The 121,218-nt window shown below is 38.9% G+C and overlaps 1 protein-coding gene across 2 annotated transcripts; it reads right to left on the reverse strand.

Annotated features, from left to right (window-relative positions):
- Nucleotides 1–49,703: 49,703 nt before the first annotated feature.
- Nucleotides 49,704–120,022, reverse strand: LOC131981550 (polycomb group RING finger protein 3). Of its 2 annotated transcripts, none has more exons than XM_059345891.1 (10): nt 119,902–120,022; nt 92,257–92,366; nt 83,559–83,676; nt 77,448–77,544; nt 73,576–73,631; nt 72,522–72,629; nt 65,475–65,563; nt 59,274–59,411; nt 57,069–57,149; nt 49,704–56,315 (listed from the first exon to the last, which is right to left on the reverse strand). In XM_059345891.1, the coding sequence occupies exons 2-10, from the start codon at nt 92,269–92,271 to the stop codon at nt 56,268–56,270; spliced, it is 750 nt and encodes a 249-aa protein (XP_059201874.1). In that variant the 5' UTR covers nt 92,272–92,366; nt 119,902–120,022; the 3' UTR covers nt 49,704–56,267. The 2 variants fall into 2 exon arrangements, with proteins under 2 accessions (XP_059201874.1, XP_059201873.1); XM_059345890.1 differs by having other exon boundaries at nt 83,559–83,679.
- Between the last annotated feature and the right edge of the window lie 1,196 nt (nt 120,023–121,218).

A 121,218-nucleotide genomic window follows, 5' to 3' on the forward strand; every position in this document is an offset into this window, starting at 1 on the left:
GGCTTTTAAAACTGAATTGTTTTGTTGTTGTTAAGCTGATTCAAAAGCACTTCATGTTTTGGCTGTACAGTAGGTGTACTGCTGAGTTTTTCTGTCATTGCTCTTCATCTCTTGAATCTATGCCTGTCAATTGTTTAAAGTAACTACAAATACATTTGATTTTGTGTTGATTTTGGCAACCCCTGGAGGCAAAAGCATTAGTGTTTCCATGAGCAGCAGCGCCACGTCTGGTAAAGATCTCGATCTGGCTGCACATGCATTTGTTTTTGAAGCAAGAAACAACTTATTTTTAATCAGATTTTCTTTTATAAACACAGCTGTTTTCAGGATGCATAGCGATGAAAAAATTGTATCTATTTGTAGCCGTGCGAGATAAATCATATTAATATGATGACGATGAAACAAGGTAAACAGTTTTAGCCACCAACATAAAAGCATTCATTGTTGTTAAACCATGTCTCATAATGTATTTCATAGATAAAAGACGCTGATGCTGGATACCTGTCTGGGAGGAAGAAAGACAATTCAGGATCAGTTTTGAATCCTTTCAAATCCCACAATCCAGTAAATAAGGGTGCTTTCACACCTGAAACAAACCTTTGTGCGTTTCGTCAGAAAGTCTGTTTGGTTTTTGCTGGTGTGAACCCTAGACTGTATAAATAATGGACGTAGTCACCGTGATGTCACCAATTGGTTTGTGGACTGCCCGTTGGAAGCATCGAGTTCATCGTTACACTCGTCGCCATCTTGCGTCGCCATCTTGTTTCTGATACGCGGAGCAGACCATATTTGGACTGTGGAGGAGTGAGAGGGATCTGACGACACTGACTACAGCCTCTCTACACCTCAACCTGACTGAGAGAAGCTGCTGCTAATTCATATTAGCATTAACTGGAGCATTAACTGGGATGTTCGTTTTGGCTAGTAAAAAAACAAAATGTACGTTACTGACCTCAGAAAATTGAACAGCGACTCCTTGGAGTGTCTGTTAGTCCAACCAAACGCTGAACAAGACATTTTTACTGAACAAAACGTTCAAATAAACTGTCATCAAGTGAAAATACAGTGAAAGGGTCAAAGTTATGAGACCAAATCGGTAAACGTCCTCTTTTCTATCTATATAACGTTATATATAACTTTATTGACTCGTTGCCGTGGATTCGCATTGCTCCGCTTCTCTCCTGATGACAGCTCGTCTTGTTAGTGACCTGTCAATCAAAGGTAGCCACGCCTCAAATTATACCATTCTTTATCTTCTATTTTCTTCTAAATGGGGCCATTATTTGAACTATTAACATCAAATTGTCTTGAAGAAGATTTTTTACTACTGATTGAGACCATAGTGTTGTCCTAAAAAAAATTCTGAGGTAATAAATCAAGTGAGAAGTTTTCTCATTTTGCACTGAAATTAATGGACAGATTTTTTTTTGCAGCCAAACTTAGCACCCCCTGCTGGAATTTTTGGTAGAATGCAGCTTAAGGCACTTCCTGGTTTGCCTCCATGCTCAGACACAAAGATTGCCGCCTGGTGTGAACGCTCAAACGAACACTGGCTTGGACCAAAGAACTAAACTCTGGTCCGCTAAAAAACTGGGTTCTCGGTTGGCTTCCAAGTGCACCAGAGTTCGGTTCGCTGCAGGTGAGGATGCAGTCCGAACCACAGAGAGCATTCTGGGTTGAATTTGGGCTGAAATTTGACAACACCAGACACGGTCGTAGCAGGCTGAAAAATGTCTCGTGGACATACGTGGTCTAATGGTGAAGTAAAGGTCTTTATCCAAATATGCTTCCTCATGAGTACACACAAAACCAACAAAGTATTCAAATTACATAGCGACAGGATAGTGGTTAATGGAGTCAGTCCCACAGCGGATCAATGCTGCAAAAGAATTTTAAAAAATCCTCCACCAACAATACATTACAGTTCGCGACTTGCTTCTAAACAGTGTGAAGCCAAACCAAATTAAATTATGCAACAATATTGCAAATTCACCACTGAATCACACTGAGAGACCAAGGTTGACTTGATTTTTCGTCCATGCTCTTCTGCCCCCTTTTTTTTTTTTTTTAGCATTTTTTTAATCTTCCGTCAATTCTCTTTGGTTTTCTCTTTGCTCTTTTGCTCTGCATCACTTTTTATTCAGAGCTGTTTGCCTTTTTTTATTACACTGCTTTGATTAGCTTCTCTAAAGTTCTTTGCAGCCTTGGTTAGAATATTCTGCATAAATAAATATCACATAAGTACAGCTCTGGTTTTGAATATTTGGAACAAACTCCAAACAAACTTTGTCACAGGTAGAACACAGCAGATGTCGTGTTGCGTCCTGTGATATTCTGCAAAACAAGTTTGGCTCAGTCTTTCATTTGCAGAGAAAACTCAATTTGGCCTCCGTCCCTGAATCATAAACAGGGGAGTCGTGGTGAGAACTTGATTATGATAGCACATTAGCAATATAAGGGTAATGCCCGAAACCCGTAATGTTCAATTAGAGATGTGTCTTAGAGATAATTAACAAATGTGTGGGGGTGTGTTCAAGCTGTGGAGGGTGAGACACAGATATTTGTCATGGATGAAATTATGTTGGAGAGGCAGGCCCACACACTTCTCCAGAAAAAGCTGATTTATTCTCAAATGCGTATATGTATTATGATTATTCAAATATGCTTTACACCAAATATCCCAAAACCTTTATGTGAAAGTAAACAGACATAATTGGTCACGACTCACTTAATGCAGCTTCTGTTTATTTCTCCAACTATTTTGGTCTCATCAAAGATAGTCGTAGTAGCACATTGAATGGATGCATGGCCAATAATGTTTTTAATGAATATCCTGCTCCTGTAATGTTCAGTGTGAGGAATACTCACCAATCACAGCATAGGAATGATCGGCTGTTGATAAATGTGGCTGCTGGAAACAAGCGTCCACACCCTAATATATACTCGGTTCAGAGGCCTCGCCCGAGAGTTTACAACACGGAAGGACGCAATATGGGCAAAAGGATGATTTTTTCCCCCCTTTTTCTAATTTAAGTCACCTTTATAAGCAAAGTGCACCATTACAAATAACAACACAGAGGACCAAAATAAACATTTCAAGCAGGTACAAAAAATGCAGCAATGGGGGTTGTGAAATAAAAGTATTTGTAGTTACATACTCAAACAAGTTCACTGAATATTTTAAATTAGGAGCACAAACTTAAATTTTTCACAGCTTTTTGGTTGCAGGAGGTAAGCAATGTTTTAAAGTAAGTTTAAATTCCAAAACAAGAGGAATTTCTCGTCCAACAGGTACAACAGAACCAACTGGATTTCTTTGGCAGGCTTAAAGTTAGGATTAAAAAGAATAAAAGAATAGGTTAAAAAAAAATCTTAGCATGTGTTAAGGGACACATTTTAGGGTATATTTAATGTGTTTCTAAATTTATCTCCGACTTACATCTTACTGCTTTTCCACTTTGCCCTTGGGAATGAAATGAGGCCCTCCTTTATTTCATAAAATCAGCTTCCCTCCTTTTGAATTCTTACCACAGTCCTGGCTTGAATGACATCTTCTCTGTTGCAAGAAGTGTAATATCAATGAAATCCAGGAGATACAAGCGGAGGGAAATCCCTGTGTAAAGATCAATGTTCCCTGCGGTCAAAGTCAGCGGAGACAGCCGACTGCCTTTTATTGTTACTTCCCGTGCAGCGAGCTTCACTGGGTCAGACACACAATTTTCCAGCACAGCATGAATGGAAATGAATCAGTGCTACAGCATGAATCTTAAAGCAGAAACTTAGCTCTATGTTCTCTCCAGGAGTTTTCTGCTTGTGTCAGTGGTTTTTCCTTCCTTAAACCCATTGTCAAAAAGAAGCAGCATGATCTTGAAATACTTTTCTGCGTTATTTTTGACTTTGAATACATTACAGATGTCTGTATTGTTCTGCTTGCTCAGCTCTTTCTGTGCCTGGGTGAAAGCTCACCTGCCCTCAGAAATGATCCGTGCTCTGTGAGCTGCACGGCTCAGTTGAAAAGCTTTTCTGCACAGGGATAATTTCCTTTTAGGCTCACCTCTCTAAATGCCTCTGCAGTTTATCCTATAAAAGCCATGCCTCATTCATCAAAACCACTGTTGGTTTTATTGAGACAAAGAATAGCAGTCATTTACAGTGAGTGCTCCCTTCAAATTTTAAACAAATGCAATTTTCAAGCTTTGACAGAGATGCAAGTGCACTGATAAAAGTCTAGTTCATTTTTTTTTTTTTTTTTGAGGGAGCAATCAGGCTGCACGCTCCTTTGGCGGTGACTTCACACACGTCTGGCAGCCGGCGCTCCGCTGCAACATAATGACTTGTTGTTTTCCAAGAGCATCCACTCCGATTTCTGCCCTCTCTTCCAGCTTTACACTGCAGATCCAAATTTGTCTAAATGAAGGGCTATTAACATGTGTCATACCCAATTATGTTCAGCATCCTTGTTTCTAATTGCATTCTGCCCGGCAACACAATGCTGGGAGATGTTTCCCTTCATTTATTCAGACCACCCAGCTTGTGGGTCTCGCTTGCACAGATGCACTAAAGATTTGGCTTTTGATACTGAGCAAGGGACAAACATTTTTTTTATCTGTGCACTGTAATCTCATTAAAGGAGACACACCAAAAGGAAATGTTGGATAAAGGCTGTGCTCAATGAGAGTTACTACATCTGAAACACTAAACTCTAAAGCAGCCTATTGAATGGGCTCATAACAGCTTATAGAAGGTGGAGTAGGCCCCTTTTTGCTGTGCTTACAGGTTAATCACTGCACTGATAAACACCCATTGAACAGTCTGATAACAACCAAATCTGTCAATGTCCTCTTTGGTCTCTTTGCCTTTGTCATGATGTCTGTAGAGGCTGTTGAACCTGGTTCTTGCTCAACTCCCCGCCATCATCGCTGTCTGCTTACCCAGGGCCTGAAAACCTCCTCATCACAGCGTTCTAAGGATTTTATTGGTCATACATATATTTCAGATATCTACTGAAATTGAGGTCCATCAGTATATTTTTTCTGCTGCAGGAATGTTCTGCAGTGGTGTGTGTTCATAAGAATAGAAAATCCATTCTGTGTGTGAAACGGCCTTAACAGCAGGTTCTATTGGCTTGCACCATGAATTCTTTCTGTCTTACTCTCTTGAATTTTCAACACCTTCATAAGCATCTTCAGTAGACCATCCCTGGGCAACTGTCTGATGAATCTAATTCCAAACATTGGAAAAATGTTCATGGTAGCTTTTTCTCTTGTCCTCGTTTGTTGCGTTGCTTTTAAACAAATGCTGTTTACAAGCTGAAGAAGGCAACCAGTGCTGTTGACAGGAAGTTAACGGTTGGACTGTGCAACAAATGTTAGCTGACCTCCCTAACCCCCAGCCCATTTCCAGGTGAGGTAATCTATAGGCAACGTTCCTGAATCATCCTACGTTTACTGGCTTGCTTTGAGTTGACAAAAGAAGGGTTGAACAAGGATCAGACAAGCCTGGTTTGACCCTCGTCATTGGTGTTAAAGTTAAAGTGAGTTGACAGAGGTCAAAACATTAATTGTAAGAAAGCACCAATGACTCACAAAACAGAAGTAATCTACTCTCACATCTGCACCTTTTGACCAGGTCACATTAAAACAGGCATGAAGCAGTCACAACAAATCACAGTAGTGCCCTGTCATCTAGCAGTTGCTGGATCAAACTGATGCAGGTTAAAGTTCATGACAGAATGGCCCTTGACCTTTCAGCTTATAGGGTGTTGTTGAGCAGTTACACAGAAAGTGAAGATCCCTTTTGACCTGCACTGGCCAGCTGGCCAGCTTCCAGAGACGCATACATCAGTGGCTACAGAGTAAACTTTACTTTTTTTCTTTTTTTTTAATTATAAGGAGGAAGTCAAGCAATGTATAAGAGCGACAAAGTCCACTTAGGGAAGAAGTTGGGGTGGATGTTCGGGTCAAACAAATATAGATAGGCTTTCAGCCAGGAAACTTCTGTTTATGTCCTGTTTCCTTAAACCACGATCTTTCCTAAACCGAGCTAAGAAGTTTTTTTTTCAATTCACCACCAAAAACTGTCACTGTTTCACTAGGTGCAATTTTCCCCTTCTGAAGCATGATAACAACTGACAATGGTCATTTAGCTGACTCACCTAATTTGAAACAGTGGATGCTGGAGCCTCTGTGGGAGTTTTAAAAGTGGAATCTCACATTACTTGTACGTCTCTGCTCAAGTTACCAAACCACTGATTTGCAATCGGTCTGGAAACTAATGGGAACCTCTTTATAGCTCAAACCACTTCATAGATGCATGTGGAGACTGTTGACCACGGGTACAGTAGCTCTCATTTAAAGCACAAATCTCTTCTTTCAAAAAAAAGAAAATAACTTAAAATGTCTGCTTTCTGTCTGCTTTCTTCTTTAAGATCTCAAAAGGGCAAAGAACTCACATTTGGATTTTTCTTTTTTTTTTGCAGGGAAATAAAAAGGTGAGAAGTCACTGAAAAGGCTAAAACAGAAACTGTTAATTAGACTCGCAGTTAAAGGAAAAAGTAAAGTAAATATTACTGTAGCTGATTACTGAGACAACCTCAACATCTAATGGCTAAATTAATCTATTGAGGGATGCATATAGTTTCTCGAACTACAAAACCTGTTTTATCCTAATGATGTATTGAATTAGTTCACATAGAATAGCTTCTTTATGACAGTGGTTCCTTCTCAAGCACTTACCATCATTGGGAGCATTTACCCATCCCACACTAACTCCAAAAACTGGCCATCGAAATATCACATTAGTGTTTCTGTTCAACAGATAGATTCCCCGGGGAACCCTGTGGTTCAAAGCCATCTGGAGCTTTTGGACAGTGTCGGCTTCATTAGAAAAAGAAAAGGTCCTCTACAACAGCTAAGTGAATCCTTACTTACACCAAAGTTCAGTTTCTATAGGAACTTTTCGAGCGGCTCTCAGTTTATTGGTTTCCGGTGAAAACTTACAGCTCTCACGGACACCTGGGAACACAGAGGCAGCGTAACCTTGCCGACGCAGCAGCTCCAAATAGCTTGCATCGGATTCCCGAAGCTCCCCTGCCATCTGCAACTCAACACCCACCAGCAGCAGCCAATACACTCGCTAACGGGGGTGGGGGGTTAATTAATGGAGCTCAGAAACAGCGAGCATATGCATTTATCATCTCATCTATATTTAATATTCAAAATGCTTCGCTGCTTTCTGATGCAGCGCAACAATCTTGTGTTTTTCTACCAAGTAAACCCTAAAAACTGTTGATTATCTTCCTCTTGCCATGTCAGTAAGCCAGTGACCACATGGATACACAGATGTGTTTCACTCCAGTGCTGTTGTGTTTCGCCAAGTTGGCAGCCAGTAAAGAGCCCCATGCCTTCTTTCCTGTCAGCTCTTCCACCATCTTTCCCTCAGATTTTTTTGGATGACCCAGTCCAGAGACAGATGGATCTGACCGGGCGCCCTTGTTCCCTCTCCGGCATCAGGACAACCTGCCAAATCCACTGCAAAGTTACTCTGAACTTCATCTGGGCCTTTATTGCAGGGAACTTTGTGTGCTCACAAGCTGCTTACTCACTCATTAAGCCACATTGTCTACCACAAAGAGCGCTTCATCGCTGATCTTCACATGAAGCTATTTGATGAGTTAAATAGTTGGTGGTGATGCATGATAGTTTGGGGTTTCACAGTGTTTTCAGTGCCACTGTGGTTGTTCAGACAGTGTGTGGGCGGCAAAGTGGCTACACAGCTGCACAGTAAACACAGTAACAGTATTAAACTTTTGGAGAAAAAGGCAGAAGAAGGTCATAACTGGTCTGGCTGGTGGGCTTTTTTTTATTGATTGATTTTTAATTTGTACCCATACCATTTTTGACAAATGTATCTTGACATTTAATATATATATATATACACCATTCATTGTTTTACTTCTACTTCTTAAGAAAGTTTTTAAAAAATTACCCCACATTTTTCAATAAGTTGGTCAAAAATGTTCTGTAAGAACCATTAATTAACAAGTAATAAGGCCCTTGTAAGTCCTTACAAGATGCTTATTGACATTATTGTGTGTTTATAAGCTTATATAAGTGTTAATAATGGCATTACAAACACCCATGACCCACCCATTATGTCTTTGCCATGCCTTTATTAATCTTATTTTGTTTGCTTATTTATATTAAAATATACTTTATTGCTCATCTATTATAAGTTAACTATAAGTTAACTATTCTTATTGCAACTACAGGATCTAAAGCAAGAACAATGCCTTATTACTTGTTAATTAATGGTTATTAAGGTCCTTATTATGAAGCGTTACCAAATTTTCTATAAGAAATTATGTGGATGCTTCTACCCATGATTTCTTTGTTTATTTGCATATATTTATTTATTTTTCACTTTAGTTACAATTATGTGAAAGAGTATCTGCTTATGTAATTAAATGAGCATACTTTACATATAGCTAAAGTTACATGTGTTTGAACTGATGGAGACTGTCCTCCCCCCAAAACAGGACCCTATTGGTTGTTTGTACAGCAGTTTATTATGATTATATCCCATATTTACATATGTAAGCATGGCTCATTTCATGTTTTAGATAACGGAACTTTTATTTGTCAGCCAATAAATTAAGCCAAGATGATATGATTTGACTCATATAGCAGCATGTTTACATGTGAACCAATCAACACTATTGGCACCTTTTATGTGGCACATAAGAACTCACAGTTTAGCTCTCTGACACGTTCTTTGATTTTGTGAAATTGCTGCTATTTTTAAGCAAAGATTGTGGCAATACCCATGAAAATGTGTTTGGAAACAGTACGTCAGATTTCTTTTGCTCAATGTGCTGTTTGGATTTCACAGTTTGCAACTAAGAAAACACAATATCTGTGATTGGGATCTGCAACAAAGGCTGACAGAACACATGGGGATACAAGTTAGTGGTCGTTTACTTGAAGCTGCTTCAACAAATACTAGACTGGAGGAACAGTGGAATTAAAGCCTCCATCGTCTCTTGTTGTTCATAATCTCAACACGCAGACCCGAACAGGCGACTTGTTGATTACATATTCAGCTCTTTCAGGTGCATTACATGACAGAGCTAGAGGTCACAGCTGCTCCACACAAACTCTAGAAGGCTGTATTTTTCTTGTCACATTATCATCTCAATGCATCTCACGGCAACATAACACCAGTGTTGTTCTGCTTCAGCGGCTGTGGATGTGAGAACCGGAGTCGAGTGATTGCTGAGCTTGTTGACCCTGATGGATCATTTCGTGTTTCGCAAAGTCGCATAAAAGCATAATTGCACATGCACTTTGTCCACCTTTTGTGTTCTTCATCATGCTATGCTAATTGCAGTCTTGTCATAAAGATAGGCTGCTAGCTTACAATAGTTGCTGTATGTAACTTTGTAGGTACACTCAGAAAGCATATACATCATGCAATATGCATATATACATTACATTACATTACATGTCATTTGGCTGACGCTTTTGTTCAAAGCGACTTTCAATAAGTGCATTCAAGCTAATGGTACTAGCCTTAGACCACAGGAATCAAGTAAATACATAACTTTTAAGAGCCAACTGTAATCGCTACAAGAGTGCTATACGTTAAAGAAGAAGAGGTTTTTTGTTTTTTTTATTAAAAAGCGGCAGAAGATGTATAGGCTGTCTGAGGTCCTGATGTCGGTGGGGAGCTCGTTCCACCATTTGGGTGCCAGGACAGAGAAAAGACTGGAAGTGGTTTTGAGGCGAGTAGATCCTTGCAAGGTGGGAGTTGCCAAGCTGTTTGGCAGATGCAGATTGGAGAGGACAGGCAGGATTGTAGGGTTTGACCAGATCCTGTATGTAAGCAGGGCCTGAGCCATTAGCAGCGGAGTACGCCAGAGCTAGTGTCTTGAAGCGTATTCGTGCAGCCACTGGTAACCAGTGGAGGGAGCGGAGGAGGGGTGTGTGTGAAATTTTTGGAAGATTGAAGACAAACCGAGCAGCTGCATTCTGGATGAGTTGCAGAGGTCGGATGGCTTTGGTGGGCAGACCTGCCATGAGGAAGTTGCAATAGTATAGGCGATAGATGATAAATGCCTGGACCAGGACACGAGCTGCTTTCTGAGTGAGAAACAGTCGGAGCTAGAATCTGCAGGATCTGGTGGTAACGGTAATGTTTGTTTTGAGGGACAGTTGGTTGTTGAGAGTCACACCATACATATGCCATATTTGCTTTTTAAGATACAGAACAAACCTATCAAACAGTAGGAGTTCAAATAAGGAACAAAATTCTCTCACAGCAAGTTTCTAAGAAGCTTATGATTAGAAACTGGAAGTCTGAGCTGTCAAGTGTTCTGGCATTTTCTCTGGCTTGTTAATCCAAAATATTTAATTGAAATCTAATGCAGCTCATGACTATGTTGGTTCAAAAGTATGAATCATAAGACAGAAGTGAGACACACCAGTGGAAGCATGAATAACAATCTACGGCCACGGCAGCAGCTCAGTCAGGTGGTAACAAAGCTCTGAGTTAAATCACTCGTTTCAAATGTTATCAGACGATTGAATGGGCATTATTAGCGGTAATCAGGCCATAAAATAGGTGAGTTTGGGCATGCTGTGGGTTGGGAAGGCTGTTGTCAGCCCATTCACGAGCAAACAAAAGGCTGCTGTTTCTTTATGACTTCACCACGTCATAAAACATAGTTTAAAAAGTAAAAAAATGCACATAAATAACCTAAATTAAACTTAGTGACATAGTTACATTTGCCATGTGAAAACATGAAGCGTTTCTTTACTTCCCCCTTCGCTTTCACTTTGTAATGTTACTTCCACCTTGGCATTGTTCATAATTACTACAGTCAGTAGAGGGCATCACTAAACCACAGACTGGCCTACCAGCCGGTGGAGCAGGGCCCCAACTCGCCCGTACTTGATAACCACTGATAGCACCCATTCAATCATCTGTTTCCAATTGTGTCTATGTATTTAATACAGAGTACAGAAGAGGATTGGGGCCAGGTTGGAGAAAAAATAATGAGAGGAGGATTTATTTTTCATTATGCAGTTTGAGAAAAAGGGGAAATGATGAGAATAACGCCAACTTTTTGAGTTTGGTAAAGTTGGAAAGATATTCCCAGATTGTTTGTTCCCGTGTCAATAAGTCATCTAAGGAACATTGTTTTCTTTCCGAACAGTTACTGCACGCTACAACCAGATTTTCAATAATGTCATAAAATGGGCAATAACCAGAAACTTTCAGGGTGTTGTAGAATTAAAATCCCCCGACAAATAAATGAGATATTCTTGGTAGTAGGTAACTGCAACTATTGTTTTGGGAAAATCTGCTTTTATTTTAATTTGTTGGACATATATTAATCAGGTTGTAGCTTGCAGTCTAGATTACCAAACTCAAAAAGTTGACCTTATTCTCTACATTTCTACTTTTTTCTTGAAGTGCATGGATTTTTTTCTCCTACCTGGCCCTCATAGTCTTCTGTAATAGAGAGATTATATTTACATATAATATATTGTTGATTTCCTGCATATTTCCGCACAAACTTGTATTAAAGTTATTGTTGAAAAATTTGTGATGGTGTTTCCTCTGGTTGTACCCTTTTCTACTTTGTATTTGTGAAAGTAAATTAAAAAACAACAACATTCTACTAAGAATATAAGCAGCTTGGATTAATATACTTTAAAAAATCTATTTGTATTCTGTTTTTTAGCCTATTGTCACTCAAAATGGAAGTTATTGCCTTTAATCCAGCCCGGTTATTGACAGAATAATACATGAGATTGTGGTATCAGCAGATAATTTAAAGCTAGCCTGGATAGCCTCACTAAATGTTAATTTAAAACCCATCTTGCAGTCACCAGTAGCACCAAATGGTTTCATATGAAATTTTCATAGCAGGAAATACTTCCCATACAGGCCTCCTTGTTATGTTTCCTGTCAAAGAGGAAAACATTAAGAGGATTTAGGGATTATATTCGGTACATGCGGTGACACCAGTCTTTTACATATTATTAAAGTTGGGGGAAATACATCACGTTTTGTCATAATTGCCTAGAAAGTCGATGCACCACATGCGAGTGCCTATCTTAGAAAAACACCATTAATTTCCTGCGCTTGCTCCCTGAGGATTTCTTTGTGGAAACCTGCCAACAAATGAGACGCTGATCACACTTTGCTGAAGCGGCTTGTTCTCGTATAGGTTCTTTGTTTCATACATAAAGGTTTTTGTGACATGCAGGTTCATTTTCATGTATTATATTTTATTCTACACTATATTATTCCTCAGTCTCACATATTCACACATTGAAGCAAAGCTGTGCTGCTGCTGTTGGCCTCAGTGTGGGCTGAATCATAAAATAGGCGTTCATTATTTAATATCCCATATTGTCTACTGTAGCATGCCACTGGTGTCGGTTTTTGACCAGACTACCAAAACTGGATTCTTGTCAATTAGGTTCCTGTCCAGAACAACACGCATGTGATTATGCAATACATAAAGTTCATAATAATTCCAATTGTTGATATTCTGCTACAAAAAATGTGGACAAGTTTAGTAGAACAAACGCCTGAGAAGTAACTGTGTCTTTACAGGAAAACAGAAAAGGATGTTTTTCAAAATAAATGCCCCACAAGGTAATTATATTTTAATTGGAAGTAGAAGAAGTGGCTGTGTTATTAAACTAAGGCACACCATTAAAAATTTCTGCTGAAATTCTCTAGTTAATAAGGTGTAATGTGTAAGTAAGTTCAAACAAGGAATGTCTATTTAATGGAAGGAAGACTTCTGTAATAGTTTTACTATTTTAAGAAAAAAGTCACAATGACAATGTTAATTTTTAGACAAATTAAGAAAGAAATTAAATCCTCTTTAAGATGCAATACCACCATTGTGTTCTCTTATAAACAGTATATTAACAATACTGTCCACTGAGTGCATTATTGTGTACACCTCAAATACGGTAAGTATTAACATTTTGAGAATTTGCACATAATTATCTATTTAATGATCATCATTATGTTGTTAAAAACATGTAATCCAGCTGCATTATCTCTCTTACATCTTAATTGCTTATGCATATTAGTAGTACATGCTGTTTTGAGGAAATGGTTTCTTTAAAACATGAGTTTCTATGATGTATATGTTATGTCTATATTGTTTATGCATTTAAATATAAAACATGCATATGTACACATAGTATAAAGACAAGTAAATCTGTTGTTGCGTGGTGATCATTCCTTCATTTGTTTCTGCATCTAACATCATATATATTATATCTTTTCCCCCCTATACAGTAATGCACTCACAGACCAAAGTCATAAAAAGGCCCATAATGTTTTCCACACAAACCCACGCACACAATAAGGTGGTGCTTCTGATATATAGCACCATTCATCATCCTGCTCTCTGCGCTCCATCCAAGTATTACTCATTAAAGTAAAAGAAACCACATATATTTCTTGTCTTTACAAACACTCTGCGGAGGAGAATAAGCACTTTAATTTGATTTCTCCTGCTAGTCGCCGGGTAGAAGTGAAACAAAAAGCTTTAAGAAGAAATGTGTTTTTCTCCTCTGCGGTTCAACTGCTGCCATAAATACAAGCCGTCCCATATGACCAGGACATGCAGTGCAGCAACTATAAGACCATGTCCCATGAGGTGTTAGACTCCTGCAAGAATAAATGAAAACCACTCTGAAAGTGCATCCTTTTGATTAAAACCGCCAGATATTTAAATTTCATGTGAGTGTTCCCATGTGCCCCATAATCCCATAACTTCATTAAAATATCATTAGGATGTTACTGGCTGAAGTGTTACCACTGTTTCTGTCCAAAATGTCTCCCTGCAAGGCAGAAATCCTTACGCAATTAAGAGGTTCTCAGTCGTGAAGAAGGCCCAGAGGGACGAGGAAGTGTGCCTTATCCACTCCAGTGATACACTTTTGGTTTTGACAGGAATACACCTGGGCCAGGATGTAGCTCTGGTCTGGCATTAATGATTTTTCCTCAGGACACTGTTAAAAAAAGCAGTGACAAATCAGCTAGTCACAGTACCACAGATATTTTTTTTAAATGTGTGTCTCTCTCTAGTGGATAATTAGATCAGAAATAAGAAAAACTGAGATTCTAGGAAAGCTAAAGAGGAAGAAATCAAAAAAAGTGAGAACAGGTAAATCTAGGTAAAGTTACAGCTGAAGTTAGGGTTAGTCTGCATTCTTCAGTAATGCTGTTTATGTAATGCATTTTACTTTGTTTTTAAAGAATAATCTGAAAAAAGGGAACAGTTAACGTAGTTTGTATTGCCCAGGCATTTGGGATATCTCAAACATGTTGCAGACTTCATCAGCAAATTGAATTGACTCAGAGGTTGCAAAGCTGTCCAACACTACCCAAAGGGGATCTAAATGTACAAGGCAATCTTTGAGACGCTGGAAGGTGTAGTTGTTGCCTTCTGGCAGAGGCTACATGTAACTGATTGCCTGTACTGCTGAATGAATGCATAAACAAATGCATAAATCGTTTCTCATACCATTAAAATGTTCCATCCCACATGGGATTACATGCCAGACTCTAATAGCACATAAAAATGAAGTCCTCCAACACAGGCCACACATTTCCTGGATCCACACAGAATCCACAAACTATAGATTTACATGTTGTCATCATTCTCATTTTACTCAGAAACGAAACTTGTAACTCACCAAAAGTGAAACCAAATACAATTCACTTTCCCAACAATCTTGTCTAGTGTCCTCCTGTTGTCAATGTTAGGCCATATGATATTCACGTGACAGTTTATTAGGTACTAGCTAAAACCTAATGCAGTCTAATACTACAGTCTTGGGATAAGTCCTCCTTTGTGAAGGTTATAATGTTCTGTTTATGTTGAAACTATGCAAAGTGTCAATTTCAGTTAAGTTAGCGAGCAAAGACAGTTGTATTTGTGATTATAAAAGTATCATATTTTTCAAAGTATAACTAAAATAAATTGCACATTGCATCAGAGCACTGCAGTAGCATGTGCATTACCTGCTTCACCATCAGTGGCTCGTTCATAAACCAGTTAAATCCAATAATGTCCGTACGGGTGGCCACAGCTGCCTTTGTAACTCCGCACTAAACTGTGACTTTCATGCCTGTGCAGTTAGCTGTTGCAGCTCCCTGTGACACCCAGACCTCCTCCTAGTTGTTTAGCTTCTGGCAGTATTGATTTGACTAAGATTTAGTGTTCATGCAGAGCCCTCATTGCTGCTGGAAATGTGTGAGGGCTCCCTCAGAGAGTCTACTTCACCAAATCTAACAGTAAAACCTGGAGTCCTCGATGTTTTTCTATCTGGATTACATTTCAAATCACCTTTCACATTCACGTTTGTACCTCCTGAGAGCACAATCAGGACTTTTTATTTTGCATTTGGTGGCATTCAGCAGGTGTCCGTATATATGTGTGCATGTATATATTTATAACTGCTTATGTAAGAGTGTGCGCGGGCGTGATAAGGCCGAACCAATGAAGTGTATCCCTGCATTGTTTCACACCACAGAGGTGAGCTGACCTTCTGCAAGCTAATTAGGGTTTGCAAGAGCAGAGCTAATGAGAGGGAAGCACGCCACGTGTGAAAAATACATGACTCTCCCATTTACCGACAAATTAGCTGCCTAGATGGTGTGTAACTCAAAACAACAACTGCTAAAGGTCAAAAAGGAGACACAGTTAGATGGATATGCTCAGGTTTTCCACCACTGCATGCTTTCTCCGGAGATACCTCTTAGTTCCTTTACCTGCGGGGCCTAATTAGTCAGTCATCAGCGAGGATGAAGGGGGCAGGAGGACCACAGACCTAGATGTTTCACCTCCCCTGGAGCTGGATGATAACATCGTCACCAGTGGCCAGCACTCATTACAGCCCGGGCTGTGCTTCAGGACAAGATCTGTGACAGGGCCCACATTCTCCAGAGATGAGGGAGAAGAAAAGGGCCCACTGTCATTTATTCATATCACAAAAGTCATTATCCCGACCTGCATAGCTGTCCGCAGTTCCCGTCTGAAGTCCGAGAGACTGCGGAGGACGTGTTCTTGATGGAAGCGGGGAGCTGAAATAAAAGATTATTCACTGAGGGGAAGAGAAGAGTTCATTCCCCGAATAAGACATCTGCCTTTTGAAAATGTATCCCTCTGTGAAAAAGGATGTGATAACAGAGGCTGCGACAGGTTCAAATTGATTCAAAAATGTCTCCGAAAATTGAGCTGACAAAAATAATGAACTGGCAAAGAAAACTTTTAACAAACTTTTTTTTCACATAATATAAAAGGGTACAAAAAGCTGAGTGGTTATTGCCTGGAACTACAGAATATATCTGAAATATCTTTCTTTCTTTCTTTCTTTCTTTCTTTCTTTCTTCAGTTCAATTATTTACCTGAGCCACACTGCACATAGTTCTCAAATGTGAATACATGAAGAACTGTATTTCCAGGAACATTTTATTTATGCTGGAGGTGAAATGAAGTTCATCTACTTGTAGATGAAGTAGAAATGTAGTTTCTTGTGTGTCAGATCATTTTTTTCTAGGGAAAGATATATCCTGTTATCAATTTTGAAATAAACCAAAAACAAGGTAATAGCTATTTAAATGCACACATGCTGTCGCAACAACTCTATCCTGATTGACAGGTCGCAACTTGTCAATCACAAGGTAGCCGCTACTTGAAGTGTAACCTGCTTTATTACATGACATTACATTACATTACATGTCATTTAGCAGACACTTTTGTCCAAAGCGACTTTATGATCTATTTTACCCTAAATGGGACCATAATTTACCAAATGAACATCCAGTTGTATTGAAGAAGACTTGAAACTAACGATTGAGATCATAAAAAAAAGTGAGAAGTACCATCATTTTCTCATATACATCTATACAATTAGACTTGTGTTTTGCAACAAGTGTAGTCGCCCCCTCCTGGCCATTAGAAAGAATACAGGGTAAAAGTACTGTGTTTGCTTGACTTTTCACACCCTGAGGCCACGTCCACTTCCATAATAGAGTCGATGGTTTATGGAACAAAACTACGACATGACTTATGAAAAGCCTTACAGTCTCTTTAATAGCTTGTGCATTAAAACTGTGGCTGTTCTGCACACTGAATGAAAAGCATTTATTATTCAGTGTGATGAATTTTAATCAGTCTGGGCTGTGACCAGCTACACTTTACCATATATATATATATATTACACTGCAACAAATCAAATCCACTGTGTAGTACTTTTTTATTGTTAAAATGAATGAGAAACAACAACAAATAAAAGCACATACACAATGTTCTTAATGACTTTGTGATCACCAGTTGGCCCTGAAGATGTCCTCCATTAAGAGCTGCATTATTGTTACTGTATTAAACATCACTGTACTGAGCTCTCTCAGAAGGGAATTTCTCCCTTTTGTCATAAGATTAGACTCCGTTCCAGTGATTACTCAGAGCTCAACACTCAACCTGCAGGTGAGAATCATGCCTACGCATATCTTTGCATATTTAAGCCTGAATATTTAAATGTAGAACATTCTAATCACTGAATATTTTTCATGTCCTTGATGTTGATACTGTGATGTTCGTGGTCCCGCCTCTCTGGCACTTCTGCCGAGAGCCACGGAGAAAGAAAGAGAGATGTACTCGTGGAAAAACAGGAAGTAGGTTAATGTGAAAACATCGATGGATACTATGGATACACACACACACACACACACACACACACACACTTCATTTAGGATTCCTTTAATATTCCTCAACAAAATGTTGCCTGAATGGCCAATCTAAATTGTCATAAATAATAATTTATTAAACACCATTAACCAGTTTTAATTAATAATTAAATCTTGGCACATACCATGTTTAATGCATTAAGTTGAAGCCTGTTTTCTCTGCAGACTTTACATATATACCTAAAGGGGATTAATCACAAGAGTGCTACAGTCACACGTTCAATTCCCAGACCAGCGGGTAAATCTGGGTGTGAAAAGTGAAAAAGAATTAAATAAATTATACAATAAAGGAATTGAGGTAAAGAAAAGTTGAAGTGTTCAGGTCAGATTTTAAGCATCTTGGACTGATTTCAAAATCCACAACATTTGTACTTGGTTTTTTCTAACTTAACCAGCAAAGATTTAAAACAAGAGACATGATAACCTTTGTTCCCATCCAACGTCATTGTGTTCTGCCCTTCTAACACTTGGCCTACCGATGAAGAAGTTTTTCAAAAAATCAGAGGATTTAGTAGCAAAGTCCATTCAAATTCCCACTTTTTCTTTTAAATTGTGATCCAAATAAAGTTGCCACCCATGAAATATCTGCATCTTCTGTTGCAAATATTCCTTACATACAAAAGACAAAAACAAGGATAAACAGCCATCAGGAAAATAACATCACATGCAAAGTCTCAGCATCAGTGGTTGTGTGTTTTTTAAGCCTTAACACTGGGACTTTTTCTTAACCTTAACCAAGGGGTTTTGGTACCTAATCTTGATTTATTTCATAACATTGCTTGTCATGTTTAAGTGATCAGCACGTGTTCAGAGCATGTTTAAAACAGCAGCCGTCATGTGAAAATGAGAACCAGTTATTCTTATACTTATTCAACATATCTGTGGTTTGCAGAAACGTACAATGACAACATTTATTCTAGCTGGGTTGTAAATTGTAGTGCTGGTGGGTTTGATCACTGGCTCCCCCTGTCCACATGTAAAAGTGTCTTTGATCAAGACACTGAGTTAGTTTTGGTAACTGCTCTATTAATGCAGATCCCTTACCACTGATTGCTGTCTTTCCATGGACAAGTGAAACTCTTTGATTATGTATTTCTACATAGAAAATTTACTGTGCAGTTCCTCCCCTTAAACACTCACATACTGAATAACCTGAGAAAAGCCACAGGGGCCCATGTATGAAGACACGTCACTGAGGAGCTCAGTAACGTATTTATAATGTGAGGGGGTTGTGTGAAGAACTCACTGCTGTCAGCTCTCACCAGGGGCCCCGATGCAAAGCGCAGATTCAGAATGCTACTAATCAGCCATGCCAGAGCATAGTAAGAAACAACGCCAAGATCAAGGCTCCATGCATCAGCGCTTCTGTCACGTTTTGAGCGTTAACTGAGCTGTGGGATGTTCGCCTCCAGCTCCGCCACCGGAGAAACCTCCCGGTTCTTTTTCGAAGCCGGACCGACACAGAAGCGCCTTGTAGATATTCCCTTTGATCCGGCCGGGCCTGGCACAGGTTGACGGAGATCCAAGCAGGCATTAGACGACAAAGGGATCTGAGTGAGGACAAGCCACATGCATGCCGAGCTCTGAGGAGGCCAGCTGATCGCACCATCTGGCCTCCCTAAGCAGGCTCGTGCTCCTTGAAGAGACTCTCGACTGATCTGCAAGGACTCGAGGATGTGAGACTTTGCCGCATGACAATAGCTGCCTGTCACATGTGGAGGAATGACAAAAAACTGCAGCTTGTCCTCGGTGAACACACAGGTTTCAACGATTAATTCAGATGGAAAAGTTGGGAAAATTATGCTTGAATATAGCTGAGTTCTAATAATGGCAATTTAAAGTGGGACAAACAGCATCTTGAACTGCTGAGTAAAAGCAACACATGGTAAAAAAAAAATCCCAGGATCTTACAGGTTTTATGGGAAGGTTTCACAGAAAATTCTGAGAACTCAATTAGCAGTAATCAAGGATTAGTTTTGATATTCCCAAAAAGCTACCACAAAGCTCTTTGTAGGCCAAGGATTTCAGGTTGAAGGCTCTAGTTATTGACCCGAAAGTTATTATTTTTTTTGTTTGAACTATTTTCTTTTTTCAGCCAATTTCCTGCTTCAGCAGCAGTATTAGTGTGGTATGGATTTTCCTCTGCAACAGCAGGAGACTGCAGGCTGGCTTTCGGCAGGTCAAACTCATTCTGAGAGGAGCACAAACTACAGGTTTTATTGTGCAGGAGCTCATGTTGTGGCAGAGGCTCCTGTGGTTTGCTGGGGATTGATTTATATACTGAAGCCCCAGGATACCTGCTGCTGTTTTGCCCTCTTAGATCTTTCCTCAGACAGTTTTGTTTAGATTATTGTGATTCAGCTCGGCCCATTACTGCTTTACATTACTACTACTCTTTTAAGGCAAAACAGCTCTTTAACCTTACCTCTTGATCTTCTGCAGTGTTGGACTTTACAACCTGCACACAGTCGACTTCAGCACGCAATAATCTTTATATTCTTTAGAGTCTTTGCTGTGTCTTGAACGCTGGTGGGGGTCATGGTAGTTTACAATTCCCTTCATTAACCACCTTAAATAATGTGTCAATAAGTCTAATCATCACTCTTAAGAGGGGGTATTATAATATAAAAAAGTACTGCACTGTAATTAGAGATAACCCACGTAATTGTGAGACAGGAGGCAGAGCCTATTACAACCCATATTGACCTTTGTTGTAATGTCACAACCTTTAGTGGCCATAGTTATTAAGGTGGGGAGGGAATGCAGAAGAGAGGCAACATGAATAAAGACAGAAAAGTCCCTTTTAAGGGTGGAGGATGGAGCCAACAAACAAAACACTTGACCCAGAAGAATGTTTTCCATGAAACAAAATGTTATTTTAAATTACCTGTAAATTAACTTTCATTCAGAGAAACATCATGCTCCATGTCACCTACATAACTACGTCCAAAAGCTATGTACAACTTGGTCTTTTTCTTAACCTTAACCAAGTAGTTTTGGTGCCGTTTCACAACTTGCTTAAAACAGTGACTGTATCTATGAAATAGTCATGAGACTATTACACAACATTAAATAGTCATATTTCGTAAGATATCATAGTAGCCATGTATCTCATCTCTGGGTGGATTTTGTTGGTAGACATGTTAATTGCCCTTCTTTAAGTCATTCACAGCTCAGATCATTCAACCATATTGTTTAGACACATTGACCTCTAAAATAAGTCCCAGAAAAAGCCTGTTTTAGTCATTTGTGTACAAGGTTTGCTGAAAGAAATATCTGCAACCTCTAAGGTAACAAGCAGACATCCCAGTTTTGCATATCTATGGACCTCCAAAATTGACATCTTTATATTATCTTTTCTTGTACACAGACAATAAAATGTGTCATGACTAAATATCCAGTTATTGAACTTGTGTTGGATGAGCTGCAGATAGAATTAAGTCATGAACTTTCACTAGATGTGATATTAGCAATAACCCAGAGTCCTAATTCCTCCCACCTTCAGTTTTTTTCCCTCTCAAGCGAATGTGGTCCAAGTCACAGCAGTGTTTGATATTGAAGGGTTTTTTGTTTTTTTTTCACTGCGAGTGAGCCTTCCAAGCGTGGGCGTCTGCTGGAGGCGGAGTAATCCTCCTTGGTCTCGGAATCCAAACAGACCCAACATGAAAGGAAAGTGCAATTACCCAGCCTTATTCCAGATCAATTGGACGCCACCACCAATAAACGTGGAGCTGTTTCTCTTCATTCTGACTTATTTGGCTTCTCTATCTGTGAGAGACCATATGTGCTTTTTCTTTGTTTCTGGGACAAAAACAAAGAAGTCACAGGAGAAGAGTCGATGTGCAGAACTGGAAAGGATTGATATATCATTCTGCCATACTTGATTTTATGTTAAGGTGCAGTTTTCCCAGAATTTCTCTGTTTCACTGAACTGTGGAAATATATCACGAAACAAACTTTAGCAGAAACACTGAAAGATACTGAATTTTGCCCAAAATATATATACTCTTATGACTGAACATAAGCATAATGCTTCTCTTTCATTTAGAAATTTTGTCAGATAAGTACAATAAAGTGTCTTCATTAGCTGTTTCATGACTTGCGTTTCACTCTTATACTCTATTTTAAATCCTGACTTAAACACATGGTTAATGTTGTGATAAAACCTAAACTACATGCTTTGATTTTGTAAAAGATGATGGTTTGGGTTAAAATAAGTGTGTTTCAACTGACATACTTAAGTTTAAAAAGTCAAAGTTGACTTTTGGTTTCATCCGGGCTTGTGTTTAGTCTCATTACACGTAAATCGGTCCCGGTGTTTGTTGGTTTTGGAGACTCTCTTTTACTCAGATATTCTGTCAGATAACATGTATAATACAGTGTCTTTACTAGTAGCTTAATGAGTTGTTTCATGACTTGCTTTTCATTCTTATATGCTATTTTATTTTGTGGTTTAAACATTTGGTTAATGTTGTGATTAAAACTGAACTACTTGGTTAGATTTAGTAAAAGGTGATGGCTTGGATAAAAAAAATGTATTTTTGTTACTAAGTATGTAACTCAACTTACAAACTTGACTCACATGGGCCTGTGTTTAGTCTCATTGCACATACAGCGGTCCCCTGTTTGTTGGTTAGACTAACTTCGATTATTTTTTTATGACACCAGGCTTCTATAAAGCATCTGTCAAGAAACATATTTATTAGTAGTTAGAAGTTTGAGTTTGATGAACAAAATGTGTACCTTCCCATTTCAAATACAAAGAAGTATCAACTTTAAAAACCAAATATCTCTTCATAAAAAATCAGAAAGTTTCAGGAATGGAGACAACAGCTACAGACTTAGAAAATAATATCTGAGTATATAAAATGGTTTTATTATTTTGGGCTCCATCCCTGTAGAGAGGTATTGACTTCACTGAGATAATCGGGGTTACATATGTAACCTTCTGTATCCTTCTCATATTCCTTGGTGTGAAATTACCATTTTAAATCTAAAAACCTGTCACACTGGTCAAGGTGCACGGCTCTGACAGTGACAGTCCATTTCCACAACTCGTTCATTCTGGTCTGTCACCTTTTAGCTAAATATAGTTTCCAGTTCCTGTCCCAAAGTGTCCGTCTGACAGGAGATGAAGGCATATTCTCAGTCACTCAATCAAAGTGACATTCACTGAGACCGTTCTTTCATACCACACAATAGGAGCTTCCCATTAAATATGTATTTTGCTTTTTTTCAGCTATAAAATATTCCTTTCTATATGCACATGGAAATGAAAACCAATTTAAGGCCAAGCTGATATTTCGACAAATATTTAAAAAGTCATGTTTTTTTGCAGAACTATTTCATTTCCCAACAAGTGTTTTTTTACTCCAGAACAAACCCACTCTATATTCTCTTCTCACATCTCTTGCATACGGATCCTCAAAGACATAATCCGCCTACACCCTGCTCAGCTCATGACAAATCATCCCGATGCATGGCAAATTCTTCCAGAGAGGGCTGTGTTCTAACACTAACATCATACTTTAGCTCTTGCTGAACAATGAATCCACAATTTCATCATCATGCATACATTCTATGCATTGATGCTAAATTGATTTTTCTGTAGGGTAAAATGTGACTGAAAATACAATTTGTCATATAAAGGACAACATTAAGAGTCTATTCTGCCTCCTGACTCTTGGAACTTGACTCCACCCTTCCTCACCCCCACTTCCAAGACTTGTAAATTGCAAATTGATACATTTGTCACGTGCAATATGCTTTGATTGCAACAAACACAATTCCATTGACCTCAAGTGTGTTAGGTAGACTAGATGCAAAAATATCAAAGAAATCAATTAAATATTAAAATCAAAACTGTCTGCATGACAGGAAACCTTTAAAGCACAAGTGAGAATAATTCATCAATTATCTCCACCAGACGTGTGTGTGTGTGTGTGTGTGTGTGTGTGTGTATCTATATGTCTTTCTGCAGCTCATCTTACATACTTCTGAGCAGATCAGCCTATGGTTGTGGTGATTAAAATTTTTGCAAAAAAAATATTTTCTTCATTCTTTTAAGGTATTACTGATTGCTGACTCCTCACTCCTCCAAATGATCAGCAACCGCCTCTGTAGCAAAAGGCAATTCTGGCAATCAGATTGGCCAAAAACAAGATTTACCTTGTCAGTTTAAGGCTACATTTTGGACATTGTCATGGCTCAAAAACTGATTCCCATTGAAGAATTTGGTCTCATATGGAACCTGAGCATCTGCAGATTAAATATAAACCATACCCGTTATGTTATGACGCACTAAAGTTACGCATTATATGAGATGAATAAATCCCTATTATCTTCGCTGCCATCTTGACTATAAAGATGTTACTTGAGCGAGGGTGTACAAGCAGTGAGCGAGTGGAAAGGGTTGGGAAACGGTCGGCTGTATACGGCCTTGAATTGCAGGGACAATTGTTAATAAGATTTGAGTGTTCTTTGTTCACTTGGCAGAGATCTGCACTCTTTTGTGTGCTCTTTTTTGTGATTTGGTTGTACTCGAGTACATAGACATACAGGCACTTTTGCACAAAGTCATAAAAACCTTAGTGTTTACGCGTCAAGGCCTAATTTCCTCCTACACTGCCACAACTGCAGCTTCAGCTCAAGGCTGCTAAGTGAAGCTCTGTACTGTATTTACTGAATGGACAAAAAAAACACCCATTTTGCAACAATCTGTATCTTATCTGTCTCGAGGGGTTTAAGATTCCAGCTCACTGATTTGGATATAAGCAGTTAAAAACAGAACAGCACCATACATTTTAGACAGTTTCAGCCAATATAAGTAAATGTTAATATTATAAAATATTCAACAGCATCTGTGTTGCAAAATGCATCTTCTTTTGAAGCCTTGCTGCATTCAAATCACATGTGAGCACACATAACTATCATGGAGGCAGAGATTTACTGTGTGTGTGTGGGGCGGGGGGACGACACTCAGAACATCAAAGGCTTAACATGCATGCACCGCTCCGATCCCACATCTTATGCAAATCATCATGCAGGGTTTTACATTCCCAACACAAGACACACACAGAGAAAATCAGAGAATGCACAGGAAAAGATTTGAGCAGGATGATGTAACTGTTTGGAACATGCAGCCATGTTTCTGTGGAAAACAACAACCTCCCAATGTGCTGAAAACATGCTTCATAAAAAGCTAATGAACATTTGGGATAAAGTGAGGAGTGACCTGGTTTACTTTAAATCTAGGTAGCTGCTTTGATCAGAAGTTGACACGTGAAGAGATGGTTTTCAGGCCACATCAGGCACTTGAGGGAGGTGATGCAAAGATATTGACTTATTGAAGCCGCGCCACATGTGCTATCGACTTCTGAAGAACCTCCCATGAAATAATTGCTCCCCAAGGCTTCTGTCATTTGCTACTCATTGTGAATTATTGCACGATCTGCTATGGGTAAACAGGAAGGATTTGAAAGAGTTTTATAATATATGCTCTATTCCGGCTGGCAATTCAGATGTGCCAGGCGAGTCATAAAGGGATGTTATTATCTTTTGAAAGCCATACAATGACATTTCCCTTTTGTATTCTTCTCTGTTAGTTTTCTCTCTAGCAATTTTTTTGTGGAAACACTCACTGGATATCTATTGTTTGCCAGTTTTGCAAAATACTAAAATCCCTGTTTATTAAAAAATATAACTGAAAGAAAGAATAGCACAAAAGATGTGGCGAACAGAGCTGAATGGCACTTAGGTTCTCAGGGTGTAATATTAAAAATGTTAAAATACTGACCTTTAGCACTCTGTATCCATCTCCTACTCACTGTGCAATATTGGTTCATTGCATGCTGGGAAATCCCATGTGGCACAATCCAAAGTAATTTAATGGAACTGCTGCCGGGTAATAACCAGTAAATTATGTCAGTTTGCATTGTGTACACTGTCATCCCACTGATGATAGCTCAGTGTTGTTGCATACAGCTTGATTTCATTCAGGCCACACGTTCCTTTTTCCAATTAATGTTTTAGGCTGTTGCTTTAAAGGTTTAAAAGCCTTCAAGCTATTGTTAACTTTTCCTCCATTAGTGCATCTTTCACTTCATGTTCCAGAGAGGTATTCACAATATTCTTTGGTAAAATGAAATTGCCGTTTCCTTCAGAAAATTTGACATACAAAAGAGTTATGAGAGAGCAGCAGGAATCAGTGACTATCTTTACCTGCACAGAATGTTCCCCTTATTTCAAAAAAGGTAATATAACTCAGCTGGTAAAAAATTTTTTATTCAAGATTCAGATTCAAACTTTTAAAGCATTCCTTGCTCATCAACTTGAATTGGTGCTGATGCCAGACAGGTCTTTCACCCAGGAGAACAGGGTTTGTGTCCCATGTGAAAACAAAAGTAAATGATTTTCAAGCCTACTCTTTTATGACACATTGCCTGCAAGTTTTTTGCCCTAAAAGTGGTTTTGTAGCCTAAATTCACAGAAACTGCAGCCTCTATTCTGTCATTTAGGTTGGAGATCTTGTTGGTTAATACAATAGAGAACTGGGGTTTAATCTTTAAATGATCTATGAATAAAGTGTTTATCTAACCTGTTTATATGGCTAATGAGAATTAATATAGCATAATATTTCCATTTACATGCAGCCATGTACACACCGATTAATGTAACATGTTTGTTTTGTAATAGTATGGACAAATGGGACAGCCAGAGACGCTTGTGTCATTTCGATTCTTTGCCTCAAAACACCACCTTCTTGAAAATGTTGGTGTTGGTGTGATTTTATGGATATGCGCAACTGAGTTATCTTTGTCTATCATAATGTTGTGAGTAGTAGTTGTGTTTCTTTTTCCAACCAGATATTTTGGCCATGTATTTCTACACCAGCCTTGCAAACTATTAACTGCTTGGTTTACAGTGTGTACAATGGACAGAGCTAACCATAACCAGGCATGTCCAAAGAATGCTCCTAAAACCTGAATAATATAAATGTCTTAATCAGAAAATGAGAATATCGAAATAGAATATGCTGTTTATCAAATTCGGAATAGTGTCATATTCACATTAATAGTGGAATATTAGTGTGCATGTAAACATAGTCAGTGATCAGTGTGAAATAAAGTTAGATGTTGCAAACGGAATACCTGTATAAGTTTATTCTCTAAGGAAATGTTGTCCTCAGGGATCAGACACAGAGAAGTAATTTGTGCTCCAATTGCTTTTTTGTCCCTTTTTATAAATAATTCATGCTATTTGTTGGTCTTACTTTGAGTTTTAGAGAACTTTAATGAAGCTTTCCACCTCTCCTGCACAGGATTTATTTTTTTATGTGCATACTGTATATGTGTCCATACGTAGGTGTAGAGTAAATTACACCAGCCACAGAGTGAAAGAAGCAGCAGCAGCGTCAGTGTTTACAGTTGATGCATTGAGCCACAGAGCTGCTGGGCACTAAAAGCATTCTGGCAGAACTCCAACCTCAGTATAATGTGTATATAAATATATGGTATACAGGCACATACTGTTCGTTGGAACGAAATAGACTGAAAAGCATAGACATACAGTGGTTTTTGCTGCTGTGTACATAAATGTGAGAAAAGCAGTCAGCTGTGTTGATTAAAATATAAATATATTGATAAAAAACATCATATAAAAAGCCATTTGCAGTTTTACAAAAATTTCATTGTAAGCTTTTTATGTGTATGTACAGTTTTTGTTATATAATACCATTCAAATTTCCGTCTTTTTAATTCAAGTAAGTTCAAGTAAGAAATACAGAAAATGAGGGTACATATGAACTGCTGATGTGCTCTTTAAATGTTCTTTAAAGCCATGATGTGTAATATGATATGTTAACTGATTTGAATATTGTCAGGCGATTTAATGGACATTATTAGCAGTTATTAATTGTTAATTATCAGCCCGTAAGTATGGGCGGTTAGGGGCCTTCTCTACCTGCTGGTAGGACAGTAGGTCGTTATCAGACAAATGAATGGGCAGCTACAGTGTATTAAGTGTGAAAGCAGGGAGAAACAAAGCATAGTATATTTGGAGTAACCTAAGTTAATATGGGTGCCTCACGTTTTTGACCTACATAACCTTATGTGTTCACGTCGTCCTCATAACACCTTTATGTTGGGTATTAACATGCATTTATTTTAGTTTTTAACTATCTTCTTTGACGCTTAACCAGGAAGTTTTCTGCCCTAACCTTAGAGAAGTAGACCTAATGAAACTGCTGCCTTTTTACTAAACGTAATCCCTTAGTTTTCAGCTAGCAGCCCTTAAATGTGCTGACCTTCTCCTACCAGCTACCTACCAGCTACCTACCAGCATATGGAGCAGGACCCTACTTGCCTATAGTCCTAATAACTGCAAATAACGCCCATTATATCGTGTTATAACGTTTGAAACAGGTGATTATGATGGCATTTAATATTGCAGTTTGTGTTTGTTTTTTGTTGTTGTTGTTGTTTTTAATAAGCTTTACTACAGGCAGTTTTGAAATTCTACATATTTTCCCTTTGTACATTTGTTTTGGTAGATTTTAACTCCAAAAGCAATCAGATGCACACAGGCATGATTAGGAGTTAAAGCCAAAAAAAGCCTCTACAACCTTTCTGACGTGAGACTTTTAAAGTGAAGACAGATATTCCTGTCTGGTCTTGAGGACAGTTTAATTGTCTGATTTTGTTACAGTATGTCTCAGTGCCAGCCGGCTCCAAGTGTTGCATTAGATGAGGCTGAGCACTGATCCGTTCTGAGAGGAGACACGGATGAGATAATTACAGTAATACATTACAACCAAATCAGTCATGTCGTGTTTTTACCTTCCTCGCCGCCTCGGCAGGTCAAACTCATTCAACTGAAATGGAAGAGTTCACATGAACAAACCAAAGCTCGTGTCATTCCGATATTACTGGGAGCGACATTCAAGAAGGTTTCTGATTACATCTTCATTTCCTATTATCTTCACTGCATCATGTGTCTTTGCTGTTTTTCTCTACATTTGTGATTGCTGTCATCACCCCCATCATAGCCCTGTCTCCCGAAAATTACATTCCCATACAAATTATGTTTCAAGGGAAACATGTTTTCTCCCTGATTACATTCGTTTTTCATGTATCACAAACATTTCAGTTTACATGTCGGGTTGGATGGATGAGTCAAACAAACGCAGGACTTACACCCTGGAGACTGCTGCAAACCATGATCTTTTTTTCTAAAAGCTAACTAAGTACTTTAGTTTCACGTTTCCTGTTTTCCAAACAAATCCAAACATTCTGAGCCAGGGCTGGATTGGGACAAAAAATTGGCCCTGGCACTTTTGCCCACCACAACTGGTGACACACAAACTATCTTAGTGCTCTCCTAACCTTGTAGACATACTAACCATGTTGCACCATATCCACACTACTTGTGGGCTACATAAAACAGCCCTCATCCCAGAGTGCCAATCAAGACACAGAAGTCAGAATGGATAACTTGCACTCTTAAATATAAAAAGATATATAAATGCAATAACATGCAGCACAACAAAGCAAAGCCATAGGCCTACAGGAAAATATGGAAGACCACACATTAACAATACAGTGGAAACTCCATCTGTTTATCACCTCCAAATCTATCAACAAATAATCACGCGGGTACAGATAACAGCAGATCAGCTTCACATCACTAACAGGACCTAACCAACATGTAATTATGACAAGGCACTAGTGTAGCAAACTGCTAATATAACTGAACAGTAACAACAGAAAGCCTAGCTTGTTGCTGTGCCAGTCTAAAACCTTCAACCACTTACGTAGTCAGGGTATCCATAATTGTTAAACTCCATTAAAAGTCTGGACGGGCCAAACTTACTGTCATCAATATGCACATAGTGCAGGCAGCAGAAACTTTCCTCTTTTAATATGCTTTTGCCCACTGGCTGCAAGTGCACCCAGTACTGACACCAGTCTATACATGATGTATTAAGCAAACTAAACATTCTGTGTTGAAAAATTTAGCAAGTTAACAAAATTGAGTTACTACCCTGACTTCATGATATTTGAGCCAGGCAGAGAACCGTTTATCGCTTCTTACCGCATGTTGCCGGGTGCTGCCATCTCTATCCACCATTCTCTCACCTAATTCCCTAAAGGCCACCTCCGTTATCACCTGCCACCGCCAGTTCTGCTACAGATACTAAGTAAGGTCCGGCTGCTGCAGCACTAAAAATTTTAGTTCGTTTTGCGCATTTGGCAGCGTTTGCACGGAGGGCCTGTTGTTTGTTTTCCTCATAATTTTCCTGCGGCCCAAAAGACCTGCTGGCCCGCATGGCATTTGCCCGGTATGCCAGATGGCCAGTCCAGCCCTGATCTGAGCCACAAAACACATACAGGACATGCTGAAAAAAGTCCATAAAAACAATGAATGAAATTTATAAAATCATTGGAGATCCAGGAGAAAAGTTCTGTTCGCACGACAGATCAGTGAAGAATCAAGGTAAAAAAAATACCTTTGCAGCAGCATTATTTCATGATGTGTTCGGCTCCATGTTGCTTTTGTATTTCTGTGTCAACTTTCCAACCAATAATAAATAATGCTGCGAGTATATTTTCAGCCCTCTGCCTTCATACACACCCCTCTGTAAATCCTTTATTTTTTTATTTGGTCCAAAGTAAAGCGAACTGACCCTATAAATATATAAAAATATGTCCCCTATTTCACAGGGGGGGGGGGGGTTTGTCCACTGACCATGTATTATAATTATAATCAGCTTGTTTATATAACCACATTTTAGTTCACTAATGGGTTTATTTCTATTAATTTGTTGTGTTACAAAACAATATTGTCCTTTTGCTGCTTCACTGATGGATCTTAAAGGATCAATAAAGTGTAATCTTCTTTTACATTAACTCGATTTTCTTCTAAACTGATTACATAACATGCAGCTTCCCACCAAATGGCTTTCAGTGTTTTCCTAACAACAACAACGTACATAACGGTGGATTTGTGGGAGTCGGAGCTGGCTGGTTGCAGGCTCACGATGCACGGGTCAACTCATTTTCTATTCCGCTCCAACTGGTTGCTATGCAACTACACGATCAGGCGCCTGAAGACCCAAAGTAAACAAGCTTTCTTCTGTCTTTGCAATGATAACTCTGAAAGCTTCATTCAACACACCGGGAGCTTCAAATGCTGTGTCATCTCCTCTTTATTTGCTGGAGGGTGTACGGTAAACATCTGAGAATGTCAGGAGAATTAGTTCTCAGCTTAAAATAACCGAGTCTGTCATTATTTGACGATGCTTTGCAGAGTGAAATCCAAACCATAAAACATTTCACAGAAAGTTCAAGAAACGGAATTTCAAGTAACTCAGCCCTCAGAGTGATGTTTGTACAATGAAAGACGACATTCACATCAGCATGCTTCAAATCTGAAAACTTATCTGCATACAATTACATTAAGAGTCTTGGTGGAGGCGTCATTCTATCATTCAAATAAATCAAAGTGGACGTTTTAATGGAATTTCCCTTTAACTTTCATCCATCGATTTACTTTTCTTTTAATCCAAGAGACACGTTGATGCATGAACCACCACCTGTCTTCCTGCAACATGCAGTATGTGGATGGGTGTAACAACTTGAGAACTGCCTTTTTAAAATATATGTATGACCAGAATGAAGATGCATAATCAATATGTTTGGAATTAATTGATTAAGGGTTTGTAGGCTGTATAGTTCATTACTGTTTATGTGCAAACATGCAGAACAACATGTGAATCAATAAAATGTAGTGCTGAGACTGTTTTGAAGGGGTTATAAATACCCACAGGTGCTAATGAATGCATTTCATTGATAACAACGGCTGCTAATTCCTTTGAAGCATCCAGAGCGAGAGCGTTCTCTATTCACAATGCATTTCCTGTCTGTTGTTGTTTTGATGTAAAGGCACTGAGGTCAAACAAGTCCCAGTGTTGCTCTGAGGCTGTAATAGATTGCCTTACATTTGTGCTAATCGGAAATGCAATATGCTCATCATGAATTCTAAGTTATGACGCATGAACAAAAATGTTTGGGAGTCTGGACCACAGATAAGATAAATTATTTGAATTTCTGCTTTGGATAGTAAGCAGCTGGAAACAAACAAGACAGATGTGGATGGCATTTACCAAACAACAACAACACAGAATGGAGGAAGCTATCGTTACATATTATAGTGTAGCACAGCCCTCTGTGTGAGTAAAGACACATGATTTATAGACTTTTATGGGACAGGTCAATGTATTAAAATGACCTTATTTTCCTGCCTGTGACAGATAGCTTGTCAGCTACAGTATTTTACCAACTATCCCTGCAAAAGTTCACTATGGGCGCTTTCACAACCCAAGTCCATTTTGTTAGTCGGAATCAGAGTGAAATTGAAAAATTTGGTTCTTTTTGTATTTAGTCTGGTTTTCTTTTACATTGCTTACAGAAATGTATGGAAGCCCTGAAAGGCAAGGTTGAAAAAAAAATTCTTGCAGTGTTGGCCAAGACCTAAGTGTTATCTTGTACATACAAGTTAAACTTTGAGGCTTAATTTGGCTGTTTTGAGGCATAAATAATGGTGTAACTTGGTGGACGTCACACAATACATTTTCATGCGTGAGAAATACAATATGTGGTGGGAGTGTTTGACAAAAGACTAAAATAAGTCACACTGTCACTTGTGTCACACACTCAATGCGTGACACTAGAGAGCCTTGTCTCTACCACAGACACCTTGGTGCTAGGCTACATACGTCTGCTTTTACATGATGGAGTGTGATGTGTGTCATGTGCAGGTACGATGGATGGCGTACAAACCAATAGGTTGTCGGAATGGTATATCTTTATACTTCTCATCCAACCACAATCACTCTATCTGAATGGAGCGATTTATCTGGATAGGGGTTTTTGTGTGTGAAAATCTGTAATGAAAACAAGCCGAAATGAAATGGGAGTAACAAGGCTATTTTTAAAATGTAAGAAGTAGAAAGTACAGATAATTGCTTGAAAATGTAAGGAATAGAGGTAAAAAGGGACCAAAACATAATTACTCAAGTAAAGTATAGATACCCAAAATTTCTACTTAAGTAAGGTAACGAAGTATTCGTACTTCATTACTTTACACCTCTGGTTTAATGACTATTTTACAAAGGCTTTGTGAGCAGCAGCCACTGTTTTTCAGTTATGGCTTCCATGGACACTTGAATGTAACTGAGACATTGTTAATGTTATCAATTGATGCAACTTGAAAACTGCTAGGCATGTACCCTGGCCTAAACACATGATCGTCAACATCTTTTTCCATCCATGAGTGTATTACAATCACTCCATGCGGTATGTGTATGTGAATTTATTGTGCATTCCCCTGAATGAAAACCAACTAAATTAATCTCCCATTTTATTGGGTGTGAATGGCCACAGGTGCAAATGAATGGCTCTCAATTGACGACAATAAGGCCGTAATTTCTGCCAATTACAATCTATTTCCTCCCCTCGTGCTGGCACTCCACACTGTGCTCCAGCTTCCTGTGTTTATCTCCAGTGTTTATGAAAGAGAAGCTGCATTCCTGCATCTAGAGGGGGAAAAAAAGGAGGAGAAGAAGAAGAAGCTCCCCAGAGGCTGGAGCACTGCAGGGTGATGAAGCAAAGATAGCACTCACTGTGGAAAGGAAGCTAAACGCTCTGGGGTAAACTCTGTTTGTGAAGATCGGATAACGTGAGTGAACGACCAGAGAGAGCTCAATCTATTAAAGCCCATCAGGGCCTGGGGAAACAATCTGCATAATCTGGTGCATTTAAGGGGGACTTTAGTCAGTGTCAGTGACATTTCAGCTAATTGGTTAAAGGTCAATATTCTTCAAAAAACAAAACAGCTGTCACTTAATCAGTAGACTAAGAGAAGACAAGTTATTGAACACCTTAAGCTCTTTGCATACAGTGGCAGTAACAGGTGTGGACAACTGGAAGGAGCTGCTGACAGGTTGGGAGAAAACCGGCTATGTTATAGTCTTCACGCTCAGATTAAAATCTTAACTGCATGTGTACATTTTCAAACAGATCAGAGACATAAATGTAACACGTCAAAATAATTCAAATTAAAAACCTGTGCATAATTTTAAAGCATGTTATTTCTAGAGCTAGTTTTTTTTAGGATGAGATAAACTTTGTGACAAAGCAAGAAAAATTACGCTTTGACAAGGTTCAACATCAACATTAGTTTGTTTCATTTAAAATCAGTGGATAAACCGTTCTATTTAAACACAAATAAATAATTATCAATCGTAAATGTAATGTCAAACATATTATTCTTTACATATGTTGAAATACATTCTTGTGTGTATAAAAAATATCACTTTTTTCTACATTTTATATGCACTTACTAAAAGATGCTAGATGCTAAAATGCTACACAATGCACGCTCAGTATTAAAATCTTTATTAATATTAATATATTAATAAAGTATTATATATTTCCAGGCAACTTTTCGGGTAAATCTATGCAGTTATTGTCGCTTGCTGTTTGTAAACAATAAAAAACAAAAAGGCTGCATAGTATGTCTTAAAGCAGCATTATTAAAATCAAAACACACCGTTGCAGATGCAGCTGAAAGTGCCTTGGTTTTAAAATGTTTTCTGCATTAAACAGCACAAAGTGAAATTTAGGAGCGGCAAGAATGGAGAAGCTGATTGAAAGTGTTGCACTACAAAATGAGGCAAAGATGTGTGAAATGTTTTAACTTAAAAATGAAAATTTTATACTATACAGAGACAATGGAGCGAAAATGAGAAAGTCTGGAGGAAAATACAAGAAACGACTGAAGCTGCCTGTAAGTTAAGAAATCTGTCTGAGTTGTCAAACAGAGACATACTCCAGTGTGAGTGTGTTGATACAGTAAACAACTGTGTTGTCAGTTTGGAAACCTAATTTAATTTTTCTTTGAATTGTTTCTGAATATTCTGTCCTCTAAAAACAGGAGATGAGCATTGTTTGACTCTCTGTTAATCAGTTCAGGTGGCGTCACCTGTACTGATTGCTCTCATTGTTTGCAGCTGTTCTCTGAATATTAAAGTTCCTCACTTTCAGGCTTTCACCCTTTTGTCAGTTTGACGCTCAAGAGGAGAGAAGGCTCTAGTTTCTCTCCTCGTCTGTCACACTGAGGTTTTTTAAAGTTTGTCTCCAGAGCCTGGTTGTGTTAAAACGCCTCCATGTGAGAATAAAGCTGTGGAACATCCATCTGCCTCAGAGTGCAGCTCTGCATCTGGGTTCTCACTCTGATGAAACTGTTACACAAGAACAGTCACAAGCTCTTGATTTACACAAAGAAAAAGTTTTTACATTTCTTTATTTTTAGACATTCACACCTGGGGCCTCATTTACAACATGCTCTGATCAAACCCCACCTTATATAATGACTGAACCATGGTTGGTTAGGAATTAAATGAGCTTATCTCCACAAAGAGGGATGCAACAAAGACATGTTATGATGATTATATTGGGAATACAACATTTTTGTTTTTCCTCCCTTGGATTGAGGAGAAAGAACATTTTCTTGATTTAATAAAACATTTTCAAAAACAGAACTCAGAACCAACTTGAAAACCAAAATGATGTGTTTGAATAGCGTACCAGTATTAAGGACATTTCCAGTGTCATGTTTACAATTTATGAACTTTTTGCATGTAATTTAACACCCAAATGCACACTTAGTTTTAAACACATAGTTAATGTCTATTCAAACAAAACCTATAGGTTATGTTTAGGAATAGATCACGTTCTGGGTTAAGATAAGGGTTTGTTACGTAAACTCAGTTTCATAGTTAAGTAGTCAACATAAATAAGATTTGTTGACTTTTGTTTTCACATGGGACACAAACCTTAACCTTAGCTGAAAAGTCCTGTGTTTGTTTTGCCCATCCATCCACTTTGTCCTGTGGACTTTTCGTGATCTTTATACTATGTCATCTCACTTCTCAAGTGTTTAATATTGCTGCAATAACATGAAAAATTACTTAAGAAATTGACATGCTATTCATACGTTATTTGGTGATAGCAGGCTGTGAAAACAGTATCTCAGCTATGGAGGCTCTGGTGTTTATAGGAAATATGGAATGTCAGATGTTTTCAGTCAGCAGAGGTGGTGTATCATCACCCAAAAATACTACTAGTTTTTTTTTTAGCTTTTTCAAATCTTTCATGGTTAATCTTTTGGTTGTATGGCCAGCAGATTTGTAGCTGTACACAATATTTACTCTAAGATACAAGTACAGCATTACTTTAGTATTTTGTAAGTAACAAACCAGATATTCCCTCAGGATTTGGAGTAGACCACACCAAATCTTAAAAATTTACAGAACATTGGAGAGATCTCCAGACTTAAAGCAGAGAGCAGCAATGAAGGCTTTTGGTCTCCACATAAGGTGTGTGATGGTGACAGACAGATGGTTCATAGAAAAAGGGCCAGATGTTTTACAAACAGTTTCTAATGATGGTGCTAGTGACGCATGATTTTTAGGCACAAACACACAATCCACTACAGCCCTAAATGGAACAAATAAGAAGTCGATTTTCATTTATTTACCCTCTGCACCTGATTCCCAGCTCAATGGGAGGATTGAACCAACAACCTTTCATTCCCAAGACTGTTTGTAATCTAATTACCTGATTGCTGTCCTCCCCTTAAGAACAACAAGCACAACAATATTGAAAGAAAGCACATTGGTGTTGGGAAAGGAACCTAAACCCTGCTGGTGAAGGTGCCTTCTTCTATATATTGAAGTCAACTGGACCACACATTCAGCTCTCTGAGGTGCTCTGATTTATTTTAGTTTTTTTGGAAATCCCAACAGGCAGCAGCTTCACTTCTCTGCACCTGGGTGATTAAAAAGCAGCTTAATAGAGCTTTGGGGGAATTTGATGTCAATTTGAGCGGGGTCCCTTGAGAAAGTAGATAAATGCCCCTGCCTGTTTATAGGCTCTTGTTCTACTCTGCACTGAAAAGGAGAAAATATTTCCCTGCATTCAGCGTGCACGGTCGAAACCACAGCGAGAATGAGATTTCCTTTTTGTTTTCTTCTACACTTCAACTTAGATTGTGCACCTCGCTCTCTAAATTGCAGTGTGAAGAAAATTGCTTCAACTGCCTTCCAAGGCAACCATTTGATCAAAATCTTGACTCAAAGGCCAGAGGGCAGCGAGAGTAATAGACCTGAAGCAGCTCTATGCATTAATCCACCAGATTTCAATGATTTTATATATCAAGGTATTCTTTATTTGAAAATTGTAGCATTTAGCATGCTGTGCACACACCGTTATGCTTCAGCACCATCATTACTCTCACCATAGGTGCCATTTGTGGTCACTTTGTTGGTAGTTTGGGTACTTAAAAATGATGGGTTTGTACAAGTATCATCTCGACTACTCCTTTAGCGGTTCTGTGTGACTGATCGTGGTCTGTATTGTTTTAACTCCAACTTCTAGTAATAGCTGAGCTTGCTTGGAACTCAAACAGAGTTGGTACAAGGTACTATTCACTATTCCAATTGAAGGATTTTTTGCAAAGAGGTTGGCATCATCCACTCTTGTGCAACATTATATGGGCAGCATGAATAACTCCTGGGATAAAGAGTGAGCAATAATAAACCACTCTAATTTATGCAAGAAATTGTGTTTAACACAAGAGCTGTGAGGTCATCAGACATTTGTCTATGATTGGAATCAAAGAGCTGAATTGTTTTTCTTCTCCTGTAAAAGACCAGTAAGAGTTTAACCCTTTTTTGTTATATATAATATAAGTTTAAAATGTTACTTTACATATTTATATTTTAAATAAATAAACTGGTTTTTTTTACCCATGTCAGGTTGATGACGATAGATGAAGCAAATTCAGGGGAAATAACCACCCAAGTGCAGCATTCAGAATCCAACAAAAGCAGGGGAAAAAAGGAAAAAAATAAATCCACTCTTTACACTGTCACAGAAATGCTAAACTCTTCCTGAGGGGCACAGAGCAGCCAGAGGAGCTTCTGCGTCTACAAAGAGAGAACACTGGAAAATAAGACCTTTTTTATAGTGAGCTCATTTTCTGTAAAATGAGCCAATTTTAAAAGATTTTCACTGTGGATTTAGGAATGAGAACTTGGATTATACCATACTCTAAGATTTAGAGTATGGATTGGATTTTGTAAAAATAGGGTTTGTGAAAAGGCTCCAATGAGTTAAGCAAGTCTGAACTACTTGATGTTGGGGATATATGCCTCAAACCAGAGCACCATTTATGTGTTGGGTCTCACAGTTCAAAAAAGGTGTTAAGGTAGCGATCAAAAGTACCATACATTAAATAATGTGACTTAATTTACATTAAATCACCTTTGGTGCACGAGGCTATAAAAAAAACTCAAACCCAATTTGACCAAATCAGCCTCATAAAACTAATAAACTATCGTTTTGGAACTCTGATTAACTCTGTTATAATTATTGTTATTTATTAAAAGTTGAAGGATTTTGGAATTATTTGCATAAAAGAGGTTGGCATCATCCACTCTTGTACAACATTAATGCAGCATGTACATATACTCCAAACATTTATTCAGAAGTTCAGACATGCAAAACAAAACACAATAGCTCATCTAATGAGTGACTAGCAGTACTGGAGAGTATTTTCTTTCCATTTCTTTATTGAAAGAAGTAGCCTTTTGCAGATGGTTCAGCCAATCACCTGCCAGGCATTATTTAAAAGTCAACAGTTTTCATGGATGGCTTCTGAGGTGGATCTTTGTAGCTAAACATCAGGCAGCATCAGGTTAAAATGAGCAGCAACAGCTGTGCATATTGAGGACCACGCTGGCACTGCTGGAGAACCTTGCCATTGTGTCACAATCAGGAACACTGCATTTTGTCTTTTCTCCATTTTTCATTGACCGGTCTAATGATAGGTTAAGTGGACACAAGTATGCAAACAGAGGGTAAAGGGTGTTTCTGCACCCATTACACTAACTAAATGGGATGTGAATGCTGCTCCATGGGGCATTTGATTTGATTTGATTTGATTTGGCTGTTGCAGAAATAAACTCATATGCACTTTGTATTACAACAAGCTTCTAATTGAGAACTGATGTCATGGGACAAAATTTAAAAACAAGAATGTGAAATTAGAAAAAAAATTGCTTGTAAAAAAAAAATGTAATTATAATTGGAGGCCAAAAGAGCAGGTGTTTCAGCAGCACCTGGGTCTATCCGTGCGTGTGGCCTATTTTTATTATATGGGTAATATACATGCCTCAGTTATAAATTCCCTCATCAGACTGACTTTACAATAGTCTGGAGGAAGAGAAATGATTGAAAGCTGTCAAAATTGTAGCTGAGTTAGTTATCAGGGCATGTAAGTGCATGACTGCAGTCATTTTCTGAAATTTTGATGTAATTTCCTGTCTAAATTGCTGCTCCTCGGAAATCTGGAGTAAGAAACTTTTCTTATTGTAAAAAATGGACGAAAGAAGTCTTCTAAATGCAGTGGGGGAAAGGCAGGGTGGTCAATCAGTCTCAGGCTGTCAAATACATAATCTGGGTCCTGTATTTTCCAGATCACCTGAGCACAAAACTGTAAGAAGGAGAAGCCTAATTGGTTTAATCCCGAGGTGTGGAAGAGCAGATAAGTTTCAGGTCAGTGAGAGGCAGATCGTTGAGTAGGCTTGAGGATCTCACAGTCAATAGAGGAAGTAGAACACCTGATTCCTTGCATTGATGTCTTCACTTCATATGAATAACCTGAGGAAGAAGCAGCCTGAGGGGGGATTATGGAGTTCAAAGAGCGACTGTGTTCTTCGGTGGGAAACGGAAAGTCTCTTTGCTCCCAAGAAACTGCAGGGAGAATGTGAAGATGTCTGTATTTATCAGGACGACACCTGTGTTGTGTTTACATGTCTGGTTTTATTAATCCTTTAGTCGCTACAAGATGCCATAACATTGGTGCATTCAGTTTTATATGTTGATAAAATTGCCATTTTGTGTGTTTCTAAATTTATCCTAATTGTAAAAGAACATAGTAATATGAATTGTAAATGAAGCTGAAAAAGAGCATAATGTGTCCCCTTTGTGAAGGGTTTTTTCCAGGATTAGACATTTTATCAAAAATGTAAACAAAATTATATGTTTATACGTCTGATATAGTCGTATAACAGACAAAACTTTTGGAACAAAGTTTTTCATACTTTACAAGGTCGAGAAAATGGCTTCCTCTGATGAAGAAAATTAACTCTAATCACTTGAACTCAGCGGGACAAATTGTAAGACGAGGGGACAAACAAGACCCCAGTCAGTAATCTAAAAAAAAAAAAACTTCTGTATTGGAAATCCTTCTTTTTTCAAATTAGTGCTGAGAAAACATGGCTGTACCGGATAAAACTACAGTAAGACTTTAAAACCAGGGTAGGTTTAGTCTGACTGCTATTCATGTAGGATTTTGGATGAAGAGAGCCTACAGAAAGCTTTAAAGGAACACTTTGCTTAAATGCGTTACTTTGCCGTTAAGCCAACAGTCAAATAAGAATATCAATTTAATCTGTGTATCCAGAAAGAAGCCTTGAATGTGTCCAGGCCCCAAGAAAAAAAATCAGCAAACTTATTATATACGTATTATATTATTATACTTATTTTAACCTGCCAATAAAAAAAATGTTATTGTGTACATGACATGTTGATTGAGTTTACAAAACCGAGGTTGTGTTATTGTGATATAATATAATCGCATGTTGTCACTGTGGCCTGCACTGGTATAACTCACTGAGACTGACAGCTGAGAGTGAGCTGAGTTAACGAGCCCGTTCGCACAAAAAAAAATGAGTTTGTTTAAATCTCAGGAGGTCTGACAGCAGAGAAACCTGCAGAGTGTTGAATTAAGAGAGTACAGTGGAAGGCCGTGTGTGTGTGTCTGTGTGTCTGTCTGTGTGTGTGTCACTTACAAAAAGCTTATCCTGTGTGCCTCCAGGGGCAATGATAGACTAGAGGTTAGTCACAGGGAGGTTAAGGAGAGAGAAATCCCAGAACTCCTGAGATGAGAAATGGCCCCTGTTGAGAATCTATTGTTCACCATGGAGGTTTCATTACGTCTGCAGCCAGAGGTAATTTACTGGGTGGATTAAATTCCATTTGGCAGTTCTAAATGTTCGTGACAAATTTGAATCAAAAGAAACTGCATCGCTTTAAAAATGTATTTATGACTTGTGATAAACACAACCTCAGGCATAGATAAATAGAGAGACATGGATGTATCATATGAATTGTCACAGAGAGGTTCCTGGAGCGATGGTGTGAAGCCGGGCGGTATGATGGCTGGACATTCCCACGGTGTTTATTGCGTATAATTGTTTGAACAGATGAACATGGCACCTCAAGGCATCTAGAAATTGTACCTAAGGATCCATCAGACATATGGAGGTCCACAATTCTCTTCTCTGATATCTTGGCTGATTTCTTTTGATTTTCCCATGATGGCACATAAGGAAGCAGCGTATTTGAGGTGTGCCTTAAAATACATCCACAGGTGTGCCTCCAATTAACTCAAATGTTAAAGGCATTGTTTAAGTTTGAGTAATTTAGTTTTTTTTCTTATCTGAGGTGTCAGAGTACAAAGGATGTGGTGTTTATGTCCCTACCACTTTTTTGATTAACTTAAATAACTTACATAAATAACTACATAAAATACATTTTCCCGTCTGACGATAGTTTCTTTTGCCGTTCATTCGCTCTGTTCCCGCCTCTTTTACATGCAGCTGTGTGGTTGTTGAATAGAGACAATCCAGGCTGTCTCGTTGCAGGTGCTTTGCCTTCTGTGATCCTAACATTATGTTATATCAAATGTATAGGCGTATAGAAAGTTTGAGAATATTATTCTACTTCTCCCTTGATTTATTTCCTCAGTAAACATCTTCCCAATAAGTTTAATGGTCTCAATCAATCAATTCACGTCTTCTTCAATACAGCATGATGTTCATTTGGTAAATTATTGTCCCATTCAGAGTAAAATAGATAGTGTAGGGTATGGTTTAGGGCGGGGCTACCTTGTGATTGACAGGTCACTACCTACCTCCCTAGCCTCACCCTTTCCTCCAAATATGGTTACTTTTGGCCCCAAAAAGATGGGCACAGCCAAAATGCTTTCAAAATAGTAGTCCGCAAAGCCAGTATATGATGTCAGGTTGGCTATGTCCATTTCTTTGTGGAAGTGGTTATTTATATTTTTATTTCCAAGTTCAAGAGCTCTTATACTCAAATCTGCTTTATTGTGTTTCTATGCGCACATTATATATTAAATATTGGCAGTGTTATTATTTAATTATCATTTGCCCAAGGAACAGTAGTAGGAATGAGCCTACTTCTTACTTGATTTATTACCTCAGTAAACATCTTCATAATGAGTTTAATGGTCTCAATCAATCAGTTCAAGTCTTCAATACAGCATGATCATTTGGTAAATTATGGTCCCGTTTATAGTCAAATAGATAAATAAAGTAGGGTATGGTTTAGGGCAGGCTCAGTTGCACGTATCACTATGTGTTTACAGTTCATGAAAGTTAATTGTAACAAATTGGTTGCCTAAATATATCTAGTTCAGCATTCAGTTGTACTAAAAATACACTTTAACAAGTAAGTACACTACCATTATCTGGTAACATCCTCCTTCCAAGCTCCATCCTCTCTCCAAATATGGTCACTTCTGGCTCTCAAAAAAACCCAACAGCTGCCAAAAAGGGCTAAATGCCAAACCTGGGCATTCAAAATGGTAGTCCACGAACCAATGTAGCTACCAAAAGAAGTGTTAGTTCTTTTCTATTTCCAAGTTCAAAAGTTCTTGTGCTCATCTCTAGTATGGCTTGTTTCTATGTGCACATGGATTTTTAATATTGGCAGTGTTATTATGTCTTTATTATCCCCCCAGTAACAGATTTGATGCCAAAGAAACATATTTGAGTACTGAACTTGCTGCAGGGGGACATTAATATTCCTAAAGATTATGAAACAAGCAACATCAGACTTCCTCAACCCAAAACGTGTTGTGGTTGGTCTGTAGCCGGCTGCAGTGATCACTTCTCTGGGTGCAGATCAGCTTTAAAGACCAGTAAACCCTCTGCAGTCTCTCATAATGCAGCTGTATATACAGTAAGTGCAGTCTGCAGGCGTCTCAGGGGACGTTGTAATGTTTACACAGATTCACACCACAGTTTTCCTCCTGTGAATGACTCTGTGATGCTGCTAATTGGTGCAGCTATGAATGTGCCCTCCATTCTTTGTGTGTGTGTGTGTGTGTGTGTGTGTGTGTGTGTTTGTGGGGCAGAGGTTGACAGCCGTTGCCATGGGGACAGTTAATACCAGGGCTTTGGGAGATGCTCCTCTGAGTGTCGTTACTCCTAGTTCATGACTGTTGACACCATCTGTGGTCTTATATCCAGTCGACGTGGATCACAATCTGCAAATGTTGGCTCAGAAGTTCTTAAATCACCAGCACACACACACGGCTGTTTCTCCTTTGGATCGCTGAAATAAGAAAAAGTTGATTTTCTGAGGCACAACACAAATGCCTCCATTTATGGAAATGTGTCCTTTAACATTCAGTGTTTTTAAAATTACTTGACATTTATTTAAACTGCATATTTTCCTCAAGAGTCTGGCTTTACAAAGTGAAGGTTGGATACTTTTAAAAGTTCCTGGTGATAATAAATTAATTAGTTTCTCTTCAGATCTGCAAACTTCAAGGCAACACGAATGACACGTGTCCAACTTCTCTCAACTCCACAGCCTTGGACGAAGATTAATAGCGTATTCACATTGTCACAGAAAAACTGCTTTCAATGTAACATGAATACACCATCAGAATGGTTAATAGGATCCCAGCTTCTACAGAGGATTTACCCACATTAGTTGGTGTCCAAGTTGCCAAATGAATCCAGTCTGCCACTGTGTCTGAGCCTCTGATTATCTACTGTACCATGCAGTAGATGATGCATCTTCATTACGTCTAAACTAAATCATAATTCAGAAAAATGACACAGTCACAGGTTGTTATAAACACACTGCAGATTTAAGCGTCAATAAACAGACATGCATCTTTCTAACAGCTGTTAGAAGCTCTAAGTGAATATGGCGGTTGAAAATTAGCCAGCTGGCTAACACTGGTGAAGTTGTACACAGAAATGTGTACTGTGCTTGCAAATGAAATGATCCATATCTTCTGCTGGGGAACACAACCCAGCCCCAGATAAGCACTGTTTCTCAGCTCTTCATGAAGAACTCCCAACCATTCCCACTCCGGATGACATAATCTCTCCAGTGTGTCCTTTGTCTACTTTGGGGCCTCTTTACCAGCTGGATACGTCTAAACCTTCCAACAATCGTCCGGTACACCCACATCACTGCTGATGCCGTATTAATTTGCCTGTCCATTTTAAACAAACCCAGGACTGTATCCTGTGTGAAGCCAAAAGTAAATTATATTATTTCAAGTTACATCACTTAACTGTCACTTATGGTATTAATGTTGGTCTGGAAAATACTTCGCTGGTGGCATTTATTGTCCTTTTTTTTTTGCAAAATTTCTTGTACAACTTCGAAACCCTAAACCAGGAACTTGTAAGCTCTTACCTCACAATGTCACAAATTTCAGTTAGTGCAGGCTTTTCCCCAAAGCAACGTACATCTGAGAGTTCATACAACACAAGTAATGTGGTTGCCAAAACCGAACAAAACTGCTGCCTTTTTGGTGACAAAACATAACAAATCTGATAGTAACAGCAAGTGAACAATGAGCCGATAACAACCTCTTTTACCTCCCAGTAGGTGGAGTAGGCCTCTACTTGCCAATACTTCGGGGATCATAACCACTGATAAAGACACATACAATGGTGTGATAATGTCCAGATCAGGTGATTTTTAAAAGATGCTGACTTTTTGCCTGTATGTAGTTTAGGCCTTGATCTTTTAACCCCGTTAATAATCACATAATATGAAATAAAACCGTTTCCGGCATCCAAAAGTGTCTTCCGTCTGGAGCAGAGAGATGTCTTTTGTGTGTGTTGCCACCTCTGTCTCGGCTGATGAATTATTGACCTTTTCTTTTTCTGCCAACGTCTCTGTCCTGCGTCACACAGAGCAGCAATAACCTGAAGCAACAATATTGCCAAATCCATAACGGGGAAGAATTGAAAGTAAATGAAAAGAAATAAATAAGAAAAACTGAATTTATAAAAAAAAAACAGGACGGTAAAACTCCTGCAAGGTTTTTCATCTCTGAGGTGCAATCTTCTCAATCTCTAAAGGTTAAATGCAATTTCAGCCAGACGCTGTCGTATTATTCTCCCTGCAATGTTCAAACTAATTGTGATTTAATGGTAATGACCAAAGTTTGAGATTCCGTGTTTCATGCAGCCGACGCGCTGACAAGGTTCAGTAGTAAACTGATTCACAGTAGCCATGCTGACTGTAGTTGGCAGGCTTTGGTTTTTCAGTCAAGGCGAGAGGGGAGACGGACGGGGAGGCTGCTGTCAAAACCAGCAGCACTGAGGATATCATGCAGCACGGGGCTGCGCTCGCTGTCATTCCACCCATGGCTGTCTAGACACATCAAGAGAATTGGGCGCTGGAGCTCTGAAAAAAAAGCTGTGACACTTGCTGATCCCTCCACTTACCTCCTGCTGGCATCGAACCACATCCACTGGGTCGCCCAGTACGAGGAAAATCTTGTTCATCCATGGTGCTGGCTCAGACTCCCTCCCTGATCTGCTGTAACCTCACAGCTGTCAGCATGTTCAGATGATGTGGAAGGGGCTGTTTAAGGACAGTTGTACCAATTAGGATCACCCTAAAAATGTGGACTTGCACAGCACTGGCTGGATGTCGATGTTATTTAGTTTTAAAGCTGTGCAGAGAAGCTGCAGCACTGGGAGTCCCAAGAGAAAACTGAAAGTAGTGCAATGCTGGCAGAAATATGCAAATCCTTCCGTTGAATAGCATAGTGAAAAAGTACTGTATTCCAAGTGAAAGGCCTGAATAAAAAAGTTTAATTTATGTAAAAGTAAATATTGGTACTTGAGCATAAATAGTAAAAGTTCTTATATTGAAGACTTGTTTTGCAGCGAACATTGTAAACATTGAAACTTGCTCTTTCTCTGTGTTAAAATGGGCTAAAATGTAATTGTTGTTTTTTTTTGTTTTTTCCATACATAAGGCCCCATAAACACTATATATGCATGCAAATATTCTGACACATGCCCACTGTAAGAAGAAGAACTTGAACAGCAAAATGTTATTTTCCAGAATGTATGTATTGTTACAAAATAAAATAAAGAGCTAAAACATTTATATTAGATTATAATGTTGTTTATAATTATGTATAGAATATATGAAATACATGTGGTGATATGATATTCATGCATTTGTTATATCATCCTCAAATTTAAAATGTATGCTTCCTTGCACTGGACAAACAGTTTGTGGAGTGTGAAACCAAGATGGGTTTTTTTCTTACTTTATGTGAGAGTTCTTTCAGTCACCAACAATAAAACATTGGTGCCCATCAATGGGTACCAAGCAAATAAGAACAAATTGTGGATACATAAGAGGACATTTTTTCATGTATTGCTTCCAGCATGAGGCCCAATTTCAGCAATCATGAAGGGTCAGAATGAGATGCTACATTGTTTTCATCAAGTAACAACCGAAAGACATTGGAAACCACAGCATTACATCACCCAACAGCCTTTTTAGTGTCTCCTCCTGATTAACTGCCCTGAGTTTGACTCTCGGTGCCCCTGCTGGTGTTGAAACACCATGTGGTAAAACACCAGTGATGGAAAATAAAAGAAAGATCTGCAGTCTCCACACCATGGACTTGGTTAATGACTCAATAATATGGTTTTCCTCTTCTCATTTCACACATCTGAGCACTCCGCCCACAGATAGCGACTGAAATAGCTGCCATCTAATGGTCCTGTGAAAACAAACAACACATCGCATCCTGTTGTCTTCTGAGAGTCATTTCTCCTCAAACTGCAAGCGGCGAATAAATCCTCCGCTCCTGCTCCACAGGAGGGGCCACTGACACAAAATAAAGTCATATATTTATCATTTCAAATGAATAATCAAATATCAGTGGCACTGGGGAGAGGATTAAAGATTTATTTATTTCTGTTTCATGCTCATGCATATAATCACACAAGGTCTATTTATACTGCCATTTGGATTCTGTCATCTGTAGTGATCCAGGACTTGTTGCCTGATCATAAAGTCTGGCACAGTCCAAACAAAGCTTTATAAATTAAGTGCATAATACTGTACACTGAAACCTTATTCAGTGTTCTCAATCTAATGGCGATACCAGGAAATCTATCAGCTCCAGCTCCAAACAGCAGCACCTGATAACAGCTGTGAATCAGCCGCAACTGTCACGCCTGAAACCAGTTATGCGTGAAATTGAGTTTTAAAATAATCCATTATTTTAATCTGCCTGAAGTAATAGATTGGCAGGATTCACCACAGCCTCAAATGCATCAGATGTCAAAGAAAAAACTCGACAATCAGCTGTAAACGCTGTGGGTCACATGATACTTTCATATAGCAAATATAGGGAATTAAATGCAGCTATAGTTTATTAAGATTGTCCCACAAAGTATATTAAATATGGTGGAAGTGAAGTCAAATGTTAATTGTCATAAATATTACAGTTGCTGTACAATACATGTTTCTCAACTCAACTTTATTTGTAAAGCACTTAAAAAAACAACCACAGCTGCAACAAAGTGCTGTACATAAACAAACAAACAAGAAACAATAAAATAAATAAAACAGGGATACATACTAAAATAAATAGTTGCATTGCTTTAAAAAAAAAAAAAAATAATAATAATAATAATCAAATAACCAATGAACCGCTAATACGAATTTATATATATATAAATTCATATTAGCGGTTTGGTCTCATAACTTTGACCCTTTCACTGTATTTTCACTTAATGACAGTTTATTTGAACGTTTTGATCAGTAAAAATGTCTTGTTCAGCGTTTGTTTGGACTAACAGACACTCCAAGGAGTCGCTGTTCATTTTTCTGAGGTAAGTAACAAACATTTTGTTTTTGTTTTTTGCTAGCCAAAATGAACATCCCAGTTAATGCTAACATGAATTAGCAGCAGCTTCTCTCAGTCAGGTTGAGGTGTAGAGAGGCTGTAGTCAGTGATCAGATCCCTCTCCTCCTCCACAGTCCAAATATGGTCTGCTCCCCGTATCGGAAACAAGATGGCGACGAGTGTAACGATGAACTCGATGCTTCCAACAGGCCACAATCCAACGGGTGACATCAGGGTGACTACGTCCATTACTTATATACAGTCTATGCTGCCACTCAAAAACATCCAGGTCATTTCACTCAGTTAGAAAACTTCCCACGCAACAGAAGGGCGCAGTCCAGGACGTTAAACCGATCACAGCCACCAACTGAATAAATCTGCAGCTGCAGTGTGAACAGATGGAACCTTGAGGCCGCCTGACATTTAACATCTGCCACAATTGCTGTGACAAAAGGTCCTTTGATTTGAGACACAGCATTTTATGCATTGTCCTGCCATGGGACAAAACTCAAAAAATATAGCATACAGGGAGAAAACTCAAATCATTAAAAAAAAGTATTTGTATTGGGTAAAAGGCTGAAACTCACTGGGCGATAAAAGACCTTTCACTTGCTGTATGTTCACTGTGAGTAAATTGGCTGGAGGGCTGCTCTGCTCTGCTCTTCTCCTCTGCTGGAGGCCCAGAATTCTCCATTACTGTATATGCTGTCTTCTGCAGCTTAAGTTTCAAACCAAAGTTTTATGTTACTGCTGTGGAACAGGAGCTAGTTTCTTTATATGGCCAAAAGGAAACTTACACACCCACATATACAGAGCAACATTAACATTCATTTTGTCCAATATCCACTTAGAAGCTTAAAACCAAATCAAACGTAAATTTGGAGAGAAATCTGTGACTCTTTAGCTGGTGAACATAGTGGAGCATTGAACAGATGGTCATTAACTGTATCTGTCGGCTGGTTAGTGCTGGGCAGGTAGCATCCAGTGGGTTTTAAAGGCATGTTCATGAGATTGAACCACACGGTGCATTTGCATAAAACAAAAACAAAACAAACTAAAAGAGGCTTAAAAAATAAATATAAAATATAAAGCTGCAGAGTTGGTGACTTCTTTGTCGCTTCATCATATAAACAAGTCTTGGACATAGCACATGCATTTGAACATTCTGAATTTGATGATTGTGATATTGCTTTTATTTATCTTAGTCCTTTTTTTCCACTGAAGCACAATTTTCCCCAGTACAGGTAAACATTCACCATGTTAACATTCCATCTTGCTGCAACAGAGTACAGATTCTTATAAGTTGTAGTCCTGCAAAATGAAACTTAAGTATAAGTTCTAGTACTGGCATTGAGCTATACTTAAAGTACCAAAAGAGTACTCTTCATGCAAATATAAATTGTATTGAAGTCATTGATGCATTAATGTGTACATTACTTTAATGATGCAGCTGGTAAAGGTGGAGCTGGGTATCTTTTCCCAACAGAAATGATTAATGATGATAATAAAACGTCAAAATTATATTTATTTTTTACTAGAATCTGTAAAGTAACTGGTAACAAAAGCTGTCAGATCAATGTAGTGGAATAAAGTTTAAATTTAGTGTGGTGTAAGTATGAAGTTGCAAAAATAGAAATAGTTGAGTGAAGTATAAAGAATCTGAATGTCAATGTAATTTGTTACTTTCGACCAAAATACGATGATGAAGAAATACAAAAAAATGCACACTATTATGTCTTAATCATGCATTGCCAGACAAAGAAGAGTCGCTGCAGCACCAGGAACACTTTTAAAGGCATTTATTGATGAAATACACACTTAGGTTTTGACAAAAGCTTCTGTAGTTTTGTACGTAAGAAATTCCAACCCCATTCTAGACCCAAAACTCCTTGAATTCAATGTGGCAATGGAAACCAGTTCATTACATGTGCAATAAATAACAATAATACAAAAAAAGGAGGCAAGGAAAAGGACACCTGAATAAGTGCCTGTGTTAACCTGAAAATAAAAATAAAAACAAAAGTCTGAGAAAATCTTCACGGAATAAACGGGGGGAGGAACGACAAGAGAGAGAGACAAGACTAAAATAAAATCCAGTCGTTTTGTATTTCGGGTGCATTAGTGTATGTTCTGAGATTTCCTGGTCACCCTCAGGACCAGAAGGCATTTAGTGACCTGAGGAACTGACTGGAAAAACCAAAAACAATCAAAAGTAAAATGTTCTAGCTGAAACCTGGAACCATCTGAGAACCGCATATTGCACATCTTCCTTGCAAATACAATAACCACATCGCCAGAATTCACACAATTTAGTTTTTTTCTTGTTTTTAGCTGTTTTTTTGCGCTTGACCTAAAAAAAAAAAAGAAGACACCTATGTGTTTGTTATACACAGACAGAGCATCTCGTAGACATGAACACACCTGGAATAAAAATACAAAAAAGAAAAAGGATTTCAATCGCAAATTCATAATTTAAGCCATTTTAATGAGTCTGGTATAGAGGTTCCACACACAAAACAAGAGAGAAATAGAAATTTATGGACAAATAGGAGAGCAAATCTCATTTAAAAAATTCAAAACTACTGCAGAAGTCACTTTTTCAGCATAAATAAATAACAATAATAAAAAAAAAGAAGAAATGGACAGATTTATTGACGACATCTGCTATGGCTCATGGGGGGTGGGGGGGGAGGGGGGGAGGGGGGGATGCCACTGTGAAGTCCTTTTTGACTTATTTCCCAATTCGTTCAGGAATTACTGAACCCAACAATCTCAATCTCGGACACAAAAGTCAAAGGTCACATGTTAATTTCAACCAGTGCGTCTTCTGAAAAAAGGACTTTGCCGATCCGACCGCCAGTGAACAATCTCTAAAAGCAACAGTCGCCATCCTGAAGTGGTAAAACATTCCGGAACTTAATCAGTCGTTTGTTCTTCAAGCTGCACCACCCATGGCGGCGAGATTCAGTGCACTTGAGCGTGGCGCAGTTCAGAGCCGAGCAGTCCTTTAGAGACGGCATCAGCTGCAGCGGTGCGGTGCAGACAGTGTACATGTTTTGGAGTGTTTGCCATCAGAGTGACCCTCGAGGTCTCCTTCTCTGCCTGCCTGTGAGATTACTGAGCTTTAAAGAAATGAGGGAGAGTGTGAGCTGGGCCACAAAGAAAGCTATCGCACTCCCAGAGTGGACACTTATTACAGTGGAGTGAACATAGAAGAGTCTTCTTAAGTTGCCAGGATTGATTCTGCTGCCAAAAAGCCTGAAATGAACGTTGCTGCATTCAGAGACTGTACAAAGAAGAATTGTTTACTTGTCTTCTCATCACGGTGGAGGGGTGTTCTGCTGGTACTGTCAGTCCAAGTGAAGCGGAGAAACCACCTCGAATTGAAATTATACTCGGCTCGCCCGAGCCTCGCGCAGATAACAAACAGGCTGACAGGTGCTCAAGGTCAAAGCAGAGAAAATGAGGCAGGGAGCTGAATCTCTGACAGAGGACGGACTCCCTCCGCTACGGAGACCTTTCAGAGACGAGACCGACCCCTATCTGCAGCAAGCAGAGTCCGGCCTGCTGTAAGCCTCTTAGTTTGGCTGTCAAGTGTAGCGGCACTGATGTCTCAATGTCAAGAAAAGCGCAACATCGATCCATTCTGGTGCACAGGAGGTTTAAGAAGCAGCCAGGTCAAGAGAACTTTGGGAAAATTGAAACTGTATTTAATGCACCTCTTCAATCTGAATCTGAGGAGGTGCAAACATCTCACCGGAGAAGCCTCTAATAAGTGTGACTTTCTCTCAGAGGCAGGAAATTGCAGCTAGCACACCCATTTTCTCACCAGATTCCTTGTATTCTTCACAGCATCAGCCCCGTCACAGTCTATGACTTATTAAAAATTCTCTCCAGAGCAAGCCAAGGCAAGTGGGCACACCAAACCCAACAAATCAATGAGAAGGGGAGGAAAAGCCAGCACCTTCTGTATCTGCACAGCAAGATGGCTCCAAAGAAAAGACAACAGAGGACTCGAGCACAAACAAGTTCAATGTGAGGGGGGGAAGTGACAGGAGAACTGCGACACAGTGCCTTTCTGTCTCTGATTGAATCTTTCTTGAACGAGTCTGAACGAGGAGTTGTTAGCACCAAAGGAAGCACCAGCGCCAGAGACGGATTATTTCTGACCGTCACTGTGGCAAAAACCCCTCTCAGTCCCATCAGGATCCCAGTCCGTCACACAGATCACAGGATTTTTTAAACTAAATTAAAAAAAAACACACACTTTGTTCACACTGCTGCCTTTTGTGTTGAAAACATCAGATTTTTGTCTCGACTGTGTGAAAGTACAAGAAAAAAAAGCAGTAAAACAGATGCTAACTGCTGCTTGTTGACTGAAATCTTTGTGCCCATTTTCTCTTTTGCAAGTGTATTTATACTCAGTGTTACCAGTGTCATTTCCCTCTTCACAGCAGTGAGGAAAAATCTGATGTGAAGAGAAAACATTAGACACAAAAAAGGTGCAGCAGTGTGAACACAGCTGCTTAAAAAAAAAAACTGGGTTAAAAAATGAACACACATACAGATGTAACCTTTTGTTTCAATGCATGTCCTTCTAAACAGAACGCAGCTCTGCATGATACAGAAATGTACGTGTTGATGACATTTGTTTGCGTTTGTAGTAGCACCATGTGTTGGGTGCTTTAACAGCTTAATCACCTGAGGAAAAAGCTTATGTACAATGTTAAGAGATTTCATCATCAACAGACTGGAGCACCATGAGGACACAACAGGACGAGGACTCTGGTCGATAGCTGAATGTCAAAATAAACATTTGGGATGTCAGACACCAGGGTTAAACAGCATTTTCCCCCAAACTGCAAACCAGATCAGTGTGAGGTCCACCTCAGACCTGCGTACAAGCCTTTAAAACACCAAGTCTGCACGTAAAAAGACATGACAGTGCTCATTATTACATTATTTCTGCAGGTATTTTCTAACACAATACTCTTCCGTGAGCTGACTAGTTGGCGATCATTGTTTTTGGCTTTAAATCAATTCTTTAGAGCCGATTATAAAATTCTGACTATTTTCTTTTCCATTTTTACCTGGGGGAAAAACAATTAAAATTGATTATTGTCTGTTTCTGCTCATCAAAAGGGTTGTTACAATCACAAAGTTCACAGAATGTGTACAGAAATACACAGGAAGAGGAAAACAGGGAGAAATCACAAGACTTGCAGTAATTGGAAAATGCAGAATGTAGCTGCAAATTATTTTTGTAGAATCGTATTTTCACCCAGGTATACCAGGATCCAAGCACCTAGTGCAACTCAATTGCATGTTAAACTTTTTTAAAAAGATGATTTTAGATGCCGAAATAAAAGCCAAAAACAATGAGCACTTTACAGAGTGGAGGTTACTGGATTAAGGGTCCTGAAACATAAAGGGTACTGTAAAACGAGAACTGAAACATGCAGAGATGAACGACTGTGGGAGGAGTTTTGGTTGAGCTGGTTCGATACAGACCTGTAGGCTATAAACATGTCATAGGTCCTTATGAAGCAGGGCTCCCATACATTTACCTATTTCCAAAATATTTTGCCTGTAAATCATGATGCAAAACTCCAAATAATACTTGGAATCAAAGGAGCATTTTCATATCCGTGTCCAACTTTTCAGACTTATTATCCAGTTTCAAGAAAGTTGTCAAATGAATATTTTGCCAGGAGCCTGATGCTGCACAGGAACCCTGCATGTGATCACACAGAGGAACAGTTTGTAGTGGGCAGATGCAATGCAAAGGGTTAGTTACAGACAGGTCAGTGAGGTAATACTACTTGAGGTCTGACATGGCGTTTCGGGATCCAGTTGTGGTAACGTTAAAGACAGTTTAGCAGTTTGCTTTGAATGTTGCGATTAAAGACATTTAGCTGTTTGAACAGAACATTGGTTTGCTGTGTCACACAGTTAAGAACAGCACATTCCCAAGGAACAATCCTCCTCAGGACTTAGAAACATACATTTATAAGCACCAAATGACCAAACAGTAGTCATTTTTATTCAGAATTTCATTATCAAAATGCTCAAAAAACCTCCCTGTGCGAAACCTGAATTTACGAGTTCTCAAAAATACTCAGAAACTTGTGTCTTGTGAAGTCAACAGTATTGAACACTGGGCTATCCTGCAAATAAAGTCAAAGTTTTAGGATGCATTCACACCAAATCAGGCGCCGTGGTCAAAACGCCAGTCCTGCCATTTATTTAAATGTGAGTTCAGGCTGCAGCGGTTAGGAGCGTCGGGAGAAAAAGACGTAGCAAAGTTAAGACGGAATAAAGTTTTGGAGAAATGCAACCCAATGTCAAAGGCCAATCATGTAACTGAAGATAATACCGAACACAAAGGGGTGTAACGTTATGTTTTGATCTTGTGCACCAGTTTAAAAAATGTCCGTTTTCATGCACCTTGCATCCAGGTAAATGTGTCATTTTAATCCGATAGACAATCACTCGTATGACCCGGCATTCTAGCAGCACGGCTAAATGTTAGCACCATGGGGAACACAAATGAATGACACTCCCACACCGTCACACAAGCCTGCACAAATCACTGCTGTGTCTAACTTGGTGTGAATGCAGCCGGCCTTTATACTGATTCTGTGACAAAAAATAATATCCAACTGGCAGTGAGAAGTAACTTAAAAATACCCCATAAACACAACGTGACGTCAGCTATCTGCAGTCCTGTCAATCGAAACCGAGCCGTCTGTGATGATTCATACCAAGAAGTCGAGGAAAGCTTGCAGGTTACCACATTTCACCATTAACAAATCTTATTTCACTTCCTGTGGGCGAGAAAATGTCCAATACTTGACACCAGAATTTGATTTGGACGAATAGGATAACTCTACTCTCCACTTAGTCGTTGAAGCGGTTAAGAAAAGTTTTACAAGTTGCAGAATAATTTTCAGCATTTAGAGAGCTTTTGCGGTGAAAGGGGGAGCAGAATGAAATGCATGGTTATAAAGATGTGCGGGGTGCAAACAACATCTGCTGCTGGCAGCTCAACCCAGAAGCTGTAAACATGTGGGTGTATCAGTATTTGCCTGCCTGGTGCTGCTGAAACACACAGGGATGGATATTATTAAGGACTGCATGGTGTGAAGTCTATAAAAATGAAAGTTCTCTGCCCAAATATTGCATTTTTTATGTCTTGCAGGCATTTTTGAACATGAGTGTTTTGAGTAGCGTTATTGTTAAGACAGAATTGGTTGATAATGATGTCCAAACAAATAAAAACAAATAAAAAAAGGCGAGATGAGGAGCATGGGGGGAAGCTTTCTTGAAGTCTCGTAATGCTATGAGAGCAATGTAACATACCCACATACACACAGAAATGGCAGAGGATTTGATATATTTGTTTTGTGTCTTTCTCAGACAACATAAAAATGCATCTATATATTTTTGATACTGATAGTGAGTCTGTCTTTAAAAATCCTAATTTATCGCCCAACATATAGATAGCACTTCTGGGATCCACTCTTTTTTTTTTAACAGTCTAAAGTCTCTCTTACTCTCTTCAGTCTCTCTCTCTCTCTCTCTGTAATGACATTTTATGTACAATATTGGTATATAGAACATAAATTACTACACAAATTTTTTTAGCCTATTCACAATTGACAATCATCAAGAACCCAATAGCAAATTAGACAAAGCCAACAAATTGAAAATAAAAAAAGAAAAATTCAGAGACAATTTACTTGATAAACAGCTTAAAATTGATGCCTGTTATATAACTTTTTCCATATACTTTCTGTGCTCCCAAGACGTGTATTGTTGAAGGAAAAGAACAAATACCTTTTTGTAAAAAAAAAAAAAAAAAAATGTCTTCCTCTCCTCTGTCTCGGAGGATGAAATCTGCATGAAGCTCAAAAAGACGGTCACGTGATTCCCGACATCTTGTTTGCGTGTAAACAGAGCACCAGTAGTGTCTTGGTTCCATGTGTCTCTTCTGTACAAAAGTATAAATATATGCTTTCTCTCCATTAGTTTTTTTTTTTTTTCTTTTTTGTTTTGTTCACATATCTAGGATGTAGCGGACAAAAAAAAGGTTGTTTTAGTTCCTAAAAACACACCAGTGTTGCAGTTTCTGTGCTGGAGGTTGCCAGTTCCTGTTGTAGTTGTCCCCCCCTCCCTCTTTAGATCCCGATTTGCTGGCTTGTGTTGACTTTTACCGTCGGGTGTTTGCTTGGTGTTGGTTGATCGTCTTTGCATAAATTAAAAAGGTTTCGGCACAGTCCGCGGCCACTGGACCCCCCCCCCAAAAAACAAACAAAAAACAAAAAAACAACCGTTGTCCGTTTTAGCTACAGCAGATCCATCTTCGGTCTGTAATGGAGCAGGAGAGGGGATTTCTGCAGGGGGAAACAAAGACACAAGACCACTGTTTAATTTACTTTAAAACCAGTTGCCACCAACTCAGGCAGAACTAAGCTAGCAATGATTAGCTGATAAAGTAGACAATTGAAAAAAAAGAGCTGTTTTGTGTGTACTTATGCCTGAAATCAAGGATAAAATCATAAGAAAAAGACAATTACCACACATTTGGAGTTGTAAATCAGGCAAGAATTTAAAGCTTAACCGACAATCTAAATAATTTCAACTCAGGCTGAAATACTGATAGAAAATTAATATCATAACATTAAAAAAGACTCATTATCAGGGATTTTTTTTAAAGAAAACTTTTTTAAGAAAATTTAATAAGAAAACCTTTCAACTATAAATACATGGTCACCCATAGTTTGAATAATAATTTTGTTTTCAGACTTGTGTCTGAAAACAAAATTATTATTCAAACTATTATTATTATTATTACTATTATTATTCCTCTGTTAATCAATCTTTTCCAAACATATCACTATGAAAAGGAAGTCACAACTAACAAAGTTTTGAGAAGATATCCACTTTATCTGTCAAGAATAAATCACATTGTCACAATAATTTCATGCAAAGAGGTAAAAAAATATTTTATTCCAACTTTATGAGCGGCCGTGTCCTTTTCAATCAGAAACTAATTTCAGAGTTTGATACACTCTGGTAACACCCTAAATCGTTCATTAAACCCCCAAATTAAACCCCAATATTAATGTTTTTGAAACATGACTTACCTTAAATCTCCATCTTGTCACAACAACAAATTTCAAAGTGTGGTCCTTTCCCAAGATTTCCTCGTTGCATAAAATGTCCAGCTGTGAAAAGACAACAACAAAAAAGCAAATTATTGAACAATTTATGACCTCAGAGTGTTTGAACTGAGCTGAACAACATGACAAACACTAGTTTTCCTCTGCTGTTGGGCGTTCTGCCTCTGTCTGAGCTGTGTGATGCAGAAATAAAACTTCCACCTATACGCTGCCCCCTCTGCTCTCATTTTTTAATGCAAGCTGCTGTTTCCTGGAGAGGAAGCTTATTTTATGGCCCCTGGCTGCTGAGCAGCAGCAGAGGGGCTTTTTGGTGGAACACAAAAGTTTAATACTGAACATGAAGCTTGCTCCCCCTGCGAAGCCGGCATTGATATTGTGCTGAGCAGCGCCTCACATCTGCATCTGCCAGTCAACACAGAGAGGCAGAGAGGGAGAGAGGCGAGCACGGCCACAGCGCCACCTGCTGGCTGTGACTGGACAAACAGCAGCCAGCTTTTATCAGCACGGACAGAGACGTGGAAACTGCCCAGATCTGCGATTAGGAGGATATGAACATTAATCCAGAGGAAGCGCTGGAGAGCTGTGATTTTCATCTTGAAAGTCAAGGAGGGCTTTTGTTTCAGAATAAAAGGAATTAGAGGGGAAAAAAATACAAGAAGAACATCCCTGATCCCTTTTGATGTCCTTGTACAAACCAGAAAGTTTGACATCTCAGAAAACTAAAACCTGCAGAAGAGTTTTTGCAAAAAAAAAAAGCCAAAAAAGCCACTTTGTTTCTTCTCAGATCTTAGTATTTGCTTTAATTTACTGTCACGGGAGAAAAAGAATAAAAGTTGGTCATGTTTTTGACAGTTGGAAGAAAAAAACCCAACATATTTCAATTCATCAACTTGAGTTTGGAGAAATTGCACCTTTTTATCATTTATCTCAGTCATTTCATTTCAATTCAGTCTTATATTTTGTATGTAAATCCATGTAATTCCACAGAAAACTGAGCAATCATGTTAAATAATCAGCATGATGACTGTGATAATTGAGAAGCGCCATCTTTTAGGGCTTTGTCATAGTGTAGAATATAATTTTAATGACGACTCCTACACTTTATCTATCTATACAGTTGCTTTGGAATATTAAGTAAGGCGAAGTTTTTGAAGAGGTTGGTCAGTTTTGGTGTTTCCTCTCTTCATTCCTTCACTTCCTGCAGAGACGTTTCAATGGCTGACAGAATGATAACTGCGACTTCTACAAACATGAGGAAAGAGGAAACTGTTCTCTGACAAAGCTGAGTGTTGTAAAGTTCTGTGCTCGGCTCGACGCTCAAAACAGAAACGGTGCGAAGCGACAGCTTTTGATAGTCAACAGAGAGGACAACAATGGCTGCTGGGGGGAGCGGATGTCTTCGCCAAAGTTGTGCTACGGCCGACGATATGATGGAGCCTGCCCACTCATCTCTGTGACAGCCAGTAAAAAATAAAAGAGACAGGAAATAAAAAATAGAAGACACGAAGGCGTCTGTGATGATTATTCACGGCGTTCTAAAAAATCCATCTGTCAAATTATCGCCCACTCTTCCCCCTGCTGCTCTGAACGGGGCGGCAAAGACAATAAATAGAAAAATTACCACAGCTAGATATCATAAGGGCTCGTTTCCTGCTAAATATAACAAACACAAAAAGACTGGTATGAGTCAATGCATAAAAGTATAATTAAGCCACATTTATGTAACTTCTTGTGATTAACTAAACTTTCTGATACGCGCCGCCCAGCTGCTGCTTCCAAACAAGTTAAAACTAATTAAACACATTTGTTCCAAATTGCTACAAATCCAATTTTTGAAAAAGAACAAAAAGCATTTTGTCAGGATTTAATGAGCGCAGATGACTATATCGACATTGTTTGCTAAGTAGAGGAATTTAGATGACTGTGTCACACTCACTTTGGCAAGAAAATGCTGTAAAATGAATTTTGGTCACCCTCATCTCAGTCAAAATCCTTTTTGTGAAAAAGACTGTGCATTTCAAGTATTTTATCAGTGTATACCTGCAGTTCGAAGCAAGGAAACAATTTGACTGGTGCTGAATGTTAAAATCCCTCAACAAGGTGAAAAATTAATATTTTTTCTTCATTTAGTTTATAATGTGTGTCCTGTTGTGTGTTACGTGTCTGTACCTCATTAAATGATGTCAGGTTAAGCTTTTTGGCGATGAACTTCTTGAGATGGAGGACTGTGGCTTGTGCTGAACAGCGGATCCACTTGCGCTTCAGACCTCGAAGCTTGCTGCTGTTGCACTCCAAGCAGATGCTGACCTGTTAGAGGAGACACAACAGAGAGCAGACGCTAATCATCCATTTGTGGGAAACAGTCTGCACCAAACACAGCATTCTACAACCCTCAATAAGAAGGTCTTTTACATTTTATCAATACCTATACATCAGTACTTTGCATTTTCTGGTCCAGTAGTTTTGGGGAATATAATAAGCAGCTGTCTCTCCATTTTTCATCCATTCAACAAGTAAACATTTGTTTCGTAATGAAATTTTCACCTTCACACTATTGCTACCTTGCTGCAGACTTTTAAAGCCATTTTCACTCCTTTCACAGCAAGTTTTATCTTTTCTGAATTGTTTGATAAGTTTCTTTTCCGCCTTGGTTAAGTTTCTTTTCACATGGAGACAAATCAAGTCAACCAAAACAATTATGACAAATCATGTGAGCACATTCTCTTCTCTTATTGGCCAGATGTGTCCGGGGCAGGAGCCGGAAAGTAAATACAGGAAAAATATCCTGTGTTCTGGACAAGTCCATACTTCTGTAGGGGAAACATTGCTGTGAAATCTCAAATGGAGCTCATAATCGTGGTTATTACCTGGACGATATACCAGGTAAACACTGACCAGCAGAATGCACATTGAGGAAACATCATAAAAGTCCTAAATTGCTTCACACTATGTAAATAAAATGTGCTGGGTTCTTTCTTTGGCTACCTTCTTCTACTACATTTTGCATGTTCTTCCATATCCCAGGATGCAAGACCACCTCTTCTTAAGGGTCTCTGTGTGATTGTTTTAGTCAACATCGGAGTGTCATTATTATGTTAAGACCTGCCCTAATTGCACCAAAGGCGAAAACAAACCAGAGTCTGATTATAAAGGACTAAAATACAGGTGGCCAAACACCCGTAGTCTTGTGTGTGAAAACATCAGGATCAATAACTGTGGCCTGCAGCTAAATATGCTGAGTTTATAGGAGCACTTGAGTAATTACAATCTGCTGTAAAAAAAATAAAAAAATGACCTGAGAATTACTTAACACCTTTAATGTTTCATGAAAACACATTAAAGGATAATAAATGTGTTATGATAGCTGGTTAGTTCAGCCTGGCTCCAGTGCTGATTGGACCACTGTCCCACTGTACCTGTATTGTCTCTTTGTGTTTTTGCTTATTGGCTTCTTTTCATGCGACCGAGCAGCAGCAGCAGCAGCACCATCATTGGCCCGTGCTCTTTGTTTTTCCCCCCGGGGTGACACGGTAGGTGGTTTTGGCAGTCGATGGTTGCAGGAGTCAGAATGCATTACTGCCACTGAGCTCCTGCCCCCACAGATCAGAAGAGGAGGACACAGGGCTTGCATTTCTTTATTTGTGGGCGTCTTTCTGTCACACTCCCCCTGTCTGTCTCTCTCTTTCTCTATTGAGCTAACATTCCCCTGCTTTCTGCTTGGAAATCATCTTAAACAAACACCAGGCTGCTCTTGTATAAGCAAAGAGCAGCACTGTCATATATCTGGGAGGCTCGTAATGTGACATAAAAGCCTATGTGGTGATCTGGACTCCACAGCGACTCGACTGCAGTTTCATTACATTACGGTGCATTAGTGACGTCTTTATGGAGCCAAAGAGCCCTGCTCCAGCCATGCTCACTCACAGATGTCACTGATGCAACCAACGGTGAGGCATGTCAGGAAAATGTATGTGGCTTTTTGATGTCAGTCAAAGAAAGTGCAGCACTGTTCCACAGGCTCATTACCGAGTCCTCAAGAAGAAAACCAGCAGACGTATTGCCTCAGACCTCTGCAAGCTTTAAGTTTGTGTGTGTAAAAGAAAAGCTCAAGTCTCTGTGTGAGGGCTGTTTTGAGTATTCACGCTCAATAAATATTTTAAATCAGAACTGCATTCTCCAATTTCTCCAAAGTCGACTCTTTAAGCTCAAAATAGCTGCAGTTTATTAAATTTACAAAACGTTTTCTTCCCACATGGAGGTCTTGTCAGTTTCATAAGAGCCAGAAGGTGATCCCACATCTTTAGACTCCATACCTCATTTGAGCTCCTGAAGTCCACGACCAGAGTAGCTTTCTTTAATTAATTGTCACTCTCTAGTAATCCTGGCTTTATTTTGGTGTGTCACTGCTTTCATTAGATTTCTCTGGCACTGCCTCACGGCCCGAGGTTACACTCTGAAAGGTCATCCAGAAGACAGCGGGGAAGTGTTCTGGAAGCCGGCCATGCATGCAGGTTTGCCTGCCGGTTCTTACATCCGAGGGGTTTCTGCATCTTCAGTGACACCATGACGGATCGTCTTCTTTCAGCATTTTCCAATCTTCTCTCTCCACCAGTCTCTGTTTCTTTCTTGTAAAGTCCATTATGATATGTGGGCTGGTTGCTACATTCTGGAAAATAAAGGGCTTTAAAGACCGTTAACCCTTGTTTTGTCTTACGGGTCAAAAATCACCCTGCCACGATGTTCCCCAAAAAAAGAAAAAACACTAAATGATCTTCATTCATGTCGAAATTTCCCTATAGTTTTTATCCTTATTTATTGGTGTCGTTTATACGCCTTGAAAGTCGAGGAAATGGTTTGTATTTTGTCGCTTATCTGTATAATTATAATGCCAAACTAGTTCAAGACTGTCATTTTTTCCCTTCAGTTTTTCTGTGCTGTGAAGATGTGAACTCCAGATATTCACAAGTTTTTGATGAAAGACTTGGGCGGTAGAGCAGGATCGTCCTTTAATCCAAAGGTTGAGCCGAAGCTCCTCCTCTCTGCACGTCAAAGTGTCCTTGAGCAAGCCACTGAACCTCAAGTTGCTCTCAATGCGCAAGGCAGCAACTGGTGATCTATATCTTCATTGTGATATGTAATGACTTATAACAGGATTAGAGATTTTGGCCTTTTTCTCCAGCCCTAAACTAGAGCATTTTCTGAAGTTCAAAGGATTCTTTTTCACAACTAATTGTGACGATAACCTGCAGCGTCCATCTAGAGACTCAACTATAAAATGTAAAAACCTCTGCAGCTGAAGAAAAACCTGTGGATGATCTATAGGAAGTCCTCCCCTGGCTCCTTAAGCTGATAGCACCTCTGCAATCCTTTTAGTCTTACACAGAATGAGAGGAAATTACACGATTCTGCAGCTCTGAGGTTATCACAGCAGCAACCCTTTTTATCCTGTGATTGTGAGGATGATTATAGAAGTACACTTCCCTGCCTGATGATACTGAGTTCCACTGTGGCTTTTTTTTTTTTGCTTATGATTTTTGCCAGAACCCTGTGTAAGTGGTCTCACCCTAATGAATGAAAAGACACAGTGCTAGTGTCTGTATTAACACAGTTCATGGAGGGTTTGTCTCATTTTTGATCCCAAAGATCTCTTCTTTTACATCCATACTACAGCGATAGCGGTGCACGATAACATTTTTGTTTAATTTTCTGCCTTTGTTACTGGAGCACATATGGCCAATGACAGGGAAGCATTAATCAGCATTAAAGAAGGAAGCGTGGGGATTGGATTATGTGCAGCAGATCCATAGACGGACACTGCCCACAGCATCTTCCTACCACTCAAGCAGGCCGAGCGCCCAGGAAGACAGCTGGGACAAAAGCTCGGCTGGCCCGTCTTGGACCTAGGGCTGTTCCACTGCTGAGCCTGCCCTTGGATGATGCCTGCTCACAAATCGGACACTGTTGGGCTCACATCTTGCAGACGCTCGGCTCAATCGTGACATCCTGGATCGGCGTGTTTCATGCACAGGACTCAGAGGGGACATTGGGGAGGCGACCTCAAAATTGATGTCAATGATCAAAACATGTTCACAATTAGGTGTGAATCAGCAGAGGAGGCCCCACAATAGTATTTTAACCGGATACTTGCCTTTCTTGCGGATACTTGCCCAAGCGTTTCTTATGTTTAACTTATGTTTAACTTTTGCGATATGGTGAGTATTTCGATACAAGTTTTGGCGATTTAACTGTTTGAATTTAATTTTGTGGACACAAAATGCAGTTAATCAGGAATTGTTTTGTTAAATAAGAGAAAATTCTCAGTCTATTCATCTCACTTCAGTCTTTCTTTTTCTTTTTTTCTTTTAGCAGACACTTTTATCCAAAAGTGACATACAAATGAGAGTTAATACAACACAAGCAAGGATGAAGTCAAGAAACATAGCAAGAGTAAGAGCCGTGGGTTAAGTTTGAGTCCATTAGGACGCAAGTGCGATACTTGTCGTAGTCATCCGTTTAGATCAAGAGTGAAGGTGTTCAGAAAAGAGTTGGGTCTTCAGTCTCTTCTTAAAGTTTGATAAGGACTCAGCAGAACGGTATAGATTTTTTTCCCCACCTCACTTACAATGTTTCCCTGGTGTCTGATTTTAAAGTTAAGATGCTACCCATATTATGTTCCCAACGTTCTGCAGCTGCTCTTTATATTCCTCCTGATGCAAATTTTAAAAATGCATTACAGCAATGCAATAAAAAAGGGTCTACTGCTGCATTTCGTTGTGCAACCCTGTGCTGTACAGTGAGAATAAATGGACCTTAAACCTTTTATATTATGTCTCCAGCATAGTGAGTCATACACCAACACAGTCCTTTCTCTTCATCATCTCGTTTCAGCCGTTTCCTTTCTGTCTGTTCAGACGATATTCACCGTCTCAATGTTCACCACTTACTCCTAACTCACATGATCCCTCACTCCAACATTCATTCCTCCACTTTTCCATCCCACCTCATCACCCTGCATTGTGACTCTCTCTTTCTCAGTCGTGCAAATCTCTCATTTTCATCAGTCATCTAGTATTCCTCGTCTCTCTCGCTCCCTCCTCCTCTCAGTGACATTTGACACGACTGCATTCAGCTCACACAGACTGCCCTATTAGCTATTCTGAACGCATTGTGCACCGCAGCTGAATATCCAAAGGGCAAGATCTCTGCCCTCATAGGGGGCAGCTTGCCTTTCCCCGCATGGCAGCTAAGATCTGGATGATTGGAGACGACTGGCTTGTTTCAAAAATCCGCCCGTTGGGTTTGTCATCTCAAAAACACAGAAACTAAACTGATGTAAAACCAATTTTCTTCATCCTGTGCAACATTGCAGGGAAGACGCTTTGTGTTTCTGATCGCATCTGTCCAGCACAACAATAACTCCCCTCTCCCTGCATTATTAATATAATTTCGCAGTGCTTGAGAATGAGCCGGAATACAAATGAAATCAAGAAAAAAACCCCATTTCCATTTTTAACTTGAGCAGTTTATGGCGGTGGTGTGTGTCACTAAGTGTATCTATATAAATCTAACAGCCACAACACGGAAGACAAAAGAAGCCATTAATTGTAAAACAGCCTGGTAACTCACTGGGGGGCCACTTTTATAAAGGCAATAATTGATGTGCAGGCTTTTAAGGCAATTGTAGCTACAATTACAGTATTTTTGTCCCTTGGTGCTTTTGTTCCTGACAGACTGCTTTGTAACCCACAATTATTTTATCCAATTTAGATTCCTCTAATCTCTGCTAAAACACAAACCAATGTGTACCACCTCTGTCACTTCCCTGTATTTTATTAAATTAGTTTATTATAAGGGCTGTTTCACATAAAATACATCTTTAAAAAAAACACCCCCACTTGCATCTAGCTGGACTATCCATGCAGATAGTTTCATTCATTTACTCAAAATAAACTATTGAATGTGAGCATTATTCTAATTTTGGCAAACATAACCCAGCTTTTTTGATAGACAGCCCTGCGTTTGGGGTCCTCTGAGTCAGAAGTGCTGCTCGGTCAGGAAAAAAAAGCAGTAGATGAAGCACTAAAGCCCGTTTGAAAACATTTCAAAGCTCATAAGGCTTTTTTCTTATCTGGTAGAAAGAAGTTTCTAAACTCTTGACAGTCTGACGATTATTCAGTGGAGCGCGGGCTTCTTTTCTGTAAACACACTTGCAGAAATAAGCTGTTGAATTATTTAAGAAAGAGCAGGGCAAAGACAGTCTAAACTGTCTTCATGGTTTCTCTCATTTATGCAAACCTTTTTAAGAGTCCCTGTGGAGAGGAAATGGACGGCAACTTGTGCTTCGCTGTCCGTCACCGAGTGAAGGCTTACCTGCTCGTCGCTACGATGATAGTCGTTGTCCTCTTCTGGTTTCTCCTCTCCTGCCTCCTTATTGGCCGTCTCCTCTGATTTTGTGTCGCCTGTGCAGAAAAACAGAAGTGGGGAAGAGAGTTGAGCTGCTGTGGTGTAACTTCAGAAAACAATTGACAGATCCAAACATGAACAGAAGCAAAAAAGGTTTTATTGTACACTGAAAAAAACATTTGTATAATTTTTTTCAGAAACTGTGCAGGTTTTTTTGAGTTTTTTTAATTCTACATTGCGTGCATATGCCATAAAAAGTAGATTAATTTCATTACAAATATGAACCATAAAACGGAATCTGAAATATGTAAATTATATTATATATTATATGGGAAATTATATATTTTTTTACAGTACTATTAAATTGCTAAATGGACTTGAATGTTAAATTACATTAAATGCTATGTAAATATATAATATTAAATAAGATATCCTACTTTTGAATGTAAAATTTAGTGGTACATTTATCTATGAATACACACACTATATATAATTCTTCTCTTTTTTTTTTTTTTACAGTTTATAGTTTAAGCACACTTGATTCTCTCTGTTCATGCTGCAGTTAACCCTGTGATCGAGCAGTGAGTTTCTCTCAACACGCTCATTGGCTTTAAGTAAAGAGGTTTGAGCCAAAGTGACAGCCATAGCGACCCTCCTGATACAGGACTTGTCTGATATCGGGGAAACGGACATGTTTGTCTCTCTGCAGTATTTAAACAGCCAGAGCCTGTTGGAGCGTAAAAAACGCCTCCTGTAGAGTTCCATTTATGAGGCAATTACACGTCCGAGGGTGTCAAAGCATCCTTTATACGACTTATCCGCTGTCTGGGCACGTCTCTAATACAGGACAACTTCTAACCAGAAAAAAAAAACCCACAGTCATTCTCCATACTGATTAGCCTACATGAGGGCTGGCATCAGCTCTACCTTAATTGAGTTTGTCTGTTTTTTGCATTTTGTGCCCTTTTCCAAGAAAATGGAGGCAGATATGGGCGGATATTAGAGAGCAGCAGTCTCTGGTGAACACACGGTAAAATAGGGTAAGAGCGATTTCTCACTGTAAAACTGAAGGTAATGTGTTCAGAGTGGTGCAAGAAAGGTGAATTACTGTTTAACAAAACACCACACAGAGCCGTAGGTTCAGGGAGAGAAGAAGCCTGAATGATGCAGGACGCCTCGAGTCGACTTAATTAAAGGAGCTTGTATGAAAATTTAAAGGAAATTGTGTTGTTTGCCTGAGGAGGAGTACGACTTAAAAGAAAGTTGTATACATTCATGGATGAGTTCTGCAATCTGAATGCACCTTTAATTATTCCCTGCTGAGATTAACACTGTATGTGGACGGACGGATTTGAACACTACAAAAAACAACAATGAAGGATTCTCGTCTCCAGAGCTCAATCAGCTGACAGAATATCAACAGCATCAGAAAACAAACGGTCTTTTTAACCAGTTTGATAGGCTGGGTTTCTGTTAAAAAGTGACACCGGGACCTAACTATATATTATAAACCTGATTTGCTTACAGGGCCAAGGATATGTGCTTGTACATGCACTTTATATTTGTCCTAAAAAAAAGCTGACAATTACCACATTACTAGAGTTAACACATCTAGAATACTACATAATAGCCGTGTTTCCTTTAGGGGGAATCTGGAGGTGACGTATGGTTTTCTACCGTCGCATATGTGACGTCACGGTCAAAACTGTCGCCAATCGACTTGCGACAGATTTAACACGGGAGACGCGCCAAATGTTGACACAGATGTTGCAATGTGCACATAAAATACAAAGCATACAAAATATTTTTGTCATTATAGAATCTTACTAAGTTTAACAGTTGGGATACATGTATTTATTTAGTTTTGATGTGTCTAGAGTAATAGATAGTTTAAAAAACAATATTAGCACATGATCATAATCATTGTATCAAAAGCATCTTACATGTTTAATATATAAATGCATAGAGAGAGGACACACACACAGTGAATTACGCACTTTGTGACCTTCGTCACACAAACAGTGACCCCCATGCACAGAGACAGAAAACAGAGACAGAATAACAGATTATTTCTAACAATGGACAAGGTGTCATTTTTGGGAGCCCCAATCCAAGACTTCCATGCTGAGAGGCTCAGAGGTGCCAAAAACCAAAATTGGACTGACTTTTTGAGGGACTGTGGAAAACATGACAACAGCTACCCTACTGGTATTTTGTTGGCCAAATTAACAGATTTTCAGTCCTGAAATTGCTGTGTTTGCATCCATTCTGGTCTATATCTGTCCCATGATAGATACAATAAGTATATTCTTGTTTCAGTTTCAGTTGAGCTATTGATTTTAGAGTTCCAGCTTTCTGCCTTAATCTGGTTTCCTGTGTGCACAAAAACACAGTAGAAGACGGATACCTAACCAATTCCTAAACTCTCTGTGATGCAGCTGCTACAAACTTGTCCAGGACAGGTTTGGTTATAGATCTATTTTTTTTAATGGATTTTCTTGTTGGCTGTAATACTGTACTGGTATTGAATTTTTAGATATGAAACTTGGTTATCAAAGTCAAAATTGCAATGCTGTGACAAAATTGCTGCACAGGTAGGTATTGCTTTTCTGTAACCTTTAAAAATATATAATAAAAATCTGGTCTTTTCTTCCTGGATTCAGTGGGTGTAATAACATGGTGAGTGTGTGTGTGTGTGTGTGTGTGTGTGTGTGTGTGTGTGTGTGTGTGTGTGTGTGTGTGTGTGTACAGTTTATTTTTGCTGTATCTAGGATTGAGTTCACCCCTCTGTGACCATTTTCCTTCTGGGCTAACTGTCACCAATTCCAGCGAGTGTTAAGCGGGAGAGGTCTGGGCTTGCTCTGATGTCTCCAGAGTCGGCCTCACTGATTGCTTATCAAGAGGGGCTCGCTCTTATTGTTGTTTCTCACCTGTAAACAAACCCTGCTGTATCTCTCTGCGACTCAAACACAAAATGAAGACCCCGTTTGTGTTTGAGGTAATGACATGATTGCTTGAGTCTTGGGATTTTAAAAACTAAGCTTTTCTTTCACAGGATTTCTCTCTTTCCCACTCACTCACTCAGTTGGGATTTCTGACATACAATTAAATCACAAAGCCATGTGGAATGACAACATCAAGTGAGGCTAAATTTGGATTGAGATGGAGTAAACTAGCCTCATGTGTGTGTGGGAGTTTTATATTGTCATGAAAAGAGAAAAGTGCACTCTGCAGACTCATCACAGCAGCACATCCCTACATTTACTTGCATTAAGTGCTAAGGGAAGTAGGCAATTTAGAGAAAATGAGTCTATTGTGTACGGGTGGAAAGTTTCTCTTTTGCAGGTGTCAAGAAAAGTCATTGTTATGCACTTCAAACAGAGAATAGAGCTTAAGGCTCCTTTGTGATGTGATCTGTTAATGTCACAGCGCCATTATTGGTTGATGAATGGATCTATGGTGCATAGCGTTTGTTTTTTGATTTTGAAAACGCTCCATTTCTTTCTACTTTTTTCAGTATCAGATGCATATTGGCATTACACCAACAACAATACACCTTTCACTACAGTTTCAATGCCTATGTCTGTATAATATGTCACAGGCATGAAAAAAAATAAATATTTTTAATGCAAAACTTTGAGTTTGTGTTTCACAATAAAAGCCCTTTAGCATTTAGTTGCAGGATCGTGTTGTTGAAAATGCAGAAAAATTGCATGGATTCATAAATAAGTAGAGTATTGGCTTTTAACTGAGAAAATCCTTTGGTAAGAATGAAATGATATGTTCTATTGGCAGCACAGCTGCAGTTTGTTTTAGAGCATTATTGCTTATTTTTGCCATTGGGCTCCATAATACGGTGACTATTTAACATAAATGTGCTGTTATTTAACTACCATTTTAATTATTAAACTATTTTAATTCCCTTTTGGAAAAAAAACAATAAATGCATTGAAGATAACCCACAAGCTAGGTTGTTTGTTTTAACATTTAATATTTCTGGTCGTGAATTCTTCTCTGAGGAAATAGAAAGTGCTGCTCTGTCCTGTGTGCTTCGTAATGTGCAAGAACCAGATTCAGGCTTTAATTAAGTGTAATGCAGTTCAGTTCAGCTGGCAGGGGCAACATCAACAGGGTGGCCACTGTCGGGTGCAGTTCGTGTTATGTGATCTCTGCATAAGTTAGCTTAAATTTGCAGTTCTTTAAATAAGAACTAATGAGGAACATCCACTTTCTGAGACTGCAGAGTGAAAGTAGAAGTAAACAAGCCGCAGTCTGACTGTGTTTGACTGCAAAAAGTTACTTTAAAGCCCATGTGGTGTTGCTGGATATACAAACTCTTGCTAAGGCCTGTGTGAAATAGTACCAAGATACTTTTGGTCTCTAACTTTAGGAGACTGTACAGCATCTAGGTCATTAGCTGCATTTTAGACTATGATGCCAAATGATGAAGAACTTTGCACTACCTCATCAGCTTTGGCTTAACTTCGGAGCATGTTTTCACTCGGACCAGCGATTGCTGATGCTGTGCTTCAATCTGTATGCACAAATCCGTATAAAGCGTTTAATCAGCCATAAAGAAAACAGAGACTCTGTAACTAAGTCATAGCATTGACAGCACCTCAAAGAACTAGCTGCAACACTTTCCTAGTAATGAACCATCTGGGTTTCGATCCTAAGCTCATAGGGGTTTTTTTCCAGACTTGGATGTCAAAACATGAGAATCCTTCCAGACAACAGCTACTGCTGCTACCATGATAAAAACCAAAGGAATCTAGTGATGTCTGAAAGTGCTGCTGGGATTGTGACACGCCACCAACTCAAACTAGTCTCATTTTGAAGAAGGTCCCTTGCAATGCAGGTTTTCAACAGATGAACATTTGTACTGTGATCTCAGTGCATGTATTATCACCACGATAATGTATTCCTATTCAGCTGTGGGTGTATAATGTTGTTTCTACATAGACAAAGCTAGATGATGGCACACACATCTTTTAGTTTCCAGTGTGCAGAGCTGGGACACCAACCCTCACATCGGCTTCAAGGTGGAGCAGACGATTGACTTATTTTCTCAACTGCACTCGCAATCCACCACAGAACTCTTTTGTCAATAAAAAATTTAAGATGTCAAAAAGCTTCAAATCCACAAAAAACTGTATTGATCCAGGGGAGAAAGTATCCTGGTCAATGAGCCTCTAAATGAAACCCAACCACATGGATTTTCTACAAGTTTGGACTTTTGACACACAAAAAGTATCTGTATCCCTGCCCGAGGCTAGAGTCGTCGTGTTTGTTTGTCTTTTAGCGCACCGGACGGAAATGATAGTGGAATGCAATCGAGGAGTCCCTCGGTTTCTATTTCTGTTGGCGTCTGTGCAAATGATCCTTAAAATGTGTTTGTGTATGAACATGTCTGTGTGTTTGTGTGTGTGTGAGTGTGTGCTGTAGCTAAACCTGACTTAGAGCAGCGAGGCACAGGAAGCCGGAGAGCAGTTCCACTTCCATTTGAGCCTTAATTACCAAAATCAGAGAGGGGGATTAAGCGAGCGATTAGGCCTGCCGGCGTGACAGCCCTCTGGGCACACATTTACGCCAGCCCTTGGAAGTGAGCTGGTACGGAAAAGCCGTCGTGCACAACAAGCAGGCCAGGGACTCATTCTGATTGGCTAAATTGCCTTAATTTCTACTGCTTAATGGCTTCTGCTGTTACTTGTGGTCTTGCTTCTAATGTTACTCATTACGAGTCAGGGGCTTCACTCCTTATTTAGTAGAATGACAAGAGCGAGACACACACTGCCGAGGTGAAGGCTTTTCCTTGAGACATATTTGAGCAGTTTTTGTGGCAGCACATTTACAGAGTTTGATCCAAAATGTAAAAATAGAGCTGTTTTTCTACAGGCACAATTTAGCCTGCTTTAATCATCCAGAACTGTGCCAAGCTGTGCCAAGCCATGAACACATGTAGTCCTCCCATCGTGCTCATACTATCAGATCCCAGCATGGTCTCTCACGGCTCAAATTGGCACAACCCTTATTGAAAAATGACATTGTTGTTTGTCCTTGTCTTAGAATATCTAGCCTCTGGTTCCTCATATTTGGAGTCTTTAAACCACTCAGATGTTTAGTTTGATTTATACAGATGATTAAGCCGGGGTTTTCCCCTATAATAATAAGGCTTGGATGCAGCACCCAAGCCATTTTGGTTCCAGAATGAATGTAAAATCAAAGCAGAAAGTGTCAAATTTTCCCAGACCTAATGGCTGAAACTCATCCTCAGTGAACTTATTTAGCAAGTTTTATCTTCAAGTCTTTTGCATGTTGTTTCTTTATCATTTGCCGTAACTTTTCCTAATGTTGGTGGTCTAAACTGATTGAAACTGCATATATGTATTGGAAAATGTGAAATTTTCCTGGGAGAGGGCCTTCAAATCCCCTACCCTAAGTCTTAGTACTTAAAACACTAAGCTGATTAGTGGATGTGTGCTCCTTGAAGACTTTTCAAATGATCAACACAAATTTAAATCCATTAAGTGCAATAAAAAAATAACAAAAAACATCCCTTTTGATGTATATCTTTAACCCTTTGCATCAACTATAAACAAGTGATAGCAATCAAAACAAATGATAAATACACATAAATGTGTATCTTGTAATGTGTTCAACTGTGTGCCGTTTGGGTAAATTCTAATTTGTAGATCTTCTGCCACTTGCAGGTTGCATTTTTTTTTTGGTGTGTTTTGTTGGTTCGTTTGATCACCTCAGCCAAGTTGACTCCCACTGCTATTTGGAGGACCTTCAACACAAACTCATATCACATAATAAAGGTAAACAACACCTTTTGGCATGCTGTGGCCCCATGTCTGTTGTGTACTACCTTTAGGTCACGTTGAACAGTGAGAAATAAATAAATCAAGCTACTTAAGGCTCATTATTGGATTCACACAGAGACAATTTCCACGTTTAACCGGAGCGAACCAAGACAGAACGTTTCTAAAAGCAGCTGAAGGAGGGCCGTACCGTTGCGTTGGTCTAGATGAGTCTTCATGTTACAAAGTTCTCCTTTAATGTCTCCAGGCACCTCCATCCCCAACTTCTGATAAAAGTCCCGCTGCTTCTTTATCTCCGCTGTATAAGAGAGGGCAGAAAGAGAGAAGAATTAGAGAGGACGGTGTCTTTTTCTCAAGGGCCTGTAAAATTCAATGGTGTGTGTGATTATGTGTGTGCGCACTAAAACTTGCTTCAATAGGTTTTCCACGTCCAACAATGACAGCAAGAATATTTAATTAAAATGTATTTTAGCCCATTTCTGAGGAGAGTGCACCAGCTGGGAGTAAAAGGTCTTAAATTTTACGCCATTCTCAGCTACGTCAGATAGTGTGATTTAAATGCACACCGAATTCCATGTAAATGCAGGAGAAAATGATTAGTGCACAGCATCACACTTCTATTCAAAGCGCACTAACTTGTTCCTTCAAATAAGCCATAGGTAAGATATGTATAGGGAAATACATTTAACTGATGGAGAAATAAGGCAGCTTGTAAAGACAAGTTTAATTAAACGCAAACAAACAAAAAACATTCAGCATAGAAATCAACAACATTTGCATAAAATCAATTAATCAGTTGACAGAAGAATCACCACTATTTTGATAATCGTTAAAGTAATTTTTCATGCAAAACATCTCCATATTTGAGCATTTTCTGTTTGTTTCTGGCTTATTGCCCCTTCATTATTGATTCTGTAAACAAGACGATCTGCCATCACTGTTTTTCTTGTCTGGTTCTGTGTTGGTAATATTATAAGTTGTTATTATCATGGATGCTATTCTGATTTTCCAACTTGTGCCTACTTCATACTAGGCACAACAGTAACATCCAGGGCTTTAAGTCTAAACTGAGCACGACTCATAACCCTAACTTGATCCAAACTTTTAGTTTGTGTTGCTCATAATGTTACACCCAGACGTGGCCAGCTGGGGCACTCTGTTCCAGTATATCACAGTAAAATGTGAGTTTTAAGTGTTTTTACTTGTTGGATCTCCTGTTGGTTGCATCGTAAAGAGACACTTACCCTCTTGAAGTCCCGGTACCAACTTGTAGACAATGTCTTGCATTGTTCTGTCATGGCTGGAAAAAAACAAACAGAAACTGATTAGTCACCTTATTAATTCATGAGAACTGCCTTTATTCTGAATTTCACACACAAATATATAAACCACACATTGTTATTAGTGAGATATTATCCTCCTGGTACTATATCTCTGTGGTTTAAAATTGTATAGCATCCTTAAGATGATTAGGAGGATAAAAACATTCAGTATAATTTATTTTTCCTCAGTTATTGTAAGTCAGATCACTGATTCAGGCCTCTGAATGCAATACTCTAAGGAGGAGTAATCTTTGGTTAAACTGGTCAGAACCAGACATGCAACCTGTGATGAAAAGCCACAAACTGACAAAATCCAAAGGTCTGGAAACCCTTATCTAAAGTACCACAAACTGAAACACCTTTTTGTTGAAAAGTTGAAACTCTCAAACTGACATTCATTGAGAAATGTCAAACATGTTGGACTGAAAACCAGCAATGACACCTGCTCACAGAGGCCGGTGTGCAGCATATGCTCTGTCAGTCAGAGTGTTAAATAGCCTTTCCCTGTTTGGCAGTGCAGGTGACACAGATGCACAGTGTGGGCTCAGGTCTGCCACCGCCATGCTGCTGCATTCTGACAAGCAGCAGCGACAGCCAGAGAACGGACACGACGTGTTGGGTTCGCTGCAATGTTATGGAGGGAAAAAAAGTGGCATGTTTGTCTCCTCTGCTGTCCGCTGGGAGAGTCGTTCTATCTGGGGCCAGAATTAGCTGCCCAGTGCTCAGGCTCCCTCTGAAAGGAAGCAGAACACTGACCCCTGCTGGACAGAGATCTTCTGTGGACAGATTGGTCACAGATATGCTGGTTAAATGAAACCTTTGAAGTTCAGGAGTTTTGGTTCAAATTTGTCAACTTCCTAGCATTCATTTTTGTCTCTGTTTAGCATCTTTCAGTCTGTCCTTAAATCACATGCATGGCTCCTTTTTCTCCACACAAACTTGGCTGTCAGATTTTTCATTTTATCTTAATTAACAAAGTATAAAGCATATATATCATATATAAAGAAAGTTATTACTGTAAATAAAACATGTATTTTCAATAAATAGATGGACTCCAGAGGATTAAGAAAGACCTTTAAAAGTCTGTGGAACTCTGCTGGAAGGACGAACATTATACTTCTGAAAGATTTTTCCTTATATGGAGTTAGAAATTACTGTCTAACATGTTGCTTCCAGAGGTTTTTCTCTTCATCTGTAACCTGTTTGTAGGTATATAGGTATCCTATAAGCTTATTAAATGTCTGAATCCATTTGGTCTTCTGTGTTACTGTCTGATTACCCTATAGCTGTAGGATGTCTGTGTTGTCTTTGAAAAAAGAGATTTTAATCCCATTTAGACTTTAACCACATTAAATAAAGGTTTAACAAAAAAGTAAAGCAAAGGCAAGTTTACTTACAAAGCCATATTTTAACAGAAAAGGCAGTTTGGAGTACTTGGTAAAGCAAGAGTCACTAAATTATTCTAAGAAAAAGGATATTATACTTTTTTTTTTACATTTTCATCCAGCAGTGATACATTACTGCAGCAACAACCTGCCGCCAAATTAAAAAAAAAGGACCACAGCTGTGCAGGGCATTTATCAGGGTTCAAACAGTTTTTAAGAACAAAATTCAAGCACTTTTAAAGCACTTTCAAGGAACCTAAAAGTTTTTAAATAAAAACTCCCCCCAAAAAACATGTTAGAGTTCACACACTGTCACCATGGGATTGTTTTATTTTAAGTATTAAAAGATTGTGTGTTCATTCTGTAAATGTAACACTAGTTTATTTTGAAATTCAAACATATTCCTAACACTGAAAACAACAACAGTTAAATTCAAGTAATTTCCATACTGTTGAAAATTCACACAAGCCCTACTTGAAGGTTCAAATCAACAATATATTAAGGTTAATATTTCTAAAACTAGTGAGTGTATCTTGAATTCTGTATTTACAAAAACAAGTAAATAATTAACAGACCATTATTCCACTAATTTCCCCTCCAGAACTAATGAAAGCCAGACTGTTCTTTGAAGGCGTAATGATAAGTATCATAAGTATGATTTTTCTTTACGGTTTTATTGTCCCAACAAGAATAATTTCAAGTGTGTGAAAGTTAAGTGGATTAAAAGCATCAAGGAAAGCCACACTTGACAGTACAAGAGGCTGGATTAGTTCTGCTGAGCTCATTTTCTGTGAGAAGACGTCTGATTTTAGTTCAATCTCAAACATCAACTTTGATCAATCTCCTTGATGAGCAGATGGGGTTTTATCCGTCATCTGATGTGAGTTTTGCCTTCAAATCACTTGTGATGTTTCCCATCAACACCAATTTCCTGCAAACAATGAGGCAAAAAAAACAGCTGTGCAAAGAGCTAATGTGTTTGAAATGGAGCATTTCCTGCACAACAATGAGTCTGCAGACAGCGCAGTTTAGACGGTAATGACTAAATTGCTGGTACACATTAAGTTTGTGTGTCGTATTAATCAGACATTAATGCATGAGCGCTCAGAGGGGCACGAACAACAACAACAACATCCCTCAGAGAGCAGGGTTAGTCTTCCCCCAAACACTCAGAGGCTGACTTGACTTCTAAAATGTGACCTTTTCATTTTAACCTCAAGAGAAAACAACTTATTTGATGTTTACAATAACAGGTTGAAGTCTATGTGTGTTAAGTTTTAATTTAAGGTTAATTATGTTGAACAGAAGGTTCAATTTTGATGCTCTTGGAGAAAAATTCTTCAAATATTTTACAGTTTTTTCATTGAAGCCCATGACAGGTTTATAATAGTGTGACTGGAAGTTAAAGATGGTCTAACTTTTGTTTTACTGGGCCTTTACTGCATTGCATTGTGGGTAATGTATGCACTAGGTTTGACAAGGACAGATAAATGTATAGACTAAAAAATGCCATCTTATGTTCTCCTGGTCAGTAAAATTATGTTTATGAATGTTTGTTTCATATAAAAATCTGCACATTTCTTAGGTCAAATTCCAGCAATTTTCAAGCATTTTCAAAGTGCATTTTCAAGCTTTTCCTGTACCTTACAAATACATGTTGCATACAATAAAAGTACAATGAAACTAAAAGTACTTTTATTGTATTCATGCATTTGAGGAGTACCTGCAGGTACTATTTATTGTGCCGTAAACTGTATGTATTTTCTAGAAGATTATCCAGGAAAAAGAATGAGGCTTTGGTTGTAAATGCTATCATGTGTAGCATTTATTTATGTGTCCATGCCTAGAAAAGTGCACAGAGATTCAGACCACAAGCAGCAGAGTGAACACTGACGTTATTTTCCTGCAGAAGACAAAATAAAATGAAAAAGGACCGGCAGCACTTTTTTTTTCTTGGTGGTTGTTTACTGGCAGCGCACTGTTGATGCCCCCAGAGGCAGCGAGCGGCTTCCTGCACACTGATGGACAAGACACCAGCGTGTGTGTGTGTGTGCATGCATGGGAGTCCACGTATGTATACGTGTGCACGATATGTGAGTGAGTAAGTGAAAGAAACCTAAAGAGGGGAGACATGTGGATCCGAGAAGGAGAATGCACTTAAAAACAGCAACCTGTGTGTGTGTGTGTGTGTGTGTGTGTGTGTGTGTGTGTGTGTGTGTGTGTGTGTGTGTGTGAACGGATGTGTACGTGTGCACGATATGCGAGTGAGTAAGTGAAAGAAACCTAAAGAGACAGAGAAGGAGAATGCACTTAAAGACAGAAACATATACGTGTGCGCGCATGGGTGTGTGTATGAGTGTGTGTGAGTGTGTGTGCATGTGTGTGTAGGGTCTGCGGCAGCTCACTCACCCGATGTACTGCAGTGGATGGCTCTGATGAATAACAATCCTACACGTGGGGCACGTGTTGTTTTCCTCCAGATACTTCACTAGGCAGCTTCTACAGACTGGAGATGCACACACAAACACAGACACACACACACACACACACAGGGGAGACAGGTTACTCTCCAAGCTACAGATTTATAAATAACCTCATTAGCTAATAACGACACTGTGTATTTATTGTGTTTTCAAACAACACACGAATCACATTTGTAGTAAAAATTGTGTGACTGTGTCGTCCTGATTATCTGATAGAAAATCTGATCACAATCACTTTAATGTTTGGAGGAACAACATTATGGATGACACACATTCAGCATTTTACAATTTCTCACCACCTCATTCTCAGCTGCAAAGCCTCACTATCGATTGCTCGTCATTAGAGCTAGACTGACAAACTGGCCAGGCTGTTATGAGATTATTAAAGACATTAATCATAATGCTGTATACACTTGCAGACTTTTAACAAATAATGTCTTTACAGGAGAAGAAGAACGTGTATTTGAGGTCATTTGTACCCGTCATTTGTTGAGTTATTTAAATGTATATATTCACTATTAAAGAATTGTGACCAGAATATGATCAGAACATTTAACAAAGTATACCTTATTAAAAAAGGTATATGCTACATTTAGACAGTGTTAAAAAGCAACAGTCAGACGACAATTTGTGATATTAAATTCACAAATATGTACATTTTAGAACTTTCCTACCATGTATTCAGCTTCAGGCCTCTTAAATCCTCAGATCAATTGCTTTCAACTGTTCCAGGATCACAGCTTGTGGGTAAAGGGAGACCGGGCCTTTGTGTTGGGAGCCTAAGCCTTCCGACTTTAATCAAATGTTCCCTTTCAATTACCACTTTTAGGACACAACTCAAAACGTGCATGTTTTCAATAGTCTTTGGTTGCTCTTAGTAGAATATTTTATACATAAGTATACATTTTATTTCTGTTTAAGCTTTGTGCATTTATTGTAATATTGCCATTTATTGTTTTTATAAGTTATCCGTCAGGGACTTGAATTTGCGTGACCCTTCTAAGTCGTTATTCACTTCACTTTACTTCCCCTTTAAAATATCTCAGTGGCTAATTTTTCTGCTTTAGTGTTTAGTTTACTTGTTTATCAACTTCACTAACAATTCATGCTTGACTTGATTACTTTTGAGAGGGAAAATTGCAGTAATAGTACAACCATTCAAGTGAGAAATCAGGGCAGATTGATGCCACCTTGTCAAAGTGGCGGTAATTCTATAGCTCCTCCCTGATTGGCTGCAGGCAGCAGGTGAGGAGGTAAAAAAAGACAGTGAACAGGTTGGTCTGCTTCACTCTGCAGCAGAATGAAGAAAGGCCAGTGTTCTGTGTGCTGAGAGGGGTTTATTCACACTACTGTCTGCAGAAGAACTGAACTAAATGAAAATTAAACTACTATCTGAGGCCAAAAAGTCAAAACCTGCATGCTGGTGTTGATCCTTTCCACTAACAATACTGACCATCAAGAGAAACAACACCAAAAACTCCCAGATCTCAAAGTGACATGTTCAAACTGACCCTACACCTCAAAATATTCCATTTAAAAACAAAGAAAAGCTGCAAATCTTCACACTAGAGAGGCTGGATCAGAGAATCTTTGACAGAAAGTGTATTTAATAAGAAGGAATCCCAATCAAAACAAAAAATAAATCAACTGCACAGTGAAAAAAAGGAAAGCAATAAGAGTGTGAACGTGATGCTCCTGCAGAAAATGATGCAATAAAACAAACTCATGAGCGTCCAGATAACTGGTTCCACATCTGTTCCAACATTCTGACATTGGTGAATAATCTCATGCTAAAAATGATTTAAAAAAAAAACTTACTCTGCCTTTCACCTACTGAAAAGTGCATAACACTGTATATATTAAAAAACCAGCCCTACACATGTGCCTCCATCAACATGTTTCATCACAGTTTTATTGCAGTGCAGCTCAGTGTGTCTGAACAGCTGCAATGATGACGTGATGTGAATCTCTTTGTCTCCACTCAGTGATGGTGGAGCTCCTGGTTTTCAAAGTGAGAGCGAGAATCAAAACGTCTCGTCTGCTTTCTGATGTTTACAGTGAGCGGAGCTGCTTCCATCTGTGGTAGAAGTGCTCCCTCTGGTGGACAGACGCGGTACTACACTGTCTGGGTTCATCTTACACCTCTGATAAAACACAGCATGCATGCTCATGTTACCATTTAAATTAGATTTAGCTTCAGTATCTTGTTTAAAGCTAATGGGTCAGTGACAAATAAGGGTTGGCAAGATGTCAAATGGTGTAACCACAAATTAATTATAAATATATACATCTATGTAAACCTTTTCCACCTACAGTGTATTTAGATGGACTTATACATTTAATTACTTGATTTAAAAAAACATTTTTACATTTACACATTTCGTCAATATTGAGCACAACATATTCTTAAAACAACCATTTTTTTTCTAAAGTTTTGACAAATTATGTAGAATTTGTTATATACCATAATATTGCAATGTAAATGTGGATTGTATTTTTTTCTCATTTTAGTTCACTTTTGTTTTCCTGTATATATAGATATCAGATTTTTATGGGGGGAAAAATACTGGTTACACTAACTGACAATGGATTAGATCACCTCATTGACCCTAATACAAACGCATTTATGCTTCAAACATTAGAAGATCAACTCGCAGATCTATTTCTCATTTGACTTCCAAAATTCAAAATTTAAATGCGTCTGTCTTACAGATGTTACAAACCGGTTCTGGTCAAAACCTTCAGATAAACTCAGGCCTCATTTTCATAGATCCAGAAATCTGACTGTTTGTCTTTGATAATGTGAAGCCAGTCTTGTTTCTGCAACTTCTTAATATCTCAACAAAAAAATGTATCTGCTGAGAATCTAAAAAAGGTTTCATAACATCCCACCTTCCGATACTTTATCTCACTGTCTCACTCAGTACAACCTCTCCAAACTTTAACTAGTTCAAAATGCTGCAGTAAAACTCCTCACAAATTCCAAATTCCAAAGAAAAAAATTGCAAATTTATTAGATTAAAGTGGCAAATCTACAACAAAAAGTGACAGATTTATGAGAAAAAAGTGGTGGGGAAAGCAATTTTTTTCTCGCAGATTCATCACTTTAAATCTCATAAATCTGCCGATTGTTTGTCGTAATTTGCCACTTTAATCTTGTACACTTTTTTCTCAAAATATCACTCACCTCCCCCGGATCTGTATGTTTTTTTTACACATTCCACAGTCCACATTCTGGCTGTATGTAATATCCTCCAATATTCTCTAGGGTTGAAATTTGGAATTTGCAAGTATTTCAAAGGGTTAAACTGTTTCTTACTAATTCTTATTATTTTGTCCAAAAGGTTTTTGTAAATTTACCGAATTAAATACTCAGGATGGGGTGTTGGAAGTAAGCCTCAAGGTTTTCTTCCCATAAAATCACAAAAAGCTTTCACTTCAATCTGTTTCGGACAAACCAGAGAGGAACTGATTGGTCCACACTCCAGTTTGATTAGATTATTCTCACCGACCCTGACGGCAGTGTACCAGGAATAAATGTGCTGAGTTCGATTAACCCGCTCCAAACACAGCAGGAGGGAGAGAGAATGCCTTCAGGCTCAAAATCCACAGTCCCCTTTCATTATTTCACAGCATTATTATTTCACAACAAGAACCCTGAAAACATCTACTGACTGCCGTCACATGGCCCAGATCTCATGTGAGCGTTAAAGGGCACTTCAGGCTGCAGATGAGGTAATCAGGCTGAGACCTTGTTAACTCAGCGAGCCTTAGGTCTTACAACACGGCTAATTCAAGGTCAGACTGCTTCTCTTTCACTCGGTAAAACACAAACGTGCAGTATAATGGAGAAGGTTTCATCTGTAGAAGCAGCCTGAAGCTTCTGCTGATTAAGAAATACTGAAAGATACACAGGGCCTCCTCGCTGGTTCAACAGGAAGGATCTGGATAGATGAGTGAGGAATCTAAAGAGGAAGTTCTGCCTGAACTTGTTTCGCAAGATCAACGAAAGTACCAAAAAGCCCTCACATGGTCCGCAGCTGCGGTAAATCCAGTTCTGTCCGATTCTAAACAGTTTGTGGCGATCAATATATTATAAAACCTTGTCAGGATCAATAGAACTGTCTGCAGTATATTAATATTACTGCAAGATTTGGAGTAGCTTCACAAGATATCTCTATCCATTTTAGTCTCCGGGCAAAAATATAATCATTTTTGCATTTCTTTTACCCAGACGACTTCAATATATTGTTGGAAAGGTTTCTTTCCATTTAAACAAATGCTCCAAATTTTATTTTATTGATTATCAACAGTTTACATTATTGACATTATCACATCTCTATTTGCTTCACATGTATTTCTATTTTTTTTCCCATTTGTGCATAATGTCTGTTTACTTAAGTCTTGTTGCATCTGTATTTATCTTTATTTTATTACATACTTGTTTCTATTTCTTATACAGCAGCAACTGTAACAGCAGCAATTTCCCTCCAGGGATCAATAAAGTATTTCTGATACCAGAGAAAATATTTGCCTTTCTAAAAGAGGCTGCGCTTAAAAAGTTGATATATGGCAAAAATGTTTAGCTTACATATATAATATAATATATATATATAAAAACTTTGCCTGACAATGAGCAAATCCTCTTTCCTTCAACACTAAACATTCCGAAAAAGTCATTCACACATCACACTTCAGCTCATGTAATGCCGCTTTAAAGCTTCTTGCCTATTTGCAAAGTCTTGATATTAAACATTTTAGATGTTGAGGTTTTGTGTCTGTCATGTCTATCTCACTTATTTCCTCTTTTTGTTTTCCATATTCTATGAAACTCTTCTGACTTACTTTGCTTACTTCACACTTCCCGATGTGAAGTCATACTTGACAAAACTTCATATTTCAAGATGATTGGACACAGAAACAGCGGCTGTTGAACTCATGCAGCGTCGTTCTAACAGGCTTTAATTATTTGCTCATTAATCAAAACACGCAAAACAAATTGGCTGCTGATTCAACTCTCTAATCCCATTAAAACACCTTTCAATGGTTAATTATGTTCATATTACAAATTACGTTTCATTAAAAAAGAAAGAAAATAAATAAAAGTAGGCCCATGTGGTCTTTATGAGGCCTTTCCATTTTAATTTTTGAACTGCTACTGAAGCATTTTAATTACATTGTCTTTGTCTTTAAAGAATGTTGCATTTCTGCATTTTATTTGCTGCAAATCAAGAGATAAGAGAGCTTTCATAAAAACATTTCATCCATAGAATCTCTGTCTTGCTGTGAATGTTTGTGCAACAAGTAACACATTTTATTTATAGTTTTACTCAGAAGTTATTTGAGGATCTAAACTGCAGAATTCACTTGGAAGTAATCTTGTTTTAAGAGGAGGGTAAAATGCTTCATAAAAGCAGCTTTCAGGCTTGAGAAGTTTAATGTGAAGAGATAGCGAAGGCTTTGACCGGACACTATAATGGCTGTAACTGAAGATATAAACAGACAGTGTTATCCTGCTTTAATGATGAACCACTGTGAGAATGAGAGACGACATCCCACCTTCTTATGACAGCTAATAAATGAGCAGATTACCTCGTGTGGACGAGAATCTCATTTTCTGTGAGTTTCTTTGTGCTTGTACTTAAGGTTTAAGGCCCTAAGGTCCATTATTGTGAAATAAAAGTTATGTGAACCAGGAGAATGGCTTGTTTTATGGGCGAGACTGCAAAACAGACTTCATATCTGCTGCTACAAGGGACCGTGCAGACCGAAATTCCAGCTGCAGACAGAGCTGCAGGGATCACAGAAGCATCAGTGTGGCTCCAGGATTCCTCCCGTCGGGAGATAAATCCTGAAGGTAACACCCCCTGAGCCGAGAAAAACCCCTCGGAGACAGACACAAGCAACGTGTCGAATAAACAAGAGAAACTGATGAGGTGAGAAGTAAAAACAGGAAGAAAACCAAGAGAAGGGTGGCAGAAGTGAGAAAGAATATTTGACTGGCGGACAGGAAGTGTGTGAGCGAGCAGGGACTTACAGGTGTGTAAGCACTCGGTGACAGTGGTGGCGTCGATCAGGTAGCCATCACACAGACGACATGTGATGTGGGCGTTGATGTGTGACAGCTTTATCTTCCTCGTCAGCATGTCGGGGTTCTGCTGGAGAAGGAGAAACAACAACAAAATTAAATTGAGGATTAAAAAGCTTAAAGCGAACTTTCAACCTGAAGAAACAACATCTGGACTGAACAAACATCTGCTGCTGACACGAAGCAACACTGCAGCCGCTGAAGAGCGATAGATATATTTTAGGTCATGTTTAATTATCATGTCCACACTGTCTGTGAAATGTTAACATTTACATTTAGTCATTTAGCAGACACTTTTATCCAAAGCGACTTACAGGAAGATAAAAGCAAACAATCAAGGTATAGTGCAGTAAGAGCCATTAGTGCAGCAATAAGTGCTAGTGACAATTCTTTAAGGAGTAGAATTACTGTGTGGTGCTAGGAAAAACAGTTAAAACTGTTTCATTGGTAACATACACAAACATATTTCTTTTGTGCTGTTCCAAATATTTTCCTTCATATTTCAGTGAAAAACTACGATATTTGAACATTATTAAATCAAGGTTCATACACTTTTTGAGTGGTCAAATTCAAGCACTTTTCAAGGACTTTCAAGGCCCATTTTCAAGCTTTTCCAGGACCTTAAAACGGTTGTAAGTTGCGAGTACTTGCATGCTAAAAGGGGTAATTTCACTCAACCATACCAACAGCGATGGTATTACGCTTTTAACAACCAAAAGTACAGTTTGCTAATTTCAATATTCAATGTATTATTTTTTTCATTGAACATGTGATTATCTATAGTCAGATTGCAAGAGAAATACAGTAAGAATTTCAAGCATTTTCAAGCACTTTATCCAAAATCCAAGCACTTTTCAAACCTTGAAAATACAACATTAAAATGTAGACATTTTCAAGGATTTCAAGCACCGTACGAACTTTGTTAAATGCACATTAAATGCACAATATTTAATTCTCTCAATGAAACAGGAACATGTTAAAATCAGAGTTTCTCCCATGCTGTTCTGCAGACACAGAAGGGGTGCGAGGCGAGCTGCTGCTAACATTTTCTCAGCTTGTTTCTCGGATTCTTAAGATCCACATGTTTGTTGACTAAAATCTTTCATCTGGTTATGCAGGAAAACGTCATTTAAAACTGGAGCCACACAACACTGACACATATACAACAGGGAAATGACACCATAAACAGGTGACCAAAGTAAACGCACCTTTACCTTGATAGAAATGAAAGATTCTCTTGGTTGTAAATTGTTTGAAACATTTGGGATAATGCGAGTACACAGCTAAACAAAATATATAACACAGGTCTGGCTGGTTATAGACAAAACTGCAAAAATGTTACATATTAAATAGTTACATCTTATTTTTTTGTTGTTATCTTAACTAACTACATGCAACTATTAAAGAAACTGCATTTTTATTTACGGTGCTACTTTTTAGGAAAAGAAAAAATGATCTGAGAGGATCTCCAGGGTTTAACAACCATTTTTAGGCTTAGGTGCAGCACATAAGCTGTTCTGAGCACCACCTCAGCCAAATGAATGTAAAATAAATGAGGAAAGAATCAAACCCAGCTGAATACATTTTTACCAGTTCTGATGTTTTATAGTTTATCCTCAGGGGACTTTTTTGGCAGGTTTTATTCAAGCTTTACATGGTTTTTATTCTCTGCAGTAGCTTTTCTATCTTTTTTACACAGATGTGGTTACAATAATGGTCCAAAATAATGTGAAAAATGTTTAATTCCTTTTTGAAAAATGCAAACATTTCTTGGCGTAAGAAATATGTGCACCCAAGTCTTCTACAATCCTCTCACCAGAAGGTTTCAGGTTCAGTCCCTGTTGCTGCTCATTGGTCCCACTAGCCTGTGTGCCACTTTCTGCTCACTCATTGTTTGCTGCTTTACAATTGCAGCTAAATGGCTTAAGTGTAAATTGCATAACATCACAGAAGCTCAGATAAAGGAAGTCAAATGTGTTTCTGAAAACACAGAGTGGCACAGACTGCAGTATGTGGGCAGGAAGGATACAAAAGAAATCTTTGATGGTTTTAAAATTTAGCTGCACTTATGCAGCCTCAATAACCAAGAATATCCCTATGATTACAGCACATGTGTGACTGACAGCATAGCAAGTATCAAAACAGAAGATTATTAGCACCTGCAGCACAAAAACTGTAGTTTAAGTCTGACTCTACACAGCAAGATATGTACAAGCTTCTGCAGGCTTGATCTCTGCATCTCCTCCATGCAATGTTAGAAATCCAGGTTTTTATTTTATATCTGCTGCCGTCATATGCATGTGTTCCTGTCATGCATTATGTTTAATATTTGAGCGTGCGAGCCAGGGAATAAGTCAGTGATTGATAAGCAAGTCTAATCTTTTTCTGACCAATCATTGTATCACATGTTGAAAGATAGAAATAGAACCGAGAGCAATAATTCAACATAATTGATCATCTTTTAATGGAATCATGACGATAAAAATCCTATGGAGATAAGGTGGTACACAATTTTGTCCTAGAAATTTATCATAATGAGCAAATACTAATTCAAATTTCTCCGAAAATCTGATATGTATATTTATTTGTTTTGCTCTATAAAATTTACTTGAAACTGTTCTTAATTAAATGACAAAATACTTTGCACTTTTCATATGTCATGTATTTAATTTACACAGGAGTATAAAAAAAAATAGGCATTACTATGATGATGTTTTATAAAGACTTTTTTAAGCACAATTACCAGAAAACTTGTGTAATATGTATTGTTACTGAAACCTAAACTGGAACATTCCCTGCAGTTAAGAGGACTCTTCTTCTTCATGTCTTTTGTTTTTGATGATAACCTGCAGTGTTCATTTAGAGATTAAACTGTAAAATGAAGGTATTCTTCCCCTGGCTACCTTAGATTTTGGTCAGATTGCCAAGCGCTACAAATAAACAAAAACAGGGGATCTACGCATAGAGAGACAGTCATTTTCCCAAAAAGCAAATATAACATGATGTATATGAATGTATAAATCCTCAATTAAATGGAGATAAATCAAATGTACAGCAGCATTAATTCCTCTAAACACCCAGAATGATGTTGCAGAGAACAGAAAGATAATCCAGTTTCAAAAGGTGCTTCACCATAAAAAAAACAACACAGCATTGAATAAAAGCCGCTGCAAGTACAACACGGCCAGTTATTATAGCCATAATCACAACATGGAACATTATGTTGGATATTACGGCAGCATTTTATGTCAGTGAGCTGTGCCTCATTGTTTTCTATGCCTGCTCCTATTGCACCCAAGGAGCTAGTTTACCATCATTCCTGCTTTCCTGCCAACCACCGTTACACAACACAGGAGAGCCACAGTCTGTCTGAAGACAACTTCTTAAAGAGTCTGCTGCAGCACCAGTGGCCTGTTTCACAATGTCCATTTGTGTGGCAGTGCTCATCATTAATAAGGCTGAGTGAGGACAGTATTACATTTGTATGGTATAACAGGTGATTTACACATCTTAACGGTGTGATTTTCAATAGAGCCCGACCGATATGGGATTTTTGAGACTGATGCCGACACTGATTTTGTAGAGGGGAAATTCATAAATAAGCGATTTAGTAAATTTCTTTTGAGCTGGAATGAAAGCTACTTTTTCGAGCCTTAAACGTTATTAAACAATATCTATGATTATACATTATAACAATGTATGACACTGTAAGCCAATTATATAAATGATGAATATGAGAAAATAGCCGTATAGTTTCAGTCAATTGCAGACTATTTATAAATAAATGAATAAATACCACTATTTATAAATCACACCAAGCAACATTTTCTGCATTTATGTATTGTGTAAAAAAAGTTTTCATAACAGCACATTTATCAAAGGCATATACGCTGATATCAATATGCCTTTTATAGGCCAATATCAGCCGCTAATATCTGACAGTCAATAAATCTGTCAGGCTCTAATTTTCAATACCATCATGAATACAGACATTGCTCTTTCAGTCTGTGTATTAAAGTGACTGAAAGAAAAAAAAAAGCGCACAATCTCCCAGTACCAGAGAAGCTGGGAAACACAGCGACGAACTGCACTAATAAAACTAGAATTTGAGGTTTAATCTTGATGGTAAAGGTGAGACAGTCCACATGTTTGGAGCCGTTTTGGGGCAAATTTCTTTCATTTTATTTTGCAAATTCAAAGGACGCTGTGATGCTGTTCAGAGGACAGCAGATCAGCCGGCAGCCAGGACATGTCATAGAGACAGCGGGGGGAAAACAGCATGTAGCCAGCATGCTTTTTTTTTTACATTATACTGTATGAAAAAATACCATAATTTACCGTACACTTCAGTGAAATATCAGAAATGTACGACAGCATGAAATGGGTCCCGGCCAAACCTATACAGAGTCATTTCTTGCTGATCTGAAGCCAGAGTGTAGAACAAGTGAACCCAGATCAGCTGCACTACAGCGACTCTTCAGCTGAACGTGTAGCTGCAGGATCACACAGAGACGAGCAGAGAGGCCTGACAGGCAGCGACAGAGAGCTCAGCTGGTGATTCATGCTTTAAAAAGATTTAAATGAGAGCGATGTTGAAAGCAGTGATTTGCTCTGCAGAAGTGTGTTGAGTAACTGAATGACTAACTGTGGTTTCACTCTGTTAGTAACATCATCGACATGTCAGTGGGAGTCCTCTCTGTTCTCACACAGCTCAGCAAACAGCTGATGTGCAAACGGTCAACTGGGCTGTCAGCTAACAAATATCTGTCAATGACCACCAACAGCAGATATGGTTCCTGTGTGTGCGTATTTCAGTTTTAACCAACTTTAGTTTCTTTTACTGATGCAATGCTGACTGTGATTTCATTTTTTTTTTTATTTTGTTTGTTTCTTTTTTACCTTTGTCAATTCTGTATTTTATTGCACTTTTTGTACTTTTATGTGAAGCACTTTGGTACGGCTCAACCATCTGTAAATGTGCTATATAAATAAATTTGACTTGACTTGTGATGCATATCTGTTGTTTCTGAAGCTTGAGGTGCATATGCCAATTATTGAAAGAAAGTTAACTTACCTCAATTGTCTATTTTTTCAGATCGGTGCTTCACTGTACATAATTGCACTTTTATTGTTGTGGCTATTCATTCACTATTTGTTAAAATACATGGTACCATTTCCTAGCAAAACCTCAGTCTCTGTCTGCTCCCTCCTTTGTCGTACCTCAATCTTCTGATCACTAGCCGATCACCATATTCTACTGGTGCACTGTAGTTTGATATCCCCAAGTAGCCCATTAATCCCGTGGGTATTAACTTTAGGGTAAATTAGTGTGACACAGGTGCTACAATATACTGATTTATTATGGTCGGCCACCCAGAAAAATGAAATTTTGATGAAATGTAGGAAGCCAAGGTAAATTTTTTTCCTTGTTTTTAATCACAACATCGTTTGAGGATCAGCGTGAGTATCAGCAACAAAATCAGTCTGATTGCACTGTTTTCTATTGCATTGTCTGTCTGCAAGTGATGCTTTAGAGTTCCTGTTCTGAGTTTAACTTTTGTCTGACGCCTTTTTCTCTTCACTTCTGTCTTCACACCATCACAGTAGACGGGAAATGGCTAATTTTGAAGAGGAATTAAACACATAATATCTTCTCGTTTTAGTAAGACAACCTAAATGTGATGGCAGCTGGCTGAGGGGAGACGTTTCTATCATAAAGCCTGCCACGGTAACTAAACTCCATAATTTGTCGCGATTATTTCTGGTACAATATATCATCCAAAAAAAATAAAGACACTTTTATTTATGTCACTGACATAATAATATAACAGGATTATAATGCAAGAACGCCCTTTCAAGAACCAATGAACTTTTAAAAATGAATTGATGCGAGAAAAAAATATATATATATTTTTACTAAGTTTAACAACAGAGCAGAAATTATTATTTTTGTTCTTTCTGTTCATTGGGCTTAGGCGCTGTGAGAACATGCTTAGGTGCTGCGCCCTGGTCTTACAATAGTCAGTAAAACTTGCTGTTTGTCAAACATCATGTTGGCTAACGTGTTCCTGACATTATAAATTAAACTGGTGATACTGAAGTCAGACAAAATGATCGTGGTCATGTCCAGATATCATATGATACAATAATCACAGTACTGACTTGACGGGTCTACGCACTAATACCAACTGACTTGCTGCTGCCTATATGTCATTTCCAGTAAATATCATAATATAAAGCATGTGAAAGTTTGATGCAACACATGATCAGACGCTTGCTTGCTGATGCTGACGCGGCCATTTCTGAAAGAAATAATGAAACATAAATGCAGAAATGCTCTAAAACGTTATGTTGATGGACGTGTGGTAAATGTTGACAGACTTTTTAATTAGGTAGACAGTATATCGGCTTTCTGTTCCTCATTAACTAGCAGGTATAATTTTTAAAATAACAAGAAATTCAAAGAGAATAACTGAGCTCTCTGGATTCTTCAGATGAAAGCAGACGGCCCTGTGGTATCAGTGTGAGAACAGAGACGCCCTGAGGAGACGGCTCGCCTGTCTGACTCCTCAAGCTCTCCCCCACTCATATTTACATTAAGGGTGTATTTATTTCACACCATACATTCATCTTACTTGATGTTTTTGCCTAACCTACCTACTTGCAGCCTGACTGCATCCATCTTCACCATCAGTCTAATCTAAACAAGAGTTTGTTTTCAGCATATTTGGCAGCTGCAGCAGCTCAATGAGACCAAATGCTATGAATGTACACCTGCTACTATGTTTTTGTCTCAGGTTTATTGTGTAACTGACTGAGCAGCTGTGTGACAGGCGGACTACCCAACACACAGCAACACACAGACAGTTGCAGCACAGAATCATCAGATGTGAAATTACACCCAGGCACCACTCAGTGTCTTAACTCAGAAGCCACAACCGGCCATTATGTGAGACAGCTGACATCCATCATTTAGAGGCTCCAGCCTGTTCTCAAACCTTCACTGACTGCTAAAACTGTGAAAGCATCTGAAGATAGATATAAAGAAGATAGAGACTGTAGACAAGCAAAGATGATATAATCATTAACTTTGTATCCAGATGGAGGGATCGGAACGTATGTTTCGATTGCAATAAATTACTGTTTATCGTGGAACGAAACTGTAAAAACAGGCATTAGGCGTGTTTCCACTGAGTTCTATTTGAGTACTTTTTGGAAAGCGGCTGAGTGTTTCGGCTATGTCCACTGGTTAGTTCCCCTCGGCCTCTGTTTCCATACAGGTACTTTTGTAGCGGCTGACCAACGGAGTTTGAATGTGAAAACAGACCGACCCAGCAAGCAGTGTTGCCAACTAAGCGACTTTTTCGATATATTTAGCAACTTTTCAGACCCTTCTAGCGACTCTTACAAAAAAGCAACTAGCGAGAAATCTAGTGACTTTTTCTGGTGTTATTAGAGAGTTTTGGAGACACGTTCCTACTCTTCTGAACAAGCAGCAGGGGCTGCCGGCGGCCCCTCCCTCGTCCCCAGAGCACTCACAAGTGGCAAAGTCCTCCCACAGGAGTCTCTCCCAGCTGTAGCAGGAGAAGTTAACCCAGGGGTGGGCAATTCATTTTTGCAAGGGGCCACATGACCATTACCACGAAGGTTGCAGGGGCCGGACCAAAACTCTGAACTAAATTCTGCTCAATACTAATTTAATCTCTTTATAAAATACAGTAAATCATCTGGTTTTGAGCCGCTATGAGAAGATTAGAATAGAATACATGTTATGATAAGACTGTTAATGTGGAGTAAATCAAATATAGCAGTAAAAAGTAGTATACACCAATCACTATATCACTTTTCCATTTATTTTAAACACAACTGTAAATGACCTTTAGCAAGGTTCCTATTGGTGTTTTTGTATTATAGCTTGTTTTTCATGTTTGTACATTTTCTAGGTGTCTAACAATGTTGTGATGCTTTTATTTTGAAAAGGTGCTGTCCCGTGTGAAACGGGTGCTTTATATATATATTTTATATATTACAGTGGAATACATGCTACTGTGAGTCAAAGGTAAAAGAGCAAAAAAAACGCCCTGAGGGTTCACCAGGTTAAAGCATCCAATGTCATCTTTACAATGACTGAAAAAAACCCTTTTAGACTGATGATGGGGCAAGTTTAAAGGATTCCAAACATCAACAGTATATCATTTTAAAGTCAATCATATTATCCTGCATTCATCCTATTTAATCCAGATGAATTTAGATTTTGAATACACAAATACACGCATCTATTCTGCATTCAACTGTTGTCATGTGCTCACAGCTTCAAGGGCAAAAGTATAGCTTCTCAGGCTACAAACAATCAGCCTCTGATTTGGAAAGAGTCTTTCATGCATGAATATCATCCAGGCAGGACTCTCTCTATGCAGGCAGGCCTCAGGCTACCATTTCCCCGTTTACGACTAGTTCATAGTGATGCTGTCCGGAGGACACAAGACCACATCAGCCCTACCCATATATTCTTATACTGGCTCACTGATCATTTTAGCAGAAACTGGTGACCCATGTTCATTCATTTTCCTTCTGAGGTTAAGAAAACACCGCAGGATTCTTCTACATGACCAAGAGACTGGCGTTAACCAGTCGGAGTGGTTCTTACCCCTAATACCGCCATGCGTCGACTGTGGATGGTGCAGCAGCCACGTCTCTTCCTGTGGTTGTGCGGCCGACAGTGTTAGCTCCTCATCATGGAGAGCCTCTCATTGGAGCCTGGAACAGAGAGAGGAAAGATTAATTCAGAAAGCTCATTGATTGATTGCACATTCAGAAGACTGCCGCTTGACAAGATCCAAATGTAGGATCCTTTCCAAGAATACTGCCTATAACGGCTTCAGCTGTAAAGGGACTGTGCAGCATATTTGCAAAACATACTTATATGCTTTCTTGTCCAGTGTTAGAGGAGAAAGACTGATCAAATCTGCTGACCAGCACGCCCAAAAGTTCAAAAAAACAGTTTGCTTTTTACAGGATATTCTTTGTACGGAACTACATGACATTATAACACAAATAAAATGGCAAATTTGCGTTTGTACACTTGAGTTTTTGCATGACATAAATATACAAGATAAAGTGGATTCATTTGGGTGCCATAGATGTGTTTGTAGGCCAAGTTTGTTGTCTTTAGATTAGGGATGGGAACAATTAAGCGATGATCAATTAATGGTCGTTAAGAATTTGGTCGATCACGTGGAATTTTTAATCGATCTGTGTATTTTTTTATTTTTATTTTATCTATGACTGCATATCGGTACACACTGAACTGAAACACGGCTGGGCGTTCATTTCTGCAGCCGTACGCCAATAAGCCAATCAGCTGAGAATTAAGTAGGATAAAGCTACAGTTTGCAAACTGAAAGTTGCAAAAACAATTATAAAACACACAGAAATACAATATTAATTTGAGCAAAACTAGCTTATTGTATCAAACCTTGCTAACATGAAGTTAAGTTTCATTTGATCAAAAACTTATCTTTACAGTTTAATCTCACTTGAGTCAGTTTTACGATGGACAGGATTAAGGTCTATTTTGGTCCTTTCAAAATAAAAGCGTCCGTTATCGAAACAGACTTTTGAAACAGATTAAATGATAATTTGATCGTTAACGGTAAGATAATTGAGTTGGCAGGTTACTTCCAAACACACATCCACTTTAGATTTAGCCAGACTGATTGATTGATTTCCGCTGTTTTCAGTCCATTTTCCATATTTAATGTGATATATAGGTTTCTCATCTAAGTCCAAGAGAGAACAAGATACTTCGAACAATTCCTTTAATGAAAAGCTCCACATTTGGTTGAGTTTTACTGAGATGCCAAACCAAACAAAGCTACCTAGAGAGAGTCAAACTGCAGTGGGCCCTCAGAGGAACAAATACTTCACTGAGCCACCCACACTGTTCGACTGACGAGCCAAATACCACAGCTCCAAACAAAAAGCAGATCTCACGTAACACAACTTAAAACACACAGCTTTAATACTGTACAGCGCTCCTGAAAGTTGTGGTCGTCCTCCACAGAGGGCAACAAATTTCAGTCCTGCAGCCAGGCAGCAGTGACTCGTCCTGCCGTCACTTTGTGTGATTCATTGCTTAATTGTAGGAGTCGGACCACTCCAGTCACGATGGGAGAGGGAATGCCAGGCAAACACCCACCACTGTTTCATCCTCCTCCAAACACACACACACACAGTTAAAAAAAAACAACAGGCTTTAAAGTCTCCGGTGACAACAGTAAGTCTGCCAGCCTGCCTCTGTCTGCTCATCAGACCGTGAAATTAGCCCAGTTAGTCGACAGAGATGAAATGTGGCGGGGGGCTGCTGAGGACACACACACCGTACCGCTGCCTATTAGAGAGCCGCCACGCGCCGCTGAGCTTCACACAGATGTTATCGTCACATGACGCCGGCGACTCCTCCGTGATGTAATGTTTTATTTGCGCCTTGTTGGGGTTGAGTCGAGGTCATGTTCGCACCAAACAAACTCAGGAGGGCTTCCTCTTTTTGTCTGGTTTGCTGCTTAGACAGGTGTGGGAACACAAACTGGCAGCACTTACAACATAAAACAACCCCAAATTTTTCAGTGCAGTGGGAATAAGAAGACAGATGTTGACATCTGCTGTCAAGCTGTTACTTAGGCTTGAAAACATGGATCATGAGCAGATGTCACGTCAACATAAGGTTAAATAGCTCGTGAAGTGAACGATGAAACATTTTGACTAAAACGAGACACCAAAGCTCTCCAAGTGCTACGGAGCCAAGAGTGTGTGACTGGACACCCAAAGTTGACATCTACAGGATTGTTGCATGCCTCCTTCTGGTGTCGCACTTTCCTGCAAATGTTTCAGTCTTGATGCATTGATTTGTTATAAGATTCAGCTATAAGAGCATTAGTGAGGCCCAACACTGACAGCCAATAGCACAAACTGTTGACACAAAGTCAGAGGAAGACATACTGTCATTGCATGCTGCAACTACCAATTATGCTAATGATTAATCTTTATAAACAGATATCTGCATATGAATGAAGAACGGGACTATATATTGGCATCAGTAGCATGTTTGTAGTTTTAGTAGTATTGACCAATCATGTTTGGTTGAATGATCATAAACAGTCTGCGTGGAGAGCAAAAGAGGCAGAGTGTATTGGCTGAAATGCAACCTTGGAACTCATTGGCTATTGTCTTATAAAAATATAGCTTTTTTCAAATGTATTTATCTGTATTCATATACAGATATGTGTTAATAAAGTTAAGATGAAATGCAGCCGGGATGAAAAACACCTACAAATTGTCGAGATGAAGTCACTAATCGAACTGTTAACATTTATGGTCGGCATATTGAAGAGGAAGTCTTGGCCCGGATGTCTGTTATCTGGTTATCTGCTGGCACCAGAACTCCAGAAATATGAAATAAATATATGAGCTGCTGCCCCCAGAAGCTAAACAGTGGTCTGATGGTCTCTCAGACCATCAGACCACTCAGGCTGATGGTTTATTATTCGACAATCAACTGTTTAATGCAAAAAATGTCATAATATAGTTTATAAAAAAGAGGTTCAGGATACTGTTATATTACAAAGAAAAGCAGCACATGTGCAATAGTTTTGTTTTAATCAAAACAGCTGGAAATTCATTTTCTAATCGCGTAAATCAACTTATTGTTGCAGCTCTAGTAAGCTGCATCATCAAGAACAGAGATGTCCACATTCTTTTGGCCATGTAGTGTACTTATGAGTCATTGTGAACTTTGTTTGCAAGCTCTGGAACACATCATGACTTTAAACAAACCAAATATTAAAAAATGTGAGAAATACAGTCCAGTTTTCTTTGCACCCTGATGATTTTGAAACCTTCTGAACAACAGACATTCATCTGACATTCAGGCTGCAGATTTTTGTTCAGTTTCTGTCCTCTGCAGCAGCAGTGGTGGAGGTGGTGATCTTGAAACACGGCTGGGTGACTAGAGGGAGAACAGCGGAAGCAAATATATATATATAGATATATCTATATCTATATATCTATATATATATATATATATAGATATATCTATATAGATATATATATATATATATATATATATATATATATATATATATATATATATATATATATATATATATATATATATATATATATAGATATATCTATATAGATATATCTATATATATATATATATATATATATATATATATATATATATAAAGATACAACATAAAAGATAACAACCCCCCCCCCTCCTTTCACTTCAGCTCAGCTTCATCTAAGGCTGCTGCATTCAGGGTCATTTAAGGACACCAGTGCGAACGTCAGTGAAATACATTAAACAGAGAGCCTGCATCCACTGCAATACATGACGTGCTTTCACTATCATGATGGAAACACTGTGTTTACACTCAGATATTAAAAGAACGGCCTGAATGTTAAGTGGTTTATCAGTCAGATCTCCGCTGGATCCCCCCACATCCCAGTCAGTCAGATCCCCAGCGGAGGTGATCTTAAACCACTGCTGGATTATTAGAGGGATAACAAGGCAGACAAAAATATATATAAAAGGATAAAACCATAAAAAGATAAACCCCTCTGAGTTCAGCTCAGTTCAGCCCAGAGCTTAGGCTGCTGCATTCAGGGTCATATGAGGACACCAGTGATTTGAGCGCCACTGAAATACATTATGACAGCCTGCATCCATTGCACTGCACAGTCTGCTCTTACCATCCTATTGGAGACACGGTTATCTCTGTCAAAAGTCAGATATTAGACACATCCCGACAGTCTAGATGCAGACTATTTAACTGCATCATTAACCACAGCTAATTTCCCGCCTGTCTCACCTGTCAGCAGTCTAATGAAGGCCGTAACACACCAGATATTAGGACGGCGGTATATTTAAAGCAAACTTTACTGCTGTGAAACTGCTCTGAAAATATAAGAAGATAAGATGGACCGTCTTATAGCTTGCAGAGCACAAATATTCTGTTTTCTCAGGGAGGAAGAGGTAATAACTTCTGTTGTATCTTATGTTACATCTTTGCTAAATTAATGTGATCTCTCAGCAAGCAGATGCTTATTTACACTCTTTATTTGCTACAATAATCAAGAGCCACGCTGTGCATTATTATTTCCATGTATTCATCATCAAGGGTCTCATACAATTCCTCATTACTGTGTTTATTTCTCACATCTGGTTTCTGTTCTTCTGCACAGAAATTTAAAGCAGAATGTCAGATATTCATCTTTGTGGCAGAAGTAGAAACTTTTTTTAACCACAGCTACCAAAGTACTGCACAATACTGTTCAAAGAGCTCTCACTGTTACTCACATCAGTTTTCTATAAAGACAACAACATACAGCTTTATAAGAGACAGAGATAATTAAATGTATGTTGAGACTATTTACACATTTGCAGAAATGTGACTAATTGGGGCTGCAACTAACAATTATTATTATTATTATTATTAATCTGTCTTTTTTGACTAATTGCTTTATCATTTGGTCTATCGTCCATATTAGGAAGCAGTGAAAATGTCTAAAGTGACAGCTTTGAATGTTTAATTTTGTCTTCGACACAATGAATGTTCAATTTACAAAAACAGCATATATTCACTGCTATAACAAGATGTTCTGCTACATTTTAGCTCTTATAATTAAATATAAGATAGTTGCAGATTGATTTTCTGCTGGTCGGCCAATTACTGGACTTGTTATTGCAGCTCTAAAAACAATTACATCCAAACAATACTCAAAGAAAGGACAATTTAAACCAAAGTCTACATTAAGAAATCATTTATTTCCATTAAGACCACTTTATGACTCTTAAATTACCCACAATATCATATAAAAGTGAAGGTAGCTGATGGCCTGGGTGTATTCAAGTGCAACTGTGGTGAATCACAATGAAACTGTGGGTTCATCATCACGCATCATCCTCCCACTGAAACCTGTTAGGCAGCAACTGCTTCCGAAGAAAACCCACTGACACACTCGGCATTCACACCACCAGCACGATCGGAAACCAGTCGCTCTGGTTTTATCAATCATCTCCTACAACAGCCACAAATATCACAACACAACTGCCCTATTTCCTCATGTGTTGGATCCTGGAACATGGTTCATATTGTGGCTTATTAAAGCAGTATAACTAATGATGTGAAGTCTGGAGGTGATGGCTGTGGATAGATGCTCAGTGTTCTATGATGTAGGTCTTTTAAAGGCTGCAGGAAAAACTTAAAAACAGCCGAAATATGCTCTGAAAAACCTTAAGTGAAAGGGAACTTAAATTAATGCAGTAAACAAAGTAATCCCTGTGAGCAAAATCTCAGGTTTCTGAGCTTTCTGAGCATTCTGAGCACTTCGTTTCCAACTGTTTCTTCTCTTCTTGGCTGGAACTGACATCGATTTGTGCTGCTTTATGCAATGCCACATGTAGCTACATGCTATCATCGGGGAAACCTGTGATCTTGGCTGACAATGTTGCCAAATCTTTCCCCAGTTTTGGATCATATTCCTGCTGGAACATGTTCAATCAGACAGTTTTTTGGTTTTGTAGCTTTTATTAGTGATTTTTTTCATGGTAGAAAGTGCCTCCGCAGTTCTGCTACAGTCATGTCGCAGCTGCAGTGGCAGTGGTGGTGGTAAAGAGATGGGAGAGTTCAGATTCAGAAGACTGGGAAACACTGACCAATCAGAGCAGACTGGGCTTTTAGGGAAGGGAGATTAAAGAGATATGGGTCTCAGACAGACTGGAATAGCGATGCAAACATGTAGAGACGACCCCATAATACAACTATGAAGCTTAAAATGAGTACAATATGTCCCCTTTAATAAGTGTTGAGCAATGGTCTTGACAACAAACCCAACATTGGGACCACGAGGTGAGTGAAGGGATAAGAATCTGTTGGTTTATTTATTGGCAACTGGTTTATTTTTTCTTACTTATAACACATTTTTGCTCTTATTTTGGTAAAAAAGTAGACACTTTAATCTCTTCAAATAAGACAAATATAAAACCGAACAAATCCCTTTACTGAACTGCTCACAGCTCATTTCCACACCAAGTTAACAGCAGATTCACCTGTGATGACGGGGTCACAAGAAGTCTGCATTTTATTAGTCCTGAAATTTGGGAGCCCCTGCACTAACCCAAGTAATCTGCAAGCGACTTACAGAAGCTGTATGCCTGTTTTCCATACAGTCTTTGGTAAATAAATGCATGTTGCTGAAGGGAAAACGAAGGTAGAATGAAATCCAAATGATCACAATGGCTTCTAACGAATCAATATTTCTACAACTACAGAATTCCTCCCCATAAAAGGCTGAAGAGGATGACTGATAATACTGCTGCTTTTGACTATACTGTCAAAACACTGAGGTCATTCACTACACTAAGTTAGCCCTGACCTTGATTCAAGTCTAAATATATTTTTTTAAACATACTTGAACTTAAATTGGTTTCTAGTCATCTCTTTCACATGATTTACTCTGAGGTCATAGTAAAATTGTCAGGACTGTGACTCCAATCCACTCCTTAATAAAGACAGTTGCTTGTGCTGCTGCCCAATGGATAATAGTTGCACCAGAGGATGAGCTGAAATGGATTAAATGGAAAAGATTTTGAGGGTTGATTTCAGTTTCGGTGCCATATATAACAAAGTGAAAGCAGAGTAAAGTGAAGTTGGGCAGAAATAGCAGCGCAGGTGACGGATGATGGTTTCAGTGGTCTAACTGTTTCAGGGTGAGAGGTCAGATGCCCTACTTGATCCCAGAGAAGTGCAAACTGAGCGTATCAAATGGCATTTCACAGCTCATAGTTCCAGTCTACAAAGCACAATTTTATACCTCATATTTAATCAGTGTACTATCATTTCTAGTGCTAAATAAATAAATGTAAACAAGAACGAGTTGGTCATCTGTGTAGCTATGAATGGGAAAAACAAACAACAAAGTGGAGAAAAAGCTCTTCGTCTGTCAGCCAAAGCTCAGATTCAATGACAGACTAATTATTTACTGTTATATGTTATATTCACAAAGATATGTGCCCCTTTAGCAATGTTTAAAATGCCATAGCTGGCAGCATTTCAGTGCTGGACAGGCTTAATTTTGTGCACTGTGCCATCAAATACAAGTCCAGAATCCTTGAGATCAGGAACAGGAAACACATTTTTGTCAACAGGCCTGAGACTCTAGTAAATACCAAAAATGACAGTCCATGTTCAGTATTATTTCTTTTGAGGAAAAAGTATGAGCTCCAAACCTGCCATAAAGGTTTGGAGGCAGAGCAACAGATCTAGCAGCAGTGCTTTTCAATTGTCGTTAGTGTCAACTTCCTTTAATGTTTTATAGACGTTAAAAACTGCACTCCTGGTAAAAAGTTGCTCTGTGTGATACAAACTTTAGTTGCTGCAGCAGTCGACAACTTTTGAGACATGATGTTGGTGTTTAGACATTATTACTGTCAGTACAAACCTTCATTCTGTGCCTAATAAAAAACAACATGTCAAATCACAGCTGAATTATATATCAAATTAGTTTTGAATCACAAACGATCTGATGACAACTGCTCCATTTTCGCTTTGAGGATCATGTATTAAATTTACATTGCACACAGTGGTGCATTACTCTGCCACTGTGTACATATTGATTTTCAGCAGGATTTGTTTATTGAAAAATTATGATAAACGATTTCAAATGGCTCTTTATACACACTCTTCTCCGGACAATATTAAATCCTATAGATTAAATTGTGCTCCATTTTGACCATTTTCTATGCGTTTTTTCTTACTTTCAAACTTATTGTTCTCCTGGGAAATCAAACATTAGTAGTCAACCGATGCATAAGAATGGGTATAGTGCATAGGTGCATACTAAGTATTCTGAATGAGCTAATTTTGATTAAAAATAATATTTTTCAAATATTGAATTCAAATGTGATGATAGAGGAAGATTTACAGCTCAAACCGCCATTTGTTGTCCAAACTTTTTCACGCTTCCTTTTACGTATGTTAACAAATTTAAGTAGTGATATCCGTGTCTTTAGTTTGCTACTGTAACAAGACGCGAATGCACTTGAAGCTGTGTGACTTCTGGGTGGCAGCAGTGCCAACCCTGAGCCACTAATATAATGTAGGTCAAGCATAAGTCAATGCAAAAACACTGATAAAAGTCCTCTGGATACAGCCAAGTCTGGAGATTAACAACATTTGCAGTCAATCATAAGCTGAACAACTGTCTCAGTAGCTGCTAAGTACACACAGAAACACACACTCAGAAAGAAAAACACACTCACACACATACACTCTGGCATCACAAAGAGCCCCTGTTGGCCTGCCTGTGGGTATTGGAGTGTTTGGCCTTGGTATAAATTGGCTGCCAGCTGGAGCGACGGACACTGAAGGCCTGCATCAGTGGACGGAGCCAGGAGGAGAGGCCTCTTCTTGTTGTGGCAGCTTTGGCTTCACTTCAAAACACACACACACTCTCTGAGGCCACACACACACTTCCACGCACTTCGACAAAAAACACAAAAATTTCAACATGCTCTTGCTCAACTGTAAGTATTCACACATCCGCCGTTACACACACACACACAGTTATTGTCTCCTCTTAATTCTGTTTGATGGCCCTCAATCCTCCAGCCAGGATTGGGTGCCTGGGGAAATCAGGCAGACAATAGGCGCGATCCAAAAAGAAGCAGACTGCAGCCAGCCAGGAGGCCGGACGCGCTGCCAAAAAGCAGCAACACTTGAATAATTGAGCTTTGAGTTTAGGTTGTGAAGGCCAGGAGTGAAGTTAGGGAAGCTAATGTGTAATACGCCTTGCAGGTCAGAACCAAACACAGAGAGAGCAGACCCCAAAACTGCTGCCTTGGATTTACATTTTTTTGCATGTTAATTTAACTGAGGAGTGACGGTCTTACAGAAGGATACATGGCAACCATTTGACAACATTTCTTCCGATGTGATCATTTACTGTATAATACTGAAGTGCCATGGTGAAAGATATTTTCTCTCAATCTTTACTTCAAGCTGTGAGTGTATCAGAGGGAGCAGTGAGGAGGAAGAGATGGTACAAGGAGTACCTCTTTGTGTCATAAAGTCTCTCCCAGAGGCAGCGGAACAAAAACATTCAGACTGATCGCATCACACTGACAAGACAGAAAGTCAAACCACTAAACTAAGAGTTAGTCTACACTAGCTTTGCAAGGTAACCCACCAGCGATCAGAGGAAATTTATCTGAAAAAAGTGTAAGAATCTATCAATTACACACATTTTAGTTCTGCAGACACTGTAGGCAAACAAAAACTTTATTTTCCCATCTTTGCTCATCAGGGAAGGAAAGCCAAACAGAGCGAGTGAGAAATGATCTCGGACACTGACTGCACCTCGGGTGATTTCTCCGGTAATAAAATCTCGGATTAATGTTCAATGCAGCAGAATGGATAATGTTCAGCAGGGGTAACTGTATAAAGTCAGGGTAGCTGAAACTATTTTATAATTTAATGTCAGAAAGTTCATCCTTTAACTATTTGGATATTCAGCTAACTTGTTTTTCAGACTAAACTGGCAAATATTCTCTGGTTACAGCTCATCAAATAGGAGGCATCGCTGCTTTTCTTTGTTCTATGTTAGTAAATTAAAAATATATTTCGGTTTCGGACAAGACAAGCAATTCCTATATGTCATGATGGTTATTTTTTGACAAGATTTCAGTCCAGAAACACTTTTACACCAAGGATATAACTGAGTTGAGACAATGTGCATTGCCCTTTTTAAACGTTCGTACATGGGTTAATGGTAAAAACAGAACCTGTAATTTTCTAGAAAATTCACAGCAAGCAAGTGCGCATGTTGATGGTGTTTCTATCATAAGACTGCCTCAAAACCCCCAAAAATACAATCTGCAGGTGAAGGGTAATTTACAGGATGACGCCAAAGAAAATCTGAACTTGAGAGAGATTCAGAAACCTTCTGTCGGTAAAGGCCAATGCCAGAATCATCAAACAAGGAACAGCAAGACACTTGGATGCTCGTGACCAAATTACCAGCTACATAAACAAAACACTGTGTATTCAGAGTATTTCCAGCACATGAGAACACGTCTGACATGGACAGTCTTTCCGTTATGTGCTACATGAGTAACTCTGGACAAGGTCCGGATAATCAGGTCCAGATATTGTCTGGAGTTCATATGAGGAAACGGCTTTGGACTGGAGCTAGGTGGTGTATGATGCAAAAACAAAAAAAGGTTAAAAAACCAACAACTCTTTACAACAACTAGCACTCTACAATCAACTTCAACTTTGTGGTCACTGAATTATGCTTGAGAAGACTAAAATTATGGTGATTTCTAGAGTTACCTATAAATCATTTTTGCAACCAGTGTTCTTCCTTGGTACCTTTTGTACCAAAGTTGAGCCTTCTTGTTGTTGATGATGAGGAGCAGAGTTTTGAAGCAGGTTGAATAACTTGTATTGACCCATTCACACCAACAATGTCCCGGTCCTACGGATTGTGCCAATCAATTGCACTAAAAAAGGGTTTCACATCATTTTCATAATGTATCAAAGCTCAAAGAAACACTTCATGGCTCTGTGTTCATGTTCTGTATCCAAGGTCACAGCTATGACGCAGGCCACATGTGTTTTCACCTCCTCTGCTTGAGTAACTACTTATGAAGGCCATGATAATGATGTTATTGATCCCAGGATATGATGTCCTCTGATGAGACAGCAAGCAAAACAACCTCTATGCAGCATGTGGAAGATCCTGTTTACTTATAAATGTTGCAAAAAAATTCAATACAGTGGTAGATAGAAGCTGTGTTTCTGGAGATGGAACAAAACAGCTAACTTTGTAGACCAGCAGTGGGTTTTACACCAGTTTTAGTCATGTGTGGCTCAAAGTGGGACGAGCAAACTGATCCTATAGGGGAATAGGGGAGATTACAGCAGTAAAGCTGTCTGGAGTTAGTGGTTTCTCTCTGTTGCTAGCTCCACGGTTCGAAGTCGGCACTCATGCTAAAAGGGTTGGGGATTCCCATCGGAGACATGAGCACAAAAATGCACATACTCATGACACTGTAAGGAGCTTTGGATATATGTTTCCATTAAATGGCATATGCTATTAGCAGTGCCAAACAGGCTCTTTATCCAGCTCAAGCTATTAAACACAGGCGCCACTATAGAGCATGGGGTTGGTCCTACTGTGCAAACACACAAAGACACAAACAGCCTTGACATAAGGAGAAGATATGAAGGAGTAAACAGTCTTAACAACCAGAGGCTCAGGACACATCGGTCGCCGCAGCAGCAGGAAGACAAAATAGATAAGAGAAGAAATCTGCTGTAACATGATGTGCCTTCTCCAGTCCTCTCAATCCCCATCTGCTAAATAAATACATCAAGTTCTGATAATTACATTTCTCTTATATTGGCTTATTCAAATGACTAGACTCCACTTAATTCATTTTCACTTAATCCTTACATATATTTCTCCTGCGAACCGGGGAATATCTGCCTCTTTAGCTGCTAAATGCTCCATTATGTTCAGCAGCTTTTCACCCACTGTGTCTGGCTGCTGTTTTGTGCTGAGCAGGTATAGTGGACAGCTTTTTCTCTGAAAATAGTTGCCTGTTGCAAATATAAGCCACGCTATGAGAGCACTGAGAGGGACCCAAAATAGTAAAGTTGCCGCCGGACAGCTTAACAATGAGCTGAAAGTGTAAAGCTCTGTAAAGCCGAGGGGAGCTGCAGATTTAAGCGATATTAACTGTACAAGCAGCCTCTCTTATTGAAACATTGTTTTCATATGAATATTGTTATAAAAATATTGATAATAGCTGCTTTTACAGCTTGTATCTGTGTTGTGCCCTTCAAACATATCCCCTGTCAATTTAAGTATGATTACTACATTTTTCTTCTTTTAATTTCTATGCAACACTACACGACTCCTCTTCAGTTTATCCCAAACAAACAAGTGTTGTCAGAGGAAACATAAAATGCATCATGTCCTCAGGGACAGCGTTGTTATTTTCTTAGGAAAGATGTACTACATGCCGGGTGTTTGCACAGTAAATGAAACAGCTCCTCTGAGCCTGCTATAGGCTGCATCAACACTGTTTTACATTAACAAGTGACAGGACGGACTTTTCATATGAACACAGAATATTGAGAATCTTTTTTTCCCACAAATTACAGTCTGGTCCCTGTCGACATGTTGATCATCAACATGCAGCAGCAGGACTCTGGATCACCCACACCTATTGCTGCAGCACAGACTCTAAGAATGTTTAAGACTCCAAGAAACATGCAAGATGAACATTGCTTTATCAACAGCCAGTTGGTATTGCGGTTGCCCACTGGTCAGTGGTTCGATCCCTGACTATGGCACCCTACATGTTTAAGTATCATTGGGAAAGATAATAAACCCCAAATTCTCGATAGTGGCAGTTGGCACCGTTTAAGGTAGCCTCGGCCACTAGTGTGTCAATGAGCGCTGTCTGTAGTGTTAAAGCGCTTTAAGTGGTCACAATGACTAGAAAAGCACTATATAAGTGTAGACCATTTTAACTTTGAATATCGTAATATCATAATGTGGCATCAGTGATTTCTTTTCCTGGTTCTAAAGGATGAATAACAGTAAAGTGATTTAATCTAGATGTTTTATATTGTTTTCTTCACACACTTTGTTAATCAAAATCTCATTGTGTAAATATTTTTGCAAAAGCACCAACAGCCAACCCCAAATTGTATTTGGTGAAAAATATTGTGACATTTGAGCCTTTTTCCATGTAGCCAATTAGGGATGGGCATTTGGAGGAATCCTGCCAACTCGATTATCTATAAAGTTAACGTTCAATTAATCGATTATAGTATAGTATAGTATATTATATTCAGTACTATGCAAAAGCCTGTTTTGATAATGGACGCTTTTATTTTGAGAGGACGAAAAAATACTTGATCCTGTCTATCGTAAAACTAAGTCAATTGTTATTGCAACTTTCAGTTTTCAAACTGTAGCTTTATCCAACTTTATTCTCAGCTCATTGGCTTATTCACGTACGGCAGAACTGATGCTCTGCCGTGTTTCAGTTCAGTGAGTCTTTATATGCAGTCAGAGATAAGATCAAAATTTAAAAATACACAGATCGATTAAAAATTCCACGTGATCGACCAAATTCTTACTGACCATCAATCGATCATCGAGTAATTGTTCCCATCCCCATAATCCGATATCCGATAATGAAATGTGGGATTTTTGAGGTGTGAAGCCGATACTGATTTTAGAGTGGAAAAATTCACAGATTACCAATATGGCAACCAGCATAATGAATTATTGAGGTGGAATGAGAATAGGTCTATTCTATGTGGATTTTGCACATTTTGCTTTTGTGAAAAAATGTTCTCGCCTGGAGACAATAAAATCTAATCTAACTATGCAAAGATACTTAGAAGGCTGCCTTCTTAAATAACTTTCTTAAAGCATATTTAACATTATTTCCTTTGTCCCTTGTGTCTCATGTAAAGCTTCCTTGGGTTTCTAGAAGGGCACCTAAAAGTTATTAATATTCTTTTTTTTTTTGTAATCAACTTTTTATTGATTTTAAACATAAAAAAAAAAAAAGCACAGGAATCGAACATACATAGAACACATAGAACAAAAGTTATTAATATTCATTCACATTGCTCATACGATGTACTACATTGTCAACTAAATGAGGGTCTTTGCAGTAAGTTGTCTCACACCTTACTGCCCATTTGTTTAATCTTTTCAGTCTCTTTTAGTGATAGAGAACAGATCATTTTTGGCCCAGTGCTCTGCTGAACAAACTAGGTGATTACAACACAGCTTATTAATCCTTTGCTGTAGTATATGTTCTGATTTTTTTTTTTAAAGAGTTCATATTGGTGCATATTCAGCACCGTATACAGGGAGACTGAAAATGTTCTCAACTGTCCTACAGTTAAATTAAGATGTCAAGATATGAGAGCTTCTTCCCCAAGTTCAATGTATAAGCCTCCAGAATATCTACCATCACAGATAATAAAGCAGTCAGATTACACCGTATATTTTGGAGTACTTTGTTATGATGGAGTGTGACAGAATTTATCACAGCGTAGCAGATGGGTTGATAACAGTAACTAAAAAGCTGCTAGAAAAACATAAATGAACCTGAGTGAGCTCCATTGACAACCGATTGTGACGAGTGGATTATATCAAAGGCTGTCGGAGGACTGAACGTGTCTGTTGTCTCCTCACAGAAATGTCAAATACTGCCTTTCTTCCCTGCAGTCCCAGCAGTTAGCCAGGCTTTGGTGCAACAGTGTAATCTTCACTACATGTTGTCAAGATGTAAAGCAGCTCTTCTCTATCCCAGATAATCATCCCGGGACCACCAGCAGCCGGCCAAATGGTGCTTTATTTTGGCGGCGGCTGGTGCATTACCAATGTGTAGTTCACCAGTAATATTGGAGGATGACCAACTTGTCTCTCTTCTGCTCTAAAAAGCCCTCTTGTCTGATGAAATACTTTTGGCAGATGAATAGATGGATGCACTTTGGAAAGGTGAACAAATGTTTCCAACCCTGACAGCTGCATGGGAGTAGTTAAGTTACACTTCAAATAATCTACTCGTGCATAACGACCACAAATGTTTTGTATGTCATGTACAGTATAACAGTTATTACACGCTCAGTCTGACACATTCACAAGTGCAAATAATACACAACCACGAGATTCAGACAAAATATGACATTTTTTGTGTGGCTTAATTTTTGACTGCTTGTAATGAAGGAAACTAATGAAATTAAACTTGTTGTAAAGGCTCTGACTAAAGCATAGTACAGACGATGTGACATTGGCCGTACTTTCCACGTCCCAGCCAGATTTTTGAGACGAAAACCCTCGAGACGGCAGAGCACCACTCTGATGCCTGTCACCACAAGTTATCTAGTTGAAGCTTTAACATTTTTAATAAATCAGAGGAAGACACAAATGCACCAATGCAAAATTTTTTTTACATTAGCTGCACTGAAACACCATACTTTTAGGTGTGACTGAATTATTTTAGCGCTGCAATAATACATTTTAATTGTTATTTTGTAATTTCTCATACAAATTGGTTAATTTTCTGGTAAATAGCAGTTTTATCCAAAGCGCTTTACACTACAGACTCATTCACCCGTTCACACACAAATTGATTGGGAATTCATTCGTACACCGATGAACGCAGCTTCGGGAGCAATTTGGGATTTGCACAAGGATACTTCGGCATATAGGCTGCCATGGTCAGGGATCGAATCACCGATATTCCGATCAGTGGGCGGACGCTCTACCAACTAAGCCAATTTCTCATGTAAATGATTATAAGCTGGAATAAAAAAGCAGATGTATGCTTTTCGGAGTCACATGTTGCCATCTCCACTTAAGGTGTTGAGTTAAAAGGACGCTGGAAGTAGTTTGGCCCTGCCCACTTTATGCCCCTGTCCTTCACTGCACAGATGCCATGCACATACGCTTTGATGCTCGCAGTACTGCCATTTGAAGGCCAGGTTCAAGTGCAATTCACACGTTCACAGATCATGTTGGTATAAAAGCAGCGTAATGCGTGCTTTAGTGAGTGTGTGGTTGAGCAACAATGAGAAGAAGTTATTGGTTTTCTGGTGTTATTAACTGTACAGTCTCACAAACACTTCTGTCAGATTCAGCACAGCAACTGATTGACAGATCAATCACATTGTACGCCAGCTGTTAGTTTATCAGAGCAGAATGTCACATTGTTGGGAAAGTTTTTAGATAAAGGAGATAAACAGCTCAATCAGGTGCTCATGAGGAAAAATCTCAGGGCTGTTCTGCAGGTCAGACACCAGGCTGAAGTCTGATTATCACCAGCTGGACGCTTTATCCAGCCAAGTACTGGAACCCACCGGTCTAGGACGGGGACATTGACTATATGTGAACTGTTATTAAGTTCAATTTAAGCACAGAAGTGAACTGAACAGGTACAAACTTCAGGATTGCTGTTCTGCAGCTGAAAATATCTGAGTCAAGCAATTACACCCAATGACACAACAAATAAAGATTTTGTTTGCGATAATGACAGCGGTGTCATTAACCGAGACGGCGCTGGCGCGGTGCCTCTAAACTGCGGTGTGCTGAGTTCAATTTTACAGCCTCGCAAACACACTCACTTAAATTAACCGTCTGCCACAAGTCTGATTTTTAGAGGATGCTCTCTTTCTGTGACAGCGTCCTGAGGCTCAGCGCCCTTCCCCTCCTGCCTCGATGAAAATAATCTGTATAAAAGCATGATTAGGAGACTGAAATAAGCACTTGTCTGCAGAGGAAAATCAAAGTATTAGATTTTATTAGATAAAAGACTTTCAAGGGCCGTAACTTAGTGACCTAATGCTTCATAATATTATAAAATGTCACGGACTTACGCCATTATGCTTTACGACTGCTGAGGGTAAATTACACCACAGCCACAGCAGTTTTAGGTTAATTTGTTGTCTGACATTTTAATACCATCCCTATGGCAAAGCTTCAGACTGTGATTTTATTGTAAAAATTTAAATTGTGGTACACATTTACCCCCCACCATTTATGAGCGGCTCTGGTTAAAGTGACGTAGTTTTAATGTTGAAGGTTTAAGTTTTCTAATTACCAACCACATGTCACTTCAGTGTCAAAGAATCACTTAACTTACCCCGCCTGTCAGAAGGTCCCTGTCAGAAACGTCACTTCTTTAATGAACTCTGTGCTGACAGTATTCAGGAGTCCACCACCTGCCACTTATCCTGACAATGCCGCAGTGATACACTGTATTTTAAACCTTTATTTACCCAGGGAGGGTTTGCTGAGCGTGTATTTTCTTTCAACATCACTCTGCTTTATATTCTTAGTTACACCCAGTCAAACCACAGTCACCTACAGCTTGCAGCTTAGCAACTCTACTGGTGGGACAGGAAGGCTTTGCTTTCAGGACAGACAGGTGGAGGGTGTTTATCCACTTTACTACTTTGGTTTTCTCAGCCACAGAAGACAAAAAGTATTGTAGTAAATAGCTTGAATGAATGACCTTTGGCCATTTAAGTTACAGCCTCGACATGCAGTATTTTAAAGTAGACTTAATTATGGCCTTCCTGTTGTAAAAAGGATGCTGCCCTTTATTTCCCTCAATTTTTTGCACCGATTTAAAACAGCAGGTAAAGAATCTGAGGACAGCCCATAGTAAAGATAATGTGGAAATGCAACTTCACAGTTAGCATTGTAGAATGTAAAATATGGCATAAATTAAAAAATACTTTTACTATCAAACAATGTCTTGATTATTTACTTGATTTTCTTTTTTATAAAATGCCAGAAAATAATCTTTAAAAAGTTGAATTTTCCAGAGCTCAGAGTGACATCTTCAAATGATTTGTTTTTACGGCCGACAGCCCAAAACCCAAATATATTAAATCTACTAAAAGACAAAGAAAAGCAGCAAACTTCACAGCTGAAACCAGTGAGTGTGAAGTTTGCTTCAAGGATGATTCTTACACAATTGATTAATGATCAAGATATGTGACAATTATTCACAGTAGATTGACTAATCATTTTCATTTCAGTCTAAAGTAAATAAACTGTAAGCCACAATGCAACCCAACCCAGTGGATGTGAAACATAACCTGGAATAAATCACTGTATTAAAACTGGGACTGGTGTATAAAACAGGTTCTCATTTTGTGCCATAAAAGTTTTTTATAAAAATGGAAGCTCTTCTTTGACTTCTGGGTATGACATATATGTGAGTTTCGGTAGAATACATTTATCTTATTATCTGTTTCACTCCTCACTTATTTTCTTTATTTAAAACAAACTGGCAACACAAAAAAAACTCATATCCTGTGCTCCAGAGACAAATACAGTCATGGAAAAAATGATTAGACCACCTTTGTTTTCTTCCTTTTCTTGTTCATTTAATGCCTGGTACAACTACAGGTACATTTGTTTGGAAAAATATAATGATAACAACAAAAATAGCTCATAAGAGTTTCATTTAAGAGCTGGTATCTGGCTATTTTCCATGGTTTTCTTGATAATGATTTTGGTTATAATGGACAAGAAATCAGAGAAAACAAGGGTGGTCTAATATTTTTTTCCCATGACTGCATACCAGGCGTTGAAATTTTAAAATCTTTCATTAACTGGAGATATTAACGAAAGGATTAAAAAAAAACCTACGAGCATTGGATTATTACTGGTGCTAATAGTGTAATATTGATGTTTTATCAAATATTGACATGTATCACAGAGAATGTGACCCTTTTTATCATCCATTTCTGAAAACTAAAGCTGACTCACTAACTGTCATCCCAAGCTTACACCTGTCACTGATGTAACACACTGTTTAGAGACAAACCCTCGGGTCAAAGTGGTCTCCTTCTGAAGCTCTTGGCCTGCTGACCTCCATGATAGTGACACCAGAGACCCTGAAGGCCAGAGAGGATTTGGGGGGAGGGGAAAGGTCCACCTACAGTCTACAGTGCGTTTCAATGGACAGTTTAATCGAGCTATGCTTAAAATTGATATTGGCGTCTAATAGGGCTTCTGTCCTTGTCCCAGTTTACATGCAACTGAGAAATCGAATAACTGACGGGAACGTGTCCTCCTCCTCAACACTGGGTGGCGATATGCGTCGTTTCAGCGGGTTAATTAGGCCCCCTTTCCGGTTGACCTCAATTCGACACTTTGTGCCGTCACTACTGACCAGCGACTGGCTAATTTGATCGGCTAATGCGACCGGCTAATGCGACCGGCTAATGTGACCGGTTAATGTGCGGCCGGCTTTCTTGGATGTTTTTGTTCCGGGGTCATACGCCAGCGCGGGGGTGGAGCATGTGCACATGTTTTGTCATACATACCGGCGAAAATCCTATTCCAATCGCATTATCTGAGTGTCTAAATCGGAGTTGGAAAAATCCAACTTCAGTCGGACTAACACGTTTACATGCACTTCAGTTGTCCAGTTATAGTCAGATTAAGGCAATAATTCGTTTTTTTCACGTGTCATGCAAACGTACTGAGTGACATTATCTCTGCCAGGAGGGGTCATTGGAGGCCACGTCACTTACAATGCAGGTGGAAGAGGAAGATGAAGGGAAACCTATTTGATTTTACCATTTATTTATCTGTTGATTTATATGTTGAAGCAATTATTCATATAGTTAATAAAATATTAATTAATATGAAACAAAAAGTGACAAAAATACTATTTTTAGAAGCACAATCAGACAATATTTGCTATTCCTTGATTAATGAACAATTCAGCTAATTTTCTGATTGATCATCTCATCTATTAATCATTTTCAACACCAACTCCTTCCACTGAATAATTGCTGCAAGGGGAATAAATGTGTTGTCCATGATAGATGATGTGTGTAGGCACACTTGCAGTTTTAGCACCATTCCCAACAGCAACCTGTCAACCAAACTATTCAATTTTATCCTAAACAATTGGAAACTATTTCTCATTTCGATTTCTCAGAATAAACATATTCAAATGCACCATTCAGTCTGTGGCGGAGAGGAGTCTGGCTGCAACACGGAGGATGCAATGAGCCATTACGTGGGTTTGCTGGTTAACAGGCTCGCATCCGTGTAGTGCTGTCTTGCTTTTCCAGTTTTAACCACAAACTGTGGGCTCTTGGCCGCAGGCACAGACAGGGTGAGTCGCACACAGACCCAGAGATGACAGTTATTACCCATTTACTGTACAGGCAGGGCTCAAATAGAAGGCAAGCGAGTAATTAATTCCTCATTTGGCCCACCGACGTTCATTTACAAAGGCTTTCTGGCCTCGTTAAACTGACACACATGCTAAACAGTGCTGTCACTTGTGTATGTCTCTGTTGCAGACTTTGAGGGGAACTTAGTGCAAATGCAGACCTTAGCTGACCCTTGACCAGGTTTATCAAACAGCTGACAGACCACTAAATAAAAGCTGACCTGTTTATTGTCTGTTAAGTTCTTTCAAGAAGGCCTCGGTCCAGATTACTGCCGGGGGAAACGGTGTAATTGTTGCCATACACTGGTGGAGGTGTGCTGATAAAAGAAACAACTCTTCAATCTCAGATCAAATGTTATTGATCATATACCGCTTCCTCAAGTCTTATTTCATTCCAGTGAGAAGAAGCTGAGCACTCTCCGTCCACAACACTTATTATTCAACTTTCCTGTGAATCACTCAACTGAAAGCTGAGTGGGCAACAAGACTCCAATAATTAGTATTAAAATAAATATGAGACAGACCAGTCAAGTATCGTGCATTTTATATAATTGTATCTGGACTAAGAAGGCAGGAACAACTTGAGTTAGAAGTAGTTGTTTTTTTCCTGGAGGCATAAAGATAAGAGTTGAGGCAGAAATGACCGCAACAAAATATTTACAGCTTAGGACGTGATATGCCTTCAATTTTGGTGATTTCCTGCTTCACAGGTTTGGCTGTTAAGTCACAAACTTCACAGCATTGAGAGTCGATGCTGTTTGAAAGAGAGCTTTTGGTGGAATAGTGGCTAAATATAAGAAAGCTGGGGGTTTTAGCTACCACAATAGCAAACTTTTTTAGAGCGACTACTAACCATAAACAAGTCTTGTACAGAACAAGCTAAACACACATCTAACGGGTTTACAGAAGGATCAAAGTTAACACTTCTGATTTAGCCCTATGGTAATCTGAATCAGGATAAAATCATTCAATCATGCAGCTCTTTTAGACTTTCAAATTGTTATCGAACCAAATTGAACGATTGAGTGAGTCATTTTGTGAGGCCTGAAACAATCTACTCTTTCAGCTGCAGGAGTATTGATGAAGTAGACTTTGGCAGAGCACAAGACGTAAGCAAAAGTTTGACTAACTTGGTTGTGATTGTCCAATGAGCCCAGACCCAGAACATACAACACTGCAGTGAAGTAAAACAACCTGCAAAGTTGTCAATCGATATTGACAGGCTTGAAAACTGCGTTTTCCCCACTTGTGGCGCTAATAATGAATACTTTTAACCGAGAAAAACTATTGTTTCATGTCATGATGCCAAATAAATCATTGACCATAGTTGTGTTGGTGGATTAAAAGGTCTGGATCCAGGCAGGCTGCCACCAGAAGGAGGCTTTACCGCAAGAAAGCCCAGAAGAGAAACCCTTCCAGAGTAGCTTTCAGCATCCATAAACTCAATGTATGCTGTCTTCATTACAGTGGCTGAGCTAACAAGTGAGTCTGGAAGCCGCCCAGCTGCTGTTTATTAGCCCGTCACTGCGCTACATAACAAACAAGCTCAAAAATGTACCACTGAGCAGTGAGTGACTTCAACGTTCAAGAAAAAACGGTGTTCTCCCTGCATTTTTAAAGACTAAAAGCCCAGGGAATAAAGCAGACAGGGCATCAAACTTAAAAACAGGAAAGAGGAGAAAGTATCGTTCTGAAACACCGGCTGTTTTCTCTCCACCTAAATCTGTCTCAGGCTCTGTCAGCTGGTGTTTTTAATGTCAACATAAAAGCAAGACAAGCCATTTAAATTCACACAACCTGTTGACGACCAGTTACTCAAGATGTTGACATAAAACAGATACGATCAGTGAAAGCAAAAGCGAGGCCGTGAATCTTATCTGGAGAGTCTGAACGGCCACTGTGACCCCCCCTGACCATGAGGATATTAATCTGCATTTATTTCACATGTATTCTTGTGTCCTCTGGATTAAATGCTGCATCTTATACATATATATATTTTGGCTACAAAGAATATTTTTTTTATCCCACTGCCAAAAGAAGAAGAAAACTTTTTTTTTTGCAGTCAGGGATTTGTATGTCCTCTGGTCTAAACAGTAACTCAGGGAAATGAATCACTACTGGATTCAGTTTCAGTTTTCTTGACCTACGGTCTTGATGCTGCTTCAGATGATATCTGCTGGCTGATAAAGTCTTCTTTTGTAACTGCTTGCTACAGTTTGCAGTGCTATTGTTCACTGGAGCTAAATCCAGCTAAAGAAATTTTCAAGAGAATGAAAAGATGTTTCATTCTCTAAATTCAGCTTTCTTGCCCTCAACCAAGAAGGTTATGTTTTCAGTTTGTTTTTGTTTTTTTGTTATGAGCAAGATTGTGAAAAGAATGTCCTTATTTTCAGGAATTTTCAGTGTTAGGGTGAAGCATGGGCCATAGCCGAACTCACTAAATTTTGGAGTGGATCAGAATCACAAGGGTTTTGTTAACATTGTGAGACAGAGCATGGCCTTGGTGCAGGTCTGCGCTGTGCAGGTGCCCTTCTAGTAGCAATTTATTCAGGTCTTAAGGCCTCGTCTCATCACAAAGCAGCACAGCAAAATTTATTCTTTGCTCAGTATGTGATTTGAGAAACTAGTTTAGCTCCTTTCCTACTGGACAAAGAACCCACAATATGTAGTTTTTGGTTGTAGTGAGAGAGGCTGCAATTGGTATTAATTTCCTGGACGAATGATGGGTTTTACTGGCTCCATCTCCGATCAGCATTGATGGAAACAAGACTCGCAGGTAGATACACTAACTTCTTCCCCTTTCAGCATTCGGAGCAGGATATCCGGCCGTAAGACTAATGTTGTTGAAGCCCAGTGGGACCTTTTTTCAGACTGTTGGGGTTTGGAATAATAGGCCATTAGGCCAATTGGGCAGTCCCCATTTTCAACTTTGTTTTTTGATGTCAAAAATGACACCAGAGGAAAAACAGAAAAGCATGGCTGGCTGCTGGCAATGGGAAATTAGTCTATAACGAGTCTAAACGCCTGTTTTTGGAGAATTTTTCATGTTTACAAAAACCAGCAAGCCAAGCTCCCAAACAACTAACAAGCTAACAAGCTTGCCAAATGGCAGTTAATCTGTCATTTTGGACTCACTTTCCCCTCAAACGTCGGAACTATAAAGACTGCTCGCTGCAGGCCAACGCTGCAAACTAGCATGTCAAACTCAAACAAAGTTGAACTTGATTGAGTCTTGAAGAGTCACAAGGGTTTACTGAGCAAATTTCACTGAATATCAGTGTGACAGGGCCTTCATGTCACTTCATGCCATTCAATGAGACTTCTTTGTTGGAACAACATTAGTCACTAAGCACAGAGCTTTACAGTAAAGAAGTTGAACTTGGATACATTTTTGCAAAAACTAAATGAAGGGTCAATGCTTTAAACGTCACGCTGCAGGAGGACAGAATGATTGTTGCTGTGATAACTTTACAGACTTGTAAAATCTTGTCTATCATAAACAACTGTGCAGCCTAATGATATGATAAAACCATGGGAGGTTTCATTTAAACTTCATTTAAACTCATCGATGCAGCTCTTTGCACTTTTTAAACACCTTTTACTGTCGGATTCTCTCTGTGTGGCCCAAGTGGCTTTTTTTTTTCCACCACACAAATAGTTCTGTATAGTCTAATCAAGTGTAGATAACCAAACCTTTTTATCTGTCAATGACTTCTTTTTGAATCTAACAGGACATAAATCATACTGGACTGTCTGGGACAAATACCATTTTGGCTCCACAGTGTCGCTGAATACTGGAACTGTAATCTACTTTATTTTCTACAGAAAATTATTTTCTCAGTTCTTATCGAATGTTCAAAGAAATACAGTGTTGAGGAGGAGAAAGTGAGTGCGGTGCCGAGGATTTAAACAGCTTCTCCATACTGCAGCTTGATTTGTAGGCGAGGGATTCTCCACAGTTACTCATCAGCTCATTTAGGAAGCTGCCTGAGATAATTTCCTGTCACAAGGAAAAGACAAATGCATCTTCTGGAGGTTAAATCACTATTTTTTCATTATCAAGAAGCTCTGGCTCTAAAGAGGCCATATCCTGCTTGCCCGTCCTGTAGGGCAGACAGTTTTATCTGACTGCCCAGTGGGACCATTAACATTGTTTAAACAGAGCCGAGGACGCATGTTTTGGGGTAATAGGTCAAAATAAATGTCCCTTTTCTTAATTTGTAGTCATTATGCACTGGCAATCTAGTCACAGCATTAAAAAAACTCATTAGATTTGATTCACTTTCAGGTCAGAGGTCAGCTGTCCAGAGAAGCTGCAGGGTAATTTGGGGTTTCCTTGCAAAGTAAGCAGAAACCTGACATGCTTGGACGGTATGTGCGGTCTTATGCAACAGCCATATCATATGGTATCTCTTGAGTGCGAGCCAAGCAGCATTCTGCTGGCCAGGAACCATCATTAAGGTCAGTGAGGTCCTTCAGTGCTTTGAAAGCAGCCCAGCAAGATGAGGTTTAGCTACAAAGGTTGACATATGTATGTAGAAATACATGTTTCACCAGCTTACATTATAAAATAGGCCTCGGAGCATCCTTCACTTCTGATTGACACTATAGATTTGGATTTTGATGTCAAGCTGGTACACCTTTCCAAAGGCAAAAAATCAAAGAATGATTGAAAGGCCCATCAGGAGAGGCAGGACTCAGATCTCTTTCCTCTCTGATTTTATAAAGCATCAGAGAGCGGGTGGGCCGTTAAAAACACCAGCACGCTGGGTGCAGTTTAGTAGCAGCATGTTACAGGATTTAAGGCAATTGAAGCTCACAAAAGCAGAGAAAACACTTGCAGCGTGTGCACTTTCAATATACAAATTACATAATTAGCGGGCAAAATGTGAGTCAAGCGCTTTAAAAAACCACCCTGTTAGTCAGGTTACAGAGGTTCCATTTATTTTTACAGTTACCTTCCACTCCTGTTTGAAGCAGCCAACGAGCAAGACAAAAGCCTGGAGAAGCTTTCATGTCAATATACAGAAACTGCCCCGACTTGAACTCAAGACTGAGATGGTTAACAGTCTTAGGTTTCCCTGCACAAAAGGTCTGCTCAGTATGAAGCTCTGTGGTTTACAGTGCACGCGAGCATCGATTTGGTGATCTGCAGATTAAAATATGCCTAGACGTCTCTGCTACAATCAGGCTGCAATTGGCTGTAAAGCAAAAGATTTTAGACTTGTGGTTTTCATGTCAGAGTTGTTTCAGCATGCAGCTTTTCAGTGAGTGTGTTTAAATGTGTAGCAGGTTTTAACAGCACATTGAAATGAATACTGCAAAACTCATGACACTCAAGTTATTTCTGTCTATTTTTTAACCAGAATTTTAAAAAAAAGTTTCTATATAAAAGGGTTCACACAGCTTTTAAAAGATTAAATTCAAGCACCTTCAAGGCACCCAAACCAAAAACTTCCAGTCTCTCAAAGCCTTTATCGTTACATATTGTCTTACAATAAATGCAACTGCAGAAAAAATAACATTTACTTTATACACACAGCAACACAATGTTTCAACTATTTATTAACTTTGATGGTGCGTTTTGATCATGATTATTTGATGCTCGTTCTTTTTCAGAGTGCGAGATCAACAGACTCATGTAGCTACGAATGGCGAGTGGACACAAATCGCTTAAAAGCATTTTACAAGCCTGCAAATTACAGCAAGTACAGCAATATGTGTTGTGTTCAAGCAACAAAAAAGATCAAATGATCTGATTATCCTGGAAGAATATTGACATTAGAAAATAACTACAAAGAAAAAGTTCAGTGCTCATCGCAACTTATTCAATTTGTTCATTTTCTCATTTGGGATTAGAGCCTACTTTGCTTCTGGTGTGACTCACACAAACAAACAAATGTGACAAGATTTCTGTTTTAAATGAGTGTGTCGGTGAAACCCCAGATTATGTTGAAAACCCTTTCCCCAAGGAGTATATTTGAATTCAAGCATATTCCCAATCTTTGAAACATAGCGGTTAAAATTAACCAAACTTTGTATGAACCCTGGAGAACTTGGTGTCTGTAAAGAGAATATTTACTGCTAATAGAAAACATTTTTTGGAGGAATAAGTGTCAGTATCTATATGAATAATGAATAAGGCAGGTTGCTGTACCAGAATGAGGACAAATGTTTGTGTGTTTTAAGGAAAACAAACTTAAACGACAGAAAAAGGTCCAAACATGTTTTAAGATAAAGAAAACATACTCTACTTGAATGGTTACATATGTGCATGATAAGATTTTCCCACAATACACCTTAATTACCTTGTCAAAAATGCATCTTCCCCTCCCTCACTTGAAAATCCAGAATTTCAAAAGTTTATACTGGACACATAATGTTTCCTACTCCGTTTGTGCACTGGACGCCTCAAAAATCACATCACAATTGTGTAAACTAGTTGGGATGTCACAAAATCCTGCTCCTCAACGTGTCGAACTCTAGGGTGAGCAAAGAGAAAGTTTCCTTCTCCAGCAGATGGATGTGAAAACTGCCTTTTTGGAGTCATAGTAAAGGGGGACTGAATTGCAGACAGAAATGCCTTGATAAGTGAGAGGTGTTTACAGCAGCGTAGCCTTTAACATGTGGTTCAGCGGATGCTTATATATTGACAACCACATTTAACCCAGTTTAAACCGAGACACCTACATCTTTTGACCTGCCAATCACCCCCAACCATGCTTCCTGTGAGCCCCTTGTGAGAAAAAGTTGAGGAAACCCCACACTTTAAAGCCTGCTCCTGTCCTGTGTTTCTCACTGTTTGAAGGTAAGATATTTTAGCAACATCCCCCCCACTAAAGAAAACTGCACACAGACTTGTTGGCTGCTCTCTGCATGCCTTTCCCCCCCACAATGTCACACAGGGCTCCTCGCTGCAGCAGCAGCAGTCTGGCGAGGGGCGACATCCACCCTGAAGAGAAAAAATGCACCAACTTTCTGTCTTGATTTAATCCAAACCTCATGTAGATCCTCCACACACACATACACACACTCACACTAACTGAACTTTGGACGGCAGGAGGAAGAGGTTAGCCTAATGGTGGACCATGAGATTTTTTTTCAAGAACATTCCGGCTCAATGGGAAAGAAGAATTGGTGTTTGGCTGAGAGGAACAACAGCATTTAAACATGACGAGACAGGCAGAGAGGCGGCTGCCGGAGCCTCTTCTCCGGCTTTGCTAACCGTGTGCATTAAAGCCGCCTTTACATTGCACGTTTCCCCTTAAAACCCCATCCCCGGTGTGCAACTGCAGGGCCCGGCGCCGCCATACACCACCACATAGACACATAAAACAACACGTATAGCATGCCCCGTAGCACCAAGCGGAAAGAGACATGCGAAAAATGAGGAGGTGGGGGCAACAAACCGGGACCGTAAACCGGCGATGGACCCGCCGAGCACGGAACATGAAAAGAACAAGTCCAGTTGGACGAACTAACCTGTTTGGGAGCAGCACGGTCCGCTGGATATTGGGTTGAATCCGAGTTAAATCCACTATCAGTACAACAAAGAGGCGAAAATGACCGAGCGGCCGCGGAACAGGCCGAAACAGCACTCCTGGAGCAGCGAGGCGCATGCGCGGAACGCAGCCGGAGGTGGAGGGGGAAGAGGGGGGTGGGGTGGATGAGTGCAACTAATTTTTTTTTTTTTAATTAACATCCTAATAGCTAACATTATTAATAACCTTAACTGGAAAAAGATCTGGAATTTACCTGCTAGATATATAATCAATAATAAGGTTAAAGAAGAATCTTTTAAGATAATTCACAGAATTTACCCATCTAAAGTTTTTTTATAACGATTTAAGAAAGACAGACTTTCTGCGAAGGACACCCTGAAGATGTTTTTCATTTATTTTGGTCTTGCCCTTTCTCAACTAAATTATGGGAAGATATTTGTAACCTGATTTCTTTTTCGATTGAACCTCATTTGTTTGGTTTCACTGACTTTCCTTTTGCAAAAGTTAAAAAAAACAATAATATATCATCAATCTCATGATACAGTTGGCCAAATGGCATATCCATAAATGTTGTTACGTTAATCAAAAACTTCTTTGTCTTTGAAAATGAAACCAAACAATATATTGAGTCTATTAAGAAATCTACCAACATGAAAGCTATAAAAACTTTGAATTTATGTACACTTTACAATGTTTTGTATGAAAGCTTGCCTCTGTATTGTTGAAACCCCCTGACGGCGTTTTGTTGGTGTATAGCTGCACCATATTGCTTTAATAAAGTTTCCACAAAAAAAACATTTAAAATTGATCCACTGAGTGGATCATTCATTATTCATTTTAAAGGAAATAGCCTGAGTCAGTGGCTGTTTTCACTGTGTGTCCGACACAAAGTCAACACAAAGGAAGCTGTAATAAACATGTTAGTCACTCAAATAAAATCAATAAACCATAATTAATTGAGTAATTTGTATGATAAGGAAAGTACAAATTGGATTTTCGCTATAAAATATATTGTAATGAATAGTCTATTATTGTGACTTTATTGTAATGCAACACATGAGACGCTGTAGTGAACAAACCAAAACAAATAATCAATAGTTATGAAAGCACAAATCTCTGTACCAAATGTATTGGCAATGGTTGCTGAGATGAATAAAGATAAGATTTTTGTTTTGACATTTGTCTCCAGTCAAGAATGAGCCTTCATTATCAACTTTTAAAGCCAACACGACTTTTCAAAATGCTCTGAAAAAATGGAAATATTAACACAAGTTCTGCCGAGGAAGACCATGTGATA

Source organism: Centropristis striata, chromosome 12, assembly GCF_030273125.1.
Source record: "Centropristis striata isolate RG_2023a ecotype Rhode Island chromosome 12, C.striata_1.0, whole genome shotgun sequence".
In the NCBI taxonomy this organism is placed as follows: Eukaryota; Metazoa; Chordata; class Actinopteri; order Perciformes; family Serranidae; genus Centropristis; species Centropristis striata.

Coding starts and splice junctions, on each gene's coding strand:
- LOC131981550 (XM_059345890.1), bottom strand. Junction 59,412..65,474: donor ATCATCGTAGCGACGAGCAG/GTAAGCCTTCAC, acceptor CTCCTCTAACAG/GTCAGCATCTGCTTGGAGTG. Junction 57,150..59,273: donor ACCTGACATCATTTAATGAG/GTACAGACACGT, acceptor GTCTTTTCACAG/CTGGACATTTTATGCAACGA.